At 37.3% G+C, this 122407-nt stretch overlaps 2 protein-coding genes across 3 annotated transcripts; both read right to left on the bottom strand.

Moving 5' to 3' along the window:
* Positions 1–24494: 24494 nt before the first annotated feature.
* LOC140139737 (nuclear transcription factor Y subunit gamma-like) lies at positions 24495–42524 on the bottom strand. The gene is made up of 10 exons (XM_072161443.1): positions 42409–42524; positions 38982–39111; positions 36706–36777; positions 34967–35080; positions 33772–33867; positions 32535–32726; positions 30280–30327; positions 27599–27754; positions 27098–27175; positions 24495–25327 (listed from the first exon to the last, which is right to left on the bottom strand). The coding sequence occupies exons 2-10, from the start codon at positions 39090–39092 to the stop codon at positions 25190–25192; spliced, it is 1005 nt and encodes a 334-aa protein (XP_072017544.1). The 5' UTR covers positions 39093–39111; positions 42409–42524; the 3' UTR covers positions 24495–25189.
* A 5705-nt stretch (positions 42525–48229) lies between these two features.
* Positions 48230–58720, bottom strand: LOC140139736 (uncharacterized). Of its 2 annotated transcripts, none has more exons than XM_072161442.1 (7): positions 58468–58720; positions 55647–55886; positions 54658–54760; positions 53082–53207; positions 51377–51566; positions 50875–51055; positions 48230–49705 (listed from the first exon to the last, which is right to left on the bottom strand). In XM_072161442.1, the coding sequence occupies exons 2-7, from the start codon at positions 55867–55869 to the stop codon at positions 49578–49580; spliced, it is 951 nt and encodes a 316-aa protein (XP_072017543.1). In that variant the 5' UTR covers positions 55870–55886; positions 58468–58720; the 3' UTR covers positions 48230–49577. The 2 variants fall into 2 exon arrangements, with proteins under 2 accessions (XP_072017543.1, XP_072017542.1); XM_072161441.1 differs by lacking the exon at positions 53082–53207 and adding an exon at positions 52901–53026.
* Between the last annotated feature and the right edge of the window lie 63687 nt (positions 58721–122407).

The raw sequence follows: 122407 nt of genomic DNA, 5'->3' as shown, positions 1-122407 counted from the left end.
AGTTTCTTATAGGATAGTAAAAAGGATTTACAAAGCTGGATTTTGCAGAAACCCCCATTGAAATTGAACAACCAGTTCCAAACATATGAGCAATTAAAGCGCTTCCAAAACAATAGGAAACAAAAGGAAATATTGCCTTTGTTTGGCTATATCTCAAAATCAATATTTCCGAGTTCCGACTGATTTTGCTTGATCGCATCACATATAATGTTAGGTTGTCATATAATGTGCCAAACAGGCCTGTAATTGTACTGCTTACAGCATGAACAGGGTAACTGCATTAGCTGCCTCTAGCACAGAAGGTTCAAAACCTAGTTGTTTAACCTTAGCAGTAAACATTTTTGTGCATAAAGCAGCCCATGGAGTTGACTTGTTTGTGCTCTAAGCAGTAGATATGTGATCTACAACAGGTGTAGTCATATATGGCAATTTGCTGTACAAGTGACGTAATAATCGGATGAACTAACATGAATACAATTTTTGAATAGATTGCCCTGCACTATAAGCTGGTTGCACTCATCACCTGTATGTCTGCAATCATAGATTGAATACAATAACGCTCTTTTCAAAGATACTAATCTTTCCGGTGTGAGTATTTATCATTTCTTTGACATCTATGGTTCACTGCATAGGTACCACATGAATGATGTAGTGCAGGACGATCTATTCAAAAATTGTATTCATCTATTGCTATATGGTAGCCTTACGTCATATCTACAGCGAATATGTATAAATGCAATACACAAACATTTGTTACCATTATATTCAAATCAGTTTCAGAATTATCATTTTTTAGTTTGAATTTAGCGAACATGTACAAAGTTAAGGAGAAAGTTGAAAACATGTACTTTACAGGAACAATAGACCCTATATCGAATACTACATCACTCATCCTCATTTAAGGCCTTGGGGCAATTTGCATGATAATACAAATAAACAGGTGATAGGTATGAATGGTTGTGGAATCAAACTAGATACCTGTCCCTCTGACACTTAAAAATGTCCACCAACATGGCTGCCATTTTATTTGATGGTACCCACTGGTATCTTGGAGGCATTGTCTTTTTTAAAGACATTTCTTGTATTTGATAGGGTCTATTTCACCGGGCTATTTCAGTGGGCATTTCCAAGTTTCCAGGGTCATAAATCTATTGTATCATTGCAATTTGCATTGATTTTAGATTCTGGTGAGATGCAGTATAACACCTAACAAATAAATTGAAAAAAGAAATGCTTTCAGAGGTATTTTCTAAATGGATTTCAGAGGTATATTCTAAAGTCACTGTAAAATGTTTTGTGCAAGGTAGGGGATCAACTTCACTTGATGTCATGGGTGACAAGAAGATTGCCATATGTAACCTGTTCCCATAAAAATGAAATGAGTGAGCGTAAAGTCACATGTTCCGAGACGTTCCAACTGTTTAGTTGGTGTTCGATCTTCGGTTTGAAGACACCTGTATTGGCAGGGGTATGTCCTTTGTAAAATGGAACATAGTATGCTATACTCTGTTTTCAACTTGTGAATTTAGGCTCATTTTGTGGGAGCAGGCCACATATGTGATGTGATCAAGCCAAATCAGTCAGTACTCGTAAATATTGATTATGAGATATAGCCATACAAAGGAAATATTTTCTTTTGTTTCCTATTGTTTTGGAAACTCTTTAATTGCTCATATCTTTGGAACTGGTTGTTCAATTTCAAAGGGGTTTTCTGCAGAAGTCAGATTTGTAAATGTTTTTACTATCCTATAAGAAACTGAAAATTTAATATTTCCGAGTTCCGACTGATTTTGCTTGATCACATCACATATGTGGCTGGACGCGGCGAATGATCCGTAAACTCGGCAAACTTCATTTCGAGCTACAGGTCAAAATATATGCAAATCTCGTATTTTGGCGAAGTTGAGATATTTGCAGATTTGAAATGTTTAAGCTTTCTTCTAAACACATACAAAGTTTTATTTTAAAGAAATAAGTGGAAATATGAAATAATCTACATTTTCTGAGGCCCATCTGATGAATGGTCATTATGCTTCCCTAACTTTGAACGCGTTTTTCTCGGTTTCGCGTTTTGATTCATGACAACTTATAACAAGCCATAACTTCGCTTCTGATTGTCATATGAAGTTCATTGAGGTGTCATTTTAATCCCTGAAACATGCTCTTTGCAAATATGTGAAAAAGTAAAAATGACCAGAGGGGGCTTTACGGCTTATTCGAGGTGTCCAGGCACATATGTTGTTGTAGAGTGTGTGTGAATCAACTTGTATTCTTTCACCAAGATAATAATTATTTGATTCTCCTAGAATTACTACACTAGGAGCCACACTTCCAGCTGAAATTCACACCCCCCCTATGGAAGACATGACCATAATCAGGCAGTGTAGATTTCAAATGGAACTACTCATTCAGGTAACCCCAATGAAATTCACACACTCCCTGTGTGGAAGGTTAAGGCCATATCTTCCATAGGGGGTGTATGGATTTCAAATGGAATAGCACAATAATCTCATCTTAAATGGCACAATCCAATGACCTTACATTAAACAACTTGCTGAAAATTTGACCTCAAGTTGTGGAGTTGAGTTTTTGTACCCAAGACATCAGAAGGTCATTTTATGAATTAACAAGCCTATTGAGGTTAAGGAACTGTGGCATGATAGATGAGCATGTTTGAGATTCTAGTTCTGCTGTATAGAGTTACAATCAGTTTTGATTCTTGCTAATCTGCTCATGAGAATCGTTGTGAGAATCAATTGACCTTTTCGGTAAATCCCATAAGCCTTTGCGAGTACATCTGATATGTCGTGTCGTCATTTGACGTCATATCGATCTGTGCTGATCAGCACATCGAGCATTGTTACTGCGCATTGCAACTGCAAGTCGGGTCATTCAAATGACGACATCTCAGGTGTACTCAGGATTTACCGAAAAGGCCAATTTATTAATTCACTCTGTAAATCTAGCCCTATGGATAAATCAAAACAGGTTAATCTCCGACTGAATTTAGGAATAAAATACCCAAAGATTTAACATCAATAAATACAATCATGTTCTGTTGCTCATACCCATGTATATTCTACAACACAATTGTACAGTATTAGAATAAAGCTAGTAGCTGACCCTATTGGGGTCAAACCAATACATTATGTATCCTATCATTTCTCTTCTGTTTATTTCTTGTCATGTGGTATTTCAAAAGAGTCACATATTCCAAGTTCCTTCCCTAGATTTTTGAAAATGATTTGAAATATTGTTCATGAAATTAAACTTATAAAAACTATTAACTAGTAGTTTATTTTGTTTTACACACTTTGTCCAATTAAAAACATTGAGTTTGGTCACAATGGCTAATGTAAGATGCAGTGTTTTGAAAGTTGCACATTGGCCTAAGAATGTAATCTACAGTATTAAGCCTACTGCATTGTTTACGATATTTGAATAGACCAAAGCTGCATCTGTTCTTACATAATGGCCATTGTTACCAAACGCAACGATACGTGACATTGTAAATTAGACCAGTTGTGTCAAACACAATGTGCTACCAATAACTTTAAATTTTTTTAAATAAAACTTATTTTAACATTGAACTGGTGAACCCTTTATATGGGACATGCAACATGTTGAGTTTTTAAGATTGCATTCCAACTTATTATCTAACTATGCAGCACAAAGTGGAAAGTTAGCTTACAAACTTGTCAAGCTCAGATTTCAACATGTTGGGCATCCCTCTTATGCTTCTGTAAAATAATGCACAGCTCTCTTGAGACAAGGAACAATTCTGTGACAACCATCACACGACAGTTAACAGATTCAGTGGATACAACCACACACAGGGTGTGAAGAATATTCTGGATCCCGGCTCTCGAAATAAAGAGGAATGTCTGATTTCATCACATGCATATTATACACTTGGTTGAATGGTCTTGGATTTTCATCACCATATTTCCATCACTTTTGACTATATGAGAGCCAAAAATTTGTATGTGTTGGCACCAAAATGCTGTGTGAAGAAAAAATGTACAAAATCCAAACAACTTTCAGCCCCAATGAAAAAGCAAGATTAGATAAAAATGAGCTTTCCACCAAAAAAAAAAAAATTTGATGGTTCAAGATGAGGATGAAGGTTGTTGTCAGACCACCCTCCTTTAATAGGAAATGGGCTATTCCAGTTGATATCCATACACCCACTGACATGACCTTAATATCCACACAGGGGATGTAGATTTTAAATGTGGTTGTCACCCATGTAGATTTCACCCATTTAAAATTACCAGTCCCTGTGTGGAACATTAAGGTCATGTTTTCCATAGGGGTGTATGGATTTTCAGAGACTACCTTTTGAGGAGAGCAAGAGCAACCACTCTCTACTATTCTCCTTAAATCTGGTATAGGAGAGCAATTTTTAGCTCTCCTTAGTTGACCATTCTCTCCTATGGTTAAAAACAGCTCTCCTTGAAGGCTCCAGAAGAGCTATTTAATGCTCTCCTGCAAATTCCAAAAGACAGTCTCTGGATTTCAACTGGAATAGACAGGGGAGAAAATAAGGGGGGGAGCAGGCCCCCTCTATTTTTTGACTAGCAAAGGCGCCGGAAACTTAAAAATACAAAAATTGTGAGAAATAAAAAAAAAAAAGGAACAAATTCGGCCATGAACAGCAAACAATGGGCCAAAACAGTTGAGTTTTCGAGGGGGTAACCCCCTTTAACACATTTTTTTTCGTCGTCGACCAAAAGGCGCCCCCTTTATCAAAAATTCCTGGATCCGACCCTGATAGCCCAACCCTTAGGTCAACTCATTGAAAGATTCTACACATTTTAAATTGATATTCCCTTTAACCAATAGAAATAATGCAAATTTTCAGACATAAATCACACAAATATATCATGAACAGAACCTTTATATTAATTTAGCTATTTATTTCTTATTTATACACTATAAAAAGAAGTAAACTATTCCAAAGATGAAGAAAGTCTGTAAGAGCTCATAAGCAATTCAGGATGTGATTCTGTTGAAACAATAATTGCATAGCAAACAATTGTTCAACAAATAATCTCTGAAATTTAGCATACTTATTTACATTGCAAACTTCTACCCAAAGCCCTCAGTAAATGCTGGCGAAGTGATGTAATATTCGGGAAACTACCATAGCAATAGGTGAAAACAATTTTTGAATACAACGTGTTGCACTACAAGCAGGTTGCACTCATCACCTGTGTATGTCTGCAATTATAGATTGAATACAATACCAGTCTTTTCAAAGATACTAATCTTACAGGTACGAGTGATCAACATGATATGGTTCAATGCAGAGGTACCGTGTGAAAGTTCCAGTGCAGGGCGATCTATTCAAAAATTATTTTAGCCCATTGCTATGGTAGTTAATCCGATTATTACATCACTTTGCCAGCGTATTATGCTGTCTTGCTTTTTGCTTTAAGTGCAAAGATACAACCCATCAAGGCTGCTTTTTTTCACACAACTTGCTTTCACTTCGATTCAGAGCGCAGCATACATACTTTTTAGGCACATGCTTATCGCTTTATAAGCTTATTGGATAATTCCAGTTGAAATCCATACATCCTCTATGGAAGACATGACCATAATCTTCTACACAGGGATTGTAGATTTCAAATGGAGTCACCTATATTCAGGTAACCCATTTGAAATTCATACTCCCTGTGTGGAAGATTAAGGTCACATCTTCCATAGAGATTGTTTCACCTGGAATAGCCCATTTTACCGTTATCCTTCCTGTTTTTACACATATCTATAACAACATTACCTATTATATCTGCAGCACATACATTATATACATATACTGTCTCAAGATACTTGCAAGGTAATGAAAAGACTTCCGTCATTAGTTTCATTTGAGTTGCAAAACCACTTTTGACTTTTGTTTGTTTTGGCCCTGCAACGCATTTTTAATAGTATACCATGATTTCTATAGCAGGTATTATAAGCCTGTTTGAAACCAACAGAGAGTAAAGCTGGTAAATGCCACTTTCAAACTTTTTTTTGAATCTAGGTCACCAACATTTGCCCTATATAATGCTAACTTTAAAGTGACACAACAATATTTAAAAATTAAAAAGTAATTTTTTGAAACTAGGATCAAAAAGTAGCACATACCTATTTAAATATTATTGTTGATCAGTCTTTTCATTTTTGAGGAGCTCGATTGCACCAGAGCTCCTACAGCTCTCCTTAACAACATTTCAGGAGTATGATTTACTGAGCTCCTCACTACTTGAATCCCTATGTTTTAATACTGTATTAAAAGATTGAGCTCCTTGTTAAGCACCTTAGTAAACTCAGGAGAGTGATTAATAGAGCTCGTGCAATTTTCAAAAACGAAGGCCTGGTTTATATATTTGACCAGTTTTTGACCTGTTCCTGGCAAACAAGGATATATAGATTTTTTGCATCTGAACTCGTCTTGTTATTTGGCTGTATTATATCACAAACAAATTTCAGGCAATGGACTATTCCAGTTGAAATCCATACACTCTAATGGAAGACATGACCTTAATCTCCTACACAGGCGGTGTAGATTTCAAATGGAGTCACCCATTCAGGTAACCCCATTTGAAACTCACACGCCCTGTATAGAAGATCAAGGTATGTCGGCAGTGTTCGAAATAAGCACTTATCCTCTTGTCCAAAAATCACTGGGGACAACCAAATTGAGCTATGTACTTATCCTCTGGACAACCACTATATTTTACCTCCAAAAGTATGACACATTTTGGGGACAACCAAAATGCTTTGAGGACAAGCAGAATTTATGCTTTAGTTGACCTCAGGACAACCTCCATATTTTCCTTATTTCGGACACTGTACAAATGTATGTCGGTGTGTATGGATTTCAACTGAAATAGCCCATAGTAATTGAGTGTGAATTATTTGCATTTGCACAATTATTTCAGGTTTGAACTGTAGTTTGCATAATCAGCAAAACAACGTACATACATATCACATAATAGTGCAAGCAACATAGAGGTTATACCTGGGGTCCATTTTAACTTTCTAACCCTTCGTAACGCAAGTAACCATTCGTAAGTTTTGAATACACCTTTACTAGATGTAACTTTATGAAGAGCTATGAAGGGTCCCAGAAGTAACTCCCTAAAACTTAAGAAGGGTGTTCCGTTCGTAAGTAAGTTTAGAGAAAATCAGAAATGGAACGATTTGATTTTAAGACTTGCGAAGCTTCGTAAAGTTAAGTGAAATGGACTCTAGGGTTCTCAGTTATATTTACCTGTGGGCCATGAAGGCCCACACAAATTTCAAAGATAACTTTTTGAGGGCCAAATACAGTCTTGTTTTGCTATAATCCAGGCATGAAAACTGGTCTTGGAAAAAAACCCAAACACTGAAAACCATGGTTTTTTTTACCATTTTCTGTGAATATGATTCAGAAATAGGCTGAAAAACACTGAAAACAATAAAAATGCCGAAATCAGCTACAACACTGAAAATTTTATTGCCTGATAATTACTAAATATTAAAGATGGTCAAGAGCCAACAACAATTGTGCAAATGATCGAATCAATCTCATATTTGACCATTTCAGCCTACTCTTTGTGCACTTCGCACAAATGTTTTCCAATTTGTATTCGCTTCACATGAATGTGTTCCAATTTCAACCATATTTGATAATTTTAGCTGCAACATGTCAAAATCGTTTGCACTAAATCCGACCCAAATAAACCCACTCGGAATTAAAGCCATAATGTACGATCTATTTACATGAATTTGGTTAATTGTTTTTTTTCAAATTTAATTTCTTTGGCATTTTTGTAATGTTTATGCATGTCCCAACTTACAGCCAAATGTGATGTGATCAAGCAAAATCAGTCGGAACTTGGAAATTTTAAATTGTCAGTTTCTTATAGGATAGTATTTATAAAGCTGGATTTTGCAGAAAACCCCATTGAAATTGAACAATCAGTTCCAAAGATATGAGCAATTAAAGAATTTCCAAAACAATAGGAAACAAAAGGAAAATGTCTTTGTTTGGCTATATATCTCAAAATCAATATTTCCGAGTTCCGACTGATATTGCTTGATCGCATCACAAATGTTGTGTTTCTAGAACAGACTAAATTTTGAATTCATATTTTAATGAAGATATTAAATCCGCTATAGAGATTAACAGTTTCCTTTCATTTCACCTCATTATTTTTCCTTAACATGACCAGTAAACCTTCCTGACAGTTCCTTGAATAAGCTCATCAGGACTGTTAGGTGTTATATTATTAGTAAATTATGTTTACCAAGTCCAAAAATTTACTCATGTTTTAGGCATTTCATCTTCTGAACTGAAGATTTCATCAGTAATGCGCCGGAGATGAGAGTGTTGCTGGTTTGGCGCATTACTGATGAAGTCTCCCGAGCAGGAGAATTAATTATTAGACTTGTTAAACATTATTTACTGATAGGGTGATTTCACCGAAGGTCATCAGTTCAAATCTGTCTCCAGAAGACATGATGATGCATGGAACAAGTACAAAGCAAATGAGACAATATCACTTCAACTGGGGATTTCTTTTGTGCTTTATGCACGCATCAAGTCTTCTGGGTGAAGATCTAACTAATGACCTTTCGTGAAATTGCCCTATAGTATACTTCCTGAAAGTTGTTACTAATATCATTATTAATTTTAAGCAAAGAATAACAAAATTAAAGGACAGAAATCGTATATTAAAGGTGAACCTCGTTGAAAATAAAGTTATATATCAATGGAAAGCTTATGATGTCAGGATATTAAAAATTATTTTTCCGATTTTTTGATTGCTAATAAAGCTGAAAAATTAAAAAATGATTGAATTTTTGGTCTTTTTAAGGCGCCCAAAAGCACCCAAATCAATCGTCTATGACCTTGGGAATGCTCGTGGACGTAAGCTCAGGGTTCGCAGTCACATGATCCTACTCGGAAACATGTAAACAAGACTTGCTTCCTGTACTTTGCAAGCTGCCCGGCAAGTCTGATTTTCACAATAAAGCTTGAAATTAGAGGAATCTTCAAATTGCTGGTTCCTTCTATATATATTAGAAATAATAGAATTATTGTAAACACATAAATTTTCCGTACATTTTTGACAAAATCAGTCATAACTGGCTGGGTATAACTGGGTAATTGAGTTTGAATTTCGCGCTGGGATCAATCCCATGCGCAAATGCTGCTACCGTTCATGTCATGGACTTCATAAACATGATCGAATAACAAATTAAATAGTTGTTTGTGACATTCCCTATATATTCTTGATTCATTTTAAAATGTCTGATTTAAAAAAATATCGTCTTGCAGTAATTAAAAAATTAATAAAAAACCGCCGATTTCATCAAATCCAGCCCATAAAAGGTTTTCATATTTAGCGTATTGCGGTAATACATTCTTTCCACACAATCGCGATTGAAAGAAACAGATACTCGGGCAGATACTTTATTATAAAAAAAGTACAATTTAGGCTTAGTATGCCGTTATTTGATGGAATTCTGAAATCTGAATAAAATTAAAATATTGTCACTTGTGTCATGATTCTTTAATGATAGTACAATCAGTGTACGGTACTGAAAAAGTGAAACATTCATGTTTTATGGATTACCGAACACGACACGTAAATTGCTGCTGAATTGCAGGGACGGATATGCACAAACACAGCGACTCGCTTCGGGGCTTCGTCCTCCGTGTTTCATGGGGTGTTTCAGCAGATTTGATCAATCGTTCCCTTATATTTGGAACATTTACAGGAATAAATTTTGCTGATGAAGTAGCAATAAGTTGGAAATATCAGAATGTGAATATCAAATCGGTCATTTTGTCTGCAAGTTCAGTACAGTCGCGGATACTGAACACTCGGCGTAGTGAGACTCAGTCAGTCACTGAGCTCATCCCGTATGTATCTATACGAGTTCGCCTATCATACATGACCGGCCATGACTGGTTGTAAAGCTAAGAAATAATTAAAAAATCCTGTACCTGTACCTTATTCTATTCCTTCATTTTCTCATTGTGATAAGTTCATCTCAACTTGGTGTGACGATCTGTACTGGTAGCACTAGCAGTTATTTTTTTTGTAATCTGTTTTCATTCCGGTTCCTCGGCGAATCTTCGCTCTTCGTGCTTTACTGTAATATTCCCTATGCATATCGTGGATGGCTTGGCCTATCACAAATCACCCCGGCCAGCACTTTTCCCATTTTTAAATCCACACACTTTATTCAGGAACTTCATTCTTAATTTGATCATGATATTTCCTTCATGTTATTCTTATTTTATTGAAGATATTTTTCATGTAAAGTAAGTTGACAATGACTGAATTAGTGCATTGGCCCGATGCATGCCACAGTTATACACGGACATTGTGTTTACAATTAAACCCGGAAGTAACTGTGTGTCCCTGGCTGACGTCATCAACGAAAAGCGCCTAATTTGAACGATTTCGTTTTGTAATTTAGGGGGTGCCAATATCCAATCTTTGCATGGAGATTATGTCTAGCCTGGTACGCTATGTAAATAAAAAATATTCTTTTCTGATTCCTGACATCATAAGCTTTCCATTGATATATAACTTTATTTTCAATGAGGTTCACCTTTAATGGCTTTAACCTGCGCAAAACGTTACGGTAAATCCTGCACATTGTGTTGCACCTCCAACATTTATCTGTACCAGCCCCAAATTGAATGACAATTTGCGTCCATAAACATCACAAACTTGTGTATGTAGCGCTTAGCGTATCATGTTCATTGTCGGCACAATACATTACACGCATAATGTAAACAAAATAATCTATGGTAATAATACCAGAATCTGGAAGTACACTATTTAGCCCTCCATACACTAGGAAAAGTGGAACGGCGTCATTTTCCTATTTTTGGCATCAAATGGCTTCAAATGGCATCAAATAGCTTCAAATGGCATCAAATGGCTTCAAATGGCATCATGTCGGAATCAGTGATGCCAATTTGGAATCAGTGATGCCAATTTGGAATCAGTGATGCTAACTTGGAATCACTGATGCTAATTTGGAATCAGTGATGCCAATATAGAATCAGGGATGCCAAAATGGAATCAGTGATGCTAATATGGAATCAGTGATGCTAAAATGGAATCAGTGATTCCAAATTGGCATCAGTGATGCTATCTTATCATCAGTTTGGGTGTCAAGTACTTTTTAAGCTGTCAATCAATCTCATCTTTTGTTTAAGTAAAGTGTCTATTTGTTAAGCATGAGTGTTGTGCTCTTAAAGGTCATAGCTTTGTGTGTAAGTTAATATAGGAAAGTTGAGAAACTTTCCTGGTTAATAGCACAACAAATCATTGGGCCCAGCATCATGGTATTAATATTATATCGTTTATTTGTTTGTCCTTTTTTTTTTTAAATACGGTACTTCAGTGACAAAAATTACATAGTAGTATAACTGATTTCCAAAGAGGTCATCATACAAAAATATTAACATTAGCAATTTTGAAGCTATTTTTTTTTTGGTCTTAATTAAAATGAAATTATATGGCAAAAGGCTGGTGTGAACAAAATAAGATGGTCATATAGTTCGAAATAAGAGCTACAATGTGGGGTGGTGTTTTGTTAGTTTCAAAAGGTATTCAGTTGCTGCGCTTTTATTAGGGGGGTGGGTATTGGGGGCAATGTGAATTTCAGGGGGCAAATCAACCAATTTTGCACAAAATACTGCAAAAGCCCCCGGAGCGTAGCCAGCTTTCTTGGTGGTGGGGGGTGCAGTGGGGGCAAAATAAAATGTCGGGGCACAGACAAAAAAAAATTGCAGTTGCATCATATAATACATAGAGACTATGTCTTTGAGCTTCCTGAAAAAGGTCTTATTTAGATGATGTGCGCGTGTAACGCAAAAAAAATGGTATTTTACACTATTTTTGCCCATTATCTGGCTGAAAAGGGCTGTATAGTTACAATGTGCGCGCGTAGCACGAAAAAATGTTGTATTTTACATTATTTTGGCCCTGAATTTTGCTAGAAAATGGGCTCCTTGCCCTTTTTCTTTCTTTGCCCTCCTGATTTTCTCTTTCATTTTTTGTCAGTGGGGCACTTTTTTCTTTCATTTTTTGTCAGGGGGGCACTCTGCCCCCTGCCCCCCGCTGGCTACGCTACTCCCCCCTCCCCCCATTAAAGGTAGGTATTATATCTTTACTTAAAAAGGGCATTTCTTGATCCACAGCCTCATCCCCCCACTTTTATCAAAAAAAAAAAACCTCTGGCTACATAATGTTTATGTACAAAAAATGTACCAAAAAAAAATTGCAGATTAATTCGTTGAGCGAAAATATCATCAAACTTGAATTTTGTTCTGGTATAACAGAACGAAATTACATCAGTGTCCTATGGAGCAGTGTAATACACATAATCATGCGTAACTCGCAAATGCAAAATCGGAATCAACTGCAATTTTGGGAATAAGCTTTTTTCGTGGATATCTACTGAAAAATGTCATAAAAAGAGGATGCTAGGATCACAAAATCCTCCTTTATTAATACATTAAGTATAAAACGATTCTCAAGTTAAGTCATTAAGCTTAGTGTTGTTGTTTCAGCTTTCCTTACAACATAACTCAAGAACCACAGAACCTACAAAAGTATAGCTGTGATATTTGAATTCTTCACGCTCGCTATATGAAATGATCAATGCAATTTTTGTCAAAGCTCACTACCATTCGCAAGATGCAAGTAGGCCCCTAAAGTACACAAAACAATAAATCACTTGCAGTAGGAGAGCATTTAATATGGTAAGTGAAAAAAAAAAATTAAGTGCACTTGAATTAAACAAGTAAATACAATAAATAATAAAATATTAAAAGGAAAAAAATTGATGTTTAAAAAAAAATATTCAGGGCCTATTTATCATGAACATTGACAGAGATGATCAATTGATAGCTATTGATTAAGGACAAGTCAAGTGGTGACAATCTACATTATGATGCCATCCAGGAATTATAATCCCACTTGAAATCACCATCATCCATCATTGAGTCTGGTTTGAACATTGGGTTTAGTCTTCCATATGATTTACCATGATCAACATCAAGACTGCTAGTGCTCCAACTTCAGAGATTTAGGAGACCTGGTTCAGTTATGGTTAATTTGTTTAGAATAAATATCGTGAAATTTGAATTTCATTCTGGTACACTAGAACAAAATTACAACACATTGTCTATGGAGCAGTGTAATAAACATAAATCATGCATAACTCACAAATGCAAAATCAGAATCTCTACTGAAATTTTTGGGAAAAGGTTTTTTGTGGATATCTACTGAAAAAGCGTCATAAAAAGAGGATGCTAGGATCACAAAATACTTAACTTGATTACTATACAAGTCATGAGAAATAGACAAACTAAGAAATTAAATATAACAATTGGCTGAATTTGTAGGTCTCATTGTAAAAAAACCAAATATACTTTTATTTTGCTGGAATGGGTCATAAATTTTAATATTATTTTGTTCAAATCATTTTATTCGAAGTGTCATTTGGTGTGAGAAAACAAAATTGAAGCCAATTACACCCACCCATCACACACATCCACAATGCTTTATAACAGTGCTCCCTAAAAAAAGAGGAAACTCCTAGCAAATTCATAATCTTTATGCTGGATGATTGTGGGATTATGTAAAGGATGACAGCTCTCAGTGATGTATCGTTCGAGTCCGGACTCGGACTCGAGTCCACTTTATGTTGGACTCGGACTTGGCTCGAACTCGGACACAAAAAGACTCGGCTCGGCTCGGCTTGACTCGGACACAAAAGGACTCGGACTCGAAGCCGAGTCCGGTCCGAGTCCAGTCTAATTATGCATGTAAAATGTGAAATGATTATCTAATAATGTCAAAATAGATCTCAAATTTGTTGACTTTACTTAATTTGGCCATTTTCCAAATTAATTGAGGCTGTGAAATCTGTGATCTGTCATATGTGACGTGTCATGTCAAAAGGAGACACTTTTGGGCAGGTTATCAATTTTGAGGTTTTTACATATCTTAAATAAAGAGATATTTTGCTCCACAACGCCGTTTTCCCCAATGAAATCGCACATTCCTAAGCAAAGATATTGAGTTCGAAAGTTATGGTATTATGAAATTGGAAATCGAGATATCGGCCTTTAAAAATACTATTGACAATGTTGAGAATAGGGATTACCTTGAAAAATGTCTCAAAAATATCAGATACCAGTTATATTCGGTCTGAAACTATCAGACAATATTTTAAACATTAATAACATCACAAATTCGCAACAAACCGAAATTGTGAAAAAATCACCCCGGTCAGATTTTTGGCCATTTCTCAATTTACGATACTGCCCAAAAGTGTCTCCTTTTGACATGACACGTCACATATATCCTACATATCCACCAAATTATTTAGATTTATCTGTCACTAATGGCAGAATCATATTATTTATATCATTAATGAAATAATTGATAATTAATTAAATGCATAATTTTATTAAATATTTGGACTACTAAAAAATATCTAATAGTTCTTTCATAGAACTTTCCAATCCATTAAAATTAAACTCTTGAAAGAAAGAAACATGCACACTGGACCCTACATTTCAGCACTCGGTAAAATGGTACTCATCCATGGTATGGTATGGTATACAAATATTAACTGTCTATGAGTGTGATGGTGAAATATAATCAAGAGGTGAAGATGGATTGTTCCATTCCACGAGCCGAACGGCGAGTGGAATGGAACAATCCATCTTTCACCGAAAGTGATTATATTTCGATCATTGCAACCTAATTTAAGACAGTTAATATCTGTTTTATATCACTCATGCATAAATTCTATTACTAAAATACTATTTAAGGTAGGAAATACATTTTTTTCATCAACATAACACCATGTTTTGTGGTGATATACTTCACATTTTGGGACCCACCCCATAACTAAATCGGCGAGTCCAAGAGTCAGCGCACGGCGTGGCGCAGGCGCACTACGGCGAAGCACATGATGGTAAAGACTATCACACGGAGTGGGTGATGGTAAAAATGGCAAATGGTAATCAACCAATGAACTGTCTAGAATTTATGTATGAGTGATATAATATGGTATGGCGTCCATCAAGTGATGGACTTTTATTAGATCTCTATCGACCCCTTCCAGGGTATGAGAGAACAAAACACAAAAGTAAATACATATAGGTGGCGCACAATAGTGGTTTGTGTGTGCTACTCACTGCACATTTGTGTGGGACAATTTTGAAAAGATGTTTAGAATTACAGGTGAATTTCTGTTAGTATTATTATGACAATGATCATGATGATGATAACGATGATGACGTAGGTGATGATAGTGGTGATGATGACGATGATGATGATGATCTTATATTTCTGTAATGTATAATTTCAAATTTTGAATACATTGCAATTCATTTACATGTACATGTAAGCTTCTCTAGACCCTGGGCGCAAAAGTTTACATGTAGTGTGCCACATACACACACAAATATCCCCACGTCATGACTGCTGTCTGAAACCGGTGATCTGATACATACGTTCGTCGTTCAGGTGTTACATGTATGGGTCTTTGAAGTATTGTGTGTACGGTTGGTTGGTTGACTTGGATTGAGTCTTTAAAATGTCAACTGTATGAGAAGGGGTGGGGTTTGGTAGGGTGGGTGTGTACAATGTTTAGGGAAAGCAGTGTGTGCTATGGTGTAGTGAGTGACAACTGTCCTTCTTTTTCTAAAATTTTATCATCAAAATGCCATAAAATTATGCGGAATCTTTGAAATTTTCCTTTTTCAGTAAATTTGTATTGTAATATATATATTCAAATTAGAAACAAAATATAAAATTTTGCTCCATTTTTTGAAATAATGACCCATTTAAAAAAAAATGTTATACCAAATGACCCCCTTCTTTAAAAATGTTATACCCAATTACTCCTTTTTCATCTTGTTATACCCAATGACCCATTTTTGTACAAATAGGCTCCTACCAAGCAATGCCAGTAGGCAGATACATGTCACATTAAAGTTGAATGACCTCAACACCCCCCCCACCTCTGGGCATGGACTCTGACCGAGTCCGGACTCGAGCGGACTCGAGTCCGGACTCGGTCTTATTTTTGTTGGACTCGGACTTGGCTCGGACTCGGCACCCCTGGACATGGACTCGGACACAAAAGGACTTGGACTTGGCTCGGAATCGGATACTAATGGACTCGGCTCGGCTCGGACTCAGACAAGCTGGACTCGGGTACAAGTCTGACAGCTCTACCATCACTTATCAACTTTATCAGTACTTCTACTCAGAATTAATTAAAAAAAACTTGTCAGAAAACACACAAAAGGATGATGAAAACTCCTGGGATGAAGCTCTAGGTGAAATTTCCTCTTTTAAACTTGACTCAAGCTAGATATTTAGTGTGTTTGATTGTTTGGCTGATAACAGGAGACACTTTTGGGCAGGTTATCAATTTTGAGGTTTTTACATATCATGAAATATAGAGATATTTTGCTCCACAAGTCCGTTTTCCCCAATGAAATTGGACATTCCTTAGCGAAGATATTGAGTTCGTAAGTTATGGTATTATGAAATTGGAAATTGAGATATCGGCATTTAAAAATATTATTGACAATGTTGAGAGTAGGAATTACCTGGCAAAATGTCTCAAAAAATACAAGATCCCAGTTATATTCCGGTCTGAAACTATTAGACAATATTTCAAACAATAATGACATCACAAATTCGCAACAAACCCAAATTGTGAAAAAATAACCCCAGGGTAGTTTTTTGTCTATTTCTCCATTTACGATCCTGCCCAAAAGTGTCTCCTTTTGACATGACACGTCACATATGAGAAATAGACAAACTAAGCTAGCTAGAAAAAGGAGGGAACACGTTTTTTTAATGCATTGAAGGTTTATTTTGCAGGAATAGGTCATAAATTCTAATATTTGTTCATGTAATTTTATTCTAAGGGTCATTTGGTGTGAGGAAACAAAATTGAAGCCAATTGCACACACCCATGATACACATGGACAATGCTTTATAACAGTGCTCCCTAAAAAAGAGGAAACTCCTAGCAAATTCCTAATCTTTATGCTGGATGATTGTGGGATTATGTAAAGGATGACAGCTCTACCATCACTTTACATTTTAGGTTTATCAACTTTATCAGTACTTCTATTCAGAATTTATAAAGAACTTGTAAGAATTTGTCAGAAAATGTACAAAAAGGATGATGAAAACTCCCCGGATGAAGCTGTAGAGGTGAAATGTCCTCTTTTAAACTTGACTTAAGCTAGATGTTTAGTGTGTTTGATTGTTTGGCTGATAATAATGTTTAAATCATTTTACTCAAGCTAGATATTTAGTGTGTTTGATTGTTTGGCTGATAACAGGAGACACTTTTGGGCAGGTTATCAATTTTGAGGTTTTTACATATCATGAAATATAGAGATATTTTGCTCCACAAGTCCGTTTTCCCCAATGAAATTGGACATTCCTTAGCGAAGATATTGAGTTCGTAAGTTATGGTATTATGAAATTGGAAATTGAGATATCGGCATTTAAAAATATTATTGACAATGTTGAGAGTAGGAATTACCTGGCAAAATGTCTCAAAAATACAAGATCCCAGTTATATTCGGTCTGAAACTATTAGACAATATTTCAAACAATAATGACATCACCAATTCGCAACAAACCCAAATTGTGAAAAAATAACCCCAGGGTAGTTTTTTGTCTATTTCTCCATTTACGATCCTGCCCAAAAGTGTCTCCTTTTGACATGACACGTCACATATGAGAAATAGACAAACTAAGCTAGCTAGAAAAAGGAGAGAACACGTTTTTTTAATGCATTGAAGGTTTATTTTGCAGGAATAGGTCATAAATTCTAATATTTGTTCATGTAATTTTATTCTAAGGGTCATTTGGTGTGAGGAAACAAAATTGAAGCCAATTGCACACACCCATGATACACATGGACAATGCTTTATAACAGTGCTCCCTAAAAAAGAGGAAACTCCTAGCAAATTCCTAATCTTTATGCTGGATGATTGTGGGATTATGTAAAGGATGACAGCTCTACCATCACTTTACATTTTAGGTTTATCAACTTTATCAGTACTTCTATTCAGAATTTATAAAGAACTTGTAAGAATTTGTCAGAAAATGTACAAAAGGATGATGAAAACTCCCCGGATGAAGCTGTAGAGGTGAAATGTCCTCTTTTAAACTTGACTTAAGCTAGATGTTTAGTGTGTTTGATTGTTTGGCTGATAATAATGTTTAAATCATTTTAATTTGATATTTATATATGAGAAATAGACGAACTAAGCTAAAAAAAAAGGAGGGAAAACATTTTTTTAATTAATGCATTGAAGGTTTATTTTGCTGGAATGGGTGATAAATTCTAATATTTGTTCAAATCATTTTATTCTAAGGGTCATTTGGTGTGAGGAAACAAAATTGAAGCCAATTGCACACACACATGACACACATGGACAATGCTTTATAACAGTGCTCCCTAAAAAAAGAGGAAACTCCTGCAAATTCCTAATCTTTATGCTGGATGATTGTGGGATTATGTAAAGGATGACAGCTCTACCATCACTTTACATTTTAGGTTTATAAATCCACTTTATCAGTACTTCTATTCAGAATTTATAAAGAACTTGTAAGAATTTGTCAGAAATGATGAAAACTCCCGGGATAACGCATCAGATCAAGTTAGTGTGTTTGGCTGATAACAATGTTAAATCATTTTAATTTGATACTTATATATGAAAAATAGACAAACTAAGCTAGAAAAAGGAGGAAAACATTTTTTTAATGCATTGAAAGTTTATTTTGCAGGAATGGGTCATAAATTCTAATATTGTTCAAATCATTTTATTCTAAGGGTCATTTGGTGTGAGGAAACAAAATTGAAGCCAATTGCACACACACATGACACACATGGACAATGCTTTATAACAGTGCTCCCTAAAAAAGAGGAAACTCCTAGCAAATTCATAATCTTTATGCTGGATGATTGTGGGATTATGTAAAGGATGACAGCTCTACCATCACTTTACATTTCAGGTTTATCAACTTTATCAGTACTTCTATTCAGAATTAATAAAAAATTGTAAGAATTTGTCAGAAAATGTACAAAAAGGATGATGAAAACTCCCAGGATGAAGCTGTAGAGGTGAAATGTTTTCTTTTAAACTTGACTCAAGCTAGATGTTTAGTGTGTTTGATTGTTTGGCTGATAACAATGTTTTAAATCATTTTAATTTGATACTTCATAAATTCTAATATTTGTTCATGTCATTTTATTCTAAGGGTCATTTGGTGTGAGGAAACAAAATTGAAGCCAATTGCACACAATCGATATGTCTGATGTGCTCTCAGGTCCACAAAAAATATGTGAAAACATATCGCTATCCGAGCCCTTAACGGAAGTTGACCCCATATATTTGGAAAATCAAATTTGCCTGTATAAACTTGCCTATATAATGTCGTCCCCTTCAAGCATTCATGCAAATAGAACACATAAATGTTTCTGGTAAATGTGACTAATTCCTAAGGCTGCGATCACATAGAAGTATACTATTCGGGTATATGGTGCACGTTTTGCAGATGCATGCGTATAGCTTAAATCGAGCAAGGCAATTTCATAGTACCGGGCCACATAAGGCTGCGATCACATAGAAGTATACTATTCGGGTAAATACGATGCACGTTTTGCAGGTGCATGCATATAGCTTAAACCGAGCAAGGTAATTTCATAGTACCGGGTCACATAAGAGGGCACTATTCGAAAAGGCCGTACACCTGCGTATAGTATAGTATACAAATATTGACTGCTATGAGGGGCACAGTTAAAATTATAGGCCCGAGGTGATGTCAAAACCATGACTATGCCCGAAGCGAAGCTGAGGGCATAGTCATGGTTTTGACATCACCGAGGGCCTATAATTTTAAACTGTGCCCGAATATTAAGCAGTCAATATTTGTTTTATATACCGAATAATATAGATTCTTCTCATTTGATTGGTTAAAAGATTTCCTGACTGACAAGGCCTACAAGCTTTTAACTGCATAGGCCTTTAGGCTTAAATGCACACAGCATGACAGTGCATGCAAGAGCAAGGGTGCAGAATTTGGACCGATATCTACCGATGTCATAATCTAAAACAACCCTACCGTTTCTGTGCTAACATCACACACTGCCGAGTCTCCAGGTCGTAGTAATTTGTCTAAAAAGTGACATTTGGCAGGTATAAATCCTTGACATGTAATATTTTGTAAACAATCACTGCACTCACTACGGCGGCCGGTTAAAGATCGTCGTCAAGCAAGGAGAGGTCAAATTCATTGCGAACTGTGACCGCGATAGTCTCAACACTCGTAATCAACGCCGGCCGTATAGTGGGTGCGCAATGTATACTGAGCGATCTGTGTATTCGGGTTGCGATTATCCAATTATATCCAATTATTTTCGGGCATAGAATCAACTGTGCCCGGGGCACAGTTGTTTTATGACGTCATCTTGATAGAAAAAGGGGGCACAGCTATTTTAATGACTCCACTTTTAACCAATCAGATGAGAGGAATCTATATATGAGGTATATAATATAGTATAGTATAGTATAGTATAGTATAGTGGGAATCATGCGTGTTCGATTTTAGTGCAGCGTATACCGTCCTGATTTTAAAACTAAATCATATGTGGGTAAATTCATTTTTTATAATAGATGTACTATCTAAATCTGCACATTATGACACCTCATTGAATGCAATGTGACCTCAAGAAGTAAAGTTACAAGCATTTGATTAGACGAAGAAAATTGGTAAGCTGACCTATACATGCTATTCGCTATACGAAATACGCTCATTCGATCAGGCTGAGTTCACATAGTATAATCCTATACATGTATGAACTCAGCCTGATCGAATGAGCGTATTTCGTATAGCGAATACCGTATACTTCTATGTGATCGCAGCCTAATGGAATTACTGACATATACTGGGTGATACTGGTAGTCTACAGTGTTTTTATTAATCATCATGATCATGAAATATATTGATATCAAATGAAAGACCCTATTTTTTCATTATATGTGACATGATCTGGTCCATGTAGGCCAAATGTGGCAAATTTGAAATTGAGATTTAAAAAGGCAATAAAAATAATAAAAAACATTTAAGCAAATTAATGGACATCACAATAAACTTTTGGCCAGCCAAAGGGAGGGGCAAGTAATTTTTGGCAAGTTGAGAGGGCGCAAGCAATTTTTGGCACACATTCATTTCTTTCATTGGTATGGAGCTTCCACTTTAGTTGCTTTGTCATCAATGCAAATCAATAAGTTAACACAGAAGTTCATTGGATGTGAATTTACAGCTATGTGATTATAAGCAGATAAGATGATTGCTTGAGAAATTGAGAGGATTGTATCCAGCCTAATATTATATAATAAGCCTTTTAACTGTTACAATATAAATACTTTAAAGTGCACTCAAGTATATATTTTGCTTTGAACCAAATTTAAGACTGTGTGGACCAATGCTAATGCAACAAAATCAGACAGATTTTAAAATTGGTTGTATTATTGTAATGCTTAAAAATAACTGTGAACAAGAATTAAATAAATAAATAAATTAAGAAAAAATAACAAAACCTGATTCTGTTGTGCTACATGTATTATTTTCTTTAAAAAAATAATTATATGCTATTTGGAACTCATAATAAAACTAATTAAGTTAAAGAAAAATTTAAACTTTCACTTGATAACACGGAAATAAATCATGTGATAAATTTATATTCTTGGGTGTTACTGTTGATCAAAATCTGACTAGGAAAATCATATTGATTTATTCAAATAGCATTAGAATTTTGTATAAGGTCAAAATATATCTTCCTATAACAGCACTTTTATAATAAAAACATATTATTACGGTAATTATGGCATACTGCCTGGAGTAGTGTAGCACATATCCTGGAAAGATTTCCAGGATCGACTGAGTGCAGGCAGTAAAAATAAGCTTCACATGTTACAAAAACTTGCTTTCCGGGCAATCAGTAAATAGTGAGTGCAGAAGTCATTCAAATCCACTGTTTATCAAATATAATCAACTCAAAGTTCTTGACTGATATCATGTAAACTGAATATTGGAACATTCATGTAAAAATACTGCAAGAATGGTTACCCCCCCCCCCCCCCCAGCATTTAATAATATGTTTTCAACTAATGCAGCAAATCATAATTATAACACTACATCTGCTTCTGACTTTGAATAATTTGGCAATACCAGGGTGTAAAGATTTGGAACAATATCCCAAATCATGTAACTCCAGAAATCTGAACTTTTAAAAGCTCCTTATAGTCTTATAAATATATGCAGACTCTCTCATTTTAGATACAAAAAGTTCAGAGTAACAATAATGAAGTCTGTGACATACTTGACAAGTCTATCTCTGGCTTATTTCTCAGTTCTACTCCACTTTATTTTTCAGTAATGTAGGCCTACTATTAATAGATTTCTTGTGTTTTTTTTTTTTAAATGTACTTGTCTTTACATTATGTGGAAAAAATCAATATGTCAGGCCTCTAGGATAAATAGGCTTGCATGACCCTGAGCCCTATATACATGTAACATGAAGCTGCTGCCTGTTATATTCATGGCCCATTGGTTTCAGCACAACACTGATACTGAACAAATATAGACATAAACTAACAAGAAAAGATGAGATTGATTGACAGCTTAAAAAGTACTTGACACCCAAGCTGATGATAAGATAGCATCACTGATGCCAATTTGGAATCACTGATTCCATTTTGGCATCACTGATTCCGTTTTGGCATCACTGATTCCATTTTGGCATCACTGATTCCAAATTAGCATCAGTGATTCCAAGTTAGCATCACAGATTCCAAATTGGCATCACTGATTCCAAATTGGCATCACTGATTCTGTCTTGATGCCATTTGAAGCCATTTGATGCCATTTGAAGCTATTTGATGCCATTTGAAGCCATTTGATGCCAAAAATAGGAAAATGACGCCGTTCCACTTTTCCTAGTGATAAGCAACACACAACATGGCAGAGTCTATTCTCTCATCAGCAAGCACACAACATTGAAGTTTCCCAGATGCATGGTGAAATAATCCAAAGGTTAGGGTGCACCGCTCAGTACGACATGCCGCAAGTCCAACAACGCCGTTAGTCCCACATGCCGCTAGTCTGACTACACAAATTCCCTATACTTAGGGGTGTGTCAGTCCGAAAATGAAAAACACTGCGCTAGTCCGAAAAAAACCAACCATGTGCTAGTCTGAAAATGAAAACCACTGCACTAGTCCGAATCTAAAAAACACTGCGCTAGTGAAAACCGTTGTGCTAGTTCGAATTTGAAAAAACTGCGCTAGTCGGTAAGTCCGCTAGCTCAGTGTTTCTCAGATTCGGACTAGCCACGTTTTGGACTGGCAGAGTGTAGATTCGGATTAGCGGCGTGAGGGACTGGTGCCGTGCATTTCAGATTCAGATTAGCGGTGTGTTGGACCAATGCCCTGTACCCCCAGAGGTTCACTATCCTCCCCTCCATGATCAGCACACAAACACTACTAGTTCAACCTAATTTGCTTAGAGTTTAATAAGTTTGTAATCAGCAGGCTTTGTGACATTGCTGAGTAATATCAATATATTTTATTTTGAGATCTATCTAGTGACATCTCGCAAGAAGCATCACAAAATCTTAATTGAAGTCCAATTTCTTTAACACGCAAAAAGTAGACCAGATAGTTGACCTATATCACTCTTAAAGCCATAATGTGTGATTTGCTTCACAGCGACGCCCTCAATTTTACTTGGACTTCTACTTTTTGCATAATAATAATGCCCAGTGGTGTACTAAAATACCACGTAAAAGACTAAGCCTGAAGTGCTTTAATAACAGTAAAATTGAACTTTTTATATTAAAACCGGGTTGACCCGGTTTTATTCAGAGTTCATCGATCGACTGCTTGCTAACATCTCCTGAGGATGTCAGCTTATGTGCAGCCCTCGAATTAACCCACGGCACCCCCACTGCCGTAATGCCCTCAAAATATGTCCTTTACCCAAGGCAGTCACTTGCCGTGCCCTCCAATGAAGTTGCCGTCGGTGCCCCAGCCCTGCCCCTTCATTATAAAATCATCTATCAGACTGTTTGTGTGTGTTTTCTTTACTTTTGAGAAATTGCCTTGGTGCCGTTCTCAAATTTTCAACAGTTGCCATGATGCCCTCTTGAAATATTACAAACTGCCGTGCTGCCTTGCCTTTTCAGTGAAAATCCAAGGCAATTATCGCCTTGCCCTAAAAATGTTGCCGTGCCCCTTCAGAACCTTAATTCGAGGGCTGCTTATGTGCACACACGTCAAGCGCGATGCTCCATGTAGTATTACATGTTACGATCGGAGAGCGTAGTACACGCATTGTAGGCACTGCAATGAAATTGCAATTTTCTTCGTTATACCTCATTTGTTTGGCTCGAAATTAAAAGGGGATAATGTGATCAGTGAAAACACACATTTAAATAGGAATCTATTCTTCATGCAAATCACACATTATTGCTTTAATGTGGGTCTACTTTTTGGCGTAGTGGTAAAAGCCTAACAATTCCCGCCGATTACGAGCTGATCAAACTTTAGTGCAAACTCTATAATAATAGTTGACCTTAAGTGCTCAATAAAATAGGAGTTTTTCATCCAAAAATTTGGTGCTGAGGTTGCATTTCAAACACAGACAATTTCCATGTGAGCATTTAAATGCCATATGATCTGATCCAATCAGACCAAAGCCAGCAATAATCTAATTGCAATATAGACTAAAATAACAAACAAAAATAAAATCAAAATATAAGTAACTTTGCAACCAAGTATGCCAGGGATGTGTGCATTTCCACATCAGTACTGAGCAAGTTTAGATTTAATTTTCACAATTTCCGACTTTAGTCTAATTGGATCATATGTCATATATTATAGTAGTTGGGCAGGAAAAACCTCCTGTGTCATTGGCCCTAAACATGTTTAAAGCAAAATCCCTTATGTAACTGGTTGGCAGTTTTGTTTTAAACATGTTCAGGGGCCACAAACACATAGGCGGTTTTCCCTGCCCAACGACGATATTAAGTTCAATTACACTGTAAATTCAGGCTGCATTGCCTAGGCTTGTTCTGTGAGTTGTACTTGTGTTGTTCCTGTTGCTGACGTCGCATCTCCGCCAGCTTGTTGTAAGAACACCTGCTGTGTCACCTGACCTGATTGATTCTGGATTGGTACCTGCTGGATCTGATATACCGTCTATAAGTACAAGAAAGGAAAAAGAACACAAAATCGAAATAAATACTTGGTACTCTCACTGTCAACCATGTTTTGAGATACAGGCCACGTACACAACTTTTGATTGCAGTAGAAACAGTATGGGCCACACACCGACATCGCCCGGTTAATAATTACATTATACAGCCAGAGACACTGAAATGAATACCCGGGATCGATACACGTAAATGTGCTATGCACGATTGATATTCAGACGATAAATCTTTGTATACAGGGTTAGAAAATGATGAATATCTCCAGAAAATGATTTCGTATAAAGAAACCAGATCTGGTTCCTTGCACTTGAACATATATGTTCAACGGATATGATAGTCGTTAGCTTGCGTCTTGAGAAAGTAGCATGCATCTTGAGTCAAAAACTGACAAAAATATTCTGATTTTCTGATGTGAGCACTCACTCACACACAGCGTAGTGTGAGCACTCACTCACATGGCGTATACAAGCTCACTTAAACACTAGAGAAGTCAATTACCGAGGTATTGACAGTAGCCTTAGTCGGGATGTCCCTCGGCTCATTATGCGTCTTAAAGGTCGGAACAAAATGGCCATGCGTGGCTGTGGATTCAACCTACCATGGCGATTTCTGCCATGAAGATATCGGGGCGATGACACTGTGGGCCATTGATCTACCAGGGTTCAGTAGAGTTACTTCAGGATCGCCATGGTGGATTCAACCTACCATGGCGATTTCTGCCATGAAGATATCGGGGCGATGACACTGTGGGCCATTGATCTACCAGGGTTCAGTAGAGTTACTTCAGATGATAAGCTACAACAGATGCACCCCAATAATCCTAAACCTAACCTTAACCTAACACTATCCTTAACCAGGGGTGTGAGTGACCTCTATTGAAAAAAGAGGAACTTTGTTCAAAAAAGAGGAAAAAAGAGGAAAAGCACTGAAATATGCTCAAAATGGGCTGAAAATGAAAGAAAAAGCTGAAATTTTGCCTCAAAGACATTTCCAAAAAAGAGGAATTCAGCTTAAAAGAGGAGATTTCACACCCCTGCTTAACAATAGTGTGTCTAGTTGAGAGTAACGCCATGTTGGGTTTCGCAGATTCCAATCAGTGCGTTTTCGCAGTTGCAGCACCAGGGTACTGACAAATCACCCTTCTACACTTGTGTTTATCCTCCACATGATTAGGTTAGTCTGTGGTTCCAATCTGCCACTGCAAAATCCAATATGGTGTTACTTTCAAACTTGAGATAAGACACACTATAATCTTATAGCTTAACTGCTCTAAACCCCTACCTTGGTTACTCCTTCATGTAATTATACACGCAATTAGGGTTAGGGTTAGTTTAGGGTTATGGTTTGGATTAGCTTACACAAAATAATTACATGAAGGATCGACCCCTACCTTTAACCCAGGGTCTTAGCTAGAATTTCAGGTCTGCCCGTCATTTGAATAAATTTGCCTGTCCAAATTTGACCTTTAAAACATTTACCAGACTTCTACAGCCCATTGGGGGTTCAAAGAGTTCAAATATGCGCTACTATAACCTTATTTTGTAAACCTGGTCTACTAAAAAGGTCAATAGACTTTCTAAACACCTAAAATTATAATGTAGCATCTGTCAAAGGCATTAATTTTCCCCGTCCCAGGAGCAAACTCTTAGATGGCCAGACGGGTGGCTACGTAAGACACTGCTTGAACCCTTTTTAGACTGATTAACTTTCGGACAAACGGGCTGTTCCCAAAACATGTTATTTGTGATTGTCTTACCTGGCCTAGCTCTGTCTGGTTTGTCTGTTGATTTCCCTGTGCTTGTCTCACATATTGAATCTGTGGACTAAACTGTACCTGTATATAGAACATAACAAATGCGACGAAATGGGTTATCAGTGATATGGGTAATAAAATGTAATGTGATCAAGCAAAACGAGTCTGATGTTGACCCAAATCAAAATTCACTTTTCAATTTTATTACATTGGATATTCCCAAGTCTTCATTTTGCTGAAAACATCATAATTAAACTTACGGTCCAAAGATATGGCTATTTATTTTAGTGTTGCTCAGAACAATAAAATAGAAGAGCAAGTTGAACACTATCATTGGCTATATCTCAATATCAATATTCGATCCCAACATTTGATTAACCCAATACTCATGTTCCTAGTTGGCACTTTATTGTTCTGCTCGAACGACACCAAGTGAATAATAGTCAGAATATTGATAATCAAAAATGCCTGTAGATTAGCAAACCCTTCACCATGTACACCTACCTGTTGTACTTCTCCTGTATTGGTCACAAGCTGTTGTAAATTAGTACCCTGGGCTGCCTGTAACTGGACAGGGACAGCTGCTCCACTCTGGTTACCTTGTTGGTTGGCTAATAGCTGTACTTGATTATCATTGTTACTAACTGTCACTGTTTGCACCTACAATTGAGTTGAAATGATGGGAAAGTTATTATTTCTGCAGATTAATGAACATCAGATTAGGCAACAAAAATAAGTTGTTTGGTTGTCCCTTTACCACCAGCACCAAATTAGAATGTTTGTCTTAACTGTACAAATGAATAACATACCTTGAAATTCCTAATTGTTTTTTCTTTTCAAATTTTAAATTATGATTTTAACAGATTATATTTATTTATTTATTACATTTGGCAATACCCAAATAGTACTTCAATATCAACTCATCTTACAATGATTACATGTACAAGTTCAGAACGAGAACCGCTCCCATCCCTGTTGCTCCCAGCGGTTTTAATTTGAGAGGCAAAGATGTGTAGGAAAGTGGCAAATATGATATACGTACTTCAATTTGTGGAATTGTTTTGTTCATACCATCTAAACAAAACATCTTGACTGTCAAACTTTACTAGGGTGATAAGAAAAATATGTGCTTTTTCTGATACCAAAAGCTTAGAATGAGGCCAGAGGAGGCGTAAAGGCATTCCTACAATGCACTATGATTGGGAAATTTGATCAATATAACCTAATTTTAAAGGCAAAGTCCCCATTGCCACACACACAAAATGGTCATTTTAAAACTGCAGCCAACGAGCTAATAGTTGAGACTTAGGACTGATATTTGATTTTCTTACAGGAAACATTGATATTGTCCCACTGCATTAATTTTATTCCTAAGTCTCGATGTTATGAATGTTAAATAATAGGATGAAAACACCAGATATTTGCACACAATTCCAATGCAAGGCATGATCAACTGTACCATATGTGTACAAAAGCCAGACATACAAGGTCAGAAACCCCATTGGGTTGTGGGAATGTCTTTAAACATCCTCTGGGATGAGGCTGTCGATTGGGTTACATCCCTTCAAAGATAAAAAAGTATCATTCAATATTGGGCTTTTAATGATAAATGACAGAGGTACATTATTTGAGTCGGTTGATATGTGACACAATCTAGTCCATGGAGGCCAAAGGCAACAAATTTGAAATTGAGATAAAGGCAATACATTATTTTGTATAATTAAATTGAATAAATATGCAAGTCATTTTGCTATGTTGTGTCCGAAAACATCAAACTTCAGATTGATGATGACATGACGTCACATCAGATGCGGTTCAAAACTCTGCTGTGTACAACCACTGCAACAAGAACACTGAAACTTCTTAAATCCCAAAGCGGTTATCTTCAAGTTGATAAGGACAAGAGGTGGTTCAAAAGAGGAGTCAGAGAATCCATATGGGAGTGATCTAGAGTGGAAGAACCCGCCATTGACAAGAACTGAAGAGCTTGTTTCCAAACCATGTTAAGTCCACAACCACATGTTTCTCATACTTGTGTGATACAATACAATCACTTTGAAAAGTTTGACATTAGCAACAATGAGTTGTATCATCAACAAGCCATTATTTACCATAACAATGCTGCAAAACAATATGCAGACTATTGTTCTCATTTGGGAAACAAAAGCCTCAAACAGTATTGTTACTGTGCGTCCATCCACTGTTTACTTTGTAATGGTGCATTCAACTGAAATTACTATACCATAGCATCACAACCCATTGCAATATCGTACATGTAAATCAGAAACATGTGTTTGTGGAACATGGTTTGGAAACAAGCTCTTCAAATTGAGACTCCGTTTCCAGTTGTCACACGCCTAGTACCCAGCATTGTGAGACATTCCTCACCGTATGACGTCACAGGCCTGATGAAGTCCGATGTTTTTGGACGCAACATAGCAAAGTGAGTTTTTTAGTTTCAGTACAGTATTAGATTTAATTTACGAATAATGTTCAGAACCAAGTATGCTAGATGTTTTCACTATAGACGAATCCAAATACACGCATTCCTACACCTGACTAGCAGCCTTTAGTTGGGTCCCCGTCGGCTACAATGCATCCAAAATGTGAAATGATTCGCCTTGGCGGAAATTTTAAACTGTATTCCATCACCCGTTTTACACCTTCCGCGAAAACACAGGTAGACAAAAGAATGATGAATTCAAGTTTACAACACAATACAGTACCAACAGTTGTGCAAATAAAAGCCGCCTTACACCTAGAGAAGGTCGAGGAGGGTTAATAGAATAATAGAATAGAGATAATTCCACAGGTAATCCCGTCGCATCATTTCATAGATGTACAAATGGATGAACAAAAGGACTATGTATGAATAGATGCGACAGGATTGCCTCTATTGTATATATTATTCTATCAACCCTCCTCGTCTTTGCATCTTCTCTAGGTGTTAGGCGGCTTTTATTTGCACAATCGGGCGCTCTAAACACCAGGTTGGTGCTAGCGGGAAACCAAAGATGGCCGACCAAATCCTGACCATGACTTGGCTCGTTGGATTCGTCTATATGATACAAAAATGTAGCTTAATGTTTGTAAAGATAATAATGATAGTAACTCAATTTTCAAAAATGCTTCCTTTAGACCCCATGGATTAGATTGTGTAACATAATATAACTTTGTCAACATACCTGTTGTGTTTGTCCAGATGTAGATGGTGCTGCTATTGTTATATATTGCTGAAGAGAAATGGAAGATGCAATTAAACAAGATATGAAATGCAGATGATGATTGCAACATTGCGCTATTCCAGTTGAAATCCACACCCCCATGGAAAACATGACCTTAATCTTCCATACATGGAGTGCGCATTTCAAATGGGTTACCTGAAGTCTACACCCCTTATGTGGGAGATTAAGGTCATATCTTGAGAATTTATAGGATGTGTATGGATTTCAATTGGAATAGCCCATTATGTTAATAAACAGTCAAGTGAAATGGATAAGACTATATAAAACGATGCTGCTCTATCTCAGCAGTACTTGAAGTTTCATCATGTTCAGATTGTGAATCCTCTTTTGTTTCAATACTTGGTATAAATATGCACCTGTAGACATCACTGTTAATTTCAGATAAACCACTGTGTAACATGATGATTAAATCCTTAATTTAAAGCTCTTTCCTGAGTGACCGTTTTAGATGTGTGTTTCAATCTGCGTGTTTTTACTCGGTATTACCTGGTAACCCACAATCCGATTCAGGCAACAACCACCACGTTTCTACAGGCGCTTAAAATAAGAGTTGCGGTGTGTACCGGAAGTACTGAAAGTATTTTCCTGACCCCAAGCTGCTTTTAAGGTCACGATGTGATACATAAAATCAACATAAAAGATGTTCAACAACCGTTAACCGGTGTGTTTCCACTGGCAGAAATAACGGGTGTCACACCACATCGTCTACCTCATGAGGTGGATCACGGTTGCCGGGTGTCCACACCGCATCACTCTGAACCGATCTGTTTCCACTGGGCACATTAACCGTAACGCTCTAAACTAAACCACATTACCCGCCAACCGTTCCCCAGTAGAAACACGCAGAATGATGAGGTTCCAGATTTTCGTTTTGGGAACCTCCAAGCTGCTGATGGTTCACTTCATGTTCGATAGTGACATCAATACTTTTTTGCAGTTGTGCAGCAAGCCTGTACTTCTGATAACTTTCTGGGGGCAGTCCTCGGTTTTGATTTTTGTAAAACCAAAACGCTAAGCTTAAACAGGAAGCCCTGTTTGGTCAGTTCGCCACAGAAGAACTGACTTACACCTGTTACTTTGATGACAGATAGAACAGAATTTACATGGATAAATTTTATCCTTGACTAATTCCCCAAGGAACATGAACCAAAAGTGGGGCTTCCACTTTAAACCTAATTCTGATGGCTACCCTGAAAACAACAATGTACAATCTTTTTAAATGAACGGTTTTTTTTCAGGACGTTTTGCCTCTGATCTCAAGAATGGAGAGGGGTACTGAACTAGTTTTGGTCATGTTGTGTTTGTAGGACAACAGCAAGTTTGACCTGCCTTTAGGGGTGTGATTTTGGTAATTTTGTGCCCGGTACCGGCGCATTTTTGGCGAGTAACGGGTACCGAAATTGCAAAAAAAAAAAGTTTTTCAAAGTTTTTTTCGGTTTTTGTAGTGTCTCTGGACCTAGACCTAAATGCTAGGATCATGGTTGACCTAAAAAAAAAAAAAAAAAATTGAATTTTGCACATTGTTTTGTAATTTTAATATGAAAATTGATGCATAGTTTTCATGTCATACTCTATTAATGATATCAAAATGCATTGAATTTGAATGCATTTTGATATCATCAATAGAGTATGACATGAAAACTATGCATCAATTTTCATATTAAAATTACAAAACAATGTGCAAAATTCATTTTTTTTTTTTAGGTCAACCATGATCCTAGCATTTAGGTCTAGGTCCAGAGACACTACAAAACCTAAAAAAAAACTTTGAAATTTTTTTTTTTTAAAAATAATTTGGTACCGGGCAGGGAATTTCCTGCCGGTAATAGGATTATCGGGCGGGACTCGAATTCCCGGGACTCACTCACACCCTTACCTGCCTTACGTGGCAAAGACTGCTTATATGCTAATTGAATTGGGCTGGTTCTGCAAAGTCTCACATCCTGAAAATGTGGTTAGTGCAAATATGAGACTTTTCTGCAAAAACCTAACATCCTGCAAATTTGGTTAACACAAATGCAACATTTTTTGTAGTTTTCTGATTTTTTAAAGTGAAAAAAAAAAAATGCGGAGATTTCTGTTGCACCAAAACGGAAATCTGTGTAAATGCAGAAAATTTTCATGCCTGTAAAAGCCCTCCAAACTGAGGATTACCAATCTGGGTAGGTAAGGCACATAGCACATATTCCACCTACCTGTTGACCCCCTGGTGTTGTTACAAGTATCTGCTGCCCAGCCTGTCCTGCCTGTGCAGTCTGTACTGTACTTGCTGCTGTTGTAGCAGTCTGTTGTTGTGTTGTTGTCTGTTGTGCTTGTTGATTCTGAGCTAACTGGAAATAATACTGTACTTGATCTGGCATCATTGTGGCCTGCTGCACTTGACCTTCCTGGAAAAGGAATGAGCAAGAAATTGTTTAGAAAAAAAAGGAAGATGAGAGTGAGAGAATGAATAGAAAGAGGAGAAAGAGAAAAGAGGAGAAAGAGAAAAAGAATGGTTCATTTAGAATTGGGTAAATGAATCATGAAAGTACTCCGTCCTTCGGAGGGGATGTTAAGCCGTCGGTCCCGTGTACAGAGAGCCATACCTGTACATGTATCTCGCAGCCAGTTTCGAAAAGAGTAGGGTGTTAACCCCTGACTGTTCCCAACCCGTCCCGGTGTTCAAATGGACCCCAATGGAAATAAGCTTCAATAGAGGCTTTCTTGGGTTATCCAGGGTTGTCAAAACCCGAACAAATCAAATCAAAGAAGGGGAGAGACAGAGAGGTGGAGAGAGAAGGAGATGGGGCTAGACAAAAGATTTGGTGAATGAAGAGTGAGTTGGTGAGGGTGTAGAGGGAGAAGGTGGTTCGCACGCAAACCACGACATCCCTCGCCCGTCAGTCACAGGAAGGTATTTATGGAAATTCTTCTCCAACTACTGGGCCTCCTGTCATAGCGTTGACAGGTTTATACAAATTTAACCCTATTTGACCACATTTGACCTATGACCCATACATCATACATATACATGAGACACCCATACTCGCTTAGATCAAGAGATATCGTGTTGACAAGGTAGGCATGCCAGTGTTTCTATAGCCCCCTTCGCCAATTCTTGGTGGGGGACTAAATAAAGAAACAAGTTCAGTGCGAGATGGAGTAGAAGGAACAAGAGAGATGAGGAGAGAAGGAATACAAGAGAAAGATGGAGGGGGGGGGTGAGTGAGCGTGAGAGAGGGCAATGAAAGTATTTAACAAAAACCTATACATAAATACCTATGTACTACATGTTGCAAATTTTATATACCAAGAATTCAATTATGAAGAAAAAAGAAACCCATAACCCCCCCCAAAAAAAAAAAAAAGTTTTTTCAGATTTTGGGGTTGATTAGAAAAAGGTAAATACAAACATTTTGTAGACCTAATTAAAAACAAGTACATAATACAAACCGGTCTCTTTTGAGGTTTGAGTTCATCTCTTGGTACAATGTCTATTAAGAAATCAAATTGGTCATACTTGGTGATAGCCATGGCAATATCATTTCTCTGAAAGAAAGAAAATACAAACATTCCATGATTAATGTATATCTTACCCTATGGGCCAGGCTGCATGTGTTACTAACATACATGTAGGTCAAATGTAGTCCATAGAGAGGACCCACAACATAGCACAACAATCTACAACACACATGGGTCCTTTCTCGATGGCAATCTCCTGCAATTAGCCGGAATGCTGACCAATCTCGGAAGTCTATGTTTCTGGTCAATTGCAGATGGTTTGTCACGAACAACAGAAACCGGCTGTTAAAGAGACTATAATGTATGTACCATGCAATCCGCTCATGCGTATTGCATTATGTTTGGGCCAGATTCTGGAAGGCTATTTTGATATTTTATGAGCTAACTGTACTTTGTATTACAATCAGAGGAAGTCAAGGAAAGCAACTAGACCTTTTTTTCTGGGAAAAGGGGGTAAAACTATCTGTTGAATGTGGGTGGGGTCAAAAGCCCGTTTATCCAAGGGCCTCCTGCATTATAGGCATCAACATCTTAGTATGTGTTCATTATTTTGTACAATTCCACTCCCAACAAGTGATAAGCATTTATTAACCTATAATTAACCAAACATGATCAACCCCAGAGAAGATACCTTACACTTCCCACAATGCATTTCTTCTCTGTATTGATTTGCTATCTAGTGCAACATGGTTGATAGTCACAAAAAATATACCTCAATTAACAAAGCTCATCCAGATCTTGCAATTGAGGTATTTCTTGTCATGGTGCACTGATATATGTGACACAATCTGGTCCATGGGGCCAAAAGTGCAAATTTGAAATTGAGATAAAGGCAAAAATATGGAGTAAAAACAATAAAATACATAAGAAAATACACATCACAAAACCTCATACTTAAAACAAAGTATGCTAGGCTTTTGGTGTTTTCAGTAGATGATAGCCTAATGTTAATACAATACAAGGTAATAATTATAGTAACTCAATTTTCAAAAATGCCTCCTTTGGCTCCCATGGAGCAGATCGTGTCACATATATCAGTAAAAGGAAGAAATGCAGTGTGTGAAGTGTCTGATATCTTCTATGGATCAACCCTGGTATTTTAACAATAAACTGAATCCTTGCTCACCTGTAGTGTTCTCCTTTTGTTCTCTTCTGTGTGGAGCCAAGCTCTTAACGATAATTCACCGATGAAAATTTCAGCTGCTTTGGAAAATAACACAGGTGCTTCAGCACTGATCATCTGCAACAACAAATAATTATAAAGAATTTTTACATAATTGCTTATTACAAAATATGTATGCATCACATCATTTAAAATCATTTCAAAACCTGAAATAGGACATTTCAAAGAAGCATATAATTACACTTCTGATGTGATCAAGCAAACTGAGTATGAAGTACAGGGTGTATCAAAATGATTGGTACCCATCAATATCCAGTGAGCAAAGCCAAGACTGCCACTTCAAAATAGAGCATAGCATCTACCAAATTGGTATATTTACGTAATAAAAGGTCATAAAACTACAAACGGTAGTCATTTTCAGGATGATCTAATGCTGAATTGGGAAGAAGCAGGCGTTTTATTAGACAACAAAACTGATGGGTATCAATCATTTTGATACACGCTGTATGTGTTTTCTAGGTCTATAAGGCCAAAAAATGTGTTTTGTTTGCCCTCCACAGAAATATATATATATGTATATGCATTCGAAATGTATAATTTTTGATGAAAATTTTGACATTTTTGCTATTCAAAGCTGTTAAAAACATCACCATTACTTTATTGTGAATATGATTAACAGTTCTGCAGCTATACACTTTTCACCCTGATGTGGCAGTGACATTATAACACGTTGAAGCACCTTTTTCACGCACGCATCTATGTTACGCTTGTGCACATCAGCGCTTTGGAGCTATGCCCAATGAAATGCACACTGATGTCACTGCCACATCAGGGTGAAAAATGGTATATATATGCATATTTATGACTAAGTTACTTTTTATGAGGTCAATAGGTTCCACTGTTCACAAAGAAAGGTTAGATTTGATTGTACTGTACAATTGAATCCATACACCCCTTTAGAAAGACACGACCTTTAGAAAGTCATGTCTTCCAATTGGAATATCCCAATTCACTTGAATGTATTTCAAAATTTCTGGATTATATGGTGCTTATTTCACTCCCTTCCTACAGTCAGTCTACTCTGAAGTACAAAGTACCAATACAGACGCACACATTGTGTCGACTTTGAAGACACGCATACCTGCAGCAGAGACGCAGTACTGCGCACTGTTTACGCGTGTTGTCACTTCAGAGCGGACAAACTATATATATTATTTTCAAGCACCAAGATGTCAAATCCCCATGGATGGGAAATTCTGCAGTGTATCCATCAGATCCAGTTCCAGTTCAGGGGTGGCATTTCGTAAAGTGCCACAGGAGTCCAAGTGGATTCTCGCAAGAGAGTTTTGCGAGAGTCCATGGATTCTCGTAAATGGATTCTCGTTGTACAATCTTGCGGGAGTCCAAAAGGTATTACATGTAGGCCTACGTAAAATGCATTCAAACAAGCAAACTAACAAATAAACTGACAAAGTTAAGTTTTTAATATATGTGTCATCATACTCTCACTTCCATACAAATGTATATGTCATTGCAGCTATTGACTAATTGGTAGTATTGATTAACATCGGAAACTGCTCTTGTTGTAAACATGGAAAAACGTAAGTTCGCTGAGCCGATAATTTCCGGCGGGAGTCCACATGGACTCTCGCAATAGGACTTTTACGGGAGTCTCTGCGAGAGTCGTCTCTCGAACTCTCGCCGAAATTCCACCCCTGCAGTTGACCATTTTAAATTCCTACCTTAACATCTTCATCAAGTTTCATGATCTTCTTTATTCTGGCAAGTGGTAGCTCCTGTGTTTTGAAATCGGTCTGAAAATTAACAAGAAATTATAGTTATATGTTATGTTGGTTTTTTTATGTCGGTGGCAAAGATGCAATATTTGGACTATAATTTTGGTAGGTGGAATTAGATTTTAGAAACTTTCAGGGCTAGAGCTGAGTAGTAAATACTCTCTTAGGTCCGTATGCACAAAAGAGTTAGACCGGGTCTAAAGTTAGACCTGGTCTAAGTGGAATTTAGTTCCATCAGGAATGGTCCTTCAGTCTTATTTCCTTCCCAGAATAGCTAGCAAATTTTAAAGATTTAAATGCAAAGTTAAAAAATAATACAAAATAACGTAAGCAAATGTAAAGGAAAATGTCCTTTCTCCTGGTACAAAATTCCACTTAGACCAGGTTTAACTTTAGACCCGGTCTAACTCTTTTGTGCACACGGACCTTATACTTCAAATTTATAACAAAATTCTGAGCCAAATTTGTCAAAACTTGTTTCCACCAGCACATGTTTCTTATTTCCTAAGGGCTGGCTATATTGGGCTAAATATTCCAGTTGATTTCCATACCACTATATGGAAGACATGACCTGAATCTCCCCACAGGAGGTGTAGATTTCAAATGGTGTTCAATCTTCCCACAGGAGGTGTAGATTTCAAATGGTGTTCAATCTTCCCACAGGAGGTGTAGATTTTAATTGGTGTCGCCCATTCAGGTAACCCCAAATGAAATTCACACTCTCTGTGTGGAAGATTAAGGTCATGTCTTCCATAGGAGGTGTATGGATTTAAACTGGAACAGCCCATTTAAACAGCCAATATTTGTTTTCCTAATATGCGGACTTGTACTGTTTTGCAGCATGTATGCAGCAGGAGGAGGTTGCTGGTATCAGTTCTGTTATAGGCGGGAACCAGCAGCATCATACGGTAATTCAGCGCTATCACAAGCCGGCAAAACCTGCTATCAAATTGAGTCATGTTGTTGCATGTCCAATATTATTGCATTCGAGATGCAAGATGAAAATATTTTTTCCCTGTAAAAGGCAAAATGGGAAATTGAGAAAAATGATGGCTTTTAAAATTTAAAACCCTACCGATAGTTTTGGTGGGGTTGCCAATGTTTTGGTGTTATTTAGCCCACCCTGTCCCAGGGTGTGATGTTGGGTATGGATAGGGTTAGGTTCTAATAATCCAATAATGTTATCATATATGCTGGTGGATAAAGCACCCAAGATTTAATTTTCCGCTTACAGTACCCCATCTTTCATTTCAAGTCAATACTACCAGTACCAAGTGTTGGTTTTCATATATATGTGACCAGATTTGATCCAATCAAGCTAAAGTCGGCAATAATGAAACTGAGATATAGGCAAAAAGTGAGAATAAAAAACATATGGATAGAAGGTTCATAACTTTGCAACCAAGTATTCATATCAAACATGAGTAAGTCAAAGTGTCTACAGGTACTAATAGGGGTAGGTTAAACAGCCTTTTAAAAAGGGTGATGTTTCAAATTTCTTAGGGAACCAGCTTATTTGATGTGGCATGATCTCCTGAGCAATTTGACACCCTTTTCATCCAAATCGGCCAAAACATGAGAAGGTGCCGGTCAAAACAAGTATTTGGACAGGGGGGGTCTGTTGGGGGGTCTTAAAATCAATATTTTCATCAATAATCATTATTTTATGCCTAATTCTGTTAAAGTTGGTGTTGGTTTGCAGGTAATTGATGTTTTGGCCGGCACCTTCTCATTTTTTGGCCAATTTGGATGAAAAAGGTGTCAAAATGCTCAGGAGATCATACTGCATACATGGTTCCCTAAGAAATTTGAAGCATCAATTTTCAAAATTTCTGACTTTGGCCCGAGAGGATCAGATTGGGTCACATAATTAATGAATAGAGCGTGAGAGTAGTTTCCCTGACGGTGGCTAGACTCCGGAACTCAGTCCTCAATGGTAGTCAGTCACTTATCTTTTGGTCGTTATATGACTATCATTTGAGGACTGAGTTCTTACCATACATCTTCTGAGGTGCAGTTTCAGACAATAGCTTGGGATTATTGGGGCAGAGGTTATCTTTTGAATTCTTTCATGACCACTGAAGCATAGTCAAGCCTGTCAAGGACACTCGGCGTGAATTGAAAGACCATGTCACTCGCCACAAAAGAATGTCAAAGGTCATAAACACCAATTTGGTGTACTTCCGCACCGACACCCAGGCTGATTTAACCTCTGAACTCACATTTTTCATATTACGAATAAGTTCCATCTGCTTTGGCCAGAATTCATTATGGCGTTCTTGTGCTTCTGATGGCCCACTGCTGCTACTTGGTGTGTTGCCATTGGACTCCATATTGGTGAGCAACTCTTATCTGCAAATAGACAATGGTGATGACTTTAGTCAGGAATAGTGCTGGCATTGAAATGTTTTTGACATGTCAGAAAAATTTATCGACATGTCAACAAAAAAGTACATTGACTCAGTCGAGAATGTCAATGAAGTTGAATAAACAATCGCATATACCACAGTAAATACCACAGTAAATGTGGTTTGTAAAAAAAAAAAAATCCATTTGGTAAAATATATGACCTCAAGTTAGAGAATAAACGATAGTATTAATTTTTGTTTTTACTATATCCTCCACCGTGTGAGAGACGACAGACTGGACCAATATTTTGAGTAGCCAGTGGATGCTGGCGCAGTTAAGTTATAATATTATTTTAATTTAATTATTTAAAAATAATAAAAATTGTAAACCCCCCCCAAACAACTAGATTGACGGCGGTTCTCGGATGTCGCGGTTTTCCTCCATCAAAGGGAGCGATGTGGCACTCAAAAGTTAATACAAAGTTTCAAGCCTCAAAGACAGACTGAATTTGACCTCAGATGACCCCTGGAAGACTCGGCTGTCCCGATTACCTGGCTGATGGTGAGTATTGGCATGTCTACCAAGTTTTATGCCATATGACATTTTGTACTAATTTGACCTCGGATGACCCCAGGTGACCCCAAAATGACCTTCCAAAATTTGGCTATTATGTTGACTGTACCCACCAAGTTCCCTGCCCATATGACAGTTTGTACTAATTTGACCTCAGATGTTCCCTGGATGACCTCCCCTAAATGACCTTCCAAATATTTGGTTCTATTTGTTGACTGTACCCACCAAATATCATGCCCATACAACAGTTTTTACAAATTTGACCTCAAATGGCCCTCCAAAAATTTGGCTCTAAATATTGACTGTAGGCCCTGTACCCTCAAAGTTTCATGCCAATCCGACAGCTTTTACTAATTTGACCTCAGATGACCCCTGGTGACCCTAAAGTGACCTTCCAAAAATATGTTGACCGTGCCCACCGAGTTTCCTGCCCAATGACAGTTTGTACTAATTTAACCTCAGATGATCCCTGGATGACCTCGGATAACCCCAAAATGACCTGTCAAAAATTTGGCTGTAAATGCTTTAAACCTGTACCCCCAAGTTTCATGCCCATACGACAGTTTTTACTAATTTGACCTCAGATGACTCCTGGGTGACCCCAAAATGACCTCCAAAAATTTGGCTCTAAATGTTGACTATATAGGCCTACCCACCAAGTTTCATGCCCGTACGAGTTTTTACTAATTTGATCTTAGATCACCTCTGGGTGACCTCGGATGACCCCAAAATGACCTTCCATAAATTTGGCTCTAAATGTTGACTGTACCAAGTTTCATGCGGATGCCCCTATGTCAGTTTTGCTAATTTGACCCCTGGTCTGGATGACCTCAGGTGACCTTGACCCACTAACCAATACAAACTTGTTCTGCCTGGGGTAAAAATGGACCCACCCACGAAGTTTGAGGAACGTGGGACCTCTCGTCTCCGAGAAGAGGTAAATATTAGGAAAATGGGCCCCCTGTAGGACTACATCCGTCAAAGTATAAAAAAGGTCCCGTGATAAATAAATAATTATGAGGGTTCCCATAGTTCAGCTATGACCAATGACCCAAGATTGATATAAAATTGGATCGATTGAGCCCATATTTATTGGTCGAGCTATGAGTATAATTTATTTTAAAACTCATATATAGCGAGACCAATAAATATTGGGCGTAAAGCATCCAATTTTATCATTTATGTTTTGGATCCAATATTTCTCGTCAAAACATAATTTAATGGTTGCAATTAGGATTTGAACTGTTCACATGTTATGGCTACTCCTACGCTGCTGTGTGCTACAAATTATTATTATTAATTTATTATTCATGTATGATGATGGGGTACGGGTACAGTACTTTTGTTTAAGTCTCCCCATCACTTCGTCCAAAACACCCTCAAATCCAAACCACCGTCAGTGCGAAAATCTAAGGAAGAAGTTAGGGCTAGGGTTGACGTCTTTTTCAATTTGATTTAGGTCTGACGTCGAGGTTCGGATTGACTGTGTTTTGGATTGATGGGGACTTACGGTGCACCATTTTTTTCTGTTGTTCTCATAATTTTATACATGTATCATTTATTTTTAATATAATAAAAGTACAATTAAAAAAATGAAATACCTTTTGAAAATTAATAAAATAATGCATTCATCCCCCTTTTTCATTATTTTCTTATTTTTAATAGTCCAAGTGGACCACATACATATAGCTACCAGGGTTCGGTTTTTGCCGGCAAAAACCTGTTTTTGCCGACAAAGTGGCAATAACTGGCAAAAACCTGTTTTTGCCAGTTTTTGCCTGGTTTAAACCGCAAAATGGCAAAAACTGGCAAAAACTCATTTATAGTCACTCAAATGTTAACAAGTGCACAGAAAGCTAATAAACAGTAAACATATATCTTTTAATGAATCATTCAACTTATTTTTTGTCTCATCAAGTCCTTAAAATGAAAATATTTTGAATGTGATATACCACATTTCAGTAAATGGAAATTAATTTTTGAATGTAATAATTCGTTTTGAGATCAAAAATCGGAACTTTAAATCACTTTTTTAGTTTTTGCCATTTTTGCCGGCAAAAACTGGCAAAAACTGTTTTTGCCAAGCGGTTAAAACCGCGGTTAAAACCATGGTTTTTTCCACCTGCGGCAAAAACCTGCGAACCCTGATAGCTACATTATGTATTTTTATTTACATGTACCACGTATACAGCCCGGTATACAGTGACCACTGCACTGGAAAGCTTTCACCGTGTATGCTGTGTGTGTATGGTTGTGCATGAACATGATGAATGCACGCAAATACGTGCATACAAATCTTGACAGTTCTCTGTGCACTGCGCGAGGTTTTGCTCAAAATATCGCTTAAATTTATCAACCAAAAGCCAATTTATTGCAATCCTGTTACTTAAAACCCATAACAACATGTCTATCACATTTACAAGCCATTTTAGTGGTCAATGGGCTGTGATTAGCGGAAAGTTTGACCATGTATTTCTGTTGGTCGGCCACGATAAAGCCATGGAAAAGGCGACCAATGGCTAGGGTTCACAATGGCCGTTACGGGCCAATCAAGGACTCCATAGCATACCGGCCAATGAACATCCCGAAAATCTCCCGGCACAAAGAGCTCCATCTCTAGCTCGCCCAATCGCTACACGGGACGATTTTATCCTAAATATATTGGTATTTTACTTTAAAACACTACAATCTAGGTTACAAATTGAAGAAAGCAGATGATATACTTACATTTGCATGCAAAAGATCAGCCTTCCAAAATGCATCAACATCAAAAATCGGCGAAAAATGGCGAGACAACAACCCAGTGCGCTGAAATTCGATACTGAGCTGGCTGAGGCGTAACAATTTCCTAAAAATTAAGACTCACATACATTTATTGTGGCTGCAAATAATAAGTTTTATTTGATAAAATTCATAAAATTTGCTTTCTAAGAACACAATTTGATCTAAAACTATTATAATAATATTTTTTCATGCGGTTATATTTATGAAAATACGCTAGCGCCGATGTTAATGGGAAAATTACACAGAAAATTATTTGAAGGCGATACCATTTTAACGGACGGGGGTGAACATTAAAAATTCCCCATAAATAATTTGTTTTAAAATAGAGTTCTTAGGATTTCGCAGTTGTCGACTTTAATATGAAAATAATATTGGACTTGGTTTTTGAACAGGAAACTTGATAAAACAAGAGAGCGAAAAAACAAACCAAAAACACCAAAAAAACCAAAACAAAACAAAACAAAACAAATGGCAAATTCACGTTTTTTAAACCAAAAATGTAAGGAAGTTTCTGTTAGATCTATGACAAAAAAATCCCCAATTTTTTCCAGTTCCAGTGTACCAAGTTTCATGACACATCCAACAATCTTTAGACTTTACTATTTTTACGTAGCACCTTGGAATAGGCCTAACCTTAAAAATAAATCATATTTTTTCAATTAGGCCTAGGCCTACCAGTGGCCAGTGCGGGCGGCACCAGGAATTTTTTGTTTGGGGGTTCCGGCCGGGGGTTCCGGGGTAAAAGTGAATTTCAGGGGGGCAAAATCGACAAATTTATGTAATTTTGGTAGTTTTGCCTAAAAAAAAAGTGGGGGGGGCAAGAAAAATATTCAAATGCCCCCTTGCCTCCCCCACCATATAGCGGGCGGCACCAGGAATTTTTTTTCGGGGTGGGGTAGTTCACCACGTAAACTTGTATGGCTCAAAATTCGGACCGCTCGCCAATAACAGATAGGCCTGGTATCAGTTTGTGAATGAGGACATCGTAGAAGTTCCTTGTACTAGGGGGGAGTTAATTTCAGGGGGGCAAAAGCGACAAATTTTGCCCAAACTTATTGCTGCAAAAAGTGGAAATTTACATAATTTGGGGCTTTGCCTCAAAAGTTTGGAGGGGAAAAACTGGGGGGGGCAAAGGTCCCCGTAGCCCTGCCACTGATACCTCATAACCAATCATTTGACCTCTGAGATTGTTTTATGATCGACCCTTTAAAAATGAAAAAGTTTAAAACCTTGAAAAAAAATTCCCATATTTTTCAAGCAGAATTTTTTTGTAAGATGGTGCACCCTAGATATATATATATAGATCAAAGTATACATTTTCTGAATGCTTATTAACAAAATCAGAGCAAGTTTGAAATTTGACCCCTGTACAAAATTCAGTGACTATTAAAAGAGTTTTAAAAAAATCAATGGAAGAAACTTTGCTGACAGTCTCGTTTTTTACTCTTTAATTCGTTAATTAAAGCCTGAATGTACGATTTCCGTCAAATTTTGATTTTGTTATTCTTTATTCAAAATGTTGAAATAATATTACAATTGTTGTCCATTTTAGGTTGAAATAACAAGGCAAAGTGAAAGAAACCTGACTGGTTATTTGTTGAATTTCTTTGTATTTTGTTGTTTTTTATTATGGAAATAAAGATTCATTCATTCATTCATATTTTGGCCATTTAACACAGTTCTATGGGAGGACATATTATCATAATTTTTAAATTATGATAATATGTCGAACTTTGCTCTGTTGACCTACAAAGACAACAAATTTAACCGATTCCATTTAGGTGCAAGTTGGGACGTGTGTAAACATTACAAATAGGCCTATGCAAAAAAATACCAGGTTTGAAAAAAATTAACCAATTTCATATTATAAGATCGTACGTTATGGGTGGCTTTAACAAACTTGATGAATCCGAGCTGTTTCAAGATCTATTTCTTTAAAGTTCAATGACCTCTAGCAGAGTTATTCAAAGTCTAACCTTACTTTTTGGTCAGTCTCATAATTATGATGGTCTATACTACATGTAGTATAGTCTACTGTAGTAGAACATTCTAATTTATCATCCTTCTTATCCGTCTGACCATGGAAATCCACCAATCCTGTTCTGATGAAACAGCGTAATTTTTTTTATTTGGGCAGGGGGCACTGGGGATGTGTTGTGTTTTATGCATGTAATGGTATGAATTGTTTAAAAAGGGAATGCAGAGCAGTCTACATGTAGTAAGGAGCTGTCCATAATTGTCACCATTTTCACTTAGGCCTACGTATAAGGCGGGGGGGGTACATTTCTGGGCACGTGTAAGTAAGAACTTGTTTGAGTAATAAAATAAAATTAATATGAAAGTGAAAAATTACAGTATTTTTCAATATTTTATTTTATAAACTTAATAAGGGTGGTGCAATAATTATGTGTACCGGGGGGGCGAATTATAGGGGGGGCAAAGATTTTTGGCAGGCCAAAGGGGGGGGCAAGCATTTTTGGCAGGTCGAAAGGGGGTCAAGCGATTTTGGCAGGTCGAAAGGGGGGCAAGCAATTTTGGGCACAGATATTTTGGGCACCGTTTCTATATTACGCCCTAAAAAGGCATAGGAAAACGTTACGAACACGTTCAAATATGCAAAATTTGCTGCTCGCTGCGCTCGCATTATATGAAAATCTTGCATGTGTAAGGGGGGCAAAGATTATTTGGCACGTCAAAGGGGGGGAAGTTTGGCACGTCGAAAGGGGGGGCAACGATTTTTGGCATGGCCAAAGGGGGGGCAAGCGATTTTGGCAGACCATTTTGAGAATTCACCCCCGGGGGTACACATAATTATTGCACCACCCCTAAAATGGAATTGTTTCAATTCGTTTAACAATTTTTATAACATGCCAACAGTGATTTTCTCTATTTTGAATCTATTTATGTACACTGGTCCTATTATACCTTATGGACACTCGTGGAAATCCCTCGCCATTGAAAATTATGAACGGCCCCTAACGGTGAAGAGAAACTTGGGGTACCTTTCATGCACACAGAATCACCCCTATTCCTTGCCTTACTCCTCCAAATCAAAGACCCAATTCCCATACAACACATATGCCCAAAAGTTTGCTTGCAGTCGCCCCTGGGTAAAAGCAGGGACGGCATGGAATTATACATAAAAATTTTTGTTTTTAGGTTGCTTAGCGCCTATTATCTTTTTTTTTTTTTCAAACCAATCAAAAAAATATTGGGTCAACTTTTCGGGCTGTTGAAGGGGCGGCACAATTTACCTTTTCTCCAGCCTACGAGGGGTGGTAAACATGTACAACATTAGCATAGAATTGAAACCACTGCCCATTAATTATTACACATCCCTATCACGGTGACAGCTGTACAAATCATTACAAAAGTCCCAAAATTTTGGTTAAAGGTAAAAAACAGTCCACTGTTCCAAACTCAGCCCCAAATAAATCCTGGCTACACCTCTGGAGGGCACAATCAATTCTAAACAGACAGAAAACTACAAAACAAACAATCAACTGCAATATTATATTGGTCTTCATATATTTATTATTAAATGTCAATTTCACAATAATTTAAATTTGATGAATATACATATTCAGCATTCAGCAAATGCATAACGTTTCACAGAAAACCCTGAGTTATAGAAAGGGTATGTAAAATGTTTTAATATTAATATAAAAACATTTTTGAAAACTTGCTGCAAAACATTTTAAGAAGCTGTAAAGTGTTTGTTGACATTCCCCAAAATATTTGCATAAATTTTGTCCCAAATTATTTTACAACATAATTATCATATATATGATTTTCAGATTTTGACCACATTTTAAAATGTTGTATTTCTTTTATATAAACATTTTAAAATGTTTCCATTACCTTTATAAAACCCAACATATATAAAATGTTATTACAATGTTTTTGAAATACATTTGTGTGTTTGCTGGATAATTATAAAAAATGAAAACAAACCTAGGCGTAGATCCGGGGGGGGGATGGGGATTTATCCCCAATATTTTGCCAGGGGGATGGTCCATACAATCATCCCCCAATGTTGACGCCTGAAAATAGCAAAAAATTTCGCGCGCATTTATATCATAAACTAATTTTGTCGCCAAAGGGTGCTGGATTGACTATACTTCAAGATTTTTTTCCAACTTCATCCCCCCCAATGTCAAAAAGAAATCTACGCCACTGAAAACAAACCTTGTATTTTGAACATCGATGATGAACTAGTGGATATGTACACATGCCACATAGGATGCCCAGAACCCCCTCCCAGAAATCTTCAGCCCAAAGAACTGAAGCCAAACTGTGTGGGGGAAGGGGAGGGGACTTAGAGGCTAAAATATGCCTAAAATATGCTGGAAATGGGGACCGTTGTATGGGATTAGGCAAGCAGAGATTGCCATTTTTTGGGGTAAATTAACTGAGGTCATTGTGGGTGTGTCTGACTCAACTCTGGGGAGGGGGAACGTGTATTTCAATGTGGATATCATGCTTGTGTACAGACTTACAAAATGCAGTCTAACCAAGTATTTTGCCCTTGTGTGAAAAAATGCTAAAAACAAGTATTTTGCTGCTTTTCCTACCCTAAGTCTAATGATCTAATCTTGTCTTACCAGTAATAGTAATTGAATTTTTCATACCTACACATCTTTTATATTTCTCTGGTTATTTTGTATATTACACATGCTACACTTTGCCTTAATCTTATTGTTTTACCTTATATGTTCATATGCACGAAACAAGTTAAACCATGCCTAACTTTAGATTCTGATAAAGTATATTTTACACTGCTCTTCTCCATCTGACTCAATAGCTCAGTTGGTAGAGCATCGGTCCGGTGATCCGAAGGTCCCAGGTTCAAATCCTGGATGGTCAGTGAAATTTTTTCACTGGCTGTCATTTATGTTTGTGGAGACTTGCGCTAAAAACCTTTCTCATATATTTTACTTGTTTTAAAACAAGCATGATAATCCACCTTGAAATACAAATTTCAGACATTCATTTATATTTATATTTTGTATTACAATTTGCAGCAATTCCTTTTTTTACAGAGTCTATAGCACAAATTTCTACCATCAAACAAACAAGTCTCATCGGACCATCAAGTTGCTTCCTCCCAGTCGAAAAGAAGTTGCTTCCTCCCAGTCGAAAAGAAGTTGCTTCCTCCCAGCAGAGGTGAGGTTCATGGTAGACAATTAAGAAACAATGCCAATCTCACATACGGTTGTTTGAGGTTATCACTTTTAAATTTTCCAACAAAACATTGAGCTAAAAAGTTTCTTTTTGGCTAACTTGCGTTCTGATCTCATTTGTTGTTTATATTTCTTTATAAATTATGTTGTTACAAATAATGCTTATCTCATTGTTCTTGTCTTTTTGCTTATATTTTGTGTACAATGTAATTTGGCCTCCGGGCCACGATTTTGTGCGAATAAAACATCATATAATCATAGTCATACAGTAAGGCAAAGAATTAAGGTACTAGTTGTGTTCAACCCTGTATATCATAAAGACAAATATGTCAAAATGAAAACAAGCAGCAAATACCTGTACTCGTTAATAGCTCTTATTTGTTGAAATTGGTTGAGAATTAAAGAAACGTTGATCTAAAACTTAATGAAGACACAAAATCAAAAGTTACAACACTTTTGTGTTCTAATCAATGAAAGAAAGATGCTAGTTTTAACGTGCTAATCAATGGAAGCATGACGCTAGTTCTCTTGTTCAGTGGCGTAGCCAGTGGGGGGCCAGGGTGCGGTGCCCCCGCTCGTCATGGGCGCCGGTTCATGTAAGGCCGTCGGTAGGCGGAAGGCGTTGTTGAAAAAAAAATTGGGTTAACAATATACTATTTTCCATCCAGGGGGACAGAAAAATTAGGAGAATTGTAACGAAAATGATGAAAAATTGAATTGACAATTGCACATAAAAAGTATGTGTTTTTATGTTAGTAGCGCCTATTATCCTTTTTTTTTTTTTTTTTTTTTTTTTTTTTTTTTTTTTTTGCTCTTCACTTTTTCAAACCATGCTAAAAAATTTTGGGTCAACAAATCACAACTTCCATCGGTAAAAAATATTTCCGTCGGTACATTTACAAGTTGTGCCCCCTCGGTTCCAAAATCCTGGCTACACCACTGCTCTTGTTCTCGAATGCTTTCTGTACAAATCAATAGGGCAGGCAATGGAGCAAACTACAACTAATTGGCATCATCTTGGGGTTTTGGTTTGGATTGTTGTGTCTTTATTTTTTGAACAATTTCAACAAATGATATCTTAAATTCAAACTAAATGCGGCTATTGGCTGCTGATTCCAATGATGACATATCTGTCTTCGGTTAGGATATACACAGGTGAACATAACTGGTACTTTAATTTGTGGCTTACTGTATATCACAATTATATCTGGAATGGAATTTTTGTGTGTACTTCGTTGTACTCCCTATTCCATAAAAATACAGAACTATTTTTTTTTGGATTAAAAAAATATTATCCTGTTTTGCCAAATGAAACTTTAGATATAGTCCTAACTGGCAATAAAAGTCAAATTTTAAAATTTGGTCAATTTTTGGGAATAAGGGCCAAAGACTTGTACTAAGACTAATTTCAGTTAAGGCATTCTAATTTTTGGAAACTTAGACATGTTTCATTCTTCTAATCAATCATTTAATTATAGTAACACAAAAAAGTGAAAATTAGAGCAAAATTTCGGCATATACTAAAGATTTTGAATGCTTAGATTGTTCCAAGTCTTTGATTTTGGTGACTCGATTGTCAGAAAAAATGCATGTTTTTGGCTCTTTCTTTTCAAGAAATTGATAAAATAGTGAACTTTTTCTTTTATCTCCAGTTAGGGCTAAATGAATGATTAGGATTGAGCTATGTTTCATTTGGCAGAACTTGATAATATTTATTTGATCCAAAAAAATTAGTGCCGTATTTTTCTGGAATAGGGAGTACAACAAAGTACACACAAAAATTCCATTCCAGATATATAATTGTGATATACAGTAAGCCAAAAATTAAGGTGAAAATGTATTCTTTGACACCTCAAATGTTATTTGGAATAATATTATTAATGAATTTTCCACATTTGAGGTAAATAGAACAACCCTTTTTCAGCCTCCTCAAATGATTTCACTTTCAGTTATAGCTTGTAAAAATAAAATAATTTCTTTTGCAAGAAGTTCGGGATATTTTTTTAAGATAAAGTGGGTTCCATCATCAAACATCACAGCCTGAGACACAGTAGATCCTGAAGGAGAAACAACAAAAAATACATGTAAAAAGTCTATATTTTATAATAGTCAAAAACAAACAACCAAACAGCAAAAGGTTATACATTTAAATACCACAGGGGATGGGTAGACATGTTAATAATTATTTTGTCAATAATTTTGCTTGAACCAGCATGCATGTTTGTCAATTTTCAATTCCTAACTACCCAAGATATCCTTGTCTTAATACAGCAAGTAAAACTTGCAAATCCCCTGTAATTCACACACAAAAAATTGAAGAAAAAAAATACAACAAAAACAAATGATCTCCTTAATTATCATAATTTGTTCAGGTTGAGGAGGGCTGTATTCAACAAGTAAATGTAGGTCTGTAGATCAATTGTGTCATCATCAACACACACTGCTCCAGGTCCCAGGACCACTATCAGTTACTTTGTTGCTGGTAGTTCAGTACTACGGTTTTAATAACTCAATTTTATTAGCTTCATACAATGCAGTGGTGTGTGGGTATTATTTGTGAAGTGATGAAGGGGAGTTTTACCCAGAGATGGAACCGAGACACTGAGACAGTCTATGCTATCTGGCCAAGTTACATCCTATACTCTATACCCCATAGAGGCCGTCAGCGTGACGTCATATGCCGCCATCTTGTGGGTACACGCTGCGATGGTCGTTTGATCTCCATGCGTGAACAGCAAAATCACTGTGTTGATGCGTGATAACAGCTGCGTGGCAAGCTGCGTCTTGCGCGTAGTGTCCGACGCATGAACACACGTATAATTTGTACCCACAAGATGGCGAAAGGCTGACGGCCTCTATACGGATCTCTAGATATTGAGAAAAAGAAAACCCTAACCATATGCATAAATTATGGAAATCAGCTGCTTCATTAGCATATTTTGTGCTGAAAATCTATTCAGGTTGAGAACCTCTGGCCCTGCTACCCCAACCAAGTTACGTCACTTTACCCATACAGATCTCCAGATATTGGGAAAAAAGAAAACATAACCATTATGCAAATCAGCTACTTAATTAATATATATAATATATTGTGCTGATATTATAATCAGGTTGAGAACCTTTGACCCTGCTTCACCCAACCAAGTTACATCACTTAATCCCTTGCGGATCTCCAAATATTGGGAAAAAAGAAAAACTTAAACAAAAATCAGTATGCTACTCCTACCTTTACATGAAGCTTGGTCTTGACTTTGACCTTTGTAGTACCACTTAATATCATCTAACCTCATCCCCAGAGTACTCATCGTCTGCTCAGTGATTGAGTGTTGAATTACCCTGTCATTGCTGCTTGCCAACATGAGAACGGGGACTTTCTGCTGGCATAATGCTGCACAGTCACGACCAAACTGTCAAATGAAACAAGAAAAGTTATTAAGAATACAATGAATACATATGCAAAATTAGGCTAGGGAGGTTAATAAGGACAATTTACTAGGTAGGCAATTTAATTTATTTTTGCCCTCATCTTATTTCTACCTTCAGCAAAAAGCCTCCAGTAAGTAAGTGGCGTTTATTTAATTCAATTTTTTTAAAAGACTGGAGGTGCATTTATTAGGAGTGGATTTTATTAGAGGATTATGCATACTCCATTATGGACATCAGGATACATGTAGATTCAGAATGCACAAACTGCAAAAAAATTACCATTTTATAGCATCATATCTTACCTGGGGGAAATCCATATGAGCGCCCTCATAGTATGATATAGCCTCTGCTCTTGGATTGCGACCTTTGAACCCAGTAGCTGCAAACACAGGCGACAATAGTTTTGCTATGATTTGGCCTACAATTGGTATGTGTAGAAGCCAGTATAGGCAATTTGTGAGGATTCTATGAATTATCATTGGTCGTAGTAATCTAAAAGAATGTAAAAATAGAAAACATACAAAAGTCAGTTCCATTGAATCATGATTTTAATCAATCAATTAAAGGAGTATTTTGTGATCCTAGCATTCTCTTTTTATGACATTTTTCAGTAGATATCCACGAAAAAAGCTTATTCTGAAAATTTCAGTTGATTCTGATTTTGCGTTTGCGAGTTATGCATGATTATGTGTATTACACTGCTCCATAGACAATGCGTTGTAATTTCACCATATCTTTGCTAAACGAATTAATCTGCAAGAAATTTTTTGTATATAAATATTATGTAGCCAGAGGTTTCCAGTGATATAAAAATCTCAACTTTTTTTAAGAAAAGGGGGGGGGGGGATGATGCTGTGGATCACGAAATTGCCCTTTTAAAGGCCTATTCAGTGATTCAGGATCATAAAAATCATACAAACTCAGATTTTAGCCCGCTGAGTTTATTAGTGCAACAGATGTGCTAACGTAGTCTGCTAGTGGTTAAGATGAAAGCTACGTGTATTTGAATGGGAAATCAACTTTGTCAATAATTTGACCTAACCTTCACTTTTAGGCAATTATTACACAATTTCGATGGGATCACTGAATGGGTCTTTACCCTAGTGATTAATCAATTAATTCCTCAAATAGTAGCATCTAAAGCAAGAGAAATTTGCACCAACAGAACTAGATTTTTATGGGTGCATGCCCGGGGTGCATGTTGAATGCAAACTACACTAGCTCCAGAGAAGTGTGTACTTCTCTTGCTCTGATCAATGCCTGTACCCTGCTAATTAATCCCGGGGGAGCCACTGGTTATTAACAAGGGGTATCATGTGTGACCACAAAGTCTCAAAAAGCACCCTAAACAAGTATTTTCAAGGTCTAAAAAAATGCACTGCTAATCAAGCATGACAAGTGCAATTTCCTAAAGAAGTATTGACATTATTTTTACCCATTACAACTTAAAAGTAAATCAGTCATCTTCTTGACCCTAAAACCCTTGACATAACGTTTTGTTACCTGGAGAGATTTGATCATGTCTCACCACCTTTTTCAACCAAATCGACTGTAATAACTCTTGTAGTGCGGGATCAACATTTAACCAAAAATTGCCTCAGGCAAAACTCACTTCCTGGGAACCAAATACCACACTTTTATGTCATTTTTATGTAACTCATTGACCCATTTGTGTTATATACTGCCTCTAGCTACATCCTTGTGATCTGGTCAACTCATTGACAGATACAAACCTCAGGAGGGAATTCAATTTTTGATCAATTCTCTCCAGGTAGTGAAACGTAATGATAACAACTGGCAATAATTTGGTTTATCTATAGTTTTACCTGGGTGGTGATGCGCCATGCGCGCAAATCAGACACAGAGATTGAACAGCGCCATCTGATGATGGATCAGACGCAATGCGGGCCGCAACATGACCTCCCATGGAATGTGCAAATATCATATCTACTCTGTAATAGAAATGATAAAAGGTATATTAATAAGAGAGAATGATGGTAATTTTACCTGTGTGGTGTTGACCCAGGTGTGCAAATCAGACCTAGAGATTGAACAGCGCCATATGATGATAGATTAGACGCAACGTGGGCTGCAACATGGCATCCCATGGAATGTGCAAATACCATAGCTACCCTGTAAATAGATATGGTTAAAGGTATATTAATCTTAAAATCAAGCAAAACTCAAGCATATCAAGCAAAAATCTTTCTCTGAGACGATATTAGTATATGCGATCAAGCACAATGAGTAGTCATTCATCGAGCAAATCATAATTCAGCTTTCAATATCATTGTACACATGTATGTGCCATTTTCAGAGCTTTGTCTCACTGGAAACTCATCATGATCACAATTGGACTTATAGCTCCATTAGTATGGCCATCCAGGAATTTTCAATGGGGGGGCAAGCCACAGCCGCTGGCGGCTAGCGGCTTGGCACCCACACAAAGTCTGATGCCGCTCTGCAAAAATTGGGGTTCCTCAATCCGCCTCTGTAGTGTTGATCAGAACATTGAAATACAAAGGAAGTCAAATACCTCAAAATCGATATTAGTGACAAAGGACTCATTTAGCTTGATCACATCAACATTCTTTTGGTAGGGAAGAGGGACACATAAATTTTGTAAAAGTTGATTTTGGCGTAAGAGTGACAGAGGGTGTCTGAAGGGGATGTGCCCCCCTGAGAATTATGAAATTTTTTGATCCATTTTTACTGGCTGTACATGTAATACCCAAAATTGAAGATGGTCTAATACTCTATGAATAAAGTTGGCAAAATGTGGGGGAGGGGCAATATTGTGTCCCCCTACTTTGCAAACAAGGGACATGCTATGAGACCATGGAGTAGAGCTAGGTATGATTGAACTGCACGGTTGTGTGTATCGTTTGCGTTGCGCATAACATGGTATATGCATGCAGTGATCTTGTGCATCTGCGCTGTGCATTATTTGGCGTCCACATGTTAAGGACTCAACGGATTTGCCAATTTTGTGCACAGGAGTGACTGGTTGAACTTAAGAAAAATGGCCATCAAGATCTTAATTACATGCGTGCAAACAAAATTTTACAGGTGATCTGCTTAAGAATGAGAATAAAAATATTGTTTTGAGACCCATCCGAGTTCTATCACCTGATATACATTTTGTAACACGGGTGATAGCATCATTCTTATGTGGAATTAATTAATTCTTATTAAAAACAATGCTATCTCCTGTGTTATATTAGGTGATAGAGACAGGGCTGGGTCTCTAAACATTACTTTTATTGTCTAGATATCGTATATAATTAACCTTTTTGGGGTTTTGGGACTTGCTGGAAAAAGTAAAAATAAGAAAATGTCTGTGTATAAAAATGCACGGTACCATCATGTAACCCCATTTTAGCATTAAAATTTTGCATTTGTCCCTGAAAAGTTATTCTGGGAGCCGGTAGTTCAAAATTGTACCCCTTTGGAAATTTTTTCCCAATACGCAGCTGATAGGTTTCGTTAAGTAACAAGATTTGTATCACGCCAGATTTTTCGTATGAAATTTGGGTCACAGGAAAAAAAGCCATACAGTACAGCAAATGAAAATAAGACATACCTTTCAATTTGCAGTGCTTGTATTAGTCCTTTGACTACAGCAGCCTTATGAGGTGTAGTGTAATTATAAATGTGTTTCTTATCAACATCTGTAACACCATTACCTGTAAAGAAAAAAGGCAAAAAAGAATTTCTTCCAAGTGAGAAATTGTTATTGGTTTTCAGTGGCAGTGCCAAGAATTTTTTCGGGGGCAAAAGGCATGGGGCAAAGTGAATTCAGGGAGACCAAAATCAACAAATTTTGTGCAAAATCCATAAAAAAGTGGAAAGTTTAAGTAATTTTGCTGGGGGGGCAAAGCATGGGAATTAAGCAGGAGGAGGGAGGTAGGTTGAGGGAAAAGGTGGAATGCCCAATGAAAATAGGTTGTTAACAAAGTAAATAACTAGTACTGTATTGTCTGTAATAAACCCCCCCCCCCCCTTGAATAAATGCCCTATCATGAGGAAGCTGAAAACCTGTATCAGTACTTGCTATCATGATCGCTCAATTGAATGCATGGACAAAAACCTTGGATAACTAAAAAAGGCCTAAAAAAGCCATCAAACTGCATCATTTTATATATCAAATTAAAGCCCTTGAGTAAAGAAAGCCAAAACTGAAAACCTTTTTGTCATAGCACTTTCCGTAGCAAAGTTTCATCTTGTCAAAGATTGACATTCATCAAAAAGATTCAGCTAACAAAACAGCATTTCGGTGGTGTTTCTAGATCTTAGTCTCATGATGATAGCAGCTTTTCTATGTGGAACTACTATCAAAATCCCTTTACAATTCCATGTGCGAGTGTCTCATCACCATAAAAAATCATATATCTGGGTCAAGTGAAGTATAGACAACATATTAATTAATGTAGGTTTCCTTGACCTACCTCTTCTTTTAAATTTCTATGTAAATATGTATTGTGTTCTAGGCTATTACCAGTAATTAAGGTTTGCCTGGCATACCTACTATATACATGTGCTAGTTAGTGAGACAACCCTTAATGTGCTTACCTGGTAGGTTAGGAATGATCACACGATAGCCTGCTGCTACTAAAGGTGCAGCCATACCTCTAAATGCATTATGGGTACAGGGTGCCCCATGAATGCCAATTACCACAGCACCTGATGGAGGACCTGCTTCTGCATAAAAGACTTCAAACTCTGTCCCTAGTGCCTCCACGGAAATACTCTGTACTTGTAATATCTGATTGGTTACTGCTGAGGAATTCTTCATTTTTCTGCGAATATATTCTAGAAAGATCAAGAATTGTATTGATGAAATTTATGGCCAATTCTCACAACAAAACGCTTTCAGCTTACTGTTGCTAAACCTTTTCAAACTGTTATTGCTCTATCAACTGTTCAGGGAACCCATACCGTAGTTAGCTCTGCACAATGGTAGGGGATAAAGTGTAAAAGCTAGAGTGCAATGCAATTGCATGATTTTAATTGGAGTTTGCATTAAAAAATACAAGGCTCCTGTAGCTTAAATAGTTGCATGTTTGTCATAATAATCAATTACACAGCTTCTTGTACTTCTTGCCTAAACTCCTATGCTTGAAGTTGTAATTAATACTCCATTCATTATTCATGTTATTTATCCAGAATAAATAAAAATTAATTAGCACACGATCCAAACTGGCGCATCCAACTGAGATGGCACTTCAGTGCAAACTTAAAAAGGGCAGCACCAATTAGCTACGATAATGTCACTAACCGACAAATGACGTACTGTCTGTTTCACCCATTTTTTAAAGTTTGCATTGCGAACTAATCAACTGTATACACATCTGCAGGGACTGCCTTTTGAGGAGAAAATCTGATATTGGAGAGTGATTTTTAGCACTCCTTAGTTAACAATTCCCTCCTTAGATTCTATTGTAAATGCTCTAAACAGCTCTCCTTAAAGGCTCTAGAAGAGCTATTCCGTGCTCTCCTGCAAATTCCAAAAGATAGTCCCTGCATCTGCATCTTTTGTCCAGTTTGACTTTGCCATCAAGATTTCCCAGAACACGATCATGTCAGATATGAATATTTTGTTCTGGGATTGAATATTTGGACCAGTGTAACTCGAAATAGTATAGAAATTGCCTGTTTAATAGTCGTCATTCTCCGCTATTCTTCTTCTTTATACATGCATACCTCAAATTGAGTATTGTCGCACGGGCTTAACATGCAGTTTTTTTTACCTATGCACGATCCTGGAACCTAGGATTGATTGCAGATATCAGAACCGGGGATGGTCCCCCTTCTCTTTTCGAATAGCTCTGACACAACGTGCACAGGGTTTGATTCTTCCTGTACAAGGGACCAACAGCTTTATGCGACTTCCGAATCACATACACTACCTATATCTGCACGTGCTAAGCAGTGTATGGGGGCGAGAAGAAATTCTTCAATTAAATTCTGAAATTAATTATTAAACTGAAGTGACTGAATTAAAGGACAGGGACGGATTTAAGCAGTGGCCCGGTGGCCCGGGGCCAGTGGATTTTGCGTCGGGCCAGTAAACTTCCAACAATGCTGGCCCGGCGGGCCACTAGATTTTTGAGCCAACACATATGAGACAAGATGTAATCAGTCATGGACATTATTTACACAGTTTCTGCTCCGCCTGTCACCTGTAATGTTATCTTTATTCAATGATTTTTCGTATATTTATATTCTTATTCTTGCATTGCTAGCAAGTTAGCGATAGTAGGCCTACGTAGCCTACTACTTCCAAGCTCTTTCGTGCTGCTCCGCCTGTCACCTGTAATGTTATCTTTATTCAATGATTTTTCGTATATTTATATTCTTATTCTTGCATTGCTAGCAAGTTAGCGATAGTAGGCCTACGTAGCCTACTACTTCCAAGCTCTTTCGTGCTCTATCAGATGATGATAGCGATACCGCATATTTGAACCTTTGTGAACTTTTGGAACTAAAAAGGCAGGACCAGTGGCGTCACGGTAACTAGGGGGGCAGGGGGGGCAACATGCCCGGCCGCCACCCTTGGGGGGGCAAATTGACCAATTCAGTATTGATTCTGCGCCCCTCCAAGCGATGAAAGTCAAAATTTTCGCGCGCTTCGCGTGCATTTCAGCACAAAATCAATTGAAAGAACATTTTAAGACCGATATTCAACATCTAGTAACCAAAATTAATTATTTAATTATTAATTATGTATCCTTAGCCCCTGAGCTACGCCACTGCCCGCGTCTAAGATATTCTTGGGTGGGAGAAGGGGCGCCAATTTTGTTTCTTGCCCCGGGCGCTACCGACCTTAGTTACGCCATTGGGCAGGACTACTGACTGAACTCGTCTTATAAAATACTACATTCAGTACATTCAGTACAAAACAAATGTTTAGGTTTGCTTGACTTTAAGGGCTCAGATAGCGACGTTTCCACATATTGTTTTGGGACCTGAGAGCACGTCAGACATATCGAATTGCATTTTGAAAACGAGGAATGTCCTTCTGATATCAAATAATTTTGATTTTTTGAAATTCGTGATATAATACACATTTTTATGGCAAATGATTAAAAATTGATATAGATTTTTCCCCCAAAACACCAAGAATTTTTTTTCTTTTGCACTAGTAGAACATATTGAAAAAGCTGGGCCAGTAAATTTATTCCAGGGCCACTAGATCTGCCATTTCACTGGCCCGGAGGGCCAGTAGAAAACTGAAACCTAAGTCTGTCCCTGATCACGACCATATAGGAACTTTTTGGGAGGGAAGAGAATTTTCACCTAAGGCAAGCCCAAGGTGAACAATTCACGAGAAAAATTCCGGATGCTTAATAGGAACACGCTATAATGTAAATCATTAAAAATTAAAGCTTACCAAGTTTAGTTTAACACTGGCATGTACAGGATCACAGACACACCCACCACACACGAAACTTCTACCGCAACACGGGCCGCAACATAGGTTAGAATTGCCTTATTTTGGGTTCTAAAATATTCAGACTTGTCACAATATTGGAAGAACAATATTAAAAGCAAGTTTTCATGGAGATATCTATGCTGGAAACCATATGAATGGTGAATAAATGTACCCTTTTGTCACGTCTAAATTCAACAAAATTGCATGAAAACCCAAACCACCGGTTAAATGCAGACCGTCGTCTAAAGGGAGCCCTCTATAAAATAAAATTGCGGGACCGTTCATAAACATGGCCGGGGGGGTGCTGAATCGGCTGATGCCAAAAGGGACTCTTTAAAAGTTTTGACCGGGGGTGGGCTTGAAAAAATGGTAGTTCTTGCTCCAGTTTTGCTTTTGCCTAGTTGGAACATTGCCCGGGTCCCACAGTGGCGGATCCAGGATTTTTGAAAGGTGGGGGGGGGGGGGGCACAAACTTAGAATAGCCTACTATCGGCGCGGCAGCGCAGTTCGTCGCGCTTGCGCTAGGCAGGGGTGTCTGAGGGGAGATGTGCCCCCTGACCGAGAAGTGAGAAACGTTTACAAAATAAAGACCTAATTGAAGCCATTTGGTGGACCATTAATTGGCACTATTAGCCTACCGGTATTGTGTAAAACTTTAATTTGAAAAAGCTGAAATTTTGTGAAACTTGCGCGACGCAGGGGGGTGTCTGAGGGTACCTCCTCATAAGTATAGTAATACCGTTATATTGACAAACTAAAAAATATTGTCACGTGTTCCTATGTAATAGCATGGTAATATTCGTATTGCGCGGACTTGGATGTCGACCTTTTCCCATGATACATCACGATTTTCCCATGATACATCACGATTACATCGAAAACCGCTGGCGGCGCTCTTATTGCGAATAGCGAGAATTTTAGCGATATTTTATTAAAAGTAATAACGCCTTGAATGGGATTCCCTTGCCACCAGACGACTACTTAACCAGGGCACCATGTTTTTCAAAATCCACCATGGACTTGTGAACATCCCCTTCCCGACTGTAGTTATACCATCACTTCGTCTGGGAAGAGCAACCAACACCCTGAGTTACCAACCCATTCAGTCGAGAGTAAACACATACAGATACTCCTTCTTTGTTCGTACCATCCCAATCTGGAACAGACTACCACAACCAGTCATTGCAGCAACAACAGTCAGCCAATTCCAGACCCTGGCACTACCAGCCCTCAGGGATATGGCTACTACACCAACCCACCAATCCTTGTAACCTGCCGGTCTTCAGTTTTTACTTGCACGTTGTAAATTTATGAGCACCTTCTGACACGTATGCACAGCACAATCCTCCTAGGACAAGCCTAGCTTACTGAAGGAGTGAATCAACTCAAGACTCAAGACCCTGAAAATTACACCTTTTATAACTATGATATCTCAGTCCTCAAATCTCTTCTTTCCGATCATCTCCCCAAATCTCCTCTTCGCGACCATGTAAAGGTCCGAGGTAAAAATCTGACAAAATTACTTAAAATCTTTGCATGAAATCCATCGATTTGAACTCCGAGCACATTATATTTCATTTCTGTATTTTATACTCCAAACGTATAGGCCTATGTTATGAGAAATATTATAAAAGTCACTACACATATGATATTTACCTGATTACCTCCGTTGTTTACCCGGATTTTAAAGTCCACTATCACATGCAGGGTCAAAGGTTACGTCAATTTTTTTCTGAAAACTCTTTCCAACTCTTCACATGTCGCACATGCGCCAGTATTGACATTTATGTATCGTTAGCTACGAGATATGTTTCTGTGACTCGCTGTATTTGGTAATTTCTGCTGATTTTATATGCGTTCAAAATCACTTTACACACCCCCTCAATAGTGATCAAAATCAAGATTTATGTTTTGTAACAAAACTTCTAATTGACATTTAAATTGTACGGAATTTACATGATTTTATATCTATGACGAAAATTTTAGTGCCAAAACTGGGTCACATTCGGTGATGTAATCGATAGGATTAATAGAACTATATGAATAGAGTAGTATGAGGAAGAGCCTCCACCACACCTCTCCACGCCATACATAAATTCTGCCAGTCACATTTCCCCAATATGAAATTTTTTTAAAGTAAAATTTTAATTTTAATTTTACTTCATTGAAGTTTGGCGGAGGCGGGGTTCGAACTCACGGCTGCGGCGGACTGCTTTGGACATACTATGAACCCAGCGCCTTAGACCACTCGGCTACTTGTCTTGTTGGAATTCATTTGAAACTTATTTGCAGGGGGGGCCGGCCAAGATTGGCTCAATTTTGACGTTGTCATTGGTTTTACACGTAAACACAAAAATGTCTCAAATTATTCCAAAACTGTACGTATGTTATTAAGCACTATTTTATCAGTCTAAATCCGTTGAGGTTCGCCAGTGAACCTCATTGTAAGTACTGTTTTTTTTTGATTTTTTTTGTATGAATAACGCACGATATGTTACGATATATACTGAAAATTTCCCCTACGTGTATCGATGAGTTTACGTGATGTAGTGGTTTCGGATCTCGCCGCCCACTCAAAGGGTCCCGAGATCGATTCCCATCCCCGGCGATGATTAAACATTTTTCTTCTTCTTCTTTTTTCTTTGAATTTAAAATTATTTATTTTCATGTGAAAATGTATATATTGCACTGGGAAATATATTTTGTGCATTTTTTTTCTGTAATGGGGCCACCCGGCCAATAGAGCTAAGAACGGATCTTGGCTCCGGGAAAAAATAATTGCGTCCATCGTGCAGGCAGTGTTGCCGTCATATTGTCTGTTTTGTTTACGCTTTTGGCTGTTGCCACATTGAATAATGTAGTCCACCATCGTCTGCTTATTTGAAGATATAATCGCAACTTCAACATAGACCTACCACGTGACAAGCAAAGGCAGACAACGTACCATATTTTGGAATTTTATTTGCCTAAAAACATTTATGTGTATTATTAGCGCTCAATTATTGTTAACTGCGTGTTTTATACAAAAAAATCCAACAATGAACATGATAACTGGGCGTCTATATGGACAATACATTATATCGATTTTGACACGTGCTTGTGTCTCAGTATATTTCCATGGTCAGTAAAATACCATAGAGGAAAACCTACCATTTTCTTGTATACACGTTCGATGTTTTGATCAAGTATGTGAATATTCGACATTAGACCCAAAATGTTTTTCGGGAAATAAAAGATTAGATTACCATAAAAACGAAACAGTAATCTTTGGTTGGGTCTAATGTAATATTCACATAGGATTTTGAACGTTTTTTCTATCCTTATTCTTGCTCAATTAAAAAAATATTTTGGCGTATATAAAATTGAAATAAAATTCTCTGCTTCTTAAACGACATCAAATGTGCCACAATTGGGTATCACGAATCGTTATATATGATGTGCAGTTAATATTCATATTTTCTTTTATACAGAGGATGCTTCAGTTTTGACAGGAAAAATATTTTCTTGAAAACCCTCTCACTCGCTTATTTTAAAAAGGTACCCACGCTTCCCTAGAATGTGCAATAAATTAGCATTAAAATTTTTCTTATTCTAACAGCAAGCGTTTCTAGAATGTATTATGGCGAAATGTGGTGTAAGCCTCCACCATTGAGATATGAAGTTGAACTTGCCATGGAACAAATGAAAAATGCTAAGTCATCTGCATGGCATTGATAATGTAGCTTATGAGTTGTGGAAGGCAACTGGTAAAGAAGGGATAGACCTAATGTGGCGTCTATGTAATACCATCTGAAAAAAGAAGAAACGGCCGAGAGACTGGTGCAGGGCAGTATTTATTCCACTGCCAAGGAAGGGAAATTTGAAAGAGTGTGCCAATTACCGGACCATCCGCCTGATTTGTCATTGAAGTGAAGTGCTTCTGAAGATCATCATCAAGAGAATGAAGAACAAAATGGAGCAAGAAATATCTGATGAGCATTGAGCAGGCAGGATATCGTGAAGGAAGGAGACTAGGGACCAAATTGTCAGGAATGTGATTGAGAAATGAAGAGAGCATAGACTTCCTCTTTACATATGCTTCATAGATTACAGTAAAGCTTTTGACTGTGTTAGCCGCCCTCAGATGTGGGAAACTATGAAAAATGGGTTTCCCATTGGTCATCTTGTGGATCTGATATCATCTGCTTATATGAAGACCAAGAATCGGCAGTCAGAACAAGTAGTGGGGACACAGATTGGTTCAAGATTGGAAGAGGCTTACGACAGGGCTGTGTGCTATCACCAAACCTATTTAACATCTACTCTGAAGACATAATGATTAATGAGAACAGCTTTGGAGGGTTTGAAGGTGGTGTGAAGTTTGGCGGTACAAGAATTACTAACCTGAGGTACGCCGATGATACCACTCTTATTTGTAGCAGCATAGTAGAGCTGATTGATCTTTTGAAGCGCATCAAAGAGGCCAGCGAAGAAAAACACCCCCTTCTGAACACAAAGAAGACAAAAATAATGGTTGTGATAGATGGACAGCAGTTTGAGGAGGTGAAGCAATTTGCATATCTGGCTATTGCAAGGACAACTGTGCAGGGCATGTCATATGGAAAAGCAAGGGTGAAAATATTGATTCCGTGATCAAATCACGGGAAATATGATTTGAAAGTGTGTTTTTTTTGTAGTTTGAAGCATGTAAACAGTATGAAATGGTCAAATGGTGTTAAATTCCAAAAACAGAGGGCGCTTTTCAAAATGGCTGCCAAAATGCCTAAAATGGTTAAAATTGCCACAAATTGTGTGATTTAGATAATTATCATAATCCCACTCTCACTTGTTCAGTATGTCAATCTCAAGTATCTTTCCCATCCCTCTTTGCGAAATTTATAATGTTGATCAATGACTGACAACAAATCAGCTCCGCAAAAATAAACATTTAAAATTAGCCGGGGTCTCGCATGTAGGTCCAACCTATTATCAGATTACCAATTCCAATTTGAATAAAATCAATAAGTTTCGCTTCAACGCAATAAAGAACTCGGCCTTTCAGTCCAGCGCACTGCATGGTTTATTGTTCTATTGTAAAAAAAGGAAGGTTTTATTTCAAACTCTAATGGTGACCCGCAGGTCAAATTGCTAGAATTGTACATTGAACACACCTAAACAGACACAATGCAATTTTGCAGGCAGCAGCTTAATCAGCGCCAATATTGCAACATTGAAACAAACAACTATACAAACATCCAGTCCAACCCAACCCCATCCCCCGGTAGGCAACGAGGATAAAGTGCCTTGGACAAGGATTGTGTCCGATTTGAGCCCTGGCATATTGTAAAATGTTGCCAATCAATATTCATGAGTGTACATGACGTCCAGTTTTCAAAATTGGGTGACTTGTGTTTGGCAGGTGTGAAATACATCTGGCTGGACGTATCAATTACGTAACGAATAAAGGCATTGACATCATCGATGGCTGCCTAGTGCTGTTATGTGTTTAGTCTCTACACTCACTGCAAAAAGAGTGTTTAGAAAGTGAAGGCAAGAATGTGTTTAGAAACGTTATGTTTAGAATATGGATGTCAGATGTTTAGAAATTGAACACCATCACGGACCAATCTTCAGAAATTTGGCACATGATATTTAGCTTCTAAACGTGTTTACAAAGTGAAGGCAAAATTGTGTTTAGAAAAGTGTTTAATTTCTAAACACTAATAATTATTATTACTGATTAAAAAATGGAATTTCTCAGGGTCATCTTCCTCTTTTCTGGGCACTTGTGCCTACACACAGAATCATGTATGAAAACTGACTGTGGGAATTATAGTCTGAAAGCAAAACAGCAACACTGCTTACTACACCGTATTCATCAGCTACATTTCAGCCTGACATTCTCATTTATGGTGACATTAATCCAGGACCACCTTTATCTGAGACATTATGTGAAACTAACAACACTAAACATCAAAGAAAAGTGTCTGAACAATCTGAACTTCTAGCACTTCTATCTTCCTCTCCATTATCATTGGATCTTCAGAAGCACATAACATCTCTTGAAATCCCAACCAGAAAACATCGTATTACCCACAGAGGAAAACGCAACAGAAATCATGCAAAACGTAACTGCAACCCGGCTCCTCCACCACAATAGAAAAATAGACCCACAAACAACTCTTACAGTAAGACTGATTGTGCCTTTAACCATGTCTCATAAATAAATAAACACAAATCTCGACCGGCACACAACCTAACTTGAAAAAAAAGCAAGGAATGTCCCGGCATGGGAATCGAACCCACGACGTTCCGACCTCTACACTGACGCTCTATCCATTAGGCTACCAGCTCCCACTGATAAACGGTGGTTAAAACTAGGTCTAATGTAAACAGTCGAGGTATACAATACACAAGAACAAATATTACGCAAGTACACAAGTGAAGGAGATCATTGCTGATGCTAAATCGTTTCCCCAGTATAATACAGAGTATTAAGTGTGAAGAGATGGTGTTAAATAATTGTTTGATAGAAAATGTGCTTTTCTTGAGTTTACATTATGGTGATCATAATGTAATGAATTTACTTAAAATGGCGGATTTAGAGAAGCTGAATTTGAGCTTTGTGGGGGACACAATTTCGGACTTTATGCTACATTGTTCTGTAATTATCATCAAATTTAAAGGTCAAATTAGAACAGGCATTTTTATTCAAATAACGGGCGTACCTCAATTTCTAGTTAAGACCCTGGTTCGAGTTGATATTTCCTAAACTCGCAATTGGCATTCGTCACAGATGAAATACACTTTCAATATACCAATTTCAATATAACAATTTCGGACTTTATGCTACATTGTTCTGTTATTATCATCAAATTTAAAGGTCAAATTAGAACAGGCATTTTTATTCAAATGACGGGCGTACCTCAATTTCTAGTTAAGACCCTGGTTCGAGTTGATATTTCCTAAACTCGCAATTGGCATACAGATGAAATACACTTTCAATATACCAATTTTTAAAAAAATGGAGCTTAAAAATATGGTTTTTAAACTTGAAACGTACTCAGAAAGTTTGAAGGCACCCATGGGGTCAAATGTTATAAACTTACGGTACAAAAACAACTGCGCGGATTGTCCAATGAACTCAAGCTGTTTCTTTGTGTACAGTAAGTAGAGGGCCATCCAAACTTTCTGAGTGCGTACCACCTTTCAAAATTGGTCATTTCAGTTGTGACGAACACTAATTGGTGTTAAATATCAGTCAATATTACCTCAAATCTGAATAAATTTGATAATTATACAATAATCTTGCTAAAAGTCGAAATATTACCCCTACATTACTCAAATTCAGTGTCCTTAAATACGCCATTTTAAGCTAATTCACTACATTATCGTTAAGATTCAGTAAATATCACCTCAAATCTGAATAAATTTGATAATTATACAATAATCTTGCGAAAAGTCGGAATATTACCCCTACATAACTCAAACTCAGTGTCCTTAAATCCGCCATTTTAAGCTAATTCACTACATTATCAGCGCCATAATAGCTCATAATGTAAACTCATGGAAAGCACATTTTCTATCAAACAATTATTTTACACCATCTTCCGACATACTCCAAATAATATTTAGCCCGTACTGTTTATCCCATTGAATCTAAGTTTTTATTAAATGTTTCCTTCTCTATACTTTTCACAACTTTTATTTTAATTTCTCTATACTTTTCACAACTTTTATTTTAATTTTCAGTTCGTTTGTTTCAGTTTCTTTAGTTCCTTTTGTTTAAGTTCTTTTGATCCCATCAATATCTTGTGTGACTACCGTTATTCTCCATAATGGCTTGTACATATTGTCGTCGCATGCTCCCGATCAGGCGTGTATAGAGTATTATTTTGTCACTAACCTCTGGCGGAATATCAAATTCGTCTTACTTTTGGGCTTAACAGTCTGACATTTAATATAATCAAGCGTTTTGCGCACAAATTATTGTCCCCAATATACTATAGTAAAATATTTTTGTCCCACCTCCCTAAAATATAATGTTTCCGCCGCCACTGGTAATAAAAATAAGTACTGAATTGGAATTGGATTGAATTGCAATGCTGGGTGAAGCGAATCAAAATATATTGAATATACCGAATTTGATTGAATTGAATATTGAATTTGAATCGAATCAAAAATAGGGAGAGAGAATCAAATTGGAATTGAATCAAAAACCAATTATGAAGTGGAGAATCGAATTGGAATTGAAACTAAATAAGTTTAATTAATAAATTGAATTTGAATCTAATTGAAATTAAAAACCTGAATCGAAATAACACTATTTCCTACACGCTTGGAGTGTCGCCCTTGTGAGGATGACACCTTATTAAAATGTTCAGGCCATCTTGGCGACGGGGAAACAGCGAGTTAGCAAAAGGTGAGTTAATCACCAAGAAGATTGACACCAAATTCCAGAGATGAACTATGAGTCCCACGTATATTGGCCCCAAGTCCACGAGTCGAGTTTTGAAATTGCAGTCAAATCCCCGAGGCGAGTTAAGAATTTGGTTTCGAGTCCGAGAGGCAGGTTAAAAAGGCAAGTTACCCTCGAGATTGGTGTCTAGTCCAGTAGGCGATTTAAAAAAAGTTTGTTTACTTGTTTGTTTCTTTGCTTACTCACTCAATTGTTTATTTATTTATATTTACCTCTCCCCATGTAAATAAAATTTAAAAGCCGTTTCAACTAAATTGGCGTATAATATGTGTGTTTGTGTGACGATCGGAATTTGCCACGCCGACCTAGTTGTGTAATAGGATATGCGGTTGGCATAACTATTCCGTGTAGAGTTGTGTACTGAGATGTGCGGTTGGGATAACTCTGCCGTGTAGAGTTGTGTACTAAGATGTGCGGTTGGGGTAACTCTGCCGTGTAGAGTTGTGTACTAAGATGTGCGGTTGGGGTAACTCTGCCGTGTAGAGTTGTGTACCGAGATGTGCGGTTGGGATAACTCTGCCGTGTAGAGTTCTGTACTAAGATGTGCGGTTGGGGTAACTCTGCCGTGTAGAGTTGTGTACCGAGATGTGCGGTTGGGGTAACTCTGCCGTGTAGAGTTCTGTACTAAGATGTGCGGTTGGGGTAACTCTGCCGTGTAGAGTTGTGTACCGAGATGTGCGGTTGGGATAACTCTGCCGTGTAGAGTTGTGTACTAAGATGCGCGGTTGGGATAACTCTGCCGTGTAGAGTTGTGTACCGAGATGTGCGGTTGGGGTAACTCTGCCGTGTAGAGTTGTGTACTAAGATGTGCGGTTGGGGTAACTCTGCCGTGTAGAGTTGTGTACCGAGATGTGCGGTTGGGATAACTCTGCCGTGTAGAGTTGTGTACTAAGATGTGCGGTTGGGATAACTCTGCCGTGTAGAGTTGTGTACTAAGATGCGCGGTTGGGATAACTCTGCCGTGTAGAGTTGTGTACCGAGATGTGCGGTTGGGGTAACTCTGCCGTGTAGAGTTGTGTACTAAGATGTGCGGTTGGGGTAACTCTGCCGTGTAGAGTTGTGTACCGAGATGTGTGGTTGGGGTAAGGCTCTGCCGTGTAGAGTTGTGTACTAAGATGTGCGGTTGGGGTAACTCTGCCGTGTAGAGTTGTGTACTAAGATGTGCGGTTGGGGTAACTCTGCCGTGTAGAGTTGTGTACCGAGATGTGCGGTTGGGATAACTCTGCCGTGTAGAGTTGTGTACTGAGATATGCGGTTGGGATAACTCTGCCGTGTAGAGTTCTGTACTAAGATGTGCGGTTGGGGTAACTCTGCCGTGTAGAGTTGTGTACCGAGATGTGCGGTTGGGATAACTCTGCCGTGTAGAGTTGTGTACCGAGATGTGCGGTTGGGATAACTCTGCCGTGTAGAGTTGTGTACCGAGATGTGCGGTTGGGGTAACTCTGCCGTGTAGAGTTGTGTACTAAGATGTGCGGTTGGGGTAACTCTGCCGTGTAGAGTTGTGTACCGAGATGTGCGGTTGGGATAACTCTGCCGTGTAGAGTTCTGTACTAAGATGTGCGGTTGGGGTAACTCTGCCGTGTAGAGTTGTGTACTGAGATATGCGGTTGGGATAACTCTGCCGTGTAGAGTTCTGTACTAAGATGTGCGGTTGGGGTAACTCTGCCGTGTAGAGTTGTGTACCGAGATGTGCGGTTGGGATAACTCTGCCGTGTAGAGTTCTGTACTAAGATGTGCGGTTGGGGTAACTCTGCCGTGTAGAGTTGTGTACTGAGATATGCGGTTGGGATAACTCTGCCGTGTAGAGTTCTGTACTAAGATGTGCGGTTGGGGTAACTCTGCCGTGTAGAGTTGTGTACCGAGATGTGCGGTTGGGATAACTCTGCCGTGTAGAGTTGTGTACTAAGATGTGCGGTTGGGATAACTCTGCCGTGTAGAGTTGTGTACTAAGATGTGCGGTTGGGGTAACTCTGCCGTGTAGAGTTGTGTACCGAGATGTGCGGTTGGGGTAACTCTGCCGTGTAGAGTTCTGTACTAAGATGTGCGGTTGGGATAACTCTGCCGTGTAGAGTTGTGTACTAAGATGTGCGGTTGGGGTAACTCTGCCGTGTAGAGTTGTGTACTAAGATGTGCGGTTGGGGTAACTCTGCCGTGTAGAGTTCTGTACTAAGATGTGCGGTTGGGATAACTCTGCCGTGTAGAGTTGTGTACTAAGATGTGCGGTTGGGGTAACTCTGCCGTGTAGAGTTGTGTACCGAGATGTGCGGTTGGGGTAACTCTGCCGTGTAGAGTTGTGTACTGAGATGTGTGGTTGGGGTAACTCTGCCGTGTAGAGTTGTGTACTAAGATGTGCGGTTGGGGTAACTCTGCCGTGTAGAGTTGTGTACTAAGATGTGCGGTTGGGGTAACTCTGCCGTGTAGAGTTGTGTACTGAGATGTGTGGTTGGGGTAACTCTGCCGTGTAGAGTTGTGTACTAAGATGCGCGGTTGGGATAACTCTGCCGTGTAGAGTTGTGTACTAAGATGTGCGGTTGGGGTAACTCTGCCGTGTAGAGTTGTGTACCGAGATGTGCGGTTGGGGTAACTCTGCCGTGTAGAGTTGTGTACTGAGATGTGTGGTTGGGGTAAGGCTCCGCCGTGTAGAGTTGTGTACTAAGATGTGCGGTTGGGGTAACTCTGCCGTGTAGAGTTGTGTACTGAGATGTGTGGTTGGGGTAACTCTGCCGTGTAGAGTAGTGTACTAAGATGCGCGGTTGGGGTAACTCTGCCGTGTAGAGTTGTGTACCGAGATGTGCGGTTGGGATAACTCTGCCGTGTAGAGTTGTGTACCGAGATGTGCGGTTGGGATAACTCTGCCGTGTAGAGTTGTGTACTAAGATGTGCGGTTGGGATAACTCTGCCGTGTAGAGTTGTGTACTAAGATGCGCGGTTGGGGTAACTCTGCCGTGTAGAGTTGTGTACTAAGATGTGCGGTTGGGGTAACTCTGCCGTGTAGAGTTGTGTACTAAGATGTGCGGTTGGGGTAACTCTGCCGTGTAGAGTTGTGTACCGAGATGTGCGGTTGGGATAACTCTGCCGTGTAGAGTTGTGTACTAAGATGTGCGGTTGGGGTAACTCTGCCGTGTAGAGTTGTGTACCGAGATGTGCGGTTGGGATAACTCTGCCGTGTAGAGTTGTGTACCGAGATGTGCGGTTGGGATAACTCTGCCGTGTAGAGTTGTGTACTAAGATGTGCGGTTGGGATAACTCTGCCGTGTAGAGTTGTGTACTAAGATGCGCGGTTGGGGTAACTCTGCCGTGTAGAGTTGTGTACTAAGATGTGCGGTTGGGGTAACTCTGCCGTGTAGAGTTGTGTACTAAGATGTGCGGTTGGGGTAACTCTGCCGTGTAGAGTTGTGTACCGAGATGTGCGGTTGGGATAACTCTGCCGTGTAGAGTTGTGTACTAAGATGTGCGGTTGGGATAACTCTGCCGTGTAGAGTTGTGTACTAAGATGCGCGGTTGGGATAACTCTGCCGTGTAGAGTTGTGTACTAAGATGTGCGGTTGGGGTAACTCTGCCGTGTAGAGTTGTGTACCGAGATGTGCGGTTGGGATAACTCTGCCGTGTAGAGTTGTGTACTAAGATGTGCGGTTGGGATAACTCTGCCGTGTAGAGTTGTGTACTAAGATGCGCGGTTGGGGTAACTCTGCCGTGTAGAGTTGTGTACCGAGATGTGCGGTTGGGATAACTCTGCCGTGTAGAGTTGTGTACTAAGATGCGCGGTTGGGGTAACTCTGCCGTGTAGAGTTGTGTACTAAGATGTGCGGTTGGGGTAACTCTGCCGTGTAGAGTTGTGTACCGAGATGTGCGGTTGGGGTAACTCTGCCGTGTAGAGTTGTGTACTGAGATGTGTGGTTGGGGTAACTCTGCCGTGTAGAGTTGTGTACTAAGATGTGCGGTTGGGGTAACTCTGCCGTGTAGAGTTGTGTACTAAGATGTGCGGTTGGGGTAACTCTGCCGTGTAGAGTTGTGTACTGAGATGTGTGGTTGGGGTAACTCTGCCGTGTAGAGTTGTGTACTAAGATGTGCGGTTGGGGTAACTCTGCCGTGTAGAGTTGTGTACTAAGATGTGCGGTTGGGGTAACTCTGCCGTGTAGAGTTGTGTACTGAGATGTGTGGTTGGGGTAACTCTGCCGTGTAGAGTTGTGTACTAAGATGCGCGGTTGGGATAACTCTGCCGTGTAGAGTTGTGTACTAAGATGTGCGGTTGGGGTAACTCTGCCGTGTAGAGTTGTGTACCGAGATGTGCGGTTGGGGTAACTCTGCCGTGTAGAGTTGTGTACTGAGATGTGTGGTTGGGGTAACTCTGCCGTGTAGAGTTGTGTACTAAGATGTGCGGTTGGGGTAACTCTGCCGTGTAGAGTTGTGTACTAAGATGTGCGATTGGGGTAACTTTGCCGTGTAGAGTTGTGTACTAAGATGTGCGGTTGGGGTAACTCTGCCGTGTAGAGTTGTGTACTAAGATGTGCGGTTGGGATAACTCTGCCGTGTAGAGTTCTGTACTAAGATGTGCGGTTGGGGTAACTCTGCCGTGTAGAGTTGTGTACCGAGATGTGCGGTTGGGATAACTCTGCCGTGTAGAGTTGTGTACCGAGATGTGCGGTTGGGGTAACTCTGCCGTGTAGAGTTGTGTACTAAGATGTGCGGTTGGGATAACTCTGCCGTGTAGAGTTGTGTACCGAGATATGCGGTTGGGATAACTCTGCCGTGTAGAGTTGTGTACTAAGATGTGCGGTTGGGGTAACTATGACGTGTAGAGTTGTGTACCGAGATGTGCGGTTGGGGTAACTCTGCCGTGTAGAGTAGTGTACTGAGATGTGCGGTTGGGGTAACTCTGCCGTGTAGAGTTGTGTACTAAGATGTGCGATTGGGGTAACTTTGCCGTGTAGAGTTGTGTACTAAGATGTGCGGTTGGGGTAACTCTGCCGTGTAGAGTTGTGTAAAAAGATGTGCGGTTGGGATAACTATTCCGTGTAGAGTTGTGTACTAAGATGTGCGGTTGGGATAACTCTGCCGTGTAGAGTTGTGTACTAAGATGTGCGGTTGGGGTAACTCTGCCGTGTAGAGTTGTGTACTAAGATGTGCGGTTGGGATAACTCTGCCGTGTAGAGTTGTGTTCTGAGATCTACGGTTGGGGTAACTCTGCCGTGTAGAGTTGTGTACCATGATGCAGTCATGTCTACAGTAGAATTCATCTCGACCTTTGCAGGACTTAAACCCCATTAAAAGCTATTAAACCAAGATAACACTCATTGAAACAGCTCAACTGATTAAATCGGATCTTCTCTGGTTGTGCACATGTGTCTGTTTTATATGTGCGGTATCGCTTTAAGGTGCTATAATACAGCTTCAGTTGGGTAACTGATTATAAAGGAAACGCAAGGAAACAATGGTATGTGGACCTTTGTTCACGAAATGAGACAATGGCCTGCTTTTGTTAACCAGCATTCTTGAAAATGAGCAACATAATGATTGTTGACTTAACACGGTTTGGAAATAATTTCTTCATATTTTTGGTGTTATCTGTCGTTTACATAATCTTCCTAAAACACAAAAGTGCGACTATTTCCAAACACCTAAATTAGCTAAAAATTTAGGACATGTTACAAAACTATATTTTCTAGAATATCATAGAATAGTTTAAATGTAGCTTGTACCGTTTTTTGTGGCATCCTTCAGAACGGAGCGGTCCGTTACCAATATAGCTCAATATTTTCGGTCAAATCTCCATTCAATTAACACGGGGAGTTGGCTAGCTATGAGCTAGCTATGCTTTGCCCTCACTCATATTCTACGAAAGTGCGACTATTTCTGAACATCTAACCTAGCTGTAATTTTAGGTCATGTTAGAGAAATATATTTGCTAGAAGTTTGGAGAATAGTTTAAATATTGGCCGGTTATTTTTCACACAGTGATGTTAACTAGGCAAATGCAATATACTTCTAACATACACTATTTGTAAAGGTCGCGCGTCAATGGTGAGAGCACTGTGTATTGTGTATAGGAAAACGGACAGTAACTGCAGTATGCTAAGATGTGCGGTTAGGGTAGCTATGCCGTGTAGAGTTGTGCGGTTGGGATAACTATTACGTGTAGAATTGTGTACTGAGATGTGCGGTTAAGCACTACAGCAGTCGATACAAATACATGCTCAAAAGCACATTGTTTTTTATTTGTTTTTATCCATTTTGTGACTTATTTGAATGAACGAGTGAATGTTTTTTTTTGTCAATTTTTTTACTTTTTTGAATGAATGAATAAATGAATGTCAACTTTTCCATACAAAAAATACTCAAACACATATTGTTTTTATCCATTTTGTTAGTTACTTGAATGAATAAGGAATGTTAACTTTTCCTATTTAATTTTTCGAGGTGATATTTTCATATCTCGCTTCCAGAGTGACGATCTTGGTGTAATTCGCTTTCTTATAAAAGAGGAAACAGTGTAACTCGCTTCCAGAACTTGATTGCATAAGGGGTAACTCGCTCGCGACATTTGGTGGCCTTGTCGTAACTCGCTTCCAGGTCTTTATGGCGACATCTACATGAGGGGCCTTTTTTAGGATATCTGCGTGTGGGTGGGTCGTAACTCGCATCTTGGACTCGAGGCCAATCTTCGTGGGGATAACTCGCCTTTTCCTAACTCGTTTTCCTAACTTGTTTTACCTCGCCAGTTACCACCCAAAACTCGACCGTCATGGATGACTGGTCAGATATTATATATATAGTCAAGGTGATATGGATATTCGAATAATTACTAATCAACACAACTTTACACGCTTACCGTCGGTGTGCGTGCAAGAAATCTACATGCGCATTGAATATGGATATCGTTTACGCGATCATAGTTGCGTTTGTGGCACAGGGCGCCTACGCGCAACAAGAAGGTGAGTGTTGATTTTATTATAACTTAATTTAGCATGTTTGTGATTTGAATTAATTAATTATCTATTTATTAATTAATTTTTATTAATCAACCTTTTAATGTGCAACATTGATCTACAGTTGAACCAGTCACGTTACAAACACTATAAAATTCCCAAAATGCAAGACATTTCTTGAATATGAAAATAATACTAATAAAATAATACTGGTATATGTGATGCGATCAAGCAAAATGAGTCTGATGTCAATCAAAATCAAAATTTAATTTTCAATTGCATTACATGAGCTGTTCTCAAAGCTTTAGTCTGCTGAAAACCCAATCATAATTAGACTTAGTGTTCTAGAGATAAGGCCATTTTAGTGTTGCTCAGAACAATAAAATACAAAGAAGAGTTTAATACTGTTATTGGCTATATCTCAAAATCAATATTCCCGACATCCGACTCATTTTGCTTGATCGCATCACATATATGGTAAAAACGAAGACATTAAGGGATCTGGAATGAGCGTTTTGAGCGTTTCGACAGTATTTATTGTGGGACATGAGAGCACATCCGATTATATAATTGCATTCTGAATACGAAGAATGTCGTTCTGATATCAAATAATTTTTATTTTTGAAATTCACGATATAATACAAATTTTATGACAAATTATTAAAATTTGATATTTTTCACATTTTGATATATAACAGTCCTCGAAGTAAATTTTAATAAATCTAATGAGATATTCTTAAAGTGTATGTAGCTGGGAGGAAAAGCCGACGATCAATTGAAAATTGTGACCTTTCATATTGAAGATATGGATTTTTTTCTCAAAAAGGCCTAATTTTTTGGGGTGTTTTTGGAAAAAAATTTTCAATTGATCATCGGCTTTTCATCCCACCTACATACACTTTAAGTATAAATCATCAGATTTATAAAGTTTACTTCGAGTATTGTTAAATATCAAAAATATAAATTTTAATCATTTGCCATAAAATGTGTATTACATTGCGAATTTCAAAAAATATCAGAAGGACATTCTTCGCATTCAGAATGCAATTCGATATGTCTGATGTGCTCTAATGTCCCACAATACATACTGTCCAAACGTTCATACCCACCCCTTAAATGTCGGGTTATATAAAGATCATGAAAACGTTTTTAGAACGTTTCAAATGAAAACACACTACAACAGCATTGTTAAAATGCTGTCAAAATAAGCATCGCCGGTGTGTAGCCACTTGTGTTTCGATGGCCCGCCCACCGAAATCGTGCATTATTATAAGACTGCGGGTGATTGCGTCATCACATCACATCACATGGGATACATGCATGCACAGTGGTGTTGCTTTGTTAAATGTTGTTCGATTTAGCGCGTTTAGGGGCCCCTTATTGTAAGATAGGAAATTGAGTGATACTGTGTGCAGACTATTGTGTGGCATAGAATTTTTACTTCATTAGCCTATTCATTACCAAGGCTCAAATTAAGGAAAATTGGAGTATTTCCAACTGGCTCGAAAAGAAACTGTGGCCCAAAAGTTATATAAATTAATTGGCAAATCACGATTTGCAAATCACTTTTCTATAGTTTTATCCTTAATATACATGCATTTTAAGACCGCAACATTTTACAGCTATTCATATAATTCATTTTAGTAAGCAACGTTTGCACAGTATTTTTTGTGGGACCTGAGAGCACATCAGTCATATTGAATTGTATTCTGAATACGAGGAATGTCCTTCTATATCAAATAATTTGGATATTTTGAAATTCGTGATATAATACAAATTTTATGGCAAGTTATTAAAATTTAATATTTGAAATATTTTTGATATTTAACAGTCCTCGCAGTAAATTTGATAAATCTAATGATATGTTCTTAAAGTGTATGATGAAAAGCTAACCATCAATTGAAAATGTTACGATTTCATATTGAAGATATACATTCCCCCCCCCCCAAAAAAGACCTACATTTTCGGTGTTTTGGGGATTTTAAGGAACAATTGATATCTTCAATAAAAAAAGGTCAAATATTCATATGATGGACGGCATCCCACCTACACACACTTTAAGTACATATCATTAGATTTATACAATTTACTTCGAGCACTGTTAAATTTCAAAAATATTAATTTTTAATCATTTGCAATTAATGTGTATTATATCGCGAATTTCATAAAATCAAAATTATTTAATATCAGAAGGACAATCCCCGTATTCAAAATTAAATTCGATATGTATGATGTGCTCTCAGGTCTCACAAAAAAACTCCCCAAAATACCAAAAACGGACTTAACAAGACTTATGGTATACGAGTGAATAAGGGTGTTTTACACGATGAACACTTCATTGATTATTATGAACACTGATTAGTATTTATTATGTATTATTGACCAATAATTGAACAACAACAGTTTGGTCGCTAATTAAGACAGCAAAATTGTTTTGACGTTGTGGGACAGTACAGTTACCATGGTAACCGACGGGACCAAATTATGGTTACGACGCTATCGCCGCTTTTCACATAGTGTCAGACAATTGCTTGACGTTGTTAATATTAATATGAATAGAAACAATGACGGTAACGTTTTCAACTCTGATGCATCTTAATAATAGGGAGCAGCAAGCAACATTCCTAACGCAAGTTAATTAATTCCAAAACGCATTAAAGCAAGTTAATTATTCTTCAGTTGGTGTATTCAGATAAAAATATCTTTTGAATTTGTCTGCAAAGCCATTAATCACGGTCATTTTAATATCAACAAATTAGCTTATTTGTAGATTTCAACCGCAGTTCATTATACATCTCAGTATCGAGCATAAACAGCTTGAACCGGGAGCTTGACTGACTGACTGACTGAATAAATCGTCGGACGCATCACATACTGGTCTATCTCGAAAAACACGTATTTCGAGAAAATCGCAATTGAAAATCTTCGTATTAAGTTAACCTTTCTATAATTTAATTAGACTATGGATTGTAATGAAAGTAGTTTTAAATTAAAGCATATACTTAACAGATTTATTTAAGTGGAATCTTGAATTATATTTACGTATGCAATATTGCTTAAAACTACACTAAAGTTGTAGTTCAGTATGTGAAATAGTTAATTTCCCGATATCGTATTTAAAGTGCGTTTCATACTGGTCTATCTTGGGGGCTATCTCGATTTCGCGAACAATGGCGTGACTTTAGACGCATCACATACTGGTCTATCTCGAGATAGACCAGTATGTGATGCACTTTCAATACGATATCGGGAAATTAACGATTTCACATACAGAACTACAACTTAAGTGTAGTTTTAAGCAATATTACATACGTAAATATAATTAAAGAGTCCACTTAATAAATAAATCTGTTAAGTATATGCTTTAATTTAAAACCACTTTTATGAAAATCCATAGTCTAATTAAATTATAAAAATGTTAACTTAAAACGAAGATTTTCAATTGCGATTTTCTAGAAATACGTGTTTTTTCGAGATAGTTCAGTATGTGAAATTCGTATTTTGAAAAAATCATAGATAGTTTAAATTAACATTTTATAACTAATTATCTAGGAAAAATTGAGGTCTGTAATTTGTTGTATTGGAAGAGCTCCGTAAAAAGAACTATATACCAATTTTCTCAAAAAAGTCAAAAATTCAAGATAGACCAGTATGTGATGCACCCGACGAAATGAATGAATCTTTATTTCCATAATCAATACAAGCCGTCGTTTTATCTTTTCAGTTTCTGTTTCCGTATCCGTAATAGTTTTTGTAAGTCATTGTTATTCTGAAGTGGTAAGTCTCCTAGGTGTGACCAATCTTTAATTCTAGCCTTTTGTTAGTTACTGAAAATTTGAAGCTCGTGAATTTCAGTTTTCGTTTTGGTAAGTTATATTGATTTTTACATAAAACCTTGAGATGTGCGGTTGGGTGCTAATCTAGACAAAAGAAGAGTCTAAATTTTACGGTCCTAAATTCGCGGTAAATTGTACGGCTTCAATTGACTTGTGTTTGGTGTATATGCACTTACGCCTAGACGTAAGTGGCTCGTAAAAATTGTCTTGCATTGAAATATATACTGACCATGTTGCCAAGTTATAAGCAAAAGTCTTTCATATTGGCGATGAAACGAGCGACTGAAATAGTCAAATATCTCCCAATGAGGCGCGTACAAGTGGTGATTTGGTAATCATGTTTTATGTTGAAATGCAATACAAAAGAATTGCATTGGAGCAAACTATTTATAATGTATTCTATTCATTCATACCAATGGCAAGCTATTGGTTGGACCTATATGCAAGACTCGGGTTTATTTTAAATGTTTATTTTTGCAGAGCTTATTTTCAGTCATGGATCATACTGATAAATTTCGCAAGGGGGGGAGGGAGGGAGGGAGATACTTGAGACTGAACAAGTGAGAGTGGGAGGGGTGAGGAAGAAAGAGAGGAGAGGGAGAGACGGAAAGACTAGAAAGAGAAAGCTCCAGAGGATAGTGTAGGGACCAGGGAGGGAGTGGGGAGCCTGATCATGGTGGGGGGGGGTCAGGAGGAAGCAAAATAGGGAGATAAACATTGATACGAGGGAAGTGCGACACTGTGGCCCTGCACAAGTGCATTGGGGCGCGACAGGCTCATAAGCGGACCTTTTGTGATTTAAGGGCTTATTTTCAACGTTTTTACAGGAAAAAAGTGGGCATTATCATTCGGATTGGCATACATTTTGTCATATTAATATAGATCAATTTAGCAATGCAAAGACGAGAGGGCGCTAGACCATTAAAAACATCGGTCTTGCCTCTCCCGCTTTTATTGACATAGGCATCTGCTTCTATTGAAATAAGCTGATTGGTACTTCAAAGTTAACAATGAAGTCAGATTACAGTAAACTTACTGAATCACTTGCGTTTTCGTATCTGAACAATAGACTTACGGAAACTGAAAAGATAAAAAGACCCAAGGTATATTGAAATCACACAAAATGATACAATGAGGCAATTATGGAGGAGATGGAAGTATTGATCACCCCCTTCAAGAACTATTTTCAACAAATCCAGAAAACCAAAGATACTCAAAATTTAGTATCTTTGAAAAAAACTTAGTATAAAGACAATAATCACGCAAGGACTCCAAGAATTAGTTGTAAAATGAGATATGGTACGGTTCTTTGATGTGTAAGACTATCCCGCACGCCATATATATACGTACTGTGTTATGAATATCACGTACGCGAAGATCGGCTAATATTTCCATCGTAATAATAAAGTACATTACAATCGTGTAAAATCATAATTTTGAAAAATATTGAGGGGGCTTCCTCAGCAAATGTTACAATATAGCTTTAATTAAGATCTCGCGCGCTAGTTCGTAAGTGTTTGAGTGTACTGGCGCCTCTTCCTTTGTTTGTGTTTAATAACCATGGTTCAAAATAATAATATTATAATAGGGAGTGTTCATAACTGATAGTCGTGGGCAATGGGTGGTTAATGGGGTCAAAAAATTGTGTCCCAAAATAGAAAAAAAATATAGATATTTAATAGGTGGATCCAAACAATTTGCCTTGCTTATAGCTAAATCAGTTTAGATATTATCAAGTTTCATGCACTTCGCGCATTTATCATCCACAGACAGGGGGGTGCAAAATAAAATTTTGGGGGAACAGACGAAAAAAATTGCAGTTGCATCATACAATACATAGAGACTCTATGTCTTCGAGCTTCCCAAAAATGGCCTTATTGAGATGATGTGCGCGCGTAGCGCGAAAAAAATGGTATTTTACACTATTTTCGCCCATTATCCGGCTAAAAAAGGGCTTTATTGTTACAACGTGCGCGCGTAGCGCAGAACATTTTGTATTTTACACTATTTTGGCCCTGAATTTTGCTAGAAAAGGACTCCTTGCCCTTTTTCTTTTCCTTTGCCCTCCTGTTTTTTTCTTTCTTTTTTGTCGGGGGGGCCCTTTTTCTTTCTTTTTTTTGTCCCCGGGGGGGGGGCACTCTGCCCCCCCTGCCCCCCTGCTGGCTACGCTACTGTCCACAGACAATAATTTTTGGAGCATGTTTAAAAACCAAATTCACTGATTATACCAACATTTGCAAAAAACAAAAAGGAAAAAAAGGAAGGTCAAATTGCTAGAATTGTACATTTAACACACCTAAACAGACACAATGCAATTTTGAAGGTAGCAGCTTAAACAGCGCCAATATTGCAACATTGAAACAAACAACTATACAAACATCCAATCCAACCCAACCCCATGATCCCTCAGTAGGCAATGAGGATAAAGTGCCTTGCCCAAGGACACAACACGTTGGGACGAGCGGGGCTCGAACTCGCAACCTATGGATTATGAGTCGGGCGCCTTATCCACTTGACACACGTGCTCCCAGAGGATGATTTAAGCACTTCCAACCACTCCACTGTGTTGACTTGCGGTTAGCACAGCTGTGTGAGTGAACATGACACGACTGCTCGCACATTGCATTGACGGCCATGGTTAAATTTGAATTTGGACTGATATATTTACAATAAAAACGCATTCACAATGCTGGTCGATTTCACATTTTATGTTACCTACAGAAGGTGTGAATTATCCTTCATGCATACATCACTTTAGATCTGAAATCGGCCAACTAATAATGACACACGCACAATTCTTAAACAACGTCTTTTGCACAGAATTCAATGGGATTTGAAAAGTAAAGTGGCTGTTGAAACTCTGTTGATAACACGTTTGCAGTGCATGATGGGGCTTCCTTAAATCATCCTCTGACGTGCTCCAAACACTCGTCTTTATTTATTTATAAACGCAGGAGACTTACGACTCAGTGGATACCCAGTTTTGGCTCCTTTTGCAGGACTCCTGCAGGTATTCTTCGATGGCCAATGGACGGCTGTTGGGTTGGATGGCTTTGGTTCAGATGACGCAGATGTAGCCTGTAATCAACTGTTTGGTGTCGATTATTACGAGTATTTGGACGAGGATTCGTTCTGGACTAATTTTAAGTATCCCATTCTCATGGATGATTTCGATTGCTCTGGATCAGAACAACGTTTATTAAATTGTCCATACCTTTATCCCGCTACTGGTCTCGGAGACCTACCTGAAGAGTCACTATATCTCGTATGTGACGTTGAAGGTATTTATGTTATTGTTAGGCATGTATTATATATCGTCAGTCTGCTACGCTAATACAGTAATTTTTTGTAATTTTGAGAACAAAGTACAAAATATGGTTCAAGCATGTATTTAAACATATTTATTTACCAATCTTTGCACAAGAAATTATAGGTTAAAGGAGTATTTCGTGATCCTAGCATCCTCTTTTTATGACATGTTTCAGTAGATATCCACGAAAAAGCTTATTCCCAAAATTTCAGTTGATTCCGATTTTGCGTTTACGAGTTATGCATGATTATGTGTACAACACTGCGCCATAGACAATGTGTTGTAATTTCGTTCTGGTATACCAGAACGAAATTTCACGATATCTTTGCTGAACGAATTAATCTGCAAGAAATTTTTTGTACATAAACATTATGTAGCCAGATGTTTCCAGTGATATAAAAATCTCAAGGGATGAGGCTGTGGATCACGAAATGCCCTTTTAATATATTCACACACTATCTATGACACAAATCATTTTTCAGAATGTTTTTCCATGTAAAAATTACTTTCTTTGGTGAAAATTGCACAAAAAACACCAAAAGATGGCATTTCACCATAAAAAATGTGTCATGTGTTCTGCACACCAAATATGAAGTTTCTACTCTAAAGAAAAAAAAAATAAAACTGGGGTAAAACATTCCAAAATTATTAGAAAGTTTAAACATTGCCATGGAAATGGCCGGAATAGAACGCGCGGATTACAAATTTGCCAACATGCCTGAAAAGATTCCCCAGACTCTTAGAACATTTTGATATATGATTTGTTCGTTTGAAACATCTGTCCAACGACTCAAAAAACGTTGACGTGCTCATCCCAAACCAAAAACGACCATTCATTGCTCACGAATGAATATTTGTTTTTAACATTTCAGAGGCATTTTATTTTGATAAAGAGACATTCATACTTCGAGATAATCAGGACTCTGGTGTGTTTCTCAAGCGATTTCACAAGAGATATGATAATCCAGTATCATCTGTAGGTAAGTGTCATAATGTTAGTAGTGAGTTTATATTGGAAAAGTTACAACTTTCTTTCTTTCTTTCTTTTTCTTTCTTTCTTTCTTTCTTTCTTTCTTTCTTTCTTTCTTTCTTTCTTTCTTTCTTTCTTTCTTTCTTTCTTTCTTTCTTTCTTTCTTTCTTTCTTTCTTTCCTTCCTTCCTTCCTTCCTTCCTTCCTCCTTCCTTCCTTCCTTCTTTCTTTCTTTCTTTCTTTCTTTTTCTTTCTTTCTTTCTTTCTTTCTTTCTTTCTTTCTTTCTTTCTTTCTTTCTTTCTTTCTTTCTTTCTTTCTTTCTTTCTTTCTTTCTTTCTTTCTTTCTTTCTTTCTTTCTCTCTTTCTTTTTTCCCCCAGTTGCCGGTTCTAGGCTTGCATACATTTAAAGGGCATATATATTGCTCGGACAACATGATATCATTGGCAAAATAATATTATGAGGACAATGAAAATGACTCTTTTTTGAGAAAATAAGTCGTTTAAAATAATGATCTTCCGCAAAATCCAACTATAAGCGATGAGTTACTTCGAACGAGACAGGTTTGACCTAGAAACTACAGCGATATCATGAAATTGATATTGCCTGGTTTGAGAAAATGAACTGTCAACACTCTCAATGCACAGAACGTATAATGTCTTTGTTATCAGAAAAAACTCTGAATCAAGTATTACAAATTTAATGGGTTTTACACGTTATTGATAAAATCAGACCGCTTCTTTATTATATATTAGTAAATTGTGATCTTACAATATTCATATGTATATCAACTTGATGAGAAATATTAGGACTATAAACAAAAAAAATATTCTAGATCAATTTTACCGTACGAGCTTAGAATTTGAGCGTGACATATCAATATTGTATTTATTATGTAAATAACCAATTTCAACATACTGCAGTTAAGCGCGCTTCAGACTCCATATTGTACGTACAATATTGTATGTACAATACTTTTCGTGACGTCAAAAAGTATTACACGTGCAATAAATAGTATGTACCGGGAAAATATATATTGTGCTACAATCATTGGTTGCTTAATTGATACGTAGTTGCCAAATTTCTAAGAGTGGTAAATTTAGTGAGTGTTCGTGCACGGAATGATGAACATCTTTTCATGTCTTTTTGTATTCAACTGTACTTAATATTAAAAGGCCTATTAATACTAACGATATTAATAATATTAAAATTGTAATAATAATATAAATGGCACATTCAGTTCTTATTTATTTATTTATTTATTTATAGATTTATTTATTTAGGCCTATTTGTTTATTTATTTATTTGTTTATTTATTTATTTATTGATTGATTGATTGATTGATTGATTGATTACTGATTGATTAATTGATTTAGCGATTCATTTATACTGACATTTAGTCATATATTGATTTAGTCAGTTTCTTAAGTATTATTTGTAGGCCTATGTAAGCTTATGTATTTATTCTGGTTTTGATTTGATTGATACTGATATTTTCATTGTTTTTAAAGTTTTTGCATATAACATAATACATTATAACACGTTGTGTTATGAATTTGCAACAACTTTTTACATGTTGATATCGTTGAGGCATGTTATGATGGTGTATGAAGACCTATTTATGATCATCCCAATACATCCATAAACGTGTTAATGTGAAACGAGATTACTTGAAATATATATTTCAGAGTTGAAAGAGTTTCAAATATACGAACATAATTCTGAAATATGTCTCTCTGATTGGTTGATGGTCAAGAGGATTACGGCATCCTCAAAGCCTCTTGCTGTAATTCTCTAATCGATATCTAATATAGGACCGATCTTCTGAAATCCATACAACCGTGTCAAATGAAATAGTCTCGAATCATAATTTGTGCACGATACAACGTTGATACGTCAGATTTCAGAATTTTATTAAAAATAGGCATAAATCACATTGAACAGGTTGAATGCTGGCAAAAGTAGATAAAATAACTATGGGTCGAATTTACATTAATCAGTGTCCTGGGGCCAGGATAACATTTAGGACTCCTTCGAATTCTAAAACAATACTTCGCCAAATGTCCTTGCTTTCATTTTCTCATTTAATTTGTTTTAATTTTAATTAATTTCTTTATCCACTGGCTCTCTGGTAAATCTGGTATTGCCAAATATTTCTTGTCCATTACCCGTGTTAATCTATTTATTTATTAAAATGAACCATCTATTAAATTCCTATAATACAATGTATAGGCCTAGTGTATTTGATAACAAATTTGTTTTTATTTTTGATTGGAATTTGGGTTCCACTTCCATTACACGATTTCATAATAAGATATGTTTGGGCATGGCGGAATTAGTATATGATTAAAAATAGACATACTCTTAGGCCCCCTTTTTTAATGTTTGTAGGCCTACATTATTGATATCAATATTTATGTACAAAATGCAAAAGAATATATATATATTTGATTGTTTTGTAAACATTAAATTTGATGTTTACTCATAATTATGTCTGGAAAGTCAGGGAAAAACTATCGGTATTTAGTTTCCTGGGAAAGTGGATCAGATGAGCAGTGAGTAAAAACATTTGCCCTAAATCTTTATTTGATTTTTATTGTTTTATGAATTTATTAGGCTACTGGTAAAGTGCAGAAAGAACCTCCAAACGCACTCTAGGATTTTTCATCAGCAGCAGTAGAAATTTCTCTTGCATAGATTTTCTGGTGACCTCGCTTGGATTTAGCAAACAATGAACCGTCAGGGTTATAGCGCGTTATTTAATCTGATTCAACTCGTCGTGGCACGTATATTTATTGCACGTGTAATACTTTTTGACGTCACGAAAAGTATTGTACATACAATATTGTACGTACAATACGGAGTCTGAAGCTAGCCTTAAGCGCGCTTCAGACTCCGCATTGTACGTACAATATTGTATGTACAATACTTTTCGTGACGTCAAAAAGTATTACACGTGCAATAAATAGTATGTACCGGGAAAATATATATTTTGCTACAATCATAGGTTGCTTAATTGATACGGAGTTGCCAAATTTCTAAGAGTTCTAAATTTAGTGAGTGCACGGAATGATGAACATCTTTTAATGTCTTCTTGTATTCAACCATGGTAGGTATCATAATACCTACCATGATTCAACTGTACTTGAATTATTATATAATCAATGGGCACCTTTTTAAAGTTAATATTACGTCGTATTAATACTAATATTAATAATATTAAAATTGTAATAATAATATAAATGGCACATTCAGATCTTATTTATTTATTTATAGATTTATCTATTTAGGCCTATTTATTTATTTATTTATTTATTTATTTATTTATTTATTTATTTATTTATTTATTTATTTATTTATTTATTTATTTATTGATTGATTGATTGATTGATTGATAACTGATTGATTAATTGATTTAGAGATTCATTTATACTGATATTTAGTCATATATTGATTTAGAAAGTTTAAAAGTATTATTTGTAGGCCTTTGTATTTATTCTGGTTCTGATTTTATTGATACTGATATTTTTGTTAATTGTTGACGATGTGTTATGAATTTGCAACACCTTTTTACATATTGATATCGTTGAGGCATGTTATGATAGGCCTACTTATGATCATCACAATACATCCACGTGTTAATGCAGTAACCGTAGCGTTAGGGGCACGGAACCCCCCCATTGATCTGAAATATTAGAAAATCACATAGGAAAACTGCCGAAAACGGCTTGTGCCCCTCCCCCCTCATCAGAACCGGATGCAACGCCTTCTATACTTTTTCATTCATTAATTATAGGCGTATTAATAGTAATGCGTTGAGTTTTTAAAAAGTAATATCCGCCTTTTTTCTTTCTTTTTGAAATGACATACGGTACTTGTTACAAAAACAAATCAGCATGGAAAACATTTTTTTTCGTCAGAGGCAGATATTTGGCCTATTCAGTGTCATAAAGCTACAAAATAGACGATCTTTTAAAATCATTTTTAAATGGCTATTTATTTTTCAACCTTATTGTTTGTATTCGTAATGTTCACACAATCTGAACATGTGCTTGTAGGACAACGATTTTGAATTAAACATGTTAATTGTGATATTTTAATTCCCCTAGAACACCACAGTTAAGCGTCCAAAATTGTAGTGGGTTTTCTTTTATTTAACCTCATTATTTCGCTAAAATTACTCAAAAACCCTCCTAAGAGTTGTTGTTACTAATAAACATTTCATAATTTTGGGCAAAGGATAGCCAAATAGTTGACCGAAATCGTATATTTGCACCAATATTTGACTGAAATCGTATAACATTACCGCCCCTTCGTGGCTTTATTACAAGCTAAAGTGTGAAACGAGATTACTTGAAATATATATTTCAGAGTTGAAAGAGTTTCAGCCCTACGAATATATTTCTGAAATATGTCTCTCTGATTGGTTGATGGTCAAGAGGATTACGGCATCCTCAAAGCCTCTTGCTGTAATTCTCTAATCGATATCTATTATAGGACCGATCTTCTGAAATCCATACAACCGTGTCAAATGAAATAGTCTCGAATCATAATTTGTGCACGATAGGCCTACAACGTTGATACGTCAGATTTCGGAATGTTATTAAAAATAGGCATAAATCACATTGAACTGGTTGAATGCTGGCAAAAGTAGATAAAATAACTATGGGTCGAATTTGCATTAATCAGTGTCCTGGGGCCAGGATAACATTTAGGACTCCTTCGAATTCTAAAACAATACTTCGCCAAATGTCCTTGCTTTCATTTTCTCATTTAATTTGTTTTAATTTTAATCAATTTCTTTATCCACTGGCTCTCTGGTAAATCCGGTATTGCCAAATATTTCTTGTCCATTACCCGTGTTAATCTATTTATTTATTAAAATGAACCATCTATTAAATTCCTATAATACAATGTATAGGCCTAGTGTATTTGATAACAAATTTGTTTTTATTTTTGATTGGAATTTGGGTTCCATTACACGATTTCATAATAAGATATGTTTGGGCATGGCGGAATTAGTATATGATTAAAAATAGACATACTCTTAGGCCCCCTTTTTTAATGTTTGTAGGCCTACATTATTGATATCAATATTTATGTACAAAATGCAAAAGAATGTATATATATTTGATTGTTTTGTAAACATTAAATTTGATGTTTACTCATAATTATGTCTGGAAAGTCAGGGAAAAACTAAGGAGTATCGGTATTTAGTTTCCTGGGAAAGTGGATCAGATGAGCAGTGAGTAAAAACATTTGCCCTAAATCTTTATTTGATTTTTATTGTTTTATGAATTTATTAGGGCTACTGGTAAAGTGCAGAAAAAAAAACCAAACGCACTCTAGGATTTTTTCATCAGCAGCAGTAGAAATTTCTCTTGCATAGATTTTCTGGTGACCTCGCTTGGATTTAGCAAACAATGAACCGTCAGGGTTATAGCGCGTTATTTAATCTGATTCAACTCGTCGTGGCACGTATATTTATTGCACGTGTAATACTTTTTTGACGTCACGAAAAGTATTGTACATACAATATTGTACGTACAATACGGAGTCTGAAGCTAGCCTTACTGTCCGTTTTCCTATACACAATACACAGTGCTCTTACCATTGACGCGTAACCTCTACAAATAGTGTATGATAGAAGTATGGGTAATTGCCTAGTTAACGTCGCTGTGTGAAAAATAACCGGCCAATATTAAAAGTACTCTTCTAAAATGCAAGAAAATATAGTTTTGTAACATGTCCTAAATTTTAGCTAATTTAGATGTTTGGAAATATTCGCACTTTGGTGTTTTAGTGTATGTTATAGGTAATAGTACATTGCCTAGTTAACGTCGCTGTGTGAAAAATAACCGGCCAATATTAAAAGTACTCTTCTGAAATTCTAGAAAATATAGTTTTGTAACACACTGTTAAAATAAAATTAAACAAGTTGTTTAAAATTTTAAACAACCACAAGTTACCAGGTGAATCGCTCAATAGTTGTTTAAAAATTAAACAACTCAAAATTGTTTAATTATTAAACAGTTTGTTGTTTAAAATGTTGACCAAGATTTAAACAACTGTTGTTTAGTGGTATGATTAAACAACTTAGTTGTGTAAGCCTAGATTAAACAACAGTGTTTAAATTGTAAACGGTTGTTTAAAGAAGGTTGTTTAAAATATGTTTTTATTCACTGAATGTTGTTTACGTTTTATCAAACATTTTACTTGTATGTGTACACGTTTTACATTGAAATCGTTCGCTATTCTATGTATACATGCTGCTGCTAAAACTGAATGTGATTTTGTGATCTGTGTGGTAAAAAACTGAGCATAATATTGCTGATGTTAACTATAAGCTTACCTGTACAAGCATACTGTATCTTACAACACAGTAAGCTTACAGGCATAGTATCAATTTTTTTAACCACATGTGGATCACAAAATTGCTTCCAGTTTGTGCACAGCAAACATTTACATAAATAGAGAGCGATACAGGCCTAAAACTTGTACACTTGCTGTATAAAGTTCAATAAAATTCCTTCGCTTCTCTCCACACATGCATGCTTGTCAAAACGGCCATCTTGGATTATGCAAATAATATTAAACAACTCGATGTTTAAAATGCCGATTTGGCGGTAAATTAACATTTTTAAACAACTCTGTTTAAATTGATTATTTTGCCTTTTCATTTGTTGTTGTTTAAAACAATCAAGCTCCAATTGATTTTGAACAACTCTGTTTACTTTTCTGAACAACATTCTTTTAAACAGCAAAATTTTAAACAGTGTTCTAACGGTGCATGTCCTAAATTTTTAGCTAATTTAGGTGTTTGGAAATATTCGCCCTTTGGTGTTTTAGTGTATGTTATAGGTAATAGGACATTGCCTAGTTAACTTCACTGTGTGAAAAATAACCGGCCAATATTTAAAGTATGCTCTGAACTTCTAGAAAATATAGTTTTGTAACATGTCCGAAATTTTTAGCTAATTTAGGTGTTTGGAAATATTCGCACTTTGGTGTTTTAGGAAGGATATGTAAACGACAGATAACACCAAAAAATATGAAGAAATTATGGCCCACAGCCATTATGTTTCTCATTTTCAAGAATGTGGTTAACAATATGCACAGTATTGTCTCATTTCATGAACAAAGGCCACACAGTAATTGTTACCTTGCGTTTGCTGTATAATCGCTCACCTAACTGAAACTATAATACCAGCTCATTGCTCATCACACAGGTAAAAAAGACACATGTGTGTGTGGATTTAACCAGAGAAGATCTGATGTAACATAGTTGAGCTGTTTTCAATGAGTGTTATCTTGGTTTAATAGCTTTTAATGGGGTTTAAGTCCTGCAAAGGTCGTGGTGAATTCTACTGTAGACATGACTGCATCATGATGGCCCGGGAACTAACCTTTTGTTGTCCATTCCCAATTTCTCGTGATGAAGGTCGCGCATTATATACATGAATGAACATCAAAAGAGCTGTGTTACGTACTGCTCGTAGAACATATTTCCATAGTTTCAGGGTTAAGGCCAACCTTCCGTCAGTAGGCCCAACAGGAAAGGTTTGCGGTGCCGCATATACGAGACGCTCCACAAGCAGAATACGCTCTAATGCGATATATCTTATTATTTACTTTCAAAATCTCATCAATATCAATGATTTTCTCATCTATCTATGAATCGATTTGCTTTACTCGACAACTTATTCCTCCAACGATGAAGAGTACGTTGCCGAGTAAATAACAATAGCTGTGGTGTAACTTTACTTGTCTAGTAACTTACGCACATTTGGAAGTCACGAAATTCTGAGATACTCGCCAACTTACTCCGCAAAAGATAAAGAGTAAATTGCCGAGTATATAACAATAGAACTTACTAGTCTAGTAACTTACGCCGATTTGGAAGTCTCAAAATGCGAGATACTCGCCAACTTACTAAACTAGTATCATACTCCGAAGATTTGGTGCACTCAGCGGTATTGTCACACACAGTCAGTTTGGTTACACGTATGTATGTACGTCTTTAGTCTTCTGCATTGGAAATCAATTTCGCTTCGAACGCTGAAAAGGGCCGTACGAGCCAGCATTTTACCAACACGTTTTGTCTTTTTTCAGGAGAAAAAAAAAAAAAAAAATTGCAACGAGTGTCTACTTGTAATGCAATAATTATTCTCTTCGAATGGAGTTATACTTGTTTTTGCAATAGATATACCCTGTAACATTTACTTCGGCATCAACGTCTGGTAAACTACGGTAAATTGTTTTGGGATCCAAGTTTATTTTAGCTCTGAAACAGTACTGGTGGGTATGTTTTGTGTGATCACATGATATTATAGTTCTTAAATTTGTATGCTCAGATGTTATGCTACACCGTGTTTCTCTGGACAACTCTGTACCAACCACGACGACGATAGACTTCGCACAGACTCCCAGCAAGAGTGAAGCAATCATTGACATCCCTGTTTGTATGGACAGTGAGCCCGACAATCCTGCTATATGGGAGATCACCCTCACCGATTCATCTAATGCTGGCGCTCTTTTACAGCCGACTCCATCGCTCGTATATGTGTTCTGTAACATAATTCGAAGTGGTATGTTATTCGTTTCTTTTTCTCTTGCTTCCACGATTGTAACCATTCATAATCACTCGCCCACGATCTTGGGTTCTGTGTGGAATAAAAATCATTAACAAGCAAACGTTATCTTGTAATGCCATGACCCACCAATTCCTCTCACACTCACCCCCACACACCCGATACATCCAGGTGGTGTATGACGTGCATTCCCTAAATTCAGTAAATTTTCATCGTCAACCGTGTAATTGAATGGGATTATTTTGAAATTTTAAAACGCTTGAAATATCACAAACAAATAGGCCTATGTTGATAAATAATATAAATCCAAGCTAAAACCGTTGGGGTTCGATAATGAACCCCACAAAACTAACCGAGTATATGGAAAATGCCATACGGCCGGGCGGTTTCACGAGTTGCCGGCTCGATCATGTCATCCGCCGCCTGGATACATCAATACACTCAACTCCTGGTTTCGCACGCGGTGCACACGCCCCAACACATACACCATCCTCGCACTTTTTCGACATGTAAAACGCCTATCCTAACAACTTTGAAGATGCCCAACTCCATAATTGCACACATTATTACATTAATTTTCTCCTTCAATATCGGCACTTCCATGTGAAGTCGAATTAAATAAGTAAAGAATTGCATATCATCCATTCGTGTTATTCAATGTAAGCAAAAATGGAGCTTTTCAATTTTTACCTATGTATGAACTTTCCTGATAAAGGGTCAACAGGGGTCAAATCCAAAGTACCTTTTTGTCTCTGGCTGTTATTAGTACACATGTGTTTTAACGAATAAATGATCATTAAAATAAATATTTTTTTCCTTCTTAGCTATTTACACGATAGAGCGTGCCGCTTATCGTGTGCTAGAGTCTTCAGCAGAAGTCCTAGTGACTGTAGTGAGATCAGGCGATGCTATTGATGGCCCTGGTTATGTAGGTAAGTATTCTTACTACAGCAGGGATCTTGAAATTATGGGACGGGTAACTGTAGTGAGATCAGGTGGTGCTATTGATGGCCCTGGTTATGTAGGTAAGTATTCTTATTACAGCAGGGAACATAGAATTATGGGACGGGTAACTGTAGTGAGATCAGGTGGTGCTATTGATGGCCCTGGTTATGTAGGTAAGTATTCACATTAAGGGCAGGGAGATTAGACTTATGGGACGGGTAACTGTAGTGAGATCAGGCGACGCTATTGATGGCCCTAGTTATGTAGGTAATTGTTCTTATTACAGCAGGGAACCTAAAATTATGGGACGGGTAACTGTAGTGAGATCAGGCGATGCTATTAATGGCCCTGGTTATGTAGGTAAGTGTTCTTATAACAGCAGGGAACTTAGAATTATGGGACGGGTAACTGTAGTGAGATCAGGTGGTGCTATTGATGGCCCTGGTTATGTAGGTAAGTATTCTCATGACAGCAGGGAACTTAGAATTATGGAACGGGTAACTGTAGTGAGATCAGGCGACGCTATTGATGGCCCTGGTTATGTAGGTAAGTATTCTTATTACAGCAGGGAACTTAAGATTATGGGACGGGTAACTGTAGTGAGATCAGGTGGTGCTATTGATGGCCCTGGTTATGTAGGTAAGTGTTCTTATAACAGCAGGGAACTTAGAATTATGGGACGGGTAACTGTAGTGAGATCAGGCGATGCTATTGATGGCCCTGGTTATGTAGGTAAGTGTTCTTATAACAGCAGGGAACTTAGAATTATGGGACGGGTAACTGTAGTGAGATCAGGCGATGCTATTGATGGCCCTGGTTATGTAGGTAAGTATTCTTATTACAGCAGGGAACTTAAGATTATGGGACGGGTAACTGTAGTGAGATCAGGCGATGCTATTGATGGCCCTGGTTATGTAGGTAAGTGTTCTTATAACAGCAGGGAACTTAGAGTTATGGGACGGGTAACTGTAGTGAGATCAGGTGGTGCTATTGATGGCCCTGGTTATGTAGGTAAGTATTCTGATTACAGCAGGGAACTTAGAATTATGGGACGGGTAACTGTAGTGAGATCAGGCGATGCTATTGATGGCCCTGGTTATGTAGGTAAGTATTCTGATTACAGCAGGGAACTTAGAGTTATGGGACGGGTAACTGTAGTGAGATCAGGTGGTGCTATTGATGGCCCTGGTTATGTAGGTAAGTATTCTGATTACAGCAGGGAACTTAGAATTATGGGACGGGTAACTGTAGTGAGATCAGGCGATGCTATTGATGGCCCTGGTTATGTAGGTAAGTATTCTGATTACAGCAGGGAACTTAGAGTTATGGGACGGGTAACTGTAGTGAGATCCGGCGATGCTATTGATGGCCCTGGTTATGTAGGTAAGTATTCTGATTACAGCAGGGAACTTAGAGTTATGGGACGGGTAACTGTAGTGAGATCAGGTGGTGCTATTGATGGCCCTGGTTATGTAGGTAAGTATTCTGATTACAGCAGGGAACTTAGAGTTATGGGACGGGTAACTGTAGTGAGATCCGGCGATGCTATTGATGGCCCTGGTTATGTAGATAAGTATTCTGATTACAGCAGTTTGACACTTTCTCTCATTATCTTCTTGTTTTCCTCAATGAGTAAGAAAAATAATTTAATATAAAATATTAGCTATTTTAAGTTAAAACTATTTGACGTTTACTAATCATTGTTGTAATACGGTGAAATTATAATTATCTTCCCGATTTTTCCTAGAATAGCATGTTACGAACAGGGGCGTAGCCATGGTGTTTGATGTGGCGGGTGGGGTTGTCTGATGTTATCATTTTGTAATTATATAATGTTCAATTATAGACCTGGACAATACAACAGCTATATATTTAAAGCTATATTTAAGATAGTTTTTCGTTTCTATATCACATTATTCATCTTTTTCTGCTTGTTTGTGGTAATTGTTATTCTATAAACTGTACATTTGAGTGCAAATTGAAGGAGCTATTTACATATGTTTTAAATTTAAAGTAGCCAAATAATATGACTTATTCCTTACATTTCATGATAACAAGTTTGTGAAAATTAGCCATTTGTTTTTCTAATACCATTATACAAGTGTCTACCCCTTGTCAGATGCAAACAAGATTTAAGACAAATAGCGCCATCATTGTTCAACTTTTTCTTTAAAATGACGCAATTTTACATCAAACAACCATGTGTTGCCTTCCCTCTAATCGTGGACCGAAGGTACGGGTCGTCGGTATACGACGGTCCCTGGCGAAAAATCATGTACAGCCTACACGGTTGTATAGGAAAGAAACACGGTGTCAAAATCTGCGAAGTGCTTCTTCCACCCGCCTGTTTACGTTCAAAATTAACCAAATATTACTATACGAGGGAATAATATTGCTATATAAATTAATGTTAAATGCAAAAAAAAAAAAAAAAAAAATTCACAATTTTAGTTGGCAAAAATAATCTCGTCGGAACATTTACAATTTTCTGTCTCCCCTTACGCATACCTCTGTTAGGGATCGGAGCAATGTCGCAAACACACTAATAAAAAAATCACAAACTGGGTACATTTCTACATGTACCGCACGACTCAAAGTTAGTTTCACTGATTATGTGACCATTTTAACCGTCCGTTCATTTCATATGCAGAGATATCAACGATGGAGATCCTGGACGCTGAAGAAAACGAGGATTTTACGCCATTGTCGTCTCTACACGTGGTATTCGCTGACCAGCAGACGACAGCCGAGGTCTCCATTGAGATTTTTGGGTGTGTATATAAACTAAATCTCTTTAACATATAAGAGAAAGGGAGGTAAGGTATATGGACCATTTTGGACCATTTTTGAACAAATGTGTTGTCAAGATTGTTTTGAAACTACACCGATTGTTCCAAATGTTTTTTACTGCCCCACTGGTTTCTGGCAACTGTTCACGTGAATATTGTTAGAGGGCGGTGCTGGTGGATGTGACGTTATATTCCATAGTCATCTCTACAAAAAATATCTTATGCTAATTCCCTTCGTCGAGACAGAAACGTTGCTGGTCAATTAATTAAGTTCACCAAGGGTAAAACCAACCAAGAACTTTGGGAGCTACCGCTTACACCCATTGTTACCTGTATGGGCAATCGCTATATGATATTTAATAAAATGCTTACAGGCTTTAAAATCTCTTCACATTTTTTTTGCAGGGACGTTATTAATGAGGGTAATGAAGTATTTGTATTGCAACTGAATGACCCACCCGACGGTTCTGTGCTCGGCTCTCCAAGCAGCGCTATGATTACGATTGTAGACGACGATGGTAAGTGAGACTACTACATGTAGCACAGTGTCATCGCCCCGATATCTTCATGGCAGAAATCGCCATGGTAGGTTGAACCCACCGCCACGCATGGCCATTTTGTTCCGACCTGTTTAATAGTTTTGAGTCGCATAATGGGCCGAAGGACATCTGACTAAGGCTACTGACAATAGCCCGGTGACCATGGGTGACTGACCTCGCTAGTGCGGGAGTGACCATGTTACGCCATATGTCATCTGCTTTTAAACTACCTCCACGATTGGCCTATACACTGCGCTATATAGTCGGCACATATAAAATCAGAATTATTGTCAGTTTTTGAGTTCAAGACGCAAGCTTCTTTCTCAAGACGCTAGCTAACGACTATCATATCTATTCAAAACATATATTCAAGTGCAAGGAAACACATCTGGCTTCTGAAGAAATCATTTACGGGAGATATTCATCATTTTCTACCCCGGTATCCAAAGATTTTCGTCTCATATCAAACTCGTGCATAGCACATTCACGTGTATCGATCCCGGGTATTGATTTTAGTATCTCTGATGCACCAAGTAATTATTAGCCAGGCGATGTGGGGGTGTGTAGTATCACAACATATCGTTATGAATTCGGCAGAGTGACGAATCGATCATTTTGAGGAAACTGGGTTATTGTATGCTTGTAATTATGTTTCAGGCGATCTTCTATTTCCACCAAAAATTAATGATAAATCTTACTTCCCGACGTAGATATTGAAATTGTGATTTGGACGAATAAAATGAATTTGACCAAAATACTTGCATGTACAAATCAGGTTTATCTATTGTATAGTGTAGCTGGAAACTCCGAATTGTCTATATTAAATGTAGATACTGTTATATTTGATACCAATGTAGCTATACACCCATCCTGTGGTGTCCACGATGTAAAACTTCGGTGTCCCGAGGTCGGGGTTCCATCCATTATTTATTGTGTATACAGACTTATACCCGGGAATTGTACACAACAGTGATTTTCAATGCACAATCATGAGTATTGAATTACGAATTAAATCTCCCGCTCTGGTACATCGGTGTGTCCGTCAACAGAGGGCCAAATACAATAAACGCTTCTCAGATTGGTGTATATGTATCTTCAGTATCTTTCAAGGGGCAGAAAATAAACTTAGTCAAAGAAGTGCAACATACTTATTTAAAAAAACGTTGATTATCTCAGAACTATACATATGGATTTAATTCCTTTTGGAAAGAAGCTCATTATATATCTTCTTATATTGCAACTGCAGGTGGCCCTTATGCTTTTGAGGCATCGCTGTATCAGGTTTCCGAATCTGTGGGAATAGTACCCGTTAAAATCCGAAGGGAAGGAAACACAGATGAGGCGGGATCTGTAGGTATGTAAAGGAAAGGTTATGAACATATCGCTGTACAAGGTGCATTTCTACCTCTCCATCCCTCTCTCTCTAAAAGGAGGAAGGTTTTATTTCAAACTCTAATGGTGACCCGCAGGTCAAATTGCTAGAATTTACATTAAACACACTTAAGGTGGTTATGGAGGCATTATAAAAGTGCTCTAAACATGTTTTTAACAGATTAATTGAGTAGAACAAAGTACACTGATCAATATGCCTTTTGTTTGGAGTCAATCGGACATACGGTTTTCAAAATATATCAATTTATATTTTCTTTGTATCTTATTGTTTTTATCAATAATCAATCAAGTTAATGAGCTAAAATGACTGGAAGCTCATTTACATATAATTTTGCCAATATTTTGCTAAAATTCATGCATAAATGTTCAGCATTACTTTTATTTTGCATAATTTTGCTGAAATTGGTCAAAGTGTTTCCTATATGTTCTAATGTACATATATATTGAAACAATTTTTGACTAATTTGCATTTGCATAAAAGTATGCAAATATGCAAAGGGCGGCTGAACATTTATGCATTGATTAGAACAGCAAATTAAATATTGGCAAAATAAAATTAAATTAATAACAAAATTACATATTAATGAGCCTTTCCAGTCCTTTTAGCTCATTAACTGTATTGATTATTGACAAAAACAATAGGATACAAAGAAAATATAAATTGATGTATTTTGGAAACCGTATGTCCGATTTGCTCCAAACAAAAGGCATATTGATCAGTGTACTTTACCCTACTCAATTGATCTGTTTAAAACATGCTCAAAGCATTTTCTAATTTCTAGAAAATGCATCCAATACCACCTTAAACAAACACAGTGCAATTTTGCAGGCAGCAGCTTAATCTGCGCCAATATTGCAACATTGAAACAAACAACTATACAAACATTCAATTCAATTCAAGGACACAACACGTTGGCACGAGCGGGTCTCGAATTCGCAACCGATGGATTATGAGTCGGGCGCCTTATCCACTCGGCCACACTATCTCATTCTTACTCCTTTCTCTCTGTCTTTGGAAATGTAGGGAATGCCTTTGTAGTGAGTGAGAAAAAAAGAAAGGAAAGGAAAGAAAGAATAGAGAGACGAGTTACAGAACGAATATCTAAGTCTCGATTAGTATAGTCTTTTGTTACAATTTGATCTTATTTTGATTATTATTGATATTATTCGTAGATGTAACTTCAGACCGAGGAACTGCGAACAGTGACCTTGACTTTTCTCCAATAACCGAAACGGTAATGTTCGGTGAGGGTATCAGTGAGGTTTCAGTTGATGTACAGATTAAACAAGACAGTGAGGTAGAAGATGACGAGTACTTTACTCTCCATTTAAGCCATCCTGCTAGAGGCAGTATACAAGGTGACGCAGAAACAACGATCTTCATTGAAGATGACGATAGTAAGTTTCTATATTTCAATAATAACGTATTATAACCTTGAAATTAATTTAAACAAGAGTGCTTAATTAAATGCTCCTCTAAGCATTATATTTGTTTTTGGTCATAACGTTATCAGGTGCTTGCTCAAATCGATGGAGGTACCGCTACAGTACCGATTCAGTAACTGTTCACCCTCAGTGTACCTCTGAGATGTTTGTTCGGAGGTGCCATGTGTGTTGCCCGCCAATAGGCTCTGAAGGAGAGGCACTCAGCAAGTAATATTTTGTGTTGTTTCGTACGGTTAGGGTTTACCCCTAACGCTCCTTGGGGTTTGGTCGGGTGTTCCCTTTGTTTTGAATGCAACAGCTGACGCAAACACTGGATATCCTACGCGATGTGGTACCAGCTGGTGCGGTGGATGTGTATAACGGGAGTCGTTTAGTATAGTAATGAGCAAACTAAAAACTTGTAAGAGCGGCTGGAGTCGTAGCGATTAGTATTTAGAAGTTGATGCGACTAGGTCGTGACGAAAAGACCTGAGCGCAAGAAGACCGTAAGTCCACTTACTATACGTAACTTTAATGCATAGGGGCCAAGTGGACTTACGGTCTTCTTGGGCTCAGGTCTTCAAGTAGAGTTTCGCAAATGTGCTGCAAAACAAGAACATATGCGTATATACTCGGATATAATAATTGGAAGGTGCAAAGTTCCAAGCCAACAGAACAAATCTAAATCCGCCTTCTTCAGACCTTTGTCCTAGTTTGAATCGTCCCTGAGTCCTGACTAGAAAACATTGTGTTCGAATGTGTTTCTAACCCGATATATACTACAGGGTCGTCAGCATATTTAGTATTCACACTTAAAAGCAACTACTTTTATTTTAACATAACAATTTTTCAATTTTTGTAGTGCAATTCCAATGGGCTGAGGAAACTCATTTCGTTCAGGAAAGTGCAGGGACTGCTTCCCTTACTTTGAACCGAGTAGGCAACACTGCAGAGATAACAACTGTTGGTAAGACAGGAGACAATTTTGTTTCTTCATCTTCTTATGTCATTCGATGCACAATCGCCAGTCTGATATAATGTCGATCTTTCAAATAAGTGTTCTATTTCGTCGTTGTATGCGTATTCTCCTTTCAAACGTGAAGCCAATTTCGACCAAATACTTTATTAGAAAGAATCATTTTCTTGACTATCTTCTAATCGCTACCTTTACTCTTAATTACATGCTATGATCACAAAACACTGTCAGAAAAACCATTCACCTATAATGAAAGACATAGAAAAAAGACTTTATCGCGTCTGACGTCACTGTCAATCAAATTCCCTACGATCCTTGATCGGTTAATAGCGCGTAAAAGGAAGGCCGATTTATCTGGTGCCAATCGGAGAAAAGCAATAGCAGATTCTCCTTCAGCTACATAATCAGTAGTGAATGTTAAGATTATCTTTATTTATTCAATTTCAGAAATCCGAGCAGATGATGGCAATGCAGAGGCTGGCAAAGATTTTTCCTTAGTGACATCTTACGTGACGTTCTCACCTGGTCAGTCATCAGCTGAGGTTCTCATTTCCATACTTGATGACCAGATTACCGAGCAGCAAGAGGAGTTCACTCTGATGATAGTGCACCCTGACCCATATCGTTTAGGAACACCAACCCGTACCCATGTGATTATAGAAGATAGTGAATCGTGTACCCCACAATGTGAAAATGGAGGGATGTGTTCATCTGGTGTTTGTATCTGTCCGTCGGGATATGTTGGTGATCAATGTGAACTCGAAATGGAAAATAGTAAGTGACATAAAATGTAGGTTCAGAAGTAGTTAAAAACTAATAGGTTATAAACCCGCATGTATAGCATGCAGGAAGTATTGTTAATTTGTTATACTGGTTTCATACTTTCCTGCCGCTTGTCGCTTTGCCGCTCTGACGACAATTTTGCTTCACTGCGCAGTCGCACCAGAAATGCTAGCGTTGGTCAGTGGCAAGCCGATATTTCGACCACTCCTCCACCCAAGCGGCATCATTGCTAGGAGTTCAGGCAAAGTCAACTCGGGAGTGGTGACGCTCTGACGTATGAGAACATGATATGATCTTTGGCGATGCTGAGCAGCAACATTGGCTTTCATAGTCATACCGCTGTCGCTGATCTCTGTGCCGCTCCGCTTGCAGAAAAGTGCTAGCGGCATGATGAAGCGCCAACCCTGCTCAGCGGCAAGCAGCAGAAAGTATGAAACCAGCATTATCCTGTAGCCTTTTCGACTTATCCATCTCTGACTTCGTATACCCGAATGCAGAGCACGCATTGTTATCATGTGGTTTGCCTTTTGTCCCTTTTGGCCCCCGAGGTCGACCATGGAACGAGAAAATGTATCTGTTTACAAAATGATGTTGCAACTTTGCAAACTGCACCATATTTTATTCAATTATCAATATTGTATCCATATCTCACAAGTGCAGCATCGTGTTGCTGTTGACAAATAATTATATTGCGTGTAATTGATTGTGTAGAATGTATGACCACTTATATCAGTCAGAATTTCTTTCAAGTGTTTATATCCTAGCACAATAAAAGTGTTTCGTTATATTATAGTGTGCGTTATTATCTGTACACTTTTCGGTCAAAATTTGTCCTCCAAGTTGATACAGGTAGCCGTATTTAATATTATTTTATCTAAAAACAATCATCGGGAGAGCATTGAATAGGTATTAGGTCTAAGGATTCTTTAATAGTTTATAATGAAAGACAAAGATAAAAAGACTAGTTTGCGTCTGACGTCACTGTCAATCAAATTCTCTACGATCCTTGATTGGCTAATAGCGCGTATAAGGAAGGTCCATTCATCTGGCTGGTGCCGATCGGAGAAAATGAATAGCAGTGAATGGCGAAAAAACCCAAAAAATTACGTCCTCTTTCAAGGCAAAAAGCAACATTTCTAGGCATTGTTGACATGGTGCCTTCACCAAAGAAAGTTTCCTACTATTAAGACCTAACTTTTGAGATAGTTTGTATGTTTGATGGTGCAAAAAGCGCCCGGTTTTACCGCCATGTTCAGCAACTCATATCATCACGACACTTGTAAACAAACCGTGCTCGGAGTTTGTTTGACAGATGACGTCAGACGCAAACTAGTCTTTTTATCATTGTCTTTCATTATAGTAATAGTTTATTCCGAGTCAAAGGAAAAACTTGGCTGCAAATGTTTGAAGTTTGTGTCACATTCGTGCAATCTGGCTTTTTTCAAAATGAAATATTTTTGGGAAGCTTACTATCAACGGATATTATTAAATTTTGTATACGCGTTTAAAAGCACTTTGTAGGTAGGAATATTTTATAATCTAAACAAAATGAGGTGATGAACGTAATGTACTATATATATTTACCAGAAAAATAGAGATATTGATGAAAATCACATTCTCATTCGGTATCCTTAATGATCCAATATACTTGTTTTGCATTTTAGTGGAATGTTCCCTTCATGTATGAATGAAGGGTTTTGCTCACCATCAGGAGTGTGTCTTTGCCCTTCTGGATTTACTGGAGAACAGTGTCAACTTAACGAAGATCCTGATCAAGGTATGGCATAAATTCTACCAAAACAAATATAAACCAAAGGCCAATGAGGATACTTGCTTATTATTAAATTACTTTACACCAATACAGTAATCTTCTTCTTCTTAGCGTGTCCACGGCACAAGATTAAATGTGTTTCAGCCAGTGCTGCACACATTTTTCAGCATTCTCATTGTAAACTGCTAAGTCAGCAGTTGTGTATGTTTGCTCTAGTTGAGGGCAACACAGTAGGTGATCCATTGTTTGTGGTTCTGTTCCACAATCGCAGCTTTTTGGCGACGGGAAGGGAAAGAAGGAAAGAATAAAGAGAGAAAAGAAGGAAAGAAGTTGTTTGCGCTGGGTGGGATTCGAACCCGAGACCCCTCGCATGCCAAGCACTCGGTCGGCGACACTTTGCCACGGGTCTTGGGCTTAATGAGCCACGAAGATACAGCTACCGATAGTCCGAGACGAAGAATATTTTTAACTGACGATATTTAGTTAACACTGCTAATAAGGAGGGAGGGGGCTCCGCTAGCTGATTATGGGAGTTATCATACTCGACGATCACAAAACTTTCACCTACGGGAGTGAGAGTATTGTTTTCTGCTGGTTATCATGGTTATGTTGGTAATCAGTGTCAATACTAACAAGGTTTATTTATTTAGACTTTGTCCCCAATAATCCCCAGTAAGGGAATGTGCAATAATTATGACCCCCGGACGACGTGACAAAATTGCTAGCGCCCCAATCGGCCTGCCAAAAATAATAACCTTTCCCCACCTCTCGGGTTGCTCAAAATGTCTGCCCTTTGACATGCCAAATTTTTGGTTTCCCAATTTGCAAACCTTAAATGATCTATATAGATATGATACCAGCGTAGGGAATGAGGAATTATGCATATTTGAACGTTTCTGTATTGATTGCTTTCGTGAGCCTTTTAGAGCGTGTTATCAAACTGTGTGCCAAAAATCCCCTGCCCCTCCTTTCGACCTGCCAACTATTGCTTGCACCCTCTGGCTTGCCAAAAATGCCCCGGATAAAAATGGTGCTGCTGATGAACAATCACCATTAACCACAAGTTGCAGTCATGGTTTCGACCTAATAGTTACAAAGAGGAGACTTCTCGGTGGATAGTTTTATAGTACATGGAGCAATCTTGCAAATCAAATCCGTAATGCTCTTTCCGTCAAGAGTCTGCTTCATGTCAATTTGTGCATAATATACCGTACGAGTTTAAAAGCACTTTGTAGGTAGATATATTTCATAATAATGTGAATAAGGTAATGAACATGATATACTTCATAAATTCACCAGAAAATATAGCGGTATTGATGAAAATCATTTCATTCGGTATCCTTAACAATATACTTATTTGCATTTTAGTGGAATGTTCTCCTTCATGTATGAATGAAGGGTTCTGCTCACCAACAGGAGTTTGTCTTTGCCCTTCTGGATTTACTGGAGAGCAGTGTCAACAGAAAGATCCTGATCAAGGTATAACATAAGTTTAATTCTATCAAAACAATCATTAGCCCAAGCCAATGAGATAGAGGATACTTGCGTATTATAAAATTACTTCGCAGCAATGCTATATCGTCAGCAACGCTTATTGCCTAAGTCATTTTTTGCAATTTTGTAACAAAGAACAAAATGTGGTTCAAGTAAGCACCAGTTACGTAATCACCCCAATTATTTGGAAATTATTTCCTTTCATTTGTATCATTATCATTTGTTCTTGTACAAAGATAAATATGTTTAAATGCATGCTTGAACCATATTTTGTACTTTGCTCTCAAAAATACAAAAAATGACTTAGGCAAAAAGCGTAGTAGTTTGACGATATCTTCTTTAATGCGCCACGAAAATAGAGCTACCGATAGTCTGAGACCAAGATCATTTTTAACTAAAGACATTTAGTAAACGTTGCTAATTTGAACGTATTAGTGCAATCGGTCTATTTTTTAAATCAATTTATTTAGGAAAGCTCATTATATTCAGCAGATTTTCAGCATTTAAAACCACTTTATATGTAGAGATAATTTATAATGTAAATCCGTGAGGTGATAAACATAGTGTACTTCTAAAATTTGCCAGAAAAAACAGATATTGATGAAAATAAGTTCATTCGGTATCCTTAACTATCCAATACTGTTATTTGCATCTTGTCCTTCATGTAGCATTATAATAGGGAAAAGGTACATAAATAATAATAAATTTTGGATTTATAAAGCGCCTTTCTCCAGATCTTAGAGGACTCAAAGCGCTGTAATTTCGCTGCCATGGTGAATCATCACAATCAGATCGCATCACATGTTATCCCGATGTTAACGGCACCAAGAAACCTTTGGTCCCAAGTTTTTCTGACATGGGTCTGAGAAATTTTACATTAAGACATTGTTTTGTAACGTGTTGAACAATATAATAAATCGAAATGTACTATGCGTTAGAATGAAATGTGATGCGATCAAGCAAAATCAGTCGGAACTCGGCAATAATAAATTTTCAGTTTCTTATAGATTAGTAAAAAACATTAACAAAGCACGATTTTGCAGAAAACCCCATTAAAATTGAACAACCAGTTATAAAGATATATGCAATTAAAGAGTTTCTAAAACAAGAGGAAACAAAAGGACATTTTTCATTTGTTTGGCTATATCTCAAAATCAATATTTCCGAGTTCCGACTGATTTTGCTTGATCGCATCACAAATAATGAAGTCAGCTGGTATCTTAATTTGTGACCAGTCTAGTCGTGTTGCCATTTTCCTTGTGAACTATCGAATCCTACTAATCAATATGGTACATATTATATATTTTTTTAATCTTCAGGATTGTCCGACAACGCCCAGGGAGTATTAATCGCCATTGGATTTTTCGTTCTTTTCATAAGTATCGCAGCTGTTGCGGCATTCATGTTCAGAAACTATATCCAACAACGTAGATCTGCTTCATCCTCAGCATTGGCAGCCAATCCAACTCTAAACACGCTTGATTTGGTAGGTTATGATAGAATCAAGTTAAAATAATGTCCATATGATGACAGTAAGAAGACACAAACAAATAAACACCCAGTGGCAGGGATGGCACAAAACTTTGATTCTACAGTTCTACAAGGGTATATTTTTGCATACTGAAATTTGCCCAGCGCTCATGAGTGTAAAAAAGGGGAGGGGTAACCAATCTAAACCAGTCTAAAAGAGCATAATCAATATCAAATCAAAATTATGTATATCTGTCAGAAATTCTGCATCAGTACAATTCACACAACCGACCACATGAATTTATCTTTTCAGGCTCAGTATCCGTATTCATTCCCGAGATACCCGCAGGTAAGAATTGCTGTTGTGTGTGTGTTCCCGTTTCATGATTTAGCAGTTCACTTTCAATTGAGAGTTTGCGATTTTAACGTGAAATGCAACGACAACGGCATTGCACATAGTAGTTCCTAAACTGCGCTAGTCACACCACGGAGATGCACAAGAACCGGGGAACAAGCGCTTTGATGCAATGTCAGACTGATTCTATTTTGGAAAAATCGTGTTCCTAGCGTCAAGTTTGCTTAAAAGTTGGCAACTAGCTTATTTTTGCTAATTTGTGTATGCTGAACTTGAATCTGTTGTCTGCCAAGCAATATTTTGAGCCCATGACCCTCAAAAAGACACCCAAATGACCCCATAGGATCGTAAAGGGGCAACAATTAATTTTTATTCAAATAACACCTTCAAAGAGGGCACGGTGGCTCAGTGGATACGGCCTTGGACTCATAATCTGAGAGCTTGCTCGACGTGCGTGGGTTCGAGTCCCCGTCCCGCCACCGTGTTGTGCCCTTGGGCAAGGCGCTTTGCCTCGCTTGCCTCACCCCACCCAGGTGCAATGGGAAGCTGTTAGGGGTAGTCACAGTCGTTGTACTGATGAACCCTGCGCCATTTGTAGGCTGCAAAAGTGTTTCCGATTATTCTAATGACGGCGGAATAAATGTAAAGTGCTTTGAGGCTGTTTACGGCATAAAGCGCTATATAAATATCTACATTTATTTATTTTATTTAAACATGTCAAATTATGCGTCTGACCTCACGGATCCCAGAAATGTAATATTTGCGCGTCTGTCTACCAACAGCATTACACTGTTGATGACGGAGTAGTTTCTCAAAAATATTCGGTTCAAAAAGTGTTGTTGACCAGTTTTAAAATCTACTTTTGATGTATATTCCCAACATAAATATCTTCATTGTTATTTTTTTATTTGATTTACTTTTCAGAACCAAATGATGTTTTGAGCCCAATGAACATGATGAACCAATTTTCGACTTTGGCAACACAATAATACATCGTGTTGAAAATGGGAATATTTCGAGATTGTTTAAAAACAATCTCTATTTCTTTTATATTCTTGTTTCTTTCATTTCTTAGCTGATATTTTATTTTAATTAGAGCTAGGGTGGTTTGAATTAACGCTTTTTAAATTATGATTTGCAATGAATGCAACTTAATTGCCTACTTTGAATTTTCAAATCGTAATGAACAATATAACTATACTTGTTTTGGAAAACAAATCGTAAGAAGAGAATGGTAGAAGCTAACGATACATGTTCCATCCATGGAACAAGCAAAGTAAAGGAGATTTCAACGCTAAATTCTACACGTACGCAGGCCTCCGGACCCTTGTCTGTGAAATTTCTAGGTCCTCACCAATTTTCAAGGGTCCGACTATCATGTTGATGTAGACTACAGAAACAATAACTAGCAATTCTCGCTATTCGTAATAAGGGCGCCGCCAGCTTGGTTTGCGATGTAATCGTGATGTATCATGGGAAAATCGTGATGTATCATGGGAAAAGGTCGACATCAAGTCCGCGCAATACGAATATTACCATGCTATTACATAGGAACACGTGACAATATTTTTAGTTTGTCAATATAACGGTATTACACGCAAATCGATAGAGAAAAAATTAATTGTGCACATTTCAAATCACATTATTAAGTATTATTGAGTATCGATTCGCGTGTAACACCTTTATTTTGACAAACTAAAAAATATTGTCACGTGTTCCTATGTAATAGCATATTCGTATTGCGCGGACTTGGATGTCGACCTTTTCCCATGATACATCACGATTACATCGCAAACCGCTGGCGGCGCCCTTATGCGAATAGCGAGAATTACCTCCTGCTTGTGCACTAACATTTATCATGTGTATAGCAGTCGCAAGTCACAGTATGTCGTTGTCGACAATAAGACAATAGCAATGTATGATTTGTACTTGAAAGTTGAAATCTTCGTCATGTTGTAACTTGTATTATGTAAACCAGATTTTTCAGTGGAACAACAAAACTAGGATTTTCTGCTCTTTGCTTGGTTCAATTTTTACGGGTCAGGCGGACCCGTACCATAGGAAAAGTGCGGGTCCACGCCTAATTTCACGGGTATTTGACGCAAGGACGCGCCTTATTTCGAGTACTGCACGTACGCCAAGACAAGAAATTCAGCAGGTGATTAAGGGTATTTAGCACCTAAGTAGCTCCCTCTGCTCGCGAAAAGACCGAATATGATCCTACTAGCACGCGTAGAAGCTTTGGCACCAGAAAGCAAAATCTCTGAAATATCTTTCAAAATTCTGTATCCCTAGTAAATTCTGTATGTTTCCCTCACAAAATTGGAAAATTTGAGCAGAGCTGTACACAATACATAGGTCAACAATTGATTTTTGTACAAACATACTTCTATAAGATGAGCTCTAGGCTTTTGCTCCAGTTATTTATGTTAGTACATCGGGTAAAAAATTCTTGTTGATAGAACAACTTTTTTAAGGAGCAAAGCAGCTCTTTTTGGTTACACATTTTTAGTTTTGGACAGTGGCGGTGACAGATTCTTTTTTCGGGGGGGGGGGGTGGAGAAAGTGAAATCTGTGATGAGTAAAATATGAAAATATGTAACATTTTTTGTTTTGCAAAGCAAGTTGATGATTGACTGGGGAACTTGGTGGTACAAAATGTCCGCATGTCCCCAAGGCGCCGCCATTGTCTGTATAGTATACGGTAGCAAAAATGGCATGGCAAAATGTCGCAGCGTATAGCAAAGCGGAGACCACCATCAAGCACAAAAATGTTTTAAAACAATAATAACGTGTTGATTAAATAACATTTAAATGTTGGGTTATGTAAATGTCATGAAACATTTAAAAAACGTTTTATATGATAAAACAACTACATCAACATTTTTAAAATGTTGCCAAAAATTTTATTGCAATATGTTGTTGACAAACATTTATGCAAAAGTTTTGTCAATATTTAATAAACAATATGTTACAATGATTTGTATGAAGTTTTCAAAATTGTTTTCTGAATGTTATTAAAACGTTTTATACTCTTTGTATAACCCAACGTTTAAACGGTTTCTGCAAACAGTTTTGTGTTTGATGAGATTCTGGTATTTAGTACGTTGTATAGTCGTAGATAGGGTAAATGCTATAACCCTGACATCGGTAAGGCCATACTATTAAATTTAATAGTTTTTCTAATGCGTGTTTTTTTTTTATCTATCGGACGAGGTTTTTGTCAATAATAGACCATCTTTCATCTCTCAAGATGGGAAGATTTTTGATATTTTTGTATGTTGGATTTGAAACAGAAGAAAATAAAATGTAATTTACTCAATTCAGCGGGAATAACGCACAAAAGGCGTGCGATTTTATCAATGCGCGCGGGGGCTTTAAGAAAAACTATTAAATTAAGATGGCCTAATCACTAGGTGGTATAAATAAAGGTGTATTATCATGATTATTGGATATTATATAAATAATTGTAATAACTGGTGGTGATATAATTAGTATTGTAATAATGTAGGGTGTCTCAGAATATTCAGTAACGTTAACTTGATCGTGGTGACGCTTGACAAATGGCTTCAAAATCGAAATTTTGGCCTCCATTTGCCTCCCTCCCCTCACGATGTGGGTGATGGAGGATATTTATTTTAGATCAAGCACAATGATCAATTATCATCAGATTAAAAAAACCCACAGAGTTCAAAACTATAAAATCTAGTCAATTTGGGAAAGTGCTAAGTCTAAATGCAATTGGTCTATAAGTTTTGTATAATAATCTGAGCTATATATTGTTTTGTATCATGTTTAATTCCTTCTTTTTGTAATATATATTTCTTATATTCTTATTATCATGTTTATGTATATATATATATAAAATCAGGTCTTCCAGGGAGACCAGTACATTTGTATTGATGGATTTTCCTGAATAAATAACGAATAAATAAAAATAAATAAATAAGCAGGAAATTGTCATTAAGGTATGTGGCATCATCCCAAACTTTGGATTGGTACAAAAGAATTCTGAAAATACTTGTTTTGAATTGTTTACCTGTACTAAACACAGCCAAAATAAAAAGCCTCCACTAGTTCCATCCCCATTTACTCGGATTCTAATGAGTGTATGGCAAAATAATTCATATAATAATTTTCTATACACTTTCCCTCGCAGGTTGATACCAAATTTGATATCAAAAGTTTAATCATGCATCGTGAGCACAGGAACCGTTGTTTGGAAATTCGTGCAATTTTAAAAATTACATAGGGAATTGTATCACGCAGCAGAGCTAGCGTGAGTGCCAAGAATTACGTCGCCTGAATAGGCCGGCAGGTTAAAGGTTTACCCATGCATGTCAAAATGCAAATCAAATACCCCGCTCTTTCAATTGTGTGCAGGCAAGTGTACAATGATTCCTGTACGGGTTGCTTCAGGCTTCATAATAAGCTGATACCATGCATTGGATTTTGCGTGGTCAATTCGTAATTTGTCGTTTTTAAAATTGCACGAATTTCCAAACAACGGCTCCTATATGCTCACGATGATTAAACTTTTGATATCAAATTTGGTATCAACCTTTGAAGGAAAGTGTATAGAAAATTATTATATAAATTATTTTGCCATAAACTTATCAGACTCTGATTAATTTGGGATGGAACTAGTGGAGACTTTTTATTTTGGCTGTGTTTATAATAATACATTTAATCACCTACTTATTTTGTTAATGTCATTTAGATATCTTAAAAGTTGCATTTAGTTTGGTGTGATATTAGTATTATTGAAAATCATTGAATTCTTTATGGACTCATATATTACCCGTTAATATTGCATAATTATAAGAGGCTAAATGGATATCAAACCCAAACAACAAATTATTTTGACAATGCGTGATATTTTACTTATTTTCTAGCTTTTTGCGTGACATTTATACCTAAGCGTGAGATTATACTACCTTGGCGTGAGACCGTGAGAAAGTGACCCAATGCGTGAGACTCACGGCCAATGCGTGAGAGTTGACAGCCCTGGTCATGCACGGGTGAAGTCTTTTAATTTCACATTTATATATAGGATAAAAGTTTTTAGCAACGAGAACGCACTGTCAATATATTAAATATTTGTTTAGTAAAATCGCCGATCTCAGAAGTATTGTGATTGTCATTTCTACTAATATCTGAGACATTCTTACATGCGGTCAGCATGGTTCGCCTGCATGCTGTATCACGTGAATCTCTTGTACAAATACTATGCATACCATGTAGTCCGGTATCTACAACGTTTTAATGTGCACCCCACAGGACTCTACCAAACCAACTTTTTTAGTTTCCTTTTATGGTCCTATAACACATTCAAGATGTTAAGAAAAAATATTTCCCGGCACTCCGGCCATATTCAAGGTTAAAGGTCAACACAGTGGTCAAATTTCAAAGTTGCTCAAATCTGGTTAAGCACACCAAATTATTCCTCTCATTGCAAGGATTCAGAAAAAGTATAGTTTGACCTACCTGCGACATACCGTTCTTGAGTTCTAAACAAAAAGGTCAAATTTTGGGCGGTGGTCACACAGGGGCCAAAAATGAAAAATGCTCCGATTTTAACGCAAATGGTCTCAAATTGCTCGTCATGCAAAGGCAAGTCAAAAAAAGAACTGTCTAACTGTCTAAAATGCTTCGTTATTGACAAAATTGACCATTAAAGGTCAATCCCCATTACAGCCTATTGACCACAACCTATGTTGTGATGTTTCATCCTACATGGTTATAACAAATTTGACCACTGTGTTGACCTTTAACCTTGAATATGGCCGGAGTGCCGGGAAATATTTTTTGTTAACATCTTGAATGTGTTATAGGACCATAAAAGGAAACTAAAAAGGTTGGTTTGGTAGAGTCCTGGGGGGATGCACATTAAAACCTTGTAGATGGTCGCATGTCATAAGTTGGGTACAATTTCAATTACATGGTCAAAAATGACAAAAAATGTATTTTTTGATATGTTGTATATATTGCCAACCTCTAATAATTAACACCATTTTAAACCATAACACATGCTTAATTTATGAGATAATGCTTAATTACTAATTAATTAATACACAGGCATCTATGTAAATCTCAATTTTCAAATGCATTTTTCTCAAATCGGACCTCAATTACAAAAACGACTGTAAAATTTTTATTTTATGCAAGAATGTCATCAGATTTGGAGGATATGTTCTCAATACATTAATGCTTCAAATGAATTATTTAAAATAATTGTACGTATGTTAATTACATTGTGAAGGTCAATGACCTTTTTACGAGTAATTAGCGAGACAGTTATTCTATTATTGAGGAAATAAATATCAAGAAGAGAAATGTACATTAGCTTGTTGCTAAAAATACTGAAATTCAACTAGGATTTTATCAAAAATGAAAAAAATGGAACATATAACCCTTTAAGGTGGCGCTACACCTGTTTGTGACTATTTTTGCATTTTTCTCAAAAAATAATAACACACTGCTAACAAAAGTTATGTATAATATAGGGGTAAGGAATCCAGTTACTACACTTGAATTCCAGTGACTTCAAGACAAGCGGTATGTTATTTATGATAAGAAAAGAGGTACCGCTAGAATGTACCTCATTTCTTAAAATATATAATGAACCCCTTGTCTTGAATCACTGAAATTTCAGTGAAGTAATTGGAGTCCTTACCCTATAATATACATAACTTTTGTTACCAGTGTAGTTACTTTTGAGATAAATGCAAAATTAGTCAAAAAATTTATCAGGGGGTGTAGTACCACCTTAAGTAGTCAGTAATTGTTTTAGTTGTACAAATTCAACATTCAAAGCTGTCAATATCATACCCTCACTAGATTTGAAAAAGTAACCAGTAGTTTTGACATGCTGACATGTGAATTTTCACATAGGCCCTATTGCACACTCCCGCATCCGCCTGCTCCACATCCGCCTGCTCCTCCACCCCTGGCATTTTTTGTTTTAACTGATGTGATTTTTTTTATTGAATAATGTATAATTATATGCTTCGGTAGACTGAAAGAGTATAAAATTAGGCTTAAAATGAGGTATCAACCACTGCTGTAGGATATGGGGTTACGGAAAGCCAATCAAATTTGTAATGCAATTTTCCGAAAAATGTAATCCCTCCACCTTTTTGCATACCCAACTTATGACATGTGACCAGATACCGGACTATATAATCCTATATTTGAAGTGGATAATAAGCTTCTACCTTAGACGGCTATAGAATTTTTAATAGCTCTGTCTTTGTTTGCTTTGACTAAATCCTGTTCAAGTGGTGGGTTATCAGGCATTATATTTTGTATAGGTATTATGTATAACCAACAATCAACAATGAGAGAACTTTCTTAAACCTCGTTGACTTGGGGATGATTTGAAATGACCGCCAATTATGACTGTTTGATATTTATTTATGTGGAAAAAGAGACACATGTAGAAACGAAAAAAGCTACCATTTTGTTGAAGGAGTAAAGTTTTACAAACCAGAACCCCGCTTGTGATATCGTTTGAAGTCAAATGATATACAATTTTAAAGGTTATGATGTATATTTTCTAAACACGAAATAAAACTAAATTGACAGGGGAGGAATTTACATTCGCCGTGTACGGTCATATATTTCAAACAAAATATGACCGAAGTTCCATGGCAAATTATAATTTCGGACGCTTGTTGACTCTTTCAACCTCTACGATTTATGATACAGACTATTTTCAATTATCAAAATATCTTTATCAGGTTTGCAGGAAATGACAGGAAATTACATACAAAAATAAAATAAAGATGATCAACAATCATCCCTTTTCTAACAAAATCCTAAAACACTCTCCCTAAATAATTAATATATGTTCCAAAATGGGCGGATTTTGTGGGAATTTTTACAAAACTACATTTCTTTCTTGTAGTATCCACGTGTGGTATCCCATCAGAGCAACAGGTACTTAACACATACGTGTCATATTTTCAAGGAATTCTCTATAGAAACATTGGAAATATTTCCAATTCTAGAGTGAAAATTAATCAACCGTGGTCGGCAACACACATCACATCAACATGATCAAAGGCTGCTTTGAAGTAGAATAAAGGACTATGAATAGGTGCGACAGGATTACCTACGGGATTATCTCAAGGATGTAATTCTGTTCTTCCTCCTTTTCTTACATCTTCTCTGGTCAGAGGAACCGACATTTTGATGTACGCTACATATTAAGGGTAGACGAGTTAGTGTTGGTCGAAGCAGCCACGAAATTGATTTTCACTATATAAATAAATATATTATTGAAAAATAACACTTTGAAGTTTTGCAAAAGTTCATTCGACAAATCATATACTTTGAAAACGTGCTTAATTTATTGATGTTAATGAGTTATATACGTTTTACAAAAGTGCTGTTGTTTCAGCCCTCTGTACAACATAACTCAAGAACCACAGGACTTACAAAAGTATATCTGTGATATTTGAATTCTTCTACACACTCGCTATGAATTGACCAATTTTTGCCAAAGCTCACTACCATTCGCAAGAGCCCGTGGACTACCAAATCACAACAGTTTAATATAGTTGCTAACCTTAAACAGCACAGTTTTTGAAATATATTTAAGCATAGGTTTTTTACATTTATAAGCACCAGCAAATTTGAAAATGGAACGTAATTTGGTCGAGTTCTCAGAAGTTAGGCCAAAAAAAATATTGTTGTGTTTGCACTCAACCGTCCTACCCTAACTCCTGAAAAATCAGGGTCGCAAAAACTCAATGTTTTTCACTTAAAATTAATATTTTATTGTAAGACTAGTCTTTAATTGTTGTCTAACAGGTATCCAGAAGTCAAAATTGACAAATGTCCCTAATTGAACAAGCATTATTTAATATTTGAGGGGATTTTTAAAAACTGAAGGTTAAAAAAAAAAAAAAAAAAAAAAAAAAGAATCCGACCGTCCTACCCAAATTTCCCATTTTTCCACTTGAGGGCAACACAACAATTTTTTTTTTTTTTTTTTTTTTTCGAGCACCAATTTCTACACAAACCAGATCGGCTTTGAAGTCGGAACACATTTCAAGATCGTTCATGAAAGACCCATACCTCTCAATTTTTTACTATGCGCTTTATTAATAGTCATTTCGAAAGGATGGTGATTTCATTTTATTTTTATTTTTTTTTATTTTATTTTTATTTTTTATTTCCATAAAAATCAAAGACATTACATAAAAAATATATATAAACACGGTACATATGGAGGAAAAGGCTGGAAGACCAAAAGGTCTGAAAGTTAGCCTTTCCTGAAATCAAATGAAATTAACAAAATAAATCAACATCACATAGCATAACCAAAAGACAAGGGAAGGGGGGGGGTGCTCACGAAAAAGATTAATTATATTTAGAGATCAGTTTTGTTTTGAATTGCTTACGGAAATGTTTAACAGATTTTGAAGCTTTCAGATTTTTATCTAAAGAATTCCAAAGAATGGGACCTCTTGTACGTATGGCATGATCAGAAAAGACTTTCATCAACCTGGAACGCTTGGTGTTGTTATTTATAATAACTAAATCAAGGCGTTGGCTGGTGGTGAGAATATTGGGAAGAATGGTACCTCCACCAATGGTCCATCCAGATAAGTCTGCATAGATCTTAACCTCAGAGATAGCATTTTGGGAAATAGCGGCCTGTAATTGAGTCAAAATGGTCGACAGGACGGAGTTGTGCCGCCAAGTAAACCTACCTTGGTTGAGGGACGTGGAACAGAAGTTAAGAATGTGCTGGTGGGTTTCCTTATTGGGATAAAGTTTGCAGGTAGTGTTGAAGCGTTATTGAACTTTGGAAGAAAGTCAATAGCTGAACGTACCGCAAAACTCAGCACACCTCTCGGGAGGTCAAAAATGACCGATCTCTAAGTTTTCCGACTCGATCAACTTAAGGAAATGCTCTTGAACAATAAGAGGGAGGGTGTAATTTTTCCAACATTCAGAGCGCTGGGTGAGCAGGAGGTCTTTGATGTTTTCTTTTCCATTTATTTGGTGAATCAGTGACCCCTTTGGCAACTTCAAAATTTGCCTTCCATTGAACAACACCATGCATTTTGCGCTTCCATTGGCTTTCGCGACTAAGTTTTGATTTCAAGACATGAAGAACACGTTCGTCAGCCTTCATTTGCAAAAGCAAGAGTATGGGATTTCGTATAAATATCGGAGAGCCTAGGAATGGCAAGACCACTGGGGCTGTGAATAATGGCAGGTATTGGACCACGGGAGGAAAAACCAAGAAACGATTTCATGGTATTTGTGTGGAGATGATCTAAAAGGTCTAGTTGAGAGTCAGCGAGATCGTGGATAGTCATGAGATAGCGCAGAGATGGAAAGGAATATTGAATGTAGACTTTAAGCTTGTATTCATCTCTATAATGGCCGCATTTTTAATGTTTTTAATCTCTTCAGAGAGCTTATCTGATATGAGATCAAAATTGTCCCGGGTTTTAACTTGGCAACCAAACAACTTATCGGGCACATCTTTCACTGTCTACAGGACATCCTGATAAAGACTGAAATTCTATTCACACGGAACCCCACTTCTTATTGAAATAGTTTAGCACTAAACAGGTTTCTCAAGAATATTCATGGATTGTGTTATCTAAAAGATCTCATTCATAAATTTTTGATGTTTACGTTTGTCAGAAGTAATTACACAAAAGTCATCCGCAAATGGGAGTGTGATGGACTTTATCCATTTTACCAAACTGTTCTTTGAGTTTCAAATGTTGAATACTAGGATTGAAGACCATGAGAAAGATGACAGGACTCAGGGGGTACACAGTATTACCCTCGGGTCAATAAATATATTTGTACAGACGGAATCACGTGGAAATGTAAACGCAACATCCTGCGCTGGATTACAAATAAACTGAATTAATAAAATAAAATTCACCTCTAGAGATATCTTTCAATTCCATTTAATGAAAAGAATCATAATCAGGAGGGTGAAAGTGCATAGGAACAATGCCGAAAACTACGTCACGCTATTGTTCGACCTAGGCTACATATTTTTTAACGCATGCGTGTTCGTCAATACAGCTTTAGTCTCCACCACCTTCGCAACACGGTACGTAGAGTGTCCGGAATCATACTGACGGCGGAGGAGAATACTAGCTGGTCAGACAGTTTACTTTTATGAAGCATATAATACATGAACAATCGCCGTCATTTGATCGAATTACTACAGAATATATTGTATATTCAAAATATAATTTTAATATTGTAAACCTATTAACTTATATATTTGTGTACTAAAGTATAAGGACACGTGAATAAAATCATGTCGAAGACAAAATGGCCGCTAATCCGCCTATTGTCTAGACCTAGGATATATATTTCAAAAGAGGGCAGCAGACTAGGATGCTTATCCCTTCCTCTTTATCCCCGTCATAATCCTATTGACCAGGATAATTGAAGCTTGCACTCTCTAATTGTGTCTATCATGTCTCATAGAATTTAGACCGCAAACAGTTTAATTCATACAGTACATACAAGAGCTTATGATTTGAAAAGATCGCCATTTGACGATAATTTTATTCATACAAGAGCTTATAATTTTATTCATATAGCATGTTGCAGGTTAATGTATTTCTGGTATTTATTCCTATCTATAGGCCTAATGACAAATGTATGTTGATGGTGCAGGTCTGAGCTAAATGGGCTATGCATGGCGGTGTCAATATTCTATTGATATAATCATTCTCAAACAGTTGAATATATCACATTATTATTAAACGTACGATTTAAAAACAAAAACGGTGAAAATGCAGTTAAATATCTGTGTCGCAGCTAAGTGTATTGAATTTCCAGTTAGTGTATTGAATACAAAACCTGCGTTTTACCTGACAACAAATCGAATTTTATTGTAATGGTAACGCCATATGGGGTACTGAGCATGCGCATATCGTATAAACGTGTATGAACGGAGGTGCTGCGGTATCTCATATCGTGTAGTGATATATGCTTAGCCTGAGTCGCTCGGCCTATCTGGAACAAAATCGCCATGCGTAGCTTTTAAAGAACGAGTGGATACGCCGCACTATCCCGCAAATTTGTGACACGAAGATATAGGGATGATGACGCTGTGGGATGTCCTTGACAGACATCCCTTTTAAAATTGAATGACTCCGTGGTTCAATCTTTTATTTTTTTCAATATTTTTTTCAATATTTTGTTGTAACACACCCCTGCAAACGGGAGTATTGGGTTCTGAACATAATCACAAACCGGATTTGGAATGCCGTAAGGCTGCGATCACATAGAGTATAGTATACGGTATTCGGTATTCGCTATACGATTAACGCTCATTCGATCAGGCTGAGTTCACATATGAGTATACTATGTGAACTCAGCCTGATCGAATGAGCGTTAATCGTATAGTGAATAGCGAATACCGTATACTACTTCTATGTGATCGCAGCCTTACGGCGGAGGGTATAATCAATTAAATTATGCTCGACCGATCCAAACGCACCGCCCGATCAAAGAAAGTAACATCCCAGCAAACACAAAAACGCTTTAAAAACGTTTTAAATAAGTTATATTTTGGCTTTTGGTTTAGGTAAAAACGTTTTAATAACATTAAAATGTCGGGTTATATAAAGGTCATGAAAACGTTTTAAAACGTTTTGTATGAAAACACACTACAACAATATTTTTAAAATGTTTTCAAAATATTATTGTAAGCTATTTTGGCAAACATTTTTGCCAAATATTTTGTCAACACTTAAATAACATTATGTTAAAATATTTGCACCGAGCACAGAAACACAGATATTAAGATGTTTTTTTCAAAACGTTTTAATAACATTTAAATCTCGGGTTATATAAATGTCATGAAAACGTTTTTAAAACGTTAGTGCAAATATTTGGGGCAAACATTTTTCGCAAAATATTTTTTCAACCCCAAAATAACATTCTGTTTAGAATGTTTTGTATCAAGTTTTCAAAAATTGGGAATGTTATTAAAACGTATTTAAACCTTTTATATAACCCGAAATTTAAATGTTTTCTTTAAAACATTTTGTGTTTGCTGGGTAGTAGATTATCAAAAAATGTTTTTTAATGTTATGAAAACGTTTTATACCCTTAATATACCCTTTATATAACCCGACATTTAAACGTTTTCTGACAACCTTTTATAACCTTTTGCGAATGATGTCGAAAACGTTTTGTGTTTGCTGGGATGGGGAGTGCGCTTTTTGGATCGGACGTCAGCTATCAGCGCTCTCATGATCGTTGTTTCAACAACTCCTCCTATACCGGAGCCAACCGTTGTTAATCCGTGATGAATCCACACTTTTACTGTAGCGTATACCTCATGAAATTACCATGTGCATTATACAATCTTTAGCTTCTTTTCGTTGTCGAAATGGATTCAATCATGTTTCCCCGTTGTTCATCACCGCTCGGAGATGTGCATTATACAATCTTTAGCTTCTTTTCGTTGTCGAAAGGGATTCAATCATGTTTCCTCGTTGTTCATCACCGCTACGCAGATGACGCGGCCGCATCGTTATTTCTTATATACCGATAGAGGTCGTATTTCGCGAAGTAAACTACGCAGATGATGCGGCCGCATCGTTGTTAAACGGCGATGAACAACGGCGAAACGATTGAATCCCTAAATGTTCAACCCACCCATTGATGCCATATTAGCTTTTATCCCCTAATAGTGTGATACTTTAAGTTTGGAAATTTCGAAATCGTAGGATTCATTCAAAACAATAGGCCATACTACATAGGCACACCCCACAATCACCCCCGTGTAATCGCCTCCAAACGTGGACGCTGTTGAGGACCATGCAAACGAGGTCATCTGAATCCGTACTCAATCGACATAGCAAGGACGGTTTCCGCCATTTTGTTTGTGTATTTTTGTGTGTATGATATTAAACCTAGCAACTTCGGACGTTATTTATACTATATGATGACTTCTTTAATATTCATTTTATGTTAAATATTTCTACTATTTTGATTGTGATTGTGTTGTGAACTTCCGCAACGTCCTGCCGAATTCACAACGTAAATAGTATTTTATGAACTTTATCATTATTTTATGAGACACTAAACATTATGTAATAGAGGCACAGCATTCTCATTTACGCACGCATACTCATCTCAAGGAAAAGATCGCTAGTATAATTAGAAGATAATCGTAGAAGTGCAGAGTTTCTCCGAGTTCGGTTGGTATCATTAATATCATCATCAAACACAAAGGTACAAGTGTTGTTCAGACTGGTTTGAAACCCATGGCTTACAATCTGGAATTAAGGAAGATATCCGGATAATTCAGGTAATTGTTACAGAAAAGAAAGAAATCTGATATTTTGCCGAGAAACCTGGTTATAATGATCAAAAAACACGGTTGCCCAATCTAAAAACACGGTTTTAGCAACTTGGTTTCGCAATCCAAAACCTACTTTTATCAAAAACTTGGCTCTTCTAATCTAGAAACCAGGTTTATCGAATCGAGAAACCAGGCTTATCAAATCGAGAAACCAGGTTTATCGAATTTTAAAAGCACAGTTTTTTTCCAAGCCTGTTTTTCAAAAACTGTACCTTTTGAATCGATTTTGCTTTAAAAATAAAGAAATCAAAATTTAAACAAGGTAAGCAAGAGGAAGAAGAAATGACTTATCCTCAATTGGAAAGATTGAAAGACAAAATGTCTGCTATTAGAGAAAATTATAAATAAAATTAAGTAATTTTAAAGGGTGTGATCAGTAGGCAGCCAAACCCACAACTCATTATTCTATTAAGGAAATCTTATATTTTTCTCATAATTCCTGTGAAATATTCCGTTATAATTATGTTATGAACAAAAAAGTTAAAACCTCGTTCCTCATGGTGGGATACCACCACACTGTTCCATGGGCCGTTGTGAAACACCTTTGATCAAAATCGCTATTACAATGTAACCCAAAACTCTGGACTCATTATTACTTTGGTACAGGCAAAAATGCGAGAAACAAAACACGATATGAAAATTTTTTGGCTATACCCGAGGGCCATACTGGCTATACAAGAAGGCCATACTGGCTATACCCGAGGCTCATACTGGCTATACTAGAGGGCCACACTGGCTATACCCGATGGCCATACTGGCTATACCCGAGGGTCATACTGGCTATACCCGAGGGTCATACTGGCTATACCCGAGGGCCATACTGGCTATACACGAGGGCAATACTGGCTATACCCAAGGCCCATTCTGGCTATACCTGAGGGTCATAGTGGCTATAGGTGACCCCGGAATGACGTCACAAGCCATTGACCTCCGTTTGAACACAAATCCGATTCAGAAGTCAAATTTGTAGTTTTCGGTGGTTTGTCCCTTTTCAAATCGACCAAAATACTACCATTTCTATAACTTCTCGACATGGGGCTTCCAGCCAACAACAAAAATAAAAACTCTCCTCTATTATGTTTATGTGTTCAGCTTCACATGCAAAATGCAATTTTCGCCAAGTATTTAACCTTTATTTTACCCAAATCGGCCCAGAAATTTGCTCGATTCGAGGTCAAAACAGCATGTAAACAAACTGAGTCAGCTCTGGTACAAGTCTTCAACTAGTCGCTCTGCTCCACTATCTATTGTGGGTTGAAAAGCGTAAGTGTAGGACATGGAGCGTCATATAAAATAAGTACCTATATGGCTATACCAAGGGCCACACTGGCTATACCCGAGGGACATACTGGCTATACTCGAGGGACATACTGGTTATACCCGAGGGCTATTATACTGGCTATACACGAGGGTCATACTGGTTATACCGAGGGCCATACTTACTCTACCCGAGGGCCATACCCCTTTCAATGAACTTACCACTTGTCGCATCTCATCAATGACTGAATTCATATCACACGCAGCATGAAATAACAGACTACATAACTGGGTCTCCTGTCTGGATGATTCATCTGCCCATACCTTAACCATTGCAGCATGATATCCTGACAGAACGGGCAAGTGTAGATCGATCGATTGTTGCACCTGTTAAACAAAATATTTACTCAAAAGTTTGACATTACGTTATAGCCATTTTAAAATCTATCATTATCTTATAAGAATCTGTAATATTTTAATTCTGATAATATCGTCAAACGTTTCGTCCTACAAGTTAAGCTATAGACAGGGACAAACGATTTGAGCGGAAAAATAGCAAATTGCGCGGGAAAAATGGCAGATTGCGAGTTTAAAAAAAGGCTGATATTTCTACAAAATTACCGTTTTCGTTTACATACCATATTGAATTGCGCGGAAAAACACAAATTTCGCGGAGCAAATGAAATTCCCAGGGGAAAGGAAAATTCCGCAGCGCGTCGCACAATTTCTCGCCACGAAAATCGTTGGACCCTGGCTATAGGATATTTCTTCTTTAAAATATTGCAAATATTTTAGCAATGCATTTTACTCCTTGTGGCTCATGCCGTGATATTCATGTCCTTGACATCACTGTAGTTTACATAATTATTTATGAATTATTTATGAATTGTTTACAGAAATTATATATATTTGCTTATAATTTGCTTATAATATTCATATATCTGTTTATATTAAATTGTTTAATAGTAGTAGTAGTAGTAGTTTAGTAGTAGTAGTAGTAGTAGTAGTAGTAGTAGTAGTAGTAGTAGTAGTAGTAGTAGTAGTAGTAGTAGTAGTAGTAGTAGTAGTAGTAGTAGTAGTAGTAGTAGTAGTAGTAGTAGTAGTAGTAGTAGTAGTAGTAGTAGTAGTAGTAGTAGTAGTAGTAGTAGTAGTAGTAGTAGTAGTAGTAGTAGTAGTAGTAGTAGTAGTAGTAGTAGTAGTAGTAGTAGTAGTAGTAGTAGTAGTAGTAGTAGTAGTAGTAGTAGTAGTAGTAGTAGTAGTAGTAGTAGTAGTAGTAGTAGTAGTAGTAGTAGTAGTAGTAGTAGTAGTAGTAGTAGTAGTAGTAGTAGTAGAAGTAGTAGTGGTAGTATATGTGACCCTTCGCCACAACTGAGCCCGGATGTCGCTAAACTTGATTTTGCGCTACAGTGAAAATTGGCTTGAAAGGTCATTCTGATGAAAAATGAGATTTTTAAAGATTTGAAATGATAAATATGTTTTCTTACACTAGTCCAAGTTTCATTGCAAAATATAGAGTAGTTTAACTTGACTAGTAGTAGTAGTAGTAGTAGTAGTAGTAGAAGCATTACTATTATTATCATTATCATCATCATCATCATCATCATCATCATCATCATCATTAGTAACGATTTATCTCACCGTCATATTGGATCTAGTATTGTATAGACCAGGTAAAGTGAAACAAGCAGGAAAACTGGAAATATCCTAAAATAAAGAACAGATAATACCAAGTTGTTACATTGTCAACATGTAAAAGCTGAAACACTGAAATCGTTAAAATGCTTAGAATATTGATTCGGTTATTGTTTTTTAAATTTTTTTACTCACCGTGATAGATTCAGATGAGCTGTATATACGTTGGTATTCACCTTCAGCGTCATCCAGTGTATTTTGAGATTTATTATCGGTTCGATAAGTCTTCTGGTGCTTATGACTGTTGGTGGAGTCGGAGTAGCATCGCACCGTGTAGACAGATGGCACAGGAGCACTTGAAGAAATGGGGTAAATATACCTGTATGTGAAAGGAGGAAATTACAGTTCGCCTGTGAGTTGAGCAGTACAATTCTATGTATATTCCAGTTGAAGTCCATACACCCTATGGAAGACATGACTTAATTCAAATGAGGTTACGTGAATAGGTGTAACCATTTGAAATACACACCCCTGTGTGGAATATTAAGGGCATGGAAAGGAATGTGTGGATTTCAACTGGGATATCCCATTATATTATGATTTT

This window comes from Amphiura filiformis, chromosome 18 (genome assembly GCF_039555335.1).
Source record: "Amphiura filiformis chromosome 18, Afil_fr2py, whole genome shotgun sequence".
NCBI lineage: Eukaryota > Metazoa > Echinodermata > Ophiuroidea > Amphilepidida > Amphiuridae > Amphiura > Amphiura filiformis.
The sequence above is the reverse complement of the archived record's forward strand: the minus strand, read 5'-3'. Positions and strand labels throughout refer to the sequence as shown.

Excerpts from the sequence above, each read along its gene's own strand:
- LOC140139737 (XM_072161443.1), bottom strand. The coding sequence starts at position 39,092 with ATGGAGTCCAATGGCAACACACCAAGTAGCAGCAGTGGGCCATCAGAA. Across the intron at positions 32,727-33,771 it reads TCAAACCTCAAAAGAGACCG|GAAGGTCAAGTGCAGCAGGC; the intron begins GTTTGTATTATG and ends TTCCTTTTCCAG. Across the intron at positions 30,328-32,534 it reads CAACACCAGGGGGTCAACAG|CAATATATAACAATAGCAGC; the intron begins GTAGGTGGAATA and ends ATTTCTCTTCAG.
- LOC140139736 (XM_072161442.1), bottom strand. The coding sequence starts at position 55,869 with ATGAAGAATTCCTCAGCAGTAACCAATCAGATATTACAAGTACAGAGT. Across the intron at positions 51,567-53,081 it reads CCTGGGTCAACACCACACAG|ATTACTACGACCAATGATAA; the intron begins GTAAAATTACCA and ends ACATTCTTTTAG. Across the intron at positions 49,706-50,874 it reads AGACCAAGCTTCATGTAAAG|GATCTACTGTGTCTCAGGCT; the intron begins GTAGGAGTAGCA and ends TTTCTCCTTCAG.